At 57.6% G+C, this 121,993-nt stretch overlaps 12 protein-coding genes across 37 annotated transcripts in view; 6 read left to right on the top strand and 6 right to left on the bottom strand.

Moving 5' to 3' along the window:
• The first annotated feature begins 4,817 nt into the window (after positions 1–4,817).
• CDK2AP2 (cyclin dependent kinase 2 associated protein 2) lies at positions 4,818–6,953 on the top strand. Of its 2 annotated transcripts, none has more exons than XM_003273942.3 (4): positions 4,818–5,448; positions 5,760–5,857; positions 5,952–6,084; positions 6,437–6,953. In XM_003273942.3, exons 1-4 carry the CDS (start codon positions 5,367–5,369, stop codon positions 6,502–6,504), a joined length of 381 nt encoding a protein of 126 aa, XP_003273990.1. In that variant the 5' UTR covers positions 4,818–5,366; the 3' UTR covers positions 6,505–6,953. The 2 variants fall into 2 exon arrangements, with proteins under 2 accessions (XP_003273990.1, XP_004087899.1); XM_004087851.3 differs by having other exon boundaries at positions 5,287–5,589.
• A 239-nt stretch (positions 6,954–7,192) lies between these two features.
• Positions 7,193–21,909, top strand: PITPNM1 (phosphatidylinositol transfer protein membrane associated 1). Of its 8 annotated transcripts, none has more exons than XM_030811341.1 (24): positions 7,193–7,274; positions 9,234–9,352; positions 10,737–10,951; positions 11,042–11,163; positions 11,375–11,599; positions 13,050–13,376; positions 13,462–13,557; positions 13,641–13,748; positions 14,658–14,719; positions 14,813–15,063; positions 15,338–15,527; positions 15,636–15,743; positions 15,983–16,140; positions 16,226–16,431; positions 17,318–17,488; positions 18,067–18,231; positions 18,444–18,592; positions 18,713–18,823; positions 19,293–19,409; positions 19,583–19,731; positions 19,816–19,965; positions 20,063–20,246; positions 20,592–20,720; positions 21,372–21,909. In XM_030811341.1, exons 2-24 carry the CDS (start codon positions 9,275–9,277, stop codon positions 21,633–21,635), a joined length of 3,735 nt encoding a protein of 1,244 aa, XP_030667201.1. In that variant the 5' UTR covers positions 7,193–7,274; positions 9,234–9,274; the 3' UTR covers positions 21,636–21,909. The 8 variants fall into 8 exon arrangements, with proteins under 8 accessions (XP_030667201.1, XP_030667200.1, XP_030667202.1 ...); XM_030811340.1 differs by lacking the exon at positions 7,193–7,274 and adding an exon at positions 8,061–8,258; XM_030811342.1 differs by lacking the exon at positions 7,193–7,274 and adding an exon at positions 8,576–8,661.
• Positions 21,910–22,611: 702 nt separating this feature from the next.
• On the bottom strand, positions 22,612–30,700 carry AIP (aryl hydrocarbon receptor interacting protein). 2 transcript variants are annotated; one of them, XM_012495964.2, is made up of 6 exons: positions 30,469–30,700; positions 26,522–26,701; positions 24,263–24,451; positions 23,505–23,681; positions 23,265–23,406; positions 22,612–22,927 (listed from the first exon to the last, which is right to left on the bottom strand). In XM_012495964.2, exons 1-6 carry the CDS (start codon positions 30,565–30,567, stop codon positions 22,722–22,724), a joined length of 993 nt encoding a protein of 330 aa, XP_012351418.2. In that variant the 5' UTR covers positions 30,568–30,700; the 3' UTR covers positions 22,612–22,721. The 2 variants fall into 2 exon arrangements, with proteins under 2 accessions (XP_012351418.2, XP_003273987.3); XM_003273939.4 differs by having other exon boundaries at positions 23,273–23,406.
• A 15,008-nt stretch (positions 30,701–45,708) lies between these two features.
• TMEM134 (transmembrane protein 134) lies at positions 45,709–50,674 on the top strand. 3 transcript variants are annotated; one of them, XM_030811336.1, is made up of 7 exons: positions 45,709–45,961; positions 46,893–46,957; positions 47,399–47,488; positions 47,601–47,677; positions 49,899–49,943; positions 50,143–50,196; positions 50,325–50,674. In XM_030811336.1, the coding sequence occupies exons 1-7, from the start codon at positions 45,788–45,790 to the stop codon at positions 50,405–50,407; spliced, it is 588 nt and encodes a 195-aa protein (XP_030667196.1). In that variant the 5' UTR covers positions 45,709–45,787; the 3' UTR covers positions 50,408–50,674. The 3 variants fall into 3 exon arrangements, 2 of the variants coding, with proteins under 2 accessions (XP_030667196.1, XP_030667197.1); XR_004029699.1 differs by having other exon boundaries at positions 49,899–50,196; positions 50,325–50,370; XM_030811337.1 differs by lacking the exon at positions 49,899–49,943.
• Positions 50,675–53,040: 2,366 nt separating this feature from the next.
• CABP4 (calcium binding protein 4) lies at positions 53,041–59,874 on the bottom strand. Of its 2 annotated transcripts, none has more exons than XM_003273936.4 (6): positions 59,256–59,874; positions 58,827–58,857; positions 58,603–58,746; positions 57,359–57,468; positions 56,516–56,663; positions 53,041–56,403 (listed from the first exon to the last, which is right to left on the bottom strand). In XM_003273936.4, exons 1-6 carry the CDS (start codon positions 59,619–59,621, stop codon positions 56,375–56,377), a joined length of 828 nt encoding a protein of 275 aa, XP_003273984.1. In that variant the 5' UTR covers positions 59,622–59,874; the 3' UTR covers positions 53,041–56,374. The 2 variants fall into 2 exon arrangements, with proteins under 2 accessions (XP_003273984.1, XP_030667195.1); XM_030811335.1 differs by having other exon boundaries at positions 55,947–56,403; positions 57,342–57,468.
• A 2,429-nt stretch (positions 59,875–62,303) lies between these two features.
• On the top strand, positions 62,304–63,702 carry GPR152 (G protein-coupled receptor 152). The gene has a single exon (XM_004087848.3). The coding sequence runs from the start codon at positions 62,309–62,311 to the stop codon at positions 63,695–63,697; it is 1,389 nt and encodes a 462-aa protein (XP_004087896.2). The 5' UTR covers positions 62,304–62,308; the 3' UTR covers positions 63,698–63,702.
• A 6,705-nt stretch (positions 63,703–70,407) lies between these two features.
• On the top strand, positions 70,408–76,280 carry CORO1B (coronin 1B). The gene is made up of 11 exons (XM_012495903.2): positions 70,408–70,907; positions 71,666–71,868; positions 72,208–72,330; positions 72,434–72,563; positions 72,779–72,960; positions 73,050–73,169; positions 73,875–73,979; positions 74,051–74,196; positions 74,470–74,527; positions 75,381–75,659; positions 75,829–76,280. The coding sequence occupies exons 2-11, from the start codon at positions 71,668–71,670 to the stop codon at positions 75,952–75,954; spliced, it is 1,470 nt and encodes a 489-aa protein (XP_012351357.2). The 5' UTR covers positions 70,408–70,907; positions 71,666–71,667; the 3' UTR covers positions 75,955–76,280.
• An 87-nt stretch (positions 76,281–76,367) lies between these two features.
• Positions 76,368–86,543, bottom strand: RPS6KB2 (ribosomal protein S6 kinase B2). Of its 4 annotated transcripts, XM_030811332.1 has the most exons (17): positions 85,688–86,543; positions 85,289–85,329; positions 85,071–85,191; positions 84,716–84,784; positions 82,786–82,933; positions 81,670–81,727; positions 81,490–81,590; positions 81,280–81,370; positions 81,106–81,196; positions 80,876–80,983; positions 80,266–80,328; positions 80,047–80,124; positions 79,838–79,945; positions 79,628–79,740; positions 78,274–78,403; positions 76,958–77,008; positions 76,368–76,442 (listed from the first exon to the last, which is right to left on the bottom strand). In XM_030811332.1, exons 1-17 carry the CDS (start codon positions 85,763–85,765, stop codon positions 76,416–76,418), a joined length of 1,476 nt encoding a protein of 491 aa, XP_030667192.1. In that variant the 5' UTR covers positions 85,766–86,543; the 3' UTR covers positions 76,368–76,415. The 4 variants fall into 4 exon arrangements, with proteins under 4 accessions (XP_030667192.1, XP_030667190.1, XP_030667191.1 ...); XM_030811330.1 differs by having other exon boundaries at positions 76,368–77,008; XM_030811331.1 differs by lacking the exons at positions 76,368–76,442; positions 76,958–77,008 and having other exon boundaries at positions 77,491–78,403.
• A 2,160-nt stretch (positions 86,544–88,703) lies between these two features.
• CARNS1 (carnosine synthase 1) lies at positions 88,704–98,963 on the bottom strand. Of its 3 annotated transcripts, XM_030811321.1 has the most exons (10): positions 98,878–98,958; positions 98,441–98,467; positions 96,968–97,238; positions 96,127–96,216; positions 95,404–95,891; positions 94,988–95,162; positions 94,811–94,896; positions 93,811–94,042; positions 93,433–93,713; positions 88,704–90,941 (listed from the first exon to the last, which is right to left on the bottom strand). In XM_030811321.1, exons 2-10 carry the CDS (start codon positions 98,441–98,443, stop codon positions 89,715–89,717), a joined length of 2,853 nt encoding a protein of 950 aa, XP_030667181.1. In that variant the 5' UTR covers positions 98,444–98,467; positions 98,878–98,958; the 3' UTR covers positions 88,704–89,714. The 3 variants fall into 3 exon arrangements, with proteins under 3 accessions (XP_030667181.1, XP_030667179.1, XP_030667180.1); XM_030811319.1 differs by having other exon boundaries at positions 96,968–98,467; positions 98,878–98,963; XM_030811320.1 differs by lacking the exon at positions 98,878–98,958 and having other exon boundaries at positions 96,968–98,736.
• Positions 98,964–104,529: 5,566 nt separating this feature from the next.
• TBC1D10C (TBC1 domain family member 10C) lies at positions 104,530–110,816 on the bottom strand. Of its 4 annotated transcripts, none has more exons than XM_003273928.2 (10): positions 110,664–110,685; positions 110,267–110,430; positions 109,433–109,532; positions 109,110–109,217; positions 108,915–109,021; positions 108,599–108,713; positions 107,935–108,000; positions 107,611–107,800; positions 105,488–105,642; positions 104,531–105,213 (listed from the first exon to the last, which is right to left on the bottom strand). In XM_003273928.2, exons 2-10 carry the CDS (start codon positions 110,416–110,418, stop codon positions 104,866–104,868), a joined length of 1,341 nt encoding a protein of 446 aa, XP_003273976.1. In that variant the 5' UTR covers positions 110,419–110,430; positions 110,664–110,685; the 3' UTR covers positions 104,531–104,865. The 4 variants fall into 4 exon arrangements, with proteins under 4 accessions (XP_012351390.1, XP_003273976.1, XP_030667182.1 ...); XM_030811322.1 differs by having other exon boundaries at positions 110,681–110,685; XM_012495936.2 differs by lacking the exon at positions 107,611–107,800 and having other exon boundaries at positions 104,530–105,213; positions 108,599–108,709; positions 110,681–110,816.
• A 1,890-nt stretch (positions 110,817–112,706) lies between these two features.
• Positions 112,707–118,378, top strand: PPP1CA (protein phosphatase 1 catalytic subunit alpha). 2 transcript variants are annotated; one of them, XR_004029698.1, is made up of 8 exons: positions 112,707–112,905; positions 113,402–113,533; positions 113,682–113,912; positions 114,935–115,039; positions 115,438–115,661; positions 115,745–115,879; positions 115,956–116,137; positions 118,366–118,378. XR_004029698.1 is itself a non-coding variant. In XM_003273924.4 (7 exons), exons 1-7 carry the CDS (start codon positions 112,851–112,853, stop codon positions 116,064–116,066), a joined length of 993 nt encoding a protein of 330 aa, XP_003273972.1. In that variant the 5' UTR covers positions 112,707–112,850; the 3' UTR covers positions 116,067–116,415. The 2 variants fall into 2 exon arrangements, 1 of the variants encoding a protein (XP_003273972.1); XM_003273924.4 differs by lacking the exon at positions 118,366–118,378 and having other exon boundaries at positions 115,956–116,415.
• The window catches only part of RAD9A (RAD9 checkpoint clamp component A), a 7,248-nt gene continuing 1,451 nt past the window's right edge, over positions 116,197–121,993 (bottom strand). For 2 of the 5 annotated variants that reach the window (XM_030811324.1, XM_030811328.1), the window contains 9 exons: positions 121,866–121,993; positions 121,024–121,138; positions 120,844–120,943; positions 118,796–118,905; positions 118,600–118,733; positions 118,446–118,510; positions 118,220–118,357; positions 117,211–117,418; positions 116,197–117,133 (listed from right to left, as the gene is read on the bottom strand). The exon at positions 121,866–121,993 is cut by the window's right edge and continues 1 nt beyond it. In XM_030811324.1, coding sequence (XP_030667184.1) covers positions 117,038–117,133; positions 117,211–117,418; positions 118,220–118,357; positions 118,446–118,510; positions 118,600–118,733; positions 118,796–118,905; positions 120,844–120,943; positions 121,024–121,138; positions 121,866–121,993 — 1,094 coding nt within the window. In that variant the 3' untranslated portion in view covers positions 116,197–117,037. The remainder of the gene's footprint in view (positions 117,134–117,210; positions 117,419–118,219; positions 118,358–118,445; positions 118,511–118,599; positions 118,734–118,795; positions 118,906–120,843; positions 120,944–121,023; positions 121,139–121,865) is intronic. The other 3 variants (XM_030811325.1, XM_030811327.1, XM_030811329.1) reach the window with 3 other exon arrangements.

Raw genomic sequence — 121,993 nt, 5'->3', positions numbered from 1 at the left:
ATAAACATTCACATGCACGTGTTTTTGTGTGCTCATACATTTTCAAATCAGTTGGGTCAATACCCAGGAACACAACTGCTGGATCACAGAGTAAGTCTATGTTTAGTTTTGGAAGAAGCCACCAAACCATCTTCCAAAATGGCTGTACCATTCTGCATCCCTACCAACAGTAAATGCGAGTCCCTGCTGCTCCACACCCTTGCCAGCAACTGACATTGTCAGGTTTTGGATTTTAGCCATTCTAACAAGAATGTAGCAGTATCAACTTGTTCATCCATATTTTTTTTTTTTTTTTGAGACAGAGTCTCACTGTGTCACCCAGGCTGGAGTGCAATGGCACAATCTCGGCTCACTGCAAGCTCCGCCTCCCAGGCTCAAGAGATTCTCCTGCCTCAGCCTCCCAAGTAGCTGGGACTATGGGCACGCGTCACCACGCCTGGCTAATTTTTTGTATTTTTAGTAGAGACGGGATTTCACCATGTTAGCCAGGATGGTCTCAATCTCCTGACCTCGTGATCCACCCGCCTCGGCCTCCCAAAGTGCTGGGATTACAGGCGTGAGCCACTGCGCAAAGTTGAAAGGATTGTACAGAAATACAATGCTGGTCACTAAGATGAAGTTTTAATTCACTGGGAAAGCCAACAAGAGCCCATCTATGGGCTGAATTTAGCAATGGTTAAAGGCTCCAAAATCCAGGGGATGAGCTGTGGGTCTGAGGGCTGAGACCAGAGGGGAGCCCCTGAAGTGTTGTACCAAGGAACCTGTGCTATCTTCCCCCGAGGTAGACAGAGTCCTCTCTCTAAGATAGGCCACAGTTGTCACCACCCACCTCCCTCAAGGAATTCTGTGCCCCTCCTGCCATAGCCCACTGCTCCAAGGAGGAGGGACATCTGAGCCTGCTGTAGGGCCAAGCCAGTGGCTCCTGCCTGTAATCCCAGCACTTTGGGAGGCTGAGGCAGGAGGACTGCTTGAGCCCAGGAGGTCAAGACTGCAGTGAGCCATGTTTGCACCACTGCACTCAAGTCTGGGTGACAGGGTAAGACCCTGTCTCAAAAATAAATAAATAAATATAAATGAATTAATTCAAGGTTCAACCCCTCAGGCACCTCCCAAGCAAACTCCTTCCCCCAAACATAGGTGTTATGGACTAAATGTGTCTCTCCAAAATTCATATGCTGAAGCCTAACTCCCAGTGTGGCTGTGTTTGGAGATGGACCGCTAAGGAAGTAATTAAGGTTAAATGAGGCCATAAGGGTAGGGCCCTGATTTGATAGGATTAGTGTCCTTTTTTGTTTTTTTACTTTTTTATTTTTTTAAGACAGGGTCTTGCTCTGTTGCCCAGGCTGGAGTGCAGTTGCATGATCACGGCTCACTGCAGCCTCAACCTCTTGGGCTCAAGCGATCCTCCCACCTCAGCCTCCCAAGTAGCTGGGACTACAGGCACATGCCACCATGCCAGGCTAATTTTTGTATTTTTTGTAGAGACAGAGTCTCACTATGTTGCCCAGGCTGGTCTTGAACTCCTAAGCTGAAGCAATGCTCCCGCCTTAGCTTACCAGTGTGCTGGGATTACAGGAGTCACCCACCGAGCCTGGTCCTTCTTTTGTTTTTTAGATGTGGGGTCTCACTGTGTTGCCCAGGCTGGACTCAAACTTCTGGGCTCAATCAAGTCTTCCATGTGAGCTCCCAAGTAGCTGAGATTACAGCCTTGTACCTCCCTGCCCAGCTTCCAGGATTAACGTACTTATAAGAAGAGACACCAGAAAGCTTGTTCTTTCTCTCTGCACCAAGGAGCACATATGAAGACATAGCCAGAAGTGGCTATTTACAAGCCAGGAAGGGAGCCCTCACCAGAAACCGACTGTGCTAGCATCCTGATCTCAAACTTGGAGCCTCCAGAACCATGAGAAAATAAATTTTAGGCCGGGCGCGGTGGCTCACGCTTGTAATCCCAGCACTTTGGGAGGCAAGGCGGGCGGATCACGAGGTCAGGAGATCAAGACCACGGTGAAACTCCGTCTCTACTAAAAAATACAAAAAATTAGCCGGGCGTGGTAGCGGGCGCCTGTAGTCCCAGCTACTCGGAGAGGCTGAGGCAGGAGAATGGCGTGAACCCAGGAGGCAGAGCTTGCAGTGAGCCGAGATTGTGCCACTGCACTCCAGGCTGGGCAACAAAGCGAGACTCCATCTCAAAAAAAAAAAAAAAAGAAAAGAAATTTTAGTTGTTTAAGCCACCCAGTCTATGGTATTTTGTTTTGTTTGTGGAATTAGGCCAGTGGCTATTGCCTGTAATCCCAGCACTTTGAGAGGCTGAGGCAACAGGATTGTTTGAGCCCAGGAGGTCAAGGCTGCAGTAACTAATAGAATGGGCAGTGGAGAAAGTAGGAAGGTCTAAGGTGTGGAAGTGTCAGAGGCGTTTGAACCAGAGCAGCTCCATCTTGAATAGGAGCTGGGTAAAATGAGGCTGAGACCTACTGGGCTGCATTCCCAGATGGTTAAGGCATTCTAAGTCACAGGATGAGATAGGAGGTCAGCACAAGACACAGGTCATAAATACCGTGCTGATAAAACAGGTTGCAGTAAAGAGGCCAGCCAAAACCCACTAAAACCAAGATAGTGATGAGAATGACCTCTGGTCGTCCTCACTGCTGCACTCCCATCTGTAAACTGATGCCATGGCAATGTCAGGCAGTTACCCTATATGGTCTAAAACGGGGAGGCATGAATAATCCACCCCTTGTTTAGCATATCATCAAGAAATAACCAGAAAAATGGGCAACCAGTAGCACTTGGGCCTGCTCTGTCCGTAGCCATTCTTTTATTCCTTTACTTTCTTAATAAACTTGCTTTCACTTTACTCTGTGGACTCACCCTAAATTATTTCTTGTGCAAGATCCAAGAACCCTCTGGTGGGATACGGATCTAAACCCCTTTCCTGTAACAGAAGGAGTTGGGGCTTGGTGGTTTCCAAAGGAGGTGTAACCCTCAGTGGCTCCTCTTCACCTACTATCCACAGTAGATTTCTCTGAAGCGCACCCTCAGTGCCACCGGTAGGAGCAGAAGACCTTGGGTGACCTGATCAACATCTTTTCTTTTTAACAGTAGTTGAGTCTGAATATGTATTAGAAAACTATAAATAGTGAGCACATGATTAAATGGACATTATTCCTTTTCCTTTCTATTTAAGATTTTTTAAAAATGAATTAATTACAAGGAAATGTTAAATAGATGGCAAAACTGATGGAGTTTTCCTAATGGCTGGAGTTAGGGAAGCACTGGACTCCGTGGTCAACTCAGCTTCCTTACATCCAGGTCACCTAAGGTCCCCTTCCTGCCCCTGTGGTTATTTCCACGGCTCTACCTCCACTTCCCAGTGAACTCTCCAGCAGAAAAAAAAAAGGCTGGTTCTCAAACACATGTTGTGCTCTCCCATTTCCCAAGATTTTGCACACGCCAGTCCCTCTACCTGGAGTGTCCCGTCGGTCTCTGCTTCCACCCCCTCCTACTCAAATGCCACCTGGTCTGCAGAGATTTCTGTGATGCCACCCAGCAGGCCCTTCCTCTAAGTTCCAATGCACCCTGTCCCGTTCTCCCTTGTGGCCACTGACTTACTGCAATGTAAAGAAGACGTTGCTTCCCTATCTCAGAGTATAAGACCTCCTTGAGTACAGAGGCCATGGCCTGTTCATTTCTGTAACCTCAATGTTCAGCACAAGGCATGGGACGGAGGAGGGAGTCAGAACATGGTTTTTGTGTGTTTTTTGGGGGGGGGTTTTTTGAGGTGGAGTCTTGCCCTGTCGCCCAGGCTGGAGTGCAATGGCACCATCTTGGCTCACTGCAACCTCTTTTCAAATCGATTCTCCTGCCTCAGCTTCCCAAGTAGCTGGGATTACAGGCACCCGCCACCACATCCAGATAATTTTTGTATTTTTAGTAGAGACGGGGGTTTCACCATGTTGGCCAGGCTAGTCTTGAACTCCTGACCTCGTGATCCGCCCACCTCGGCCTCCCAAAGTGCTGGGATTACAGGCGTGAGCCACCGCGCTCGGCCAGAACATGCTTGTTGGATGAATGAATGAATGACTGTCCTAGAGATGAAGATCTACAAAGCTGGGAGCATGAAGATACACAAGGCCAGAGAAGTTTGAGTTTGGAGAAGGAGCCTGGGAGAAAGGGTTAGGGAGTGGAGGAGGGTCTGAGGTCTAAGCCTGTGGGGAGTGAGACTTGAGGGGAGGGGTCTGAGTGGTGGAGTGAAAAGGTATGGGGGCCCTGTGGGACAGGAAGGCGGAGAATGAAACAACAAGCACTTTATGACTATTCATTTAATCCACACAACCCAATGAGATCGTCATTTTCCCCATTTTATGGATGGGGAAACTGAGGCATACTGAGGTGAGAAACTTGCCTGGGGGAAATCGCTAGTGGGGGTGGTGCTGAGATTTGAACCCAGGTGGTTGGCTCCAGTCGGTGCTCTTGACCAGTTTGGTCCGGGTACCGGCACACAAGTAATCCCGAAGGTTTGCCCTACGGCCATTGTCACTAACTGAGGCAGCGGCGCGGGGCCTTGGGGGTGCGGGTAAAGGGGTCTTTGAGGTCGCCCTCAGACCTGAGGACGAGCCAAGCCGCAGGAAGAACGGTACGTGGCGGCATCCATGAGGGGCCTGTTGCCATGGGAACAAACGCAGGCCTCGGGCGGGCGCATGCGCAGATCGGGGAGAGGGTGTTGAACCGGTGAAAGGTGACGTAAAAGCGCACGGGGTGGGGCGCAGGGCTCGGGACGTCAAAGCTCTGCGTCCTTCGGCCCCCAGAGCGGAGAAGCGCGCAAGGCAGCGGTGACAGCGGCGACGGCAGCGGCGACAGCAACCCCTGCTGGGCCGAAACTGGGCAGAGCGGAGCAGACGTCTGAAGCAGCGCGAGTGAGGCGCGAGGGTAGCGCCTGCGCCCGAAAAGACCCCTCGGCGCGAACCGGCAGCCCAGTCCCGGGTCCCGGTTCCCGAGGCCCCGCCTCTAGGGCCTGGGGACTAATCGGATTGAGAGCGCGCCGGCCCGGGCCGCGAACTCGCCAATTGCGGAGGGCGGTGGCCACCGCCCAATCCGGAGCAGACAGGTGCGAGGTCCGGAAGGCGGAGGCCAATCGGCGGCGGTTGCGACCTGCTGGGGCAGGTCTCGGCCAATAAGGAGGCTCGAGTGACATCTTCGCGCACCAATCGGGAGTGAGGGAGCATTCGTGCCCGCTCGCCCTTCCGGCCAGACCTCTATTTACCAGGGGCGTGCAGCCCGCTTGCCAATCAGAGCGCGGCTGAGCGGCCCGGCAGCCAACCCCCGAGGAGCGGCCGGCTGGCGTCCGCCGCGCCCAGGAGTTGGGGATGTCCTACAAACCCATCGCCCCTGCTCCCAGCAGCACCCCTGGCTCCAGCACCCCTGGGCCGGGCACCCCGGTCCCTACAGGTGAGGATCCAGCTCCACCCCTACTCGCCTGCCGGGCGGTCGAGGTCTCGAAGAGAAGACGGCCTGAGTTCTGCAATACTGGGCCTGCCGCCTACCCTCGCTGAGCCTCAGTTTGCTGGCCTGTGAAGTGGGCGTGGTCACGTAAGGGCTTGTAGGTGGAGCGCAGTGGGAGGGATTTGTCCCTGAAGTTGATCAGCATGGAATGAAGCATCCTTTGGAGGGAATCGGGCGAACCCGGTCCTGGGCTTGGAAAAGCTGGGAGGCGGCGTCCCTGCCCCGCGCTGACCTCTTATTCGCGCCTGTTGCTGCAGGAAGCGTCCCGTCGCCGTCGGGCTCAGTGCCAGGAGCCGGCGCTCCTTTTAGACCGCTGTTTAACGACTTTGGACCGCCTTCCATGGGCTACGTGCAGGTGAGTGGGGCCAAAGCCTTGCTTATAGATGCGGACTGGAGTCCTCCTCCCCGCCAGGTGCCTGAGCTAACTGCCCTGTTCTCTTTTAACATAGGCGATGAAGCCACCCGGCGCCCAGGGCTCCCAGAGCACCTACACGGACCTGCTGTCAGTCATAGAGGAGATGGGCAAAGAGATCCGGCCCACCTATGCTGGCAGCAAGAGCGCCATGGAGCGCCTGAAGAGAGGTAAGTGAGGCCAGGCCGCCCTGCTCAGGAAACCGACACGGGACTATCCTTCATTAGGGAAGGAAGGACATCTGGAGGCCACCTGAGCCAAGCCTAGAGGAGGTCCAGTATTACTACCAGAGAGGTGTTTTAAATCGAATTGAAATTGAGTCCATTTCCAGGGAAGATCCTGGGAATTTGTATTTCAACAGGGCAACCTTGAGGATTAACCAAACCTCTAATCTCATCTAGCCGTCATTAGATTTGAATTTCTCTTGCCGAAAGGGGAAAGGGAGTGGGGAGGCAGGGGTCCTCCTCTGGAGGGCAGTGGGTGGGGCTGTGGAGGGTTGCTGAGACCCCACCCCACCCCCAGGTATCATCCATGCCCGAGCCCTAGTCAGAGAGTGCCTGGCAGAGACAGAGCGGAACGCCCGCACGTAACAGGAAGCGCCTCGGCCTCAGCGTCTGGACCTTTCCGGCCACTGCAGAGCACCCGCTTCTCCCTGGCCTTCATCCTGAGTTGCACTAACCATCCTGGGCGTCCTGTCCTGTGTCCCTTGGTGGGTCCCCTCCAGGAACCAAGGAGCGGCCCTCCAGGTGGCAGCACTAAGGACACCCCCCCACAACAAGAGTTAGCAGCGAGGTCCCCATGAGTCCCACCCATGACCTGCCGACAGTGTTGTCCACCGGAACTTTCTGTGGCCCCTACCACTCAGCCCTTCCCAGCACTTCTCCCACTTTGTCCCGAGCCTCCTTCTCCCCCAGCAGGGGCTCAGGCCTGGCACCTCCCTGCCTTGTGTCCTGAGCCATAGTGACTCTTTTATCTGTGTGTCTTTTGCTAAATATACCCTTTTTATATTAATAAAAGATGATTTGGAGTTGTGCTGTCAGCTCTGAGCCTTTCTGGGTCTGGTTCTTCAGCTAAGCCTGGGTGGGCCAGGCAGAGAAAGGGGAATAGGAGACTATGGATGGGGAGCGTGTGACTAAATGAGGTTTGACTTGCCTCTGTGGGCCATCAGCCTCTGGTGGGACCCGGGCCCTCTCCGCCCCAGCCGTGGCGCTGAGAGCCCTGGGCCTTCCTATGGTGCCACCAGGGGGCAGCACAGGGCCTGGCTGCTTCCACAGCCCTTGGCGCTGTGGGCAGCCTGGGCCTGGAGGGTGCTTCCTCTGGATTGGCGGTGATGCCTGGCAGCATGGAAATGCCAGTTCACGTAAGCCACTCCCTCACACGCCCTAATGCCCTGACAACACCCCAGCCTCTGAATCAGCCCTGAAGGTCTCTGACTTCTCAGAGAGAATGGGCACTGCTGCTTCCAGCACTTGGCCTCAGTGTCAAGGGGAGAGGCTGGCGGGGTGCTGCCGTCACTGCCCCAGCACCTTGTAGCAGGCTGGGTGGGATCCCATGAACCCAGCCTTGGGGTTGCCTCGTGAGGCCTTTGCCCAGACTCCGGGTGGCTGGGTGACCAGACTTGTGGACCCGGAAGGCAGAGGTGGGGGAGGCTTTGTGGCACCATGCAGGGGCTAGCCCAGCCACTCAGAGTGACAGCCCGCTTCTGCCTGGGCGTGTAGCTGAGTGACCGTAGAGGCCTGGGGCCCTGGAGCCGAGCCCAGCCCTAGGTGGAGGCACGTCAGAGCCACCAGCTTCTGGCTAGACTGGTGGGGAGGCATTTCCTTTACCCTGGGTCCCAAATCTAAGGACTGCAGAGGGTGAGGAGAGTGGGCCTGAGACCCCCCATATCAAACCATCCTGTCACTGCACACAGGAGGGCTGGGCTAGGGTGGAAATAGGAACTAAGAGTCTTCGGGGACCCCAATCAGCACAGAGGGACTAGGAAGAGCCAGAATTTAGGCAATGGCCTTTTTCCCACTGCCGGGGGGAAGGAAGGCAGGGGCCTGCCTCCCTGTCTCCTCCGCTGCAGGCGGGGCTGCCCGGACCCCGCCGGGGTGGGGAGGGCCAGCCGGGCCCAGGAAGGGGGCGGGGCGGCCGCAGTGACGCGGCGGGCGGCGGGGAGGGACGGCAGGGGCGCCGGCGGGCGGATCGAGAGGAAGGTCGGGGCCATGGGCCGGCACTGCGCCTCGGGAGGGTCCGGCCACCGCTGGAACCCGAGGCCGGGGCTGGGGGCGCTCCGGGCTCCGACCCACGGGCCGGCCGGCCCTGCCCGGGCTGGGTGAGGGGCGCCCGCCTCAAGCTAGAGGTGAGCCGGGACGTCAGCAGGCGGGCCAAGAGCGCGGCAGGGGACCGGGACGCCGGCGAGCAGAGGGAAGTGGGGACAACGGGGCCTCTCGCTTGCTCGCGGGGCGCGAGTGGGGGATGGAAGAGTGCCTGCAGCGGAACCTCGGTGCCAGTCTGGGGCGCAGGTGGGCGGAGCGGGTCTCCAAGGCCAGGGCCTGTGGGATACCAAGTGGAGCCACTCTGGCCTCAGCCTGAAGAGGGCTCATCCCCCGGGAAGAGGACGGGGTGGCTGCCTAGGCGCGTGGAGAGCCGGCGAGGGCCGGGGGTCCAGGAAGGATGCTGGGAGGGGGAGGTCGAGGACCCGGCTGCCCTCTATGTAAAAGAAGGCAGATCTGGAGGGCGGAGGGGATTACTGGTCCCGGAAGGTAAGTTCGGGTGCAGGTCGTGGGGAACCCTGGCAGAGATGCTGGCCGCACGGGGCCACTCCGCGCAGAGACACTCGGGAACAAAGCTCTAGGTGGACGTCCGAGAGTGGGGGACCTGGGACCCCGCCGACTCCGGGAAGGAGATGCAGGGGGCGGGTCCCCAAGGGGCCGATCGCGGAAGGCGGGCCCGGAAGGAGGGGCCCCGGAGCTTCGGGGGCGCGCCCCCGAGGGATGCCGTTTCCTGGGGTTAGGACGCGGTCGCAGCGGGAGAGGCGAGGTGGCCCTCCCGCCCGCCGGCCGGAGCTTGGCGCTCCGGGGGGCTCGCGTCAGCGCGCGGTTGCCATGGCGACGGGCGGGCGGGGGGCGGGGGCTGCGCGGAAAAGAGGTCAGCGCTCAGCCTCGCTGCGGCTCCCGGCCCCGGCGGCGCGGGCGGCGGCGCTGGGCTCGCCTCTGCCTCTCCCGCCGCGGGCCCGGACATGGGGTCCCGTGGCCTGAGCCCCTCGGCCGGCGCGCAGGGCTCGTGGCCGCGCGCAGCCTCCCCGCACTGACTGTCGCGCCGTGCCCTGCGCCAGGAGGAGCGGAGGCCGCGCGCGGCTCGCCGAGCGCCTTCAGGATGCTCATCAAGGAATACCACATTCTGCTGCCCATGAGCCTGGACGAGTACCAGGTGGCCCAGCTCTACATGATCCAGGTGAGGGCGGCGGGGAGAGGGCACCCGGGCAAGAGGTGGAGCCCCGCCGACCCCGCCAGCCCTGCCCCGGGGCTGGGACCGGCTGGGAGCCCGGAGGAGACAAGAGAGGCCCCCCTTCAGATGTGGGGATGGGGAAGGGCTGTGGGAAGAGGAGCAGGAGGTCCGAGTGGTGCTTCCCACCCGCTAAGTGCCCAGCCCTCCTCTGATCTCCTGTAATCCTCCTCAGGATCTATAATCCCATCGGGGAAGGAAAAAGCGCCCAGGAGGCGGCAAGAATGAGGAGGGGGGCCTCCGCGGCAAAGGAGGGCGGGAGGGGGTCTGGAGAAGTGCAGGGTCCTGGCCATCCCTGGAGGTCAGGGAGATGGGGTGAGGACCAGGTGCCAAACCTGGAGCAGGCACAGGGCAGCAAGGATCGGAGGGCGAGGGGGCTCTGGGGTAGGGCAGTGAGAAGAGTGGGCCAGGGCAGGCCCTCAGCAGTGGCCGGGTTGGTGCAGAGCTTGGGGGAGTCCGCTCCAGATCTATCCCCAGAACAGCAGGACCAGAATCTCATAAAGCAAGAGGGCCTGGACCCCGCCTCGGGCTTGAAAGGGCCATCTGAGCCCCAGAGCGATAGAAGGCAGGATCTGGGGGCTCTCAAGCTCTGAGGGGTGTGGCGGAGCTGGGATTGGGAGGCGGCCAGGGCCTCCCAGAGAGGGAGGGGGCCAGGGTTAGGGCCTCTGAGAGCTGGAGGCCCCTTTTCCTCTCGTTGTCCCTTCTTCCTTGCCAGCCACCCCAGCCTCCTTGCCACCCGCCAGCACATCCAGTATGCTCCCACCTTGGAGCTGCACTGGCTTCCCCTGCCTTGAGCACCTCCTCCTACCTCACCGCCTTAAAGTCATGTTCAAGCCATGGTCACATTATGTTATTAGCAAGGCCTTCCCTGACTATCAGATCAGAACTGCCGCCCCCAGCCCTGATCACCCGTACCCTACTCTAGGCTTTCTTTTCCTATAGCACCTAGCGCCTTCTAACACACCATATAATTTGCTTTTTCCTTTTGTCTGTCTCCTTCCACTAGAATGTAAGTTCCACGAGGGCAGGGGTCTTTGTTCTATTCATCAATATATCTCAATTGATATAATCCCAAACACTGCCTGGAGTGGAGCAGACACTCAATGAATACATGAATGACTGAATTGAGTGCTGGGTTGCAGACCCCATGCGGGGCTGGGCTGCATCTGTGATTCTGATCCCAGGGAGCTTTGGTGGGGCAGGGTCTGGTTTCAGGGAGTTGAAAAGGCTGGGACCAGGGCCCCAGAGCTGTGTAGAACACCAGGCTGAGCTGGGGATCCCAGACGCTAAGCTGGGGCTGAGCTCCCCTGTTCTGCTCTCCCTCGGGCCACAGAAAAAGAGCCGGGAGGAGTCTAGTGGTGAGGGCAGCGGCGTGGAGATCCTGGCCAACCGGCCCTACACAGATGGGCCCGGGGGCAGCGGGCAGTACACACACAAGGTGTACCATGTGGGATCCCACATCCCAGGCTGGTTCCGGGCACTGCTGCCCAAGGCTGCCCTGCAGGTAGAAGAGGAATCCTGGAATGCCTACCCCTACACCCGAACCCGGTGAGTGGGTGAGGTGGGCATGGTCTGAGGCCAGCAGGGGAGCGGCCCTGGTGGGTACAGCAGTGAGCCTCATCCGTGCCTTCTGCCCAGGTACACCTGCCCTTTCGTGGAGAAATTCTCCATTGAAATCGAGACCTATTACCTGCCTGATGGGGGGCAGCAGCCAAACGTCTTCAACCTGAGCGGGGCCGAGAGGAGACAGCGCATCCTGGGTGAGGCCTTGGAGCTATGGGGGGACCCTGGCGCCCCTCTCAGGCTCCTGGCTGCCTCAGTGGGCAGCCTCTGAGAAGTCCCAGCCCTCTTCAGGCCTCATGGTCCTATCTGCAAAAGGACGGGAACTGTCTGTCACCCAGTCCCAAGAGGGTGCCAGGAGCGGGGGCTCAAAGGGGCTGGCGCTGCTCAATGCTTGCCGAACTCCCTCAGACACCATCGACATCGTGCGGGATGCAGTGGCCCCAGGCGAGTACAAAGCAGAAGAGGACCCCCGGCTATACCGCTCGGTCAAGACGGGCCGAGGGCCACTGTCTGATGACTGGGCTCGGACGGCGGCACAGACGGGGCCCCTTATGTGTGCCTATAAGCTGTGCAAGGTTGAGTTCCGCTACTGGGGCATGCAAGCCAAGATCGAGCAGTTCATCCATGATGTAGGTGAGCACCCAGCTGCGGGAGGTCCCACTTACCCAGCATGCCCCAGACCCCGTGTTTAGGGCCAGGGATGCTCCCATCCACTGGGGACACAGAGGCGGAAAGCCATCATTTCCATTTGAGGTGGGGAGCACTAGGGCAGAGGCGGCCGCACAGCCTAGCCAGGCATCCACAGAGCAGGAAGCTGGTAATATGATCTACAAGGTCCATACTGGCTCTGACATTCAGAAATGCTGCTGCTTCCATTAAGATTCTAAGATTCTCCATCATCCTATGAGTTGGATGAGACTTAGAGACGCTCAGGAAGGTCACCGACTCTAACTGGCAGCATGCTAAGGAGTGCAGGCTGAGGCTGTGACTCATGTCATTCTCTCTGGGATTCCCCCCCTCCACTCCCAGTTTCTAGTGTTCCAGCCTTTGGCCCTGGTGTTCAGGAGCCCCAGTCCCACACCTCCCCTCAACCTGACGCCACCACGCCTACAGCTCAGCCCTGCCTCAGTGCCCAGGTCATCTGCACACAGAGAGATGGTCCCTAGTTGGAGAGGCCAGCAGCCTGGCTTCTGTCCCCTACTGACCCCCACCCCATGGTACCTCCAGCAAGGCACTGGCCATCTCTGCACTTTAAATTTCTCTTCAGTAAATGAGGAAGAGGTTGAGTCAGATATGAAGAGGTAATACTGACAGTGATTGCAACACACAGACCCATGGCTAATTACTTTTTGTGCAAGATCTCCCTTAACACCCACAACAGCCCACCAGGTAATGATGATGATTATTCCCATTTTACAGGTGAGGAAATTCAGCTTAGAGAATAATGAGGACTGCTTGTCTTGCATTTGGAAAAATACCAAAAAGCACAAATAAGAAAATTAAAATCACCCACATATAGCCACTACTAAGATTCTGATATATCTCCTCACAGAAGTTTATAATTATCATTCAACCATCATTACTTTATTTCCTAGATATTTTAGAGTTTCTAACTTTATTCTTCTGCTTAAGATAAAAATATCCCAGAATGGGTATCATCTTTCGCTACAACCTTCATTGAGTGCCAACACTTCCATTAACTATTAACATCTTCATTAACCATCAACAGTTTCATTAACTGTTAAACCCTTAATTAACTGTTAATTCCTCAGAAGTCACAGGAAGCCAGCCAAAAGCAAAAACAAGCATTGGTCCCTGCTTTTGGAGTGATGGGGTGGGGACAGTGCTGAGAGTTAGGGTGTGCAGAGAGACAGGAAAGGCAGTGGGCGGGGGGGAGTCAGGCAGGAAGACAAATGCCCCACTTTCCACTCCCATTCCTGGACTGCACTGGCCCTGCCCTACTTTGTGGCTCTGGGTGGGTGGTGTCCCCAGGGGAGCCATTATCCAACCTCAAGGCTGGGCACGTGGCTGCGGTGGCAGGGAAGCGGGGGAGGGGGCAGTTCCGACGCCTGGGCACCTGCAGGTCTGCGTCGGGTGATGCTGCGGGCCCACCGCCAGGCCTGGTGCTGGCAGGATGAGTGGACAGAGCTGAGCATGGCTGACATCCGGGCACTGGAAGAGGAGACTGCTCGCATGCTGGCCCAGCGCATGGCCAAGTGCAACACAGGCAGTGAGAGGTCTGAGGCCCAGCCCCCCGGGAAACCAAGCACCGAGGCCCGGGCTGGGGCCAGCAACACTGGCACCTCCGATGGGCCTGAGGCCCCCCCTGGCCCAGATGCCTCCCCCGATGCCAGCTTTGGGAAGCAGTGGTCCTCATCCTCCCGTTCCTCCTACTCATCCCAACATGGAGGTGAGGCTGGGGCACAGGGATGGGAGGAACGACCCTCCCCAGGCTGGGCTCCTGGGCTGAGGCTGAGGCTGAGCCGGCCCGACAGGGGCTGTGTCTCCCCAGAGCTTGTCCGAGTGGCGCATGCAGAACATTGCCCGAGACTCCGAGAACAGCTCTGAGGAAGAGTTCTTTGATGCCCACGGTCAGCACTGAGGCCCTTTTTGGGAGTGGGGATGTCCCCGAGCAGCTCCTCCCACCCCATGACACAGCCCCCTGTCCCCTCAGAAGGCTTCTCGGACAGTGAGGAGGTCTTCCCCAAGGAGATGACCAAGTGGAACTCCAATGACTTCATCGACGCCTTTGCCTCCCCAATGGAGGTGGAGGGAACGCCAGGTAAAGATCCCGCCTAGGACACCGGCCCCCAGCACCCGTGTACGGCAGATCATAAGTTTAATGGCATCTTAAGATGAGAGGCAATCTGAAGAGGTGCTCATTAAATACATAGACGAATAATGAATGGTGGATGGATGGATGGATGGGTAGATGGATGGATGGATGGATGAATGGTTGGGTGGGTGGATGGATGGATGGGTGGGTGGGTGGATTGATGGATGGATGGGTGGATGGATGGATGGATGGATGGTTGGGTGGGTGGATGGGTGGGTGGGTGGATGGGTGGATGGTTGGGTGGGTGGATGGACGGATGGGTGGGTCGATGGATGGATGGGTGGGTGGGTAAATAAGTGGATGGATGGATGATTAGAATGTAGTCATGATTCAGAAATAGCACTAAGAATGAAGGAATTAATTTGGACTCCCTGAATGCTTCACGTGAGAGGTGATGTCTATGCTAGCTTTGGAAGACTTGGGCCAGCACTGTCCAGCAGAACTTCTAGGTCTGTGCTGCCCAAGGCAATAACCACCAGCCACACTGGCTCCCAGGCACTGAAAATGGGGCTAGTGTGACTGAGGAACTGAGGTTTTTATGTATTATATTTTAATTCATTTAAATTTAAATGGCCACTTGTGGCTAATGGCTACCACATTGGACAGGGCAGGGTTAGAGAAGTTTGCCAGGCAAACAGGCATTGTGTGGAGAGGCAGCCCTGACTGCAATAAGACGAGTGGGAGCAAAGGCCTGGAAAAGCAAACTCACCTGGGAGAGCTGGTGGGAGGAGAAGTTTGGAGGAAGGTAGGGACTGGGGGCTTCAGGCAGATGCCAGAACTGGGGTGCCTGAAGTGCCAGATGAGGGGATCCCAGTGGTCCTCTCCATCCCTCTCACTGGCTTCCTTGCCCTACAGAGCCTGGAGCCGAGGCAGCTAAAGGCATTGAGGATGGGGCCCAAGCACCCAGGGACTCAGAGGCGAGTATGGTCAGCCACCCCTTGTCAAAGCTCCCCCTACTCACTGGCCTGGCCACTGCTATGACACCCACTGCACCCCATTGTTCCCCCCAGGGCCTGGATGGAGCCGGGGAGCTGGGGGCTGAGGCATGCGCAGTCCACGCCCTCTTCCTTATCCTGCACAGCGGCAACATCCTGGACTCAGGCCCTGGAGACGCCAACTCCAAGCAGGCAGATGTGCAGACGCTGAGCTCTGCCTTCGAGGCGGTCACCCGCATCCACTTCCCTGAGGCTTTGGGCCATGTGGCGCTGCGACTGGTGCCCTGTCCACCCATCTGTGCCGCTGCCTATGCCCTTGTCTCCAAGTACTAGCCACGGGTGGAATGGCAGGGAACTCGTAGGGTCAGGGAGGCCTTGGGGCAGGGAGGGGGAAGGGGTCAGGAAGCCAGACACCTGGGTCAGTCACTGGCATGGCTGGACCTGTTCTGGAGAATGGCTCCATTTCAGTTGCCTCTTGGGGCTAACGCTCCCCACAGAGGACCCACAGAGCCAGGGCTTGCCAGCAGGCCCAGGGGACTTGGATGGCAGGAGTGGGTCTGGAAGCCCCTCACCCACGCACCACATTTCCTCCTCCTACAGCCTGAGCCCTTACAGCCACGATGGTGACAGCCTGTCCCGCTCCCAAGACCACATTCCACTGGCTGCCCTGCCACTGCTGGCCACCTCATCCTCCCGCTACCAGGGCGCCGTGGCCACCGTCATTGCCCGCACCAACCAGGCCTACTCAGCCTTCCTGCGCTCACCTGAGGGTGCCGGCTTCTGTGGGCAGGTCAGCGGTTAGGGACAGTCCATCTGCTGTCCTCCACTGCAGCCCCCACTGTGGCCTGGCCTGGGTGAGGACAAGGCCTCTCATGATGGTGCCCCTGCTCCCACCCAGGTCGTGCTGATTGGAGATGGTGTTGGTGGCATCCTGGGCTTTGATGCACTCTGCCACAGTGCTAACGCAGGCACCGGGAGTCGGGGCAGCAGCCGCCGTGGGAGCATGGTCAGTATAGCCAAACCCGGCCTCCTCAGGAGCGGAAAGGCCCTCTCCGGCTCTGGGTCTCTGCCCCAGGTGGAATGGGACCCCTCTGCCAGCAGGCAGCCCCCCTGCTGCCCCGCCAGTTCATGTCTTCTCTGGAATTCTGCTCTGCCCAACCCCCAAGCCTCGCTCCTCGCTTCTAAGTAAGTAGAATTCGAATGGTCCCCAGGCCTGAGGATATTTCTGTCCCTTGTTCCATCCAGAACAATGAGCTGCTCTCTCCGGAGTTTGGCCCAGGGCGGGACCCCCTGGCAGATGGTGTGGAAGGCCTGGGTCGGGCCAGCCCAGAACCCTCAGCCTTGCCTCCCCAGCGCATCCCCAGCGACATGGCCAGTCCTGAGCCCGAGGGCTCTCAGAACAGGTGACGTCCCTGCCCCATCGCTCCTGCCCTGGGCACATGATGGACTACAGAGGCAGCAGCACTGAGCACCCCCCCTTCCCCACAGCCTTCAGGCAGCCCCTGCAACCACCTCCTCCGGGGAGCCCCAGCGGGCAAGCACGGCCTCCTGCCCACCCGCTGCCAGTTCCGAGGCACCTGAGGGCCCCAGCAGTGCTGCCCGCCTTGACTTCAAGGTCTCTGGCTTCTTCCTCTTCGGCTCTCCACTGGGCCTGGTACTGGCTCTGCGCAAAACTGTGATGCCCACACTGGAGGGTGAGTCCTAGGGGCTGCAGGGGTGCCTCTAGTCTCTGTCTGCCCCTTCTATGCCCACCTCCTCTGGCCTTCCCTCTCGCCCGAGGCACGAGCAACTTCCCCACTGTACTAATTCAAAGGCCTGGCTGCAGAAGGGGAACCTGAGGCCCAGAAAGAAGGGACTCGCCGAGGGTGAGTCTCCCAAAGCCACTGGGAGGAGCTTCACGCCTGTGGGATGTTCTGCACTAGAAGGGGTCCAGCGGGCACCACGGCAGCAAATCGAAGCCGCTGGTCTCTTCTCAGCCTTTTTTTTTTTTTTTTTTTGAGATGGAGTCTCGCTCTGTCACCCAGACTAGAGTGTCAGTGGCCTGATCTTGCTCACTGCAACCTCCTGGGTTCAAGTGATTCTCCTGCCTCAGCATCCCAAGTAGCTGGGATTACCGGCACCCGCCACCATGCCCAGCTAATTTTTGTATTTTTTTAGTAGAGACAATGTTTTGCCATGTTGGCCAGGCTGGCCTCGAACTCCTGACCTCAGGTAATCCACCCGCCTCTGCCTCCCACAGTGCTGGGATTCCAGGAATGAGCCACTGAATCCAGCTAATTTTTGTATTTTTAATGGAGACGGGGTTTCACCATGTTGGCCGGGCTGTTCTCGAACTTCTGACCTCAAGTGATCCATCTGCTTCTGCCTCCCCCAGTACTGGGATTCCAGGCGTGAGCCACTGTGCCCGGCCCCTGTCTCACTTTAAGCAGGGCCCTACTGACTTCCCAGGGAGTGCAGTTTGGGAACTGCTGGCTCAGGGTCACACCAGACATCAGGGTACTGCTCCCACACCCCCTACCTCCCAGAGTGCCCAGCTGAAGCCCCCACCCCACAATCTTTCTCTATCTTTTGGGTACCCAGTGGCCCAGATGCGCCCAGCCTGTGAGCAGATCTACAACCTCTTCCATGCGGCCGACCCCTGCGCCTCACGCCTCGAGCCCCTGCTGGCCCCAAAGTTCCAGGCCATCGCCCCACTGACTGTGCCCCGCTACCAGAAGTTCCCCCTGGGAGACGGCTCATCCCTGCTGCTGGGTACGCCCCCAAACAAGATAAAGGGGAGAAGGAGGAGGGCACACACAGGAAGGGAGGAGGTAGCAGAAGACATGAGGAGGCTCCCACACAATGGGAAACCTCTCAGGCCACCACTCCCGGGACCAGGAGCTCCTTCCCCCTGGGGGGGTCTGGATCCCCAGGACCCTCTGACCTCCTGGGCCCAGAAGTTGGGTGGGGGAGGTTAGCCAAGCTCGAGAGGGTGCCCCCTGGCAGCATGATGCCGGTGTGCTGCCATACGAGCAGCCAGCATGTGTGTGCTGCTGCATCTGTGGGGGGTGTGCTGCAGGCATGTATTGGGGGTGTGCCCAGGTGTGTATGGGCCAAGCCGGCCTGTGTTGGGCACAGGTGTGCAGCGTCTGGGGCAGTGGCAACAGGCATTCTGGCAGGAGTGCAGCTGGCCACTGGGCTAGCTGAGAGGAGAGAATGCCACAGTGCAGCCTCAGCCAGGACCTGACCAGAGGGGCCACAGGGAAGATGGCAGAGGTGCGGGGAGCCCTGGGTGAGAAGACAGGAGAGCCACCTGGCGGCCCCTGCTGACCTTGCCCTCCTTCCCCCAGCCGACACTCTGCAAACGCACTCCGGCCTCTTTCTGGAGGAGCTGGAGATGCTGGTGCCCTCAACACCCACCTCTACTAGTGGTGCCTTCTGGAAGGGCAGTGAGTTGGCCACTGAGCCCCCAGCCCAGCCAGCCGCCCCCAGCACCACCAGCGAGGTGGTTAAGAGTAAGTCAGCCAGCCTAGGCAGTCCGGCCTGGGGGTGCGGGAGGCCCGTATTCCACCTCCGAAGCCCAGCTGAGAAACCCTTTCCCCCAGCACCCAGCCTGGACTTGGCAAAGAGCAGGCTGGGTGGAAAGGAGGGAGGGAAGAGCACCCGGCACCCAGGCAGATGGGTGTGGGGCAGGAGGCCATCCTGACTCGCTGCCATGGCCGCGCAGTCCTGGAGCGCTGGTGGGGGACCAAGCGGATCGACTACTCGCTGTACTGCCCCGAGGCGCTCACCGCCTTTCCCACCGTCACGCTGCCCCACCTCTTCCACGCCAGCTACTGGGAGTCCGCCGACGTGGTGGCGTTCATCCTGCGCCAGGTGGGCCTGGGAATATGGAATGGGAGATGAGAATGGGACGGGGATGGGCTGCTTTGGGCCGGGGCAGGGACAGCCCTCCCTCCCCTAAGAGACAGAGGCCTCGCCCCCTGTCCCGCGCAGGTGATCGAGAAGGAGCGGCCACAGCTGGCGGAATGCGAGGAGCCATCCATCTACAGCCCGGCCTTCCCCAGGGAGAAGTGGCAGCGAAAACGCACGCAGGTCAAGATCCGGGTAGGTGCCCTGCCCCTCGCCCACTCGCCCACTCACCAGAGAGGCCCCGCCCCTCCCCCCAGCACCCCGCCTCCTCGGGCCCTAGCCGACCCAACTCTCTCCCAGTCCTGCCCCGCCCCTGGGGTCCTGGCTCCACCTCATTGCCCCAGCCCCGCCCCTGGGAACCACTGGTCTCCCCGCCCTCTGCGGCAAGTTTGGGTCTAGGGTCTGGATCTGCGCTGGTCCCCACCTCGCCTCATCCTCTGCATCCCGTCCTGTCACAGCTCTGCTCCTGGAGCCGCGGCCCACACACAGGCTGTCAGGCCGGGGTCCACAAAAGTGCGCCCCCGGGCTTGCCTTTTTCCCCTCAACGCCCCGCCGCTTCTCGGCCCCCACCCCGGGGGTTTGCGTGTGGATCCTCACCTGCTAGCCCTCCCCAAGCATCCCCATCCTTTCCTGGCCGCGGACTCACGCCCTCTGCTCCCTCTAGAACGTCACTTCCAACCACCGGGCGAGCGACACGGTGGTGTGCGAGGGCCGCCCCCAGGTGCTAAGCGGGCGCTTCATGTACGGGCCCCTGGACGTCGTCACGCTAACCGGAGAGAAGGTCAGGACCCAGAGGCCCTGTCGCCTGGTCCCATGGCCCCACCTCCTGTCCTCGGAATAGCTCCTGGTTCCTGGTGGTTGTGCCCCTAGACCCACCCGTCCCCGACGACAGCCCCGCCTCTGCCCTCCTCCATGCAGGGCCCCCATGGACCTCCCGCCCCTTCTCCCCTCCAGGTGGATGTCTACATCATGACACAGCCGCTGTCGGGCAAGTGGATCTACTTTGGCACGGAAGTCACCAATAGCTCGGGCCGCCTCACCTTCCCAGTTCCCCCAGAGCGCGCGCTGGGCATTGGTGTCTACCCCGTGCGCATGGTGGTCAGGTGAGCGCGGCTGGCCAGGCCTCTGCGGGAGGGCTCCGCCAGGCCTCGCCCCGCGCCACTCACGCCCCGCCCCGTGGGCCGCAGGGGCGACCACACCTATGCCGAATGCTGCCTGACTGTGGTGGCCCGCGGCACGGAGGCTGTGGTCTTCAGCATCGACGGCTCCTTCACCGCCAGCGTCTCCATCATGGGCAGCGACCCCAAGGTGCGAGCTGGCGCCGTGGATGTGGTCAGGTAGGAGTTGCCACCGCCACCACCACCACCCATCTCACCGGGGTGACCGGCCCCCCACCCCTGGCCAGCGGAGCTGACCGCTGCCCCCGCCCCACAGGCACTGGCAGGACTCCGGCTACCTGATCGTGTATGTCACAGGCCGGCCGGATATGCAGAAGCACCGCGTGGTGGCCTGGCTATCGCAGCACAACTTCCCCCACGGCGTCGTCTCTTTCTGCGACGGCCTCACCCACGACCCGCTGCGCCAGAAGGCAATGTTTCTGCAGAGCCTGGTGCAGGAGGTGCGGCGGCTGGGGAGGCTCCGGGTCCTGACCCCGCCCCCGCTCCCCCTTACCCCCCACCCCCCGATCAGCGGAGACCCATCTGTTCCCAACCGGATCGGCCCGGGCCCTGCCTGACTGCAGCGGCCGCTGTGGTCCTGCTCCCCTAGTTTGAGAGGCCCCGTGTACTTAGGGGCAACTAGGAAGATGCAGCTGGTCCCGCCCCTGTCCCCGTGGGACTGGGACCTGTCCTCACCTCCGTCTGCCTGGACCCACCCCCAGAACAACCTGGGGAAGCCCAACAGACCCCGCCCCCAGCTGCACGGCTCCGCCCCTGGGGCAGCTGATTGGCATCTCCCGCCACAGGTAGAACTGAACATCGTGGCCGGTTATGGGTCTCCCAAAGATGTGGCTGTATACGCGGCACTGGGCCTGTCCCCAAGCCAGACATACATCGTGGGCCGTGCCGTGCGGAAGCTACAGGCGCAGTGCCAGGTGAGGGCCAAGTGAAGGCCAGGAACAGAACCCCACCAGGGAGCAGGGGCCTGAGTCCCAGGCCTTAGGGACCACAGACTCTGGGAAAGATGTGAGAAGGCCTAACCGGCCTCCAGGGACCCTGGGATCCTCCGAGGACAAGGGCCATGAGCAGCTTGAGCTGCCAGCTGCCAGGCAAGCCAGAGGGGACAGCCCACACTGGAATGTGCTCAAGACCCTAGGCGCTGGTTCCACTCAGCCATGGCTTTCCACTGTGACCTTTCTGAGCCTCAGCTTCCCGTCTGTAAATGGAAATGATCATGGCACTGCCCATGTCAGCTTATGAAGATCACATCATTTACTGTACATCAACAGGCACAGGGCTGGGCACAAAGCAAGTGCTGGCTAAACACTGGCTGCTGTTATTTTTCCTCTAAGACCCCATTTTCCAGATGAGGAGACTGAGACCCAGAGAAGGGCAGAGCTAGGAGCACAGCCAAGGTGCCCTGGCTCCCAGCCTGGGGTCCTGTCTATTGAGAAGGCTTCAGCTCAGGCTGTGCCAAGCCTGCCACCAGTCCCCCAGCCTGCCTCAGGTGCCTCTGGAGGACCGTGGAGGGCAGCGTGTGGGCCCTTGGCCAGCACCCCCTCATCGCTGCCTACCTCTACCCACAGTTCCTGTCAGACGGCTATGTGGCCCACCTGGGCCAGCTGGAAGCGGGCTCACACTCGCATGCCTCCTCGGGACCCCCGAGAGCTGCCTTGGGCAAGAGCAGCTATGGTGTGGCTGCCCCCGTGGACTTCCTGCGCAAACAGAGCCAGCTGCTTCGCTCGAGGGGCCCCAGCCAGGCGGAGCGTGAGGGCCCGGGAACACCACCCACCACCCTGGCACGGGGCAAAGCACGGAGCATCAGCCTGAAGCTGGACAGCGAGGAGTGAGGCCCGCACCACGCCTGGACCTGGGTTATTTATTGACACACCCGAGGGGCCCGAGGGGCTGCGTGTGGGAGGCTGGGGGCCCAGACTTTTGGCCCTAGCGCTGGCCCCCCCAGCCCCACACCCCATATCTCCGTGTGCTCCTCGGTGTTACTTCGCTTTCATATGAGGGGACCCAGCGCCGGGGGGAGGGAGGAGGCTGTGGGTGTGGGCGCAGAGGCTTTTCCAGTGTGTATAAATCCATGAAAATAAACGCCACCTGCACCCCACCCACTCACCCCGTGCCTGGCTTCATAGGGCGGCCAGCCCAGTTCCCACCCACTCGCCCCATGCCTGGCATCACAGGGCGGCCAGCCCAGTTTCCAGTTCAACAGGGGACACTGATGTACACAGAGAGGCCAACACACACCCAGGGCCATCCAGGTCACAGGCAGGGTCAGGATGGGGGCCTGGGCCTCAAAAGGTCTCAAGAAACCCGTGCCCAGGGCCATCCATGTCACAGGCAGGTCAGGATGGGGGCCTGGGCCTCAAAAGATCTCACAAAGCACTCGGCTCTCTCCTCTTTCTGGACAGTCAGCCCACCCCAGCCCGACCCGGCTCACCTCAGCCCCAGCGTAGCTTCTCATGGAAATCCTGCCCCCAGACAGGGAGGCCAGAAGACCGTGGGATCCGAGGCTGGAGGGGGAGGGCAGCACCAGGAGACCACCTCCCTCAGGCGCCCAGCTACCTGGCTTGTACCCACTTCATCTCCCCCTTAAGACTGAGGGCTTCTGGGGCGCCCCAGCCCTGGCCAGCGAGAGACACTTCCTTGGGGAAAGAGCTCATCATAATTTCTCTAACAGGGACACTGAAGCCTCAGAGCTGGCGGGCGGAGGGGCTAGGATTTGAACCCTGATTCTTTGCCTCCCAACAGCCACCCAAGTACCAGGAATGCCAGGTGATGACCCGGCTCTCCCAGTGGACCAGCTCAGCAGACTCAGAGAGATAAATAAAGGCCTTTATATACACAGAAGCATGACGTAGCAGGGGCAGGAGGGCTGGCAGCTGCAGCAGTGGGCTTGGCAGATAAGGCAGGGCCAAGTGCTCCTGTCAATGGGAGAAGATTCCCCGGAACCGGGCTTTGTCCTCTTCGTCCTTCTGCCGGATCCGTGCCTCCAGGGCCCGCAGCTCTCGGCTCACCACAGGCGCCAGGGCTGGGTCCAGCTCCAGCACTTTGGCAAAGTCAGCCTGGGCCTCCTGGGCATTCCACACAGCCGCGTGGGCCTTGCCCCGCTTGAAGTAGGCCTTGACGTTGTCTGCAGGGGAGGCCAGTGAGCAGTGGGCAGTGGGCATGCAAGGGCATGAGGGGGGATCCTGGCCAGCTGCCTGCCCTCACATCTCCTGGCACCATGGGCCCACAGGGGAGAGAGAGCCCTCCCTGACCTGAGGATGCCACCCCACCCCCAACACACCATTCATGCTTCATTGGCACAATGCGGCCCACGGCCCTGCCAAGTAGAGGCATTTAGTCAGGCCCCCGTGGGAGCTCAGAATGGGGGGTGTGAAAGGCTAGGTCTTGACCCCAGCAGTGACAGGAGAAAGGCCACTCTCTGACCACTCGCAGCCCCCGGCAGCCCAGGGCCCGGTGCTCACCGTCGTACTTGTTGAGGATGGAAGAGCAGTGGTCCAGCACCTCATAGTACTCCTCGGCCACCAGCTTGCACTGGCAGTAGTTGAGCAGCAGTGGCGTGATCTGCTGGTCCAGCTGGATCCATTCAGGGGACCCAGGCTGTTCCTGGGAGCATTGGGGGCAGGGAGTGGGGAGAAGCTGTAGACCTGGGCCCCCTGGCTCCACACCCCCCTCCATCCTCCCCGTCAGCCTCCGGGCAGCACCTTCATCTGCAGGTTCTTGAGGCAGGCAATGGCATCGTAGTACTTGGCAGCAGCCTCCTTCACATGCCCCTCGCGGTACAACCGGTTGCCCTCCTGGTGGATAAGTGGCACTGCCTTTGCCTTCTCTTCGTCCGTCATGGCCCATGGGTCCTGCTGGTACGTGCCAGGGCTCTCCACCTGCAGGGCATGGGGCATTTCACAGCGGGGCTCGGGGACACCACAGCTGCATCAGCGGCAGACCTGACCCACATCTGGGCTGGCTGGGCCCCCAGACATCACACACCAGCAGCAGAGCTGCTTGTCACTCAAAAAGCATTAAACAAACATCGATGTCACATCTCCTGTGTGCCCAGCACTGTGCCAAGTGCTAAGAACAGAACAGTGAACAAGATGGTGAAAAGCCCTGCCCTCGCAGAGATCATGCTCCATGGCAGGTTCCCTAAATGGACAAGGAAATACATAAATTCCAGGGACTTCAAGGTGCGGCAGAGGCTAGAAAGGAAATGAGCTGCTCCGAGATAGAGAATGAGGAGTCCGGGTGGGCAGGGCCGGCTTCCTGGAAGAGGTGACATTTGAGACGTGAAGGAGGAGGAAAGGAGACCCAGGGTACTGCCAAGGGTCCTGCACAGGTTTTCTTGTCCCTGTCCGCTCCCCCAGCAGTCCACCTGCAGATCCCACCACCTCTGGGCGGACAGGCCAGCGCCGCCCTGAGGCCGCGCAGTGGGGGCCTGGTGAGGCCAGGCTCGGCGGCCCCTCACCTTCAGCATCTCCATGTGGAAAATGAGGGGCTGGGGGTTCTGCTGCAGGGCGTCCAGGTCGGCATGGCCCAGGGAGCTGTGTTCATGCATCTGTGCAACACCGCAGCAGTGCCGCTGGCCCTCCAGGGGGTCCTTGCCCGCCGCGATGTTGCGGAGACTCTTGGCCACCAGTGGGTACAGGACCACATGCTGCAGGAAGGCAAGGGCACCAGGGGCTCTGTCACTGTGAGCTGGCTGGTCACCGGGTCCACAAGGCCCAGCCCCCTTCCCCACCACCATCTGAGAACAAACACCAAGGCCCAGAGAGTGACAACTGGGCCCCTACTCCATTTAAGCACAGGAGGCTTTTAACTCAGGACTCCTCCAGTGGCTCAGCCCTCTCTCCTGGTGAAGCCCCAGCTTCTGCCACATTCTCTGGCCACCAAATAGAGCACCTACTCCCATCCTCACCCCCACCACAGACACATGCCTACCCCATCTCCCTGGTCCTTACAGGCCCAGTAGAATTCTTACCTCCTCTCCCTCAGGAGGATAAGGCCCACAAGCTGGACTATGCAAAGTACTGGGGCCTCCCCTACATTCTGTTCCCAGCAGCTCCTCCTTCTCCTGTCCCACCCACACCCCACTGAGGGCCTACCTCAGAGCCAGGCCCAGGCCAGCCACTTCAAAACCCTCAGGGAGGCCGGATGTGGTGGCTCACGCCTGTAATCCTAGCACTTTGGGAGGCCAAGGCGGGAGGATCACCTGAGGTCAGGAGTTCAAGACTAGCCTGACCAACATGGTGAAACCCCGTCTCTGTTAAAATACAAAAATTAGCCAGGCATGATGGCAGGCGCCTGTAATCCCAGCTACTCAGGCAGCTAAGGCAGAGAATCACTTGAACCCAGGAGATGGTGGTTGCAGTGAGCCAAGATCGCGCCACTGCACTCCAGCCTGGGCAACAGAGTGAGACTTAGTCCAAAAAAAAAAAAAAAAACCCGCAGGGAGACAGGCATAGGGGACCTAGCCTCTAATCTCTTGCTTGGCAAAGCTGCTAGGCTGGTGGGAACCAGATAACCAGATTCCTCCCACCCGGGTCCTCCCCACTCCTGCCACTGCCCTGTTGTCTGGACAGGGGCTGACTGCCGGGCTGCCATCAGCGGGCATTTCCTGAGTCTTGGCTCTGGACTGGCTCATGCTGGGCATCCCAAAGCTAGAAGTAAACAGGCCAGATCCCTGCTCTGCAATAGCCTAGGACAAGGCAGAAGAGCAGATCCTGGCCATGCAGGGCATGAGGGCTGGAGGACCCAAATGTGGGCCACTAGCAGTCACGGAGGGCTTCCTAGAGGTGGTGACCCAGGAATAAGCTTTGAAGGAAGAGGGAAGATCTTGGCTAAGAAGCAGAATGGAAAGGAAAAGCAGGGAGGTTGAGTAAGAGGGTGAGACGGCAGGGGCCAGCCCCCAAAAAGCTATGTGAGCAGCTATAGCTCATACAGTTTAAGTCCTCACTTAATGTCCTAAGTAGGTTCTTGGAAACTGTGACTGTAGGCAAAACAATACATAACGAAACCAATTTTTCTTCTCATCAATGTTTTAACAAAATTTTGCTGAGAGAAATGACAGTGGCTGAACACCTGATGTATGTTTTTTCTCTTGGTCACCGTTTCCAAGAATGTATCGGCAACATAAAGTGAGGACCCACCATGCTCTATCCTGACAGTGACCAAAAGCCATCGAGGTTTGAAACAAAGGGATGTACAGCTCGTTTGCATTTGAGAACGAGTCCCCTGGCCTCAGTCTGGCTAATAGGGGAAGGCGGAATGGAGGCCAGGACGCCATCCGCAGGCTGGTGTGATGGTCTGGAAAGAGTGGGTGGGCCGAGTGCGGTGGCACACACCTGTAATCTCAGCACTTTGGGAGGCCAAGGCGGGTGGATCACCTGAGGTCAGGAGTTCAAGACCAGCCTGGCCAACATGGTGAAACCCTGTCTCTACTAAAAATACAAAAATTAGCTGGGCATCATGGCGGGTGTTTGTAATCCCAGCTACTCAGGAGGCTGAGGCAGGAGAATTGCTTGAACCCAGGAGGTGGAGGGTGCAGTGAGCTGAGATCGTACCACTGCACTCCAGCCTGGGCGACAGAGCAAGACTCCATCTCAAAAAAAAAAAAAAAACGAAAGAGTGGGTGGCAGTCTAGCAGAGGGTGGAGGGAGGAAGAGCCCTGGGGATAGGAAATAGGGCTTGGCTGGACAGCCACTGCAGACAGGTACAGGACAGACACCTTGATGTCACAGAGGAACTGGGCAATCTCCCCTTCTCGCATGGTGCACACGATGGTCTCCCACACGGGCAGCTTGAACTTCTTGCCAATGATGAGCTCCATGGGCTTGCCACGAGCCCGGCTGTCGTCCAGCACGGTGCCCTCGTCGTCACTGTGCAGCGTCCGGTAGTGGAACGTGGCCTGTGGGCCACATGCGAGGTCAGGCAAAGGCACAAACCCTCACCCTGACCCCCAAGGAGAAGTCCAGTCCCCGGCCTGTAGACGGCATAAGGGACGGGGCTTCCCCGGGGACACCACCTGACCTTATACCTGGCTTTATCCTCCCACGCTTGTGAGAAAACAAAGTCACAAGGAGGGGAGGAATAGGCCCAAGCCACATGGCTAGTGGGTGGCTGAGTGGGAACAAGAGTCCAAGCAGTCTGACTCCAGTCATTCCTCAACACATATTTACTAAGCACCTACTATGTGCCCAAGCTCTGTGCTAGACACCAGAACATGGCAGCAAGCAAAACACAAAAAAGTCCCTGCCCCCCTGGAGCTCACGTGGCGCTTCTAGAGGGAGGAGATGGGCATCAAACAAAACAATATGTCATGGCAGGTGAAGCCACGTGCTTGGGAAACAGCAGGGCAAGGGGGTTGGGGCTGGATTAAACAGAGTGGGGGTTGGGGGAGTAGGGAAGAAAGCAAGCCAAGTGGACCCTGGGATAGGAACTTTCTAGGCCAAAAGAACAGCACGTGTAAAAAGCCTTGCAGTGGGACAATGTGATGTGGAAGTGCTGGGAAGGGAGGAGCATGGTCTTGTTAAATAATATGGAAGGGGAGAAGGGAAGTGCTGGGTAAAGGAGAGTGTGGTCCCTGGGTAGGGCTCCACAACCACGGACCTAGGTGAGAACAGGCATTTCTTGCCCAAATGTTGCATTTCCCAAGACCACCCTGGCCTGCCACACCCCTATCCTGTGCCTATAAAAACCCAACACCCTAGCGGGCAGACACACAGGCAACCAGATGTCAGAGGAACCCATCAGCAGAAGACGACACGAGCTCCTGGTCATTGAGAGGCTGTCAGGGGAGCAAGCACCAGAAGATCACACTGACAGGCACCTGCACGCTGGCAGGTCATCAACTGGCAGGAAGAGGCGGAGTTTGGCTGGGGCAGTCAGAGGAGAGCTGGGGCCACCAAGTGGCCCAACCCCAGAGGAAGACCATCTCCAAGGCGGGTGGATCACCTGAGGTCAGGAGTTCGAGACCAGCCTGGCCAACGTGGCAAAACCTCGTCTCTACTAAAAATACAAAAATTAGCTGGCCACGGTGGCGGGTGCCTGTAATCCCAGCTACTTGGGAGGCTGAGGCAGGAGAATCACTTGAACCCAGAAGGTGGAGATTGCAGTGAACCGAGATAATGCCACTGCACTCCGGCTTGGGCAATAGCGCAAGACTCTGTCTCAAAAAAAAAAAAAAAAGAAAAAAGAAAATGTCTGAAACCAGCTTGGCCAACATGGTAAAAGCCCATCTCTACTAAAAACATTTTAAAAAATTAGCCGGGCCTGGTGTCGGGCACATGTAATCTCAGCTACTTGGGAGGCTGAGGCAGGAGAATTGCTTGAACCTGGGAGGCAGAGGTTGCAGTGAGCTAAGATTGCGCCATTGCACTCCAGCCTGGGCAACAACAGCGAAACTCCGTCTCAGAAAAAAAAAAAAAAATTTGCAATCATTCTCCAAGCCCACGCGTGATCTAATTCTCCAGTACTCCAGTACATCAAGGCAAGAAACCCCAGGCTACAGAAAGCCCTCTGTCCTTGTGAAAAGGAAGAGGGTCTAATTGAGCTGGTTAACACGAGCCACCTATAGACAAACTAAAAGAGCACCCTAGAACACACGGAGCTGTAAACATTCATCCCTAGACACTGCCATGAGGTCGGGGCCCCACATCCTGCCCATCTGTATGCTTCCCCAGAGGTTTGAGCAGCGGGGCACTGAAGAATCGAGCCACCCCCCCATTGCACGCCCTGCAAGGGAGACAAGGGAACTTCCCGTTACAAACGCATGATGTGTTCAAGAGCAGCAAGGCCAGTGTGGCAGAGCAGAGTGAAGGAGGGGGCGGGGTACACCATGGGGTCAGCAGGGGAGCTCACCCAGGTCAGTAGGGGTGGACCTCACAGGGCCTGTAGGCTATAGTGAGGCCTCTGTTTTTTACTCTGTGATGGAAGCCACTGAGTGGCTCCAACCAAAAAAGAAATTGAATCTGGCATGGGTTCGGCTGCTGGGACGAGAACAGACCACAGAGGGACAAAAAAGGCAGGAGGAGAGTTAGAGGTCGCTGCAGTAACCCAGGCCGGAGATGAGGATGGCCTGGACCCAAGCAGTGATGGCAGAAGTGGTGAGAACTCAAGATCCTGGCTGGATATTAAGGATGTGATGTGGGATGTGAGACTGGGAGGACCACAGAGACACTAAAGTTTTTGCCCTGAACAACGAGAAGTTTGTTGGTTCCCCTAACTGACACGGAGAAGCCTCGGGTGGAGCAGGTTAAGTGTGAGTTGCCAACCAGGCTTCCAGGTGGAGATGGTGAGTAGGGAGCTGTATATCAGGTTTAAGAGACAGGTAATGACTGGAGAGCTGCATCTGGGAGTAATCCGGCCAGGGAGAGTTCTTAGAGATAACACTGGGGGTGGGTGCAAAGAAAAGAGGTTTGAAGATTGAACCCTCGACAGGATATGGTTAGAGGAGCCCACGCTCTTAACTGCCGCACCATGCTGCATCTCTGAAGTCAGTTTCCACATCGGTAAAACGGAATCAACAACAGTACCTATCTCACATTGTAGGAAATAAACGTGTGAAGCATGTAGCACAATGCTCGAATAGTGAGCACTCAATCAGTGCTGGCGATTGGTTATTTAACACCGCCTGTTCCTGATCTTGGGGTGCCATTGTTCACATCTCTCCTGGTGTCTGTTCCATCCAGGATCTCCCTTGCCAGCCCCTTCTTCCAATGTCACCAACCCCCCAGCACATGGGGGCATGAACCCACACCACACACCCTGTCTCTTCTTAGAGAAGATCTCTTTTCATACAGCGGATCACTCCAGCCATGCAGCTCCCCTCTGCTCTCAGAGCACTTACACTGCACTGGGCTAGGATCCTTAGCTGCTCGATTCGGCACGGTGCTGGCCAGGGGGCATGTGCTCATTTGCTCAATGTGCATGTCCTGCCCGACTGCTCTGCTGGGCACAGGGGCTGCCCCTGGGAGGTTCCCTACTCTGCAAACAAGTGGCAGCTGGGAAAAGCACTCCGGGAGGAGGCAACTGCAGGAGAAGCAGGGAGGCCTGGAGTTGTAGGTTGGGGGAGAAGGGGGCAGAGGGGCTGGATCTGGGGGCCTGGCAAAAAGGAGAAAAGTGGGAGGTTCTTTACTTCCCAGCCCTCATCTGTCCCAAACAAGCCACTAGTGCAGCAGGAAGACTGCTAAAGAGTCCCTGTCTGGGAGACCTGACCTCTGGGCCCGTTCTCCGGCTTTGCACATCCCAGGGCCTCGGTTTTCCACTCTAAACAGTGGCAGTTGGTCTAAGTGTTTTCAGAAGGCCCTTCCATCTACAAAGGATCATGACCCTGAGCCTTGAAACCCAGATACCCTAGGACCACTCCCGGCCCTGGGTTTCCTCCAGCGTGGGGTCTGCCCAAGCACTGAGATCAATCCCCAACCCCAACCCGCTTGTGATGACTGACGGCCTCCCCCACCAATGCTGCTACAAGGCCGAGCCAGGGGGCGGGGCACACAGGCCCGAATTCACCCCCTACTTAAATTCAGCCCAATCAGCGTCGAGTTCTGCATGTGAGCGGTAGGGTCAGTGGACGCTGCCCTCTGGGCATGCGCAGCCTCTCGCCTAAGGCCTCCTCCCGCCTCGCATGCGCACCACGCCGCAGAGGGGGAGAAGGGTAGGGTAGACACGAACCTTGGTCCCATCCTGAAAGTTCGGGAGCTCTCCTCGGCCTTCCTGTATCACACGTTTTTGGATCCCGTCCTCCCGGAGTCTTGCGATGATATCCGCCATCCTCCTTCCCCGCTGCTCCCTTTCGGCAACTTCCGGACTCGCTCGGTAGCTTCCGGACTTGCTTCGGCAACTCCTAGCACCTCGGCAGCTTCCGAGCTAGCGCCATTTTGGTTGAGGGCAGAAGCCAAAAGGGACTGAGCGTGGAAACGGATGATGATTGGTTCTCTGCGCTGCGGCTGAGCGCGCGTCTGCTCGGGGGCGGAGCCTGGGAATGTCTTGGGGCTGGACCCCGGCCTGTCAAAGAGGCAGGGCCGGAGTCCGCGGGCCGGGCGGGACGAGGACGTCCCTAACAATTGTCATTGAATTGATTGGGACTGCGGCCGTGTGGCACTTTGTTTGAAGTTGTGGATGGAATATAACAGCATTGCAGAGTTAGGAAAATTAAAAAAAAAAAAAACCACCCGTAAGCCACACCCTCAAAGTGTTATGATTTTTGTGTATTTTCTTCCGGCTTTTTCTCTTTCGCATATCTAGTATGATTGTCGGGACTCTTGCATCCTGGATCTTCCTCTTTCAAAAAATAAAAAGAGGAAGAGGGAAAGAAAGGTGGAGAAGGAGACCAAGAGAGCCCATTGCGGGGTCGGAAATGAGTCATACTTGTGCCCAATGAATATTAGAGAATAATCGATGAATGATAGAAATGAGGTACTTTAACGCCAGGCGCGGTGGCTCATGCCTGTAACCCCACCACTTTGGGAGGCCGAGGCAAGAGGATCCCTTGAGCCCAGGAGTTCGAGGCTGCAGTGGGCCGTGTTCGTGCCACTGCACTCCAGGCTAGCCGACAGAGCGAGATACTGTCTCAAAACAAAACAAAAAAATTAAATTAAATTAAACTAAAGAAAAGAAAAAAGAAAAATGAGGTACTTTGGGGCTACAACAACTTTTGTTTTTCTTTTTTTGAGACGGAGTCTCGCTCTGTCACCCCCGCTGGAGTGCAGTGGCACAATCTCAGCTCACTGCAATCTCCGCCTCCTGGGTTCAAGCAATTCCTTGCCTCAGCCTCCCGCATAGCTGGGACTACAGGCACGCTGCCACACCCAGCTAATTTTTGTATTTTTAGTAGAGACGGGGTTTCACCATCTTGGCCAGGCTGGTCTTGAACTCCTAGACCTCGTGATCCACCCTCCTTGCCCTCCTGAAGTGCTGGGATTAGAGGCGTGAGCCACCACACCCGGCCCTAAAACAACGTTTCTGTGCGCCTCTAGAAACTAGCTGTGAATGACAGCAGTAAGCGCTTTACCTCTTCCCAGGTTTTGTGAACCCAGTACAGGCGGGGCATGGCCTTCTGCACACCCTCCTCCCCTCGTCATCATCATCATCATCGCTGTAAAGGAGTGTTGTCTTTCCAATGCGACCCAGGCGCTAAAGGCTTCACATGCATATTTATTTATTTATATATGTATTTACTTAGTTATTTTTCTTTAGTGACAGGGTCTCACTTTGTCCCCCAGGCTGGAATGCAGTGGTAAGATCACTGTTCACTGTAGCCTCCATCTCTTGGGTTCAAGTGATCCTCCTACCTTAGCCTCCAGAGTAGCTGGGACCACAGGCCTGTGCCACCACACCGATAATTTAAAAAAATTTTTTTTTTTTTTTAGAGACAGAGTCACTATGATGCTGGTCTCAAACTCCTGGCCTCAAGCAACCCTCCCACCTCACCCTCCCAAAGCACTGGGATTACAGCTGTGAGCCACAGTGCCCAGCCACTTCACATATTTGTACTGGTTAATTTCCCAACAAGAAGTCGTCTGAGCAGGACAGGACCTCTGCGGTGAAAGGGAAAAGTGTTTGTTTGTTTCTACCAACACAGAAACTTTACCGGTAAGTTCTACCAAATGTTGTTGTTGTTTTAAGACGGAGTCTCACTCTGTCGCCCAGGCTGGAGTGCAGTGACACAATCTCAGCTCACTGCAACCTCCACCTCCCAGGTTGAAGTGATGCTCGTGCCTCAGCCTCTAGAGTAGCTGGGACTACAGGGGCGCCACCACGCCCAGATAATTTTTGTACTTTTAGTAGAGACTGGATTTCACCATATTGGCCAGGATGGTCTTGATCTCCTTTTTTTTTTTTTTCTTTTTTGAGACGGAGTCTTGCTCTGTCGCCCAGGCTGGAGTGCAGCGGCGCAATCTCGGCTCACTGCAAGAAGCTCTGCCTCCCGGGTTCACGCCATTCTCCTGCCTCAGCCTCCCGAGCAGCTGGGACTACAGGCGCCCACCACCACGCCGGGCTAATTTTTTGTATTTTTAGCCCAGACAGAGTTTCACCGTGTTAGCCAGGATGGTCTCAATCGCCAGACCTCGTGATCCGCCCGCCTCAGCCTCCCAAAGTCCTGGGATTACAGGCGTGAGCCACCGCGCCTGGCCGATCTCGATCTCTTGACCTCGTGATCCACCTGCCTTGGCCTCCCAAAGTGCTGGGATTACAGGCATGAGCCACCGCACCTGGCCAAGTTCTACCAAATGCTGAAGCAACAAGTAGTCTTATACAGACACTAGGCTAGTTTAATCTTCTTAAATAAAACAGGTAAGTACATCAAAAGGTAAGACAAGCACACATCTATTTTACTAATAAATATAGATATAAAACTTTTTTTTTTTTTTTGAGATGGAGTCTCGCTCTGTCGTCCAGGCTGTAGTACAGTGGCACAATCTTGGCTCACTGCAACCTCCGCCCCCTGGGTTTGAGCAATTCTCCTGCCTCAGCCTCCCTAGTAGCTGGGATTACAGGCATGCACCACCACGCCCAGCTACTTTTTGTATTTTTAGTAGAAACGGTGTTTTGCCATGGTAGCCAGGCTGGTCTTGAACTTGTGAGCTCAAGGGGATCCACCCACCTCGGCCTCCCAAAGTGTTGGGATTACAGGCGTGAGCCACAGCACCCAGCTGATATGAAACATTCTAAATAAAATACTAGGCTAATTGAATTCACTAATATCATGTAAAAATGCATCAATATGGGCCAGGTGTGGTGGCTCATGCCTTCAATCCCAGCACTTTGGGAGGCCAAGGCAGGTAGATCTCCTGGATCTCCTTGAGCTCACAAGTTCAAGACCAGCCTGGACAACATGGCAAAATACCATCTTTACCAAAAATACAAAAAATTAGGTGGTGTGGTGGTGCACGCCTGTGGTCCCAGCTACTCAACAGGCTGGGGCTGGAGGATTGCTTGAGCCCAGGAGACGGAGGTTGTAGTGAGCCAAGATCACACCACTGCACTCCAGTCTGGGTGATAGAGTGAGACCCCATCTCAAAAAAAAAAAAAGCATCAATATGCTAAGTGAAATAACAGTCACATACAGGAAAATACTGTATTATTCCACTTATATAAGGTACCTAGAGTAGTCAGATTCATAAAGACAGAAAGCAGGGCCAGGTGCGGTGGCTCACACCTGTAATCCCAGCACGTTTGGAGGCCGAGGCAGGCAGATCACCTGAGGTCAGGAGTTTGAGACCAGCCTGGCCAACATGGAGAAACCCCATCTCTACTAAAAATACAAAAATTAGCCGGGCATGGTGGCACATGCCTGCAATCCCAGCTACTCGGGAGGCTAAGGCAGGAGAATCGCTTGAACCCAAGAGGCAGAAGTTGCAGTGAACCAAGATCACGCCACTGCACTCCAGCCTGGGTGACAGAGCAAGACTCCATCTCAAAAAAAAAAAAAAAAAAGACAGCAGAATGGTGGTTGCCAAGGGCTGGGGGAAGGGGGGTGGGAAATGGAGACTTGTTCTTTGATGAGCATAGAGTTTCCGTTTTGAAAGACGAAACTGTTCTGGAAATTGATTGCATAACAGTGTGCATATACTTAACGCCACTGAGTATATACTTCAAAACGGTTGAGATGGTAAATTTATGTTATGTTATGTGTATTTTACCACAATTAAGAATAATTTTTTTGCCAGGCGTGGTGGCTCACGCCTGTAATCCCGGCACTTTGGGAGGCTGAGGCAGGTGGATCACCTCAGGTCAGAAGTTCAAGACCAGCCTGGTCAACATGGTGAAACCCTGTCTCTACCAAATATACAAAAATTAGCTGGGCGTGGTGGTGGGCACCTATAATCCCAGCTACTCAGGAGGCTGAGGCAGGAGAATTGCTTGAACCCGGGAGGCAGAGGTTGCAGTGAGCCGAGATTGCACCATTGCGCTCCAGCCTGGGCAACAAGAGCGAAACTTCATTCCAAAAAAAAAAAAAAAGAATAATTTTTTTTCCGGCCTGGCACAGTGGCTCACGCCTGTAATCCCAGCACTTTGGGAGGCCGAAGCAGGCGGATCATGAGGTCAAGAGATCAAGACCAGCCTGACCAACATGGTGAAACCCCGTCTCTACTAAAAATATAAAAATTAACCGGGCGTGGTGGCAGGCGCCTGTAATCCTAGCTACTCAGGGAGACTGAGGCACGAGAATCGCTTGAACCCAGGAGGTGGAGGTTACAGTGAGCCGAGATCGCACCACTGCACTCCAGCCTGATGACAGATCGAGACTGTCTCAAAAAAAAAAAAAAAAAAGAATTTTTTTTCCAAAAAAAATGCATGAAGATCAAGTGGAGTTTATTCCAAGAATGTAAGAATGGTTCAACATTATAAACATCTATTACTGTAACTCACCACGTTGGTGAACTAAAGGAGAAAATGCATATGGTTATCTCAAAATATGCAGAAAAAGCATTTTATGAACTTCTGTGGCTATTTATGATAAAAACTCACAGCAACAAAGAGGAATTCTCTCAGGTTGATAAAAGCTGCATCCAATTAAGTATGATGGAATACGTATCAACAATTTCTTCAAGATCAGGAACAAGGCAATGATGCTCTCTATCAATAACGCTGCTCAGTAAGTGTTAGAAGTCCTGCCTAGAATTGCAGCACTTTGGGAGGCTGAGGCAGGAGGATCACTTGAGCCCAGGAGTAACAACTTGGGCAAGATAGCAAGACCCAGTCTTTCCAAAAAGAAAAAAAGAAAGAAAATTAGCTGGGCATAGTGGCACATGCCTGTAGTCCCAGCTACTAAAGAGGCTGAGGCAGGAGGATCCCTTGAGCCCAGGAGATCGAGGCTGCAGCGAGCTATGATCTCACCACTGCACTCCAGCCTGGGCAACAGAGCAAGACCCTATATCCAAAAAAATAAAAGAAATTTAATTTTTTTTAAATAAAGAAGTCCCGGCCAAAACAATAAGCCAAGAAAAAGAAACGAGAGTAAACTGTCATTGTTGGCAGATCATATCGGTATAAAAAAATCCAACATAATCTACAGGCTGCTTTAATAAATTAGAAGGCCAGGCATGGTGGCTCATGCCTATAATCCCAACACTTTTAGAAGTCAAGGCAGGAGGATTACTCAAGGCCAGGAGTTCGAGACCAGCCTGAGCAACATAGCAAGACCCTGTCTCTACAAATAAATCAAAAAATGTAGTTGGGCATGGTAGCACGCGCCTGTGGTTCTAGCTACTTGGGAGGCAGGAGGATCCCTTGAGCCCATGAGGCTGAGGCTGCAGTGAGCCATGATCAGACCACTGCACTCCACCCTGGGCGACAGAGTGAGACCCTATCTCAAAAACAGAAACAGAACAAAAAACCCAGAGTTCAGCAATGTCACAGGGATAAAATAAAATTTTAAAAAAGCGGCCAGGCACAGTGGCTCACACCTGTAATCCCAGCAGTTTAAGAGGCCGAGGTTGGCGGGTCACCCGAGGTCAGGAGTTCAAGACCAGCCTGGCGAACATCGTGAAACCCCCGTGTCTACTAAAAATACGAAAATTAGCTGGGCGTGGTGGCGGGCGCCTGTAATCCCAGCTACTCGGGGGGCTGAGATGGGAGAATCGCTTGAACCCAGGAGACAGAGGTTGCAGTAAGCCGAGGTTGTGCCACTGCACTCCAGCCTGGGCAACAAAGAGCGAAACTCTGTCTCAAAAAAAAATGCTAACAAAAATTAATAGTACTCTTCACACCAGCAATAAGTAACTGAAAAGTATAATAGAATATAAGGGGCCAGGCATGGTGGCTCACACCTGTAATCCCAGCACTTCAGGAGGCTGAGGCGGGCAGATCACTTGAGGTCATGAGTTCAAGACCAGCTTGGCCAACATGGTGAAACCCCATCTCTACTAAAAATACAAAAATTAGCCAGGCATGGTGGCACATGCCTGTAATCCCAGCTACTCAGAAGGCTGAGGTAGGAGAATAGCTTGAACCTGGAAGGTGGAGGCTTCAGCGAGCCAAAATCACACCACTTCGCTCCAGCCTGGACAACAGAGTGAGACTCCATCTCAAAGAGAAAAAAAAAGAGAGTATCATTCACAACAGCAATAAAACCCATGAAGTAGCAAATACAAACACAACTCAGAACTTTTTGAAGAAAAACAATATATTTTTTTTCTTTTTGAGATGGAGTCTTGCTCTGTCGTCAGGCTGGAATGCAGTGGCGCGATCTCGGCTCACTGCAACCTCCGCCTCCAGGGTTCAAGCGATTCTCCTACCTCAGCCTCCCACGTAGCTGGGACTACAGGCGCCCGCCACCATTCCTAGCTAATTTTTGTATTTTTAGTAGAGACGGGGTTTCATCATGTTGGCTATGGTGGTCTTGAACTCCTGACCTCAGGTGATCCGCCTGCCTTGGCCTCCCAAAGTGCTGGGATTACAGGCATGAGCCACTGTGCCCAGGCTGAAAAACAAGATTTTGTAACACAAAATATCTCAATAACTGAAGTGATGTATCTTGTTAATAAATAGAACAACTTAACACAAAGATGTGATTTCTTCTGAAATTAATCTAGAAATTCAATGAAATCCAAATAGAAACTGGGAAGATTTTTAAAGAACTTGGAAAACATTTTTGTAACATTTCTATAAAGGTCCATGAAAAGCTAGGTCAAGTTTGAACAAGATAACCAAGGAGAAGGGGCTTGGTCTCTTGCGTTAAACCACACCAAAACCCATAAAGACGACAAGGATAAGATATTGGCGAGAAATAGTGAAGTGGGCCAAAGTGTGCCCGGAATTGGTGGGTTCTTCGTCTCACTGACTTCAAGAATGAAGGCACGGACCCTCGCGGTGAGTGTTACGGTTCTTAAAGGAGGCGTGTCCGGAGTTTGTTCCTTCTGGTGTTCCGATGTCTTCGGAATTTCTTCCTTCTGGTGGGTTTGTGGTCTCGCTGGCTTCAGGAGTGAAGCTGCAGACCTTCGCAGTGAGTGTTACAGCTCATAAAGGCAGTGTGGACCCAACGAGTGAGCAGCAGCAGCAAGATTTACTGCAAAGAGCAAAAAAACAAAGCTTTCACGGTGTGCAAAGGGACCCAAACAGATTTCCACTGCTGGCTCAGGCAGCCTGCTTTTATTCTCTTATCTGGCCCCACCCACATCCTGCTGATTGGTCCACTTTACAGAGAGCCGATTGGTCCACTTTACAGAGAGCTGATTGGTCCATTTTGACAGGGTGCTGATTGGTGTGTTTACAATCCCTGAGCTAGACACAGAAGTTCTCCACGTCCCCACTAGATTAGCCAGATACAGAGTGTCCACACGAAGTTTCTCCAAGTCCCCACCAGAGTAGCTAGATACAGAGTGTCCACTGGTGCATTCACAAACCCTGAGCTAGACACAGGGTGCTGATTGGTGTGTTTACAAACCTTGAGCTAGGTACAGAGTGCCAATTGGTGTATTTACAATCCCTTAGCTAGACATAAAGGTTCTCCACGTCCGCACCAGACTCAGGAGCCCAGTTGGCTTCACCCAGTGGATCCTGCACCTGGGCCGCAGGTGGAGCTGCCTGCCAGTCCCACGCCGTGTGCCCGCACTCCTCAGCCCTTGGGTGGTCGATGGGACTGGGCGCCCTGGAGCAGAGGGCGGTGCTCGTCGGGGAGGCTCGGGCCGCGCAGGAGCCCACCGCGGGACGGGGGGGAGGCTCAAGCATGGTGGGCTGCAGGTCCCGCGGGAGGCAGCTAAGGCCCGGCGAGAAGTCGAGCACAGCAGCTGCTGGCCCAGATGCTAAGCCCCTCACTGCCCGGGGCCAGCGGGGCCGGCCGGCCGCTCCCAGCTCGGGGCCCGCCGAGCCCACGCCCACCCGGAACTCGCGCTGGCCCACAAGCACCGCACGCAGCCCAGCTTCCCGCCCGTGCTCTCCCTCCACACCTCCCTGCAAGCTGAGGGAGCCGGCTCCGGCCTTGGCCAGCCCAGAAAGGGGCTCCCACAGTGCAGCGGCGGGCTGAAGGGCTCCTCAAGCGTGGCCAGAGTGGGCGCCAAGGCCAAGGAGGTGCTGAGAGCGAACGAGAGCTGTGAGGGCTGCCAGCATGCTGTCACCCCTCAAAAGGAACCAAAAAGAGAGCTTAGAACATACATATGTGTAGGCAGCTCTACAAGTGCTGTATGATAAAGATGGCACCACAGTCCAGAGGGAAAAAGAACTGGTTGTTTGGACTGGCCAGTGGTAGTGGCTCACACCTAATCCCAGTACTTTGGGAGGCCGGGGCAGGCAGATCACATGAGGTCAGGAGTGCAAGACAGGCCTGGCCAACATGGTGAAACCCCGTCTGTACTAAAAATATAAAAATTGGCTGGGCACGGTGGCTCACGCCTGTAATCCCAGCACTTTGGGAGGCAGAGGCGGGCGGATCACAAGGTCAGGAGATCGAGACCATCCTGGCTAACACGGTGAAACCCCGTCTCTACTAAAAATACAAAAAATTAGCCGGGTGGGGTGGCGGGCGCCTGTAGTCCTAGCTACTCGGGAGGCTGAGGCAGGAGAATGGCGTGAACCCGGGAGGCGGAGCTTGCAGTGAGCCGAGATTGCACCACTGCACTCCAGCCTGGGCAATAGAGTGAGACTCCATCTCAAAAAAAAAAAAAATGTATATATAAATTAGCTGGGCATGGTGGTGAGCACCTGTAATCCCAGCTACTCGGGAGGCTGAGATGGGAGAATCACTTGGACTCAAGAGGCAGAGGTTGCAGTGAGCCGAGATCATGCCACTGCCCTCCAGCCTGTGTGGCTGAGCAAGACTCCATCCCAAAAAAAAAAAAAGGAATCTTGCCCTGTCGTCCAGGCTGGAGTGCAGTGGCACAATCTCAGCTCACTGTAACCTCTGCCTTCTGGTTCAAGCGATTCTCCTGCCTCAGCCTCCCAAGTAGTGGGAACCACAGGCACCCACCACCATGTCCTGCTAATTTTTTTGAGACTTTGTCTAAAAAAAAACAAACTTGGAACAGAGGCGAATGTACAATAGCTACCCTTGCCCCTCTGGAGGTCACAGTCTGTAACCCCATAAGACCCAAGAACAGCAGAAGTAAGTGAACAATAGGATTAATTTTGGCGGGAATCAGGGCAGCAATAGGACTAGTGGCACCCTAGGGTGGCATTGCTTACCACAAGTCAACCGTAAAGAACTGACTCAAACCCTAGAATCCTTAGCCACCAACACGGGTCAGGCCTTAAAGGGAATTCAAGAATGTCTAGACTCTTTGGCAAACATAGTTCTCAGTAATAGATTAGCATTAGATTGTTTACTAGCTGAACAAGGTGAAGTTTGTGCAGTTTTTAATAAAACCTGCTGCACATATATTACCAGCTCCAAACAGGTTGAGACTAACATTCAAAAGATCTATGAGCAAGCTACTTGGCTACCTAGATAGAACCACACCGCCAACCCCAGCTATATCTGGTCAACTATCAAAAATGCCTTCCCGAGTCTCACCTGGTTTTTTACCTCTGCTAGGACCTTTGATAGCCATCTTGTTATTCCTAATTTTTGGCTTTGGTTGTTTAAACTCTTAGTAAGTCTTCGAGATTGCAACAGTTTCAGGTAAACAAAATGCTGGCACAAGGCTTCCAACCTATTCATCTACTGACCTGGGTAATGAAAGTATCCTGTCTTTTGGACCCTTAGATCAGGTATCTGGAGATTTTTTTTTTTTTGGCGGGGGGACAGAGTCTCGCTCTGTCGCCCAGGCTGGAGTCCAGAGGTGAGATCTCGGCTCGTTGCAACCTCCGCCTCCCAGGTTCAAGAGATTCTCTGCCTCAGCCTCCCGTGTAGCTGGGATTACAGGCATCTGCCACCATGCTCAGCTAATTTTTGTATTTTTAGTAGAGACAGGGTTTCTTTTTGTTTGTTTGTTTGTTTTTTGAGACAGAGTCTCGCTCTATCGCCCAAGCTGGAGTACAGTGGCAGGATTTCAGCTCACTGCAAGCTCCACCTCCTGGGTTCATGCCATTCTCCTGCCTCAGCCTCCCAAGTAGCTGGGACTACAGGGGCCTGCCACCACGCCTGGCTAATTTTTTGTATTTTTAGTAGAGACGGGGTTTCACTGTGTTAGCCAGGATGGTAGAGACAGGGTTTCACCATGTTGGCCTGGATGGTCTCGACCTCCTGACCTCGTGATCCACCCGCCTCGGCCTCTCAAAGTGCTGGGATTACCGGCATGAGCCACCACACCCGACGGGGTATCTAGAGATTTTTACCTCTCCAGTGCTAGGCAGGGGCTATGCCCATAAACTCAACAGGAAGTAGTTACAGAAGATGGATCTCTGCCCTTCAGCTGTTCCCTTAAGATTAATAAGGAGTATTTAATCTCTGAGCTGGGAAAGAGGTAGGTGGCAGGACTCAACTCTGGAGGTGGGGCACAGACACCAGACCAGACTGAGAACTAGCTAAAACAGGGAATGCTGGGCGTGGTAGCTCATGCCTGTAATCCCAGCACTTTGGGAGGCTAAGGCAGGTGGATCACTTGAGGCCAGGAATTTGAGACCAGTTTGGCCAACATGGTAAAACACCATCTCTACTAAAAATACAAAACTTAGCTGGGCATAGTGGCGGATGCCTGTAATCCCAGCTACTCCGGAGGCTGAGGCAGAGAATTGCTTGAACCCAGGAAGTGGAGGTTGCAGTGAGCCTAGATCGTGCCACTGCACTCCAGCCTGGGCGACAGAGGGAGACTCCGTCTCAAAAAAATAAAATAAAACAGGGAAGAGGCGAAAGCACCTCTCCATAAGACATAAGACCAGTAAGACCAGTGCATGTCAGTTTACCATTGCCATGGCAACACCTAGAAGTTACCACCCCCTTCCATGGCAATGACCTGACAGACCAGAAGTTACCACTCTTTCCCTAGAAATTTCTGGATAATTCACCCCTCAATTTGCATGTAATTAAAAGTGGGCATAAATACGGCTGTGGAACTGCCTCTGAGCAGCTGCTGGGGGCACACTGCCTGCGGGATGGCCCTGCTTCACAAGGAGCAACGCCTGTGCTGCTGCTGGGCGCTGCTGCTTCGATAAAAGTTGCTTTCCAAAAAGTAAAAAATAAGGCCAGGTGCCTGTAATCCCAGCACTTTGGGAGGCTGAAGTGGGCAGCTCAACTGATGTCAGAAGATCGAGACCAGCCTGACCAAAATGGCGAAATCCTGTCTCTACTAAACATACAAAAATTAGCTGGGCGTGGTGGCAGACACCTGTAATCCAAGCTACTTGGGAGGCTAAGGCAGAAGAATCGCTTGAACCCAAGAGGCAGAGGTTGCGGTGAGCCGAGATCACGCCACTGCACTCCAGCCTGGGCAACAGAGCAAGGCTCAGTCTTAAAAAAATTTAAAAAATTAAAAATTTAAAAAAATGTTTAAGTTGCTGTCTAACACCACCAGCTCACCCTTGAATTCTTTCCCAGGTGAAGCCAAGGACTCTCTTGGGCTAAGCCCCAATTTTGAGGATCACCTGCCCTGCATCAGCCTTGCTACGCTGAGGCTGATCTTGAATTCCTGGCCTCAAGTGATCCTCCTGCCTCAGCTTCCCAAAGTGCTGGGATTACAGACGTGAGCCACTGCACCCAGCCTGAAAAGGAGTGATTATTCTTTAACTAAGAGCATGTTAGACAAGGAGTCAAAGACAGACAGATAGGAAATATGTGCAAGGTCATAAACCAGCAAGGAATTAATGATTAGATATGTAGATATGCAAATTAGTAGAAAAAGGCTAGAAAACCCAATAGCAAAAAGAAAGACAAAAGGTATGAAGAGCCAGTTCATAGACAAGGGACACCCAATGGCTGACAAGGGCACAAAGAGCAGCTCAAACTCTCCAGCCATCAGAGAACCCAGAGGAACATGAGGTACCACTTTAAATTCATCAGATCAGCAAGCCATTAAAAAGTTGGATGGTACCGGCCGGGCGCGGTGGCTCACGCTTGTAATCCCAGCACTTTGGGAGGCCGAGGCGGGCGGATCACGAGGTCAGGAGATCGAGACCACGGTGAAACCCCGTCTCTACTAAAAATACAAAAAAATTAGCCGGGCGTGGTGGTGGGCGCCTGTAGTCCCAGCTACTCGGAGAGGCTGAGGCAGGAGAATGGCGTGAACCCGGAGGCGGAGCTTGCAGTGAGCCGAGATTGAGCCACTGCACTCCAGCCTGGGCGACAGAGCGAGACTCCGTCTCAAAAAAAAAAGTTGGATGGTACCAAGTCCTGAGAGAACCAGAAGCCTCCAGGTGGAGTGTCAACTCTCACAGTCACTCAGGAGAGCATCTGTGGTACCCTGTGAAGTCATGAGTGCGTGTGCCCTATAACCTGGAAATCCTACTCCAAGGGGAATTCTCCCACAGTCCATAAGGGGACAGCAGGAAGATGTTAACTGCAGTGATGCCTGTGATGGCGGGGTTGAGGCCAGTTTGAGTGTGCAACACTGTGGAGGTGAGGTGGATCATAAAGGTGCTAGACACTCAACATGGTATAACCGCATGTAGCTTGTAGAAACAACGAGATGCATGTGGAAAACAGCATCGAGAGCGAAAATGTAAACGTGTAAATAACAGAACTGAATTTTCTGCATGACATCATGTTTGTAAATTGCAAACACATCCACGTAGGAGACAGTGCCATACATGGTACAGAGCCAGGCAGGCTTCAAGGACGCCAACTGAGCATGCTGACATGGGTCTGACAGAAGGCAGGGGAGAGGAAGGAACCTGGGTAGTGAAAGAGGGAAAGTGAATTAACATAACTCAACTGGGGCCTTGTTCATAGTGTTGATGTGTAACAAACAGAGAAGTAGACTTGACTCAGCTCTGTAAATGAGGCCATAAAATGAACCGTGGAGGCCGGGTGTCAGTGGCTCATACCCAGCACCTTGGGAGGCCGAGGTGGGCGGATCACGCCTGTAATCCTAGCTACATGGGAGGCTGAGGCAGGAGAATCGCTTGAACCCAGGGGGCGGAGGTTGCAGCAAGCCGAGATCTTGCCACTGCACTCCAGCCCGGGTGACAGAGCGAGACTCTGTCTCAAAAAAAAAAAAAAAAAAAAAAAAAAAAAAAAAATAGGCAGGGCACTGTGGCTCATGCCTGTAATCCCAGCCTCCTCGGGAGGCTGACGCAGGAGAATCACTTGAACCCAGGAGGCAGAGGTTGCAGTGAGCTGAGATCGCGCCACTGCACTCCGGCTTGGGCAACAGAGCGAGACTCTGTCTCAAAAAAAAAAAACAAAAAAACTCTCTTGACTAAGGTCCATAAAGCTCTCAAGGCTCTGGGGCCCATCTACTCCTCCCAGGCTCATCCAGTCGCCCCGCCCCTTTCCTCGCTGCTCAGCCACACTGGCTTTCTCACATTCTTCCTCCACAGGCCAAGCTCCTTCCCACCTCCTGGCCTTTGAACGTGCTGTTCCCTGGTGCCAGGAAAACACTGAACCTTGCTTTTCTCACAGCTGGCTCCTTCATCATCTGCATTCCTGCTCAAATGTCACCTCTTGGAAAGGTCATCTTTGACTGTGAAATCTAAAGTCAGTTTTGCATCCCACAGCACTTGAAATTGTCTCATTTTGCCCTGTTTTATTGAGCACTGTATCTATAGTGCCCAAAACAGTGTTTGGCCCTAAATAGATGCTTAATAAATACTTGTGGCAGAAATGAATGAGGGGTTTGCCAAAGACCCAAGTACTTCCAAGTGGTAGAATGGGGATTTGAACCAAGGTCCACCTAATTCATAGAATACTTCTGCTTTTCCACCCCCCACCACCCCCCCCCATGGTTCTTTTTTTTTTTTTTTTGAGACGGAGTCTTGCTCTGTTGCCCAGGCTGGAGTGCAGTGGTGTGATCTCCACTCACTACAACCTCTGCCTCCAGGGTACAAGCGATTCTCCTGCCTCAGCCTCCCAAGTAGCTGGGATTACAGGCACGGGTCACCGCGCCCAGCTAATTTTTGTATTTTCAGTACAGACTGGGTTTCACCGTGTTGGCCAGGCTGGTCTCGAACTCCTGACCTCAAGTGATCCACTAGCCTCGGCCTCCCAAAGCGTGAGCCACTGTGCCTTGCCACGAGTTCAGATTTTATTCCAAGAGCAATGGAAAACCAAGGGAAGGTTTTTTGTTTGTTTTGTTTTGTTTTTTGAGATGGAGTCTTGTTCTGTCGCCCAGGCTGGAGTGCAGTGGCTCAATCTCGGCTCACTGCAACATCTGCCTCCTGGGTTCAAGCAATTCTTCTGCCTCAGCCTCCCAAGTAGCTGGGACTATAGGCATGTGCTACCACGCCTGGCTAATTTTTGTATTTTTAGTAAAGACGGGGTTTCGCCGTGTGGGCCAGGCTGGTCTCGAACTCCTGACCTCAAGTGATCCACCCGCCTCGGCCTCCCAAAGTGCTGGGATTACCGGAGTGAGCCACTGAGCCAGGCCAGCAGCATAATTTTTAAAAAGGGTTTTAAGAATAACACACACAGATAAAAAGATTTGTTTTAAAAGATCACTTCGGCTGCTGCGTGGAGACTGGACTGGAGAAATGGAAGACACATAAGCTCTCTGAGCCTCGGTTTCCACATTTGCAAAAATGGGGAGAGCACCCCTCCGGTGCGGGGCTGTTGGGAGTAAGGTGGGGAAACAGTTCCCAGGAGTCTCCTTGGCACTCGAGGAACGGGCTGCGGTGCAAAAGGCCCTGTCAGGGACCTGGAGGTTGGGGCGTGGAAGCCCCACCAAGCCCCCCCACATACAGGCCTGGGGGCTGTGTCCGAACCCGGCACGGACTGTCGCTTGCCATGGCGGCCACTAAGCGGCGTCACGGGCCGGGCACGCTCCGTCTGGAAGAGGCTCCCACCCATCAGCCCGCTCGGGACTCCGCAGCTCTGGCCTGCTAAGGGCGGGCGGGGGGCGGGGCCGGCGCGTGGGGCGGAGCCAGGGCCGGAGGGGCGGGGCATGCGGGGGCGGGGCCGCGGCGACGCTGGGTGTGTGGGCGCAGATGGCGGCGGCGCACGGCGCCTGAGCGGGCCGGGGCCATGAGCGCCGCCCGGCCCCAGTTCAGCATTGATGATGCCTTCGAGCTGTCCCTGGAGGACGCGGGCTCTGGGCCCGAGTCCAGCGGGGTCGCGCGCTTTGGGCCGCTGCACTTCGAGCGTCGGGCCCGGTTCGAGGTGGCTGACGAGGACAAGCAGTCCCGGCTGCGCTACCAGGTGAACCGCCCGGCCCACCTAACCCCCTGCCCCCGGCTGGACGGGCCCCCAGGCCGGGCCCCAAAGGCTTCAACTCGGGGGAGAATCTGCCTAGAGGCCCCAGCTGAAGCACGAGACCGCACCCCCGCCCCGCGGACGTGACTCTTGATCCAGAGCCCTGCCCAGGCCCTCCCGGTTCCGATACCGGGCCCCAGCCAGCCGGGAAGAGCCCAGAGCCCGGGCCCGGGAGCTCATCCCTCAGCTCCAGCTGGGGAACCCAGCCGGATTCCCCACTCATCGTGGCTACTCGCCCCTGGCCCCCGCTGGGTTAGGGGAGCTCCTCTGTATCTGAACCAGACCTTGCCCCACACGCAGGAGCATCCCCTGTGCCCCAGGCCAGCTAAGCTGATGAGAACCCGCACGCCTTTCTCTATTCTGAAAGCCCTCACCCTAATTCCACCACCACCCCTAAGAGCTGGAGCTCCTCTCACATGACCAGTCCTTGCCCACCCTTTGGCTCCCACTAAACCAGAAAAACCCATTTTCCCAGAAAACCTCCACCCACCCTAGGCTGCTTTTCTTGGAGACCTGGACCAGATCCCTGTGCCTTGAACCTGGGAACCCTGGGCCTGGTCTTCCCTGGCACCCCAATTCCCAAGCTCCCATTCTAGGCCACTGAATGAGAGCTCCACCCTGACTCCCAAAGTTGGGAGGGCTCCTTTCCCTGGAATCCGTGCAGGCTCCTGCTCCCCAGAGCCCTGGCATCCACCCACCTCCTACCTGGTTTCTGTGAATCACCAAACCCGTTCTGCGGGGAGGGCAGAGGGCCAGGTGAACAGCTGCCAGGCGGCCAGGCAAATATGGTTGTGTAGGCCTGCTTTTCTCTCCCCGGGAAGGGAGTGAGGAAGGGCCCCAGCCCAGCAACCCCCCTGAGACCTGTGTTCTGCAACAGAACCTGGAGAACGATGAGGATGGAGCCCAGGCCTCTCCGGAGCCGGATGGGGGAGTCGGCATCAGGTTAGGGCCAGGTGGGGACCCACCCCTGTACCCCAGCCCCAGCTCCTATGCCCAGGGACCCTGCTCAGTCGCCCACCCCACTTCACTCACTCTCTTCCATCCCATCCTATTGATTGCTAGCCTGACCCTCACTTTCCTCACAGGGTCCCCTACACTGTAGGGTCACCCTACCCTAGTGCCCAGCTGTACTCACCTCTTTCAGAAACACCCAGTCTGGTCTGGCCCCCACCTTCCTACAGGTCACCTGTCTGTCCTACAGAAACCCCTAGCTCATCCCCAGCGCCTGAATTCATCCTCACCCACCGAGGCCTCTCAGGGCCCACTATCCTGCAAGGGGCCAGCCCCAGTCCCTGCACCATGCCCTGCACTTCATCAGGACTCCTGTCCCAAAGCAACCCCGTCCTTGCCTCCCTGCCCCTCACTGGGCGCCTGTCCTTGCAGGGATTCCGGCCGAACTTCCATCCGCAGCTCCCAGTGGTCCTTTAGCACCATCAGCAGTGGCACCCAGCGCTCCTACAACACCTGCTGCAGGTGAGCCTGTCCGCCTGAGCACCCAGCCAAGCAGCCCTGGCTCTGCCCCCACAGCCTCCTGCACCCCCTCCCTCCACCTCCTTCACATTTACCCTGCTCTCCTGCCACCCAGCTGGACCCAACACCCTTTGATCCAGAAGAACCGCCGAGTGGTGCTGGCCTCCTTCCTGCTCCTGCTGCTGGGGCTGGGTGAGTGGCCCTGAGGGTTGGGGTCAAGAGGGGCCCCGTGGGAGGCTCTGCCCTCCTTTTGTGCAGGCTCTGCCTCCCCCTTGACACTGAGCCTCCCAGCATCCTGAGGAGGCAGCTGGCTGCCATCATCACACTCCCATTTTACAGGTGAGGAGACAGAGGCCTTGGGACCTGGGCACACAGCCAGGAAATCACACATAGCTGAAAATGGAACCTGGCTTATCACTCCAAAGACTTTTCCTTTTTTAAAAAATTTAACCTGTTTAATCCATTAGGGGACAGAAGAGTAGCAGCTACCATTTTTTCTGTGTCTGCTTTGGGCAAGGTGCAGGGCAGTTTTATTTTCCCACCTTACAGAAGTCCTACAAGTGAGGTGGTGCCCAGAAGCCACGTGTAGGGGCTCAGGGATGCTGAGTGCCCAGCCAGTGCAGAGCCGCAGGGCACCTGGCACTTCCCCTTGTCTGGCATCTAAGTGCTGACAAGCACCCCTCTCCTACCCATTGCTCAGATGGGGGAACTTTTGGTCCAGAGCAGGCAGATCTCATACCAGGTGTTCTCTGGCTCCCAGGTGCCTCGTTCTTTGGGGTAGAGGAGGCAGAGTCCCCAGAAAGGATCCAGGGTTGGGGTCACGAGTGATCCATAAGGAGGGACTAACTGTGGCTGCTACCCTGGCTCATCTCTCTGCTTCTCCAGGAAGGCCAAGGCTCCCCAACCAGCCAGGCCCCTGGCACACATTCTGGCCTCTGCTCTGGGTGTTTGAATGCAGGGGAGGGGGCTGCCACTTCCCAGCACCGCTGCACAGTGGCCCCAGTAGTGCTGCCAAGTTCTTTCATTTTTCCTCTCTCAACCCAGCAAGGCAAGCCTGGGGCTACCAGAGCGCCTTAGAGGGCCTTTGTAGGGTGCAGGGAGTGTTTCAGCCCCCATCATACCCTATACCCTTTTTTTTTTTTTTTTTTGAAAAGGAGTCTTGCTCTGTTGCCCAGGCAGGAGTGTAGTGGTACAGTCTCGGCTCACTGCAACCTACACCTCTTGGGTTCAAGGGATTTTCATGCCTCAGCCTCTGGAGTAACTGGGATTACAGGCGCCCGCCACCACACCTGGCTAATTTTTTGTATTTTTTTTAGTAGAGATGGGGTTTCACCATGTTGGCCTCAGGTGATCCACCCACCTCAGCTTCCCAAAGTGTTGGGATTACAGGCGTGAGCCACCACGCCCAGCCCTTTTTATTTTTTTAGAGACAGGGTCTTGTTCTGTTGCCCAAGCTGGAGAGCTGTGGTATGATCACTGCAGCCTCAAACTCTTGGACTCAAGCCATCCTCCCAGCTGAGCCTCCCTAGTAGCTGGGACTACAGGCATGTACCACCATGCTCAGCTAATTATTTTCTTTTTAAATAATAATAGAGACAAGGTCTCACTATGTTGCCCAGGCTGGTCTTGAACTCCTGAACTCAAGTGATCCTCCTGCCTCGGCCTCCCAAAGTGCTAGGATTACAGCCATGAGTCACCATGCCTGGGCTGGGCTAATTTTTTTTTTTAACTTTTTATAGAGATGGGGATCTTGCTGTGTTGCCCAGGCTGGCTTCAAACTCCTGGCCTCAAGCGATCTTCCTGCCTTGGCTCCCTGAAGCACTGGGATTACAGGCATGAGCCACCACACCTGGCCCACCCTTTTTGAAGTAGTCTGGGCAATGCACAAAGCAGTCCATGGTGGCCCCCCAATCCCCCAGGCTTACTACCCACCTTGTTGCAGAGCCCAAAGTCCAGCTCTTCATTCCCCCATCACTCTTCTAACTGGGGACCCAGGACTCCTGCACTGCCCTGTTCTTACCCCCGGGATCCCAATCACCTGTACTGCTAGCTTTCAGGTTCTTATTGGTTCCTCCACTAAGGACGGGCCATAAGGGCAGGGACCTTATCTGCCCTTCAGGGCGGAATTCCCAGTACCAGGCACGCAGTAGGTGTTCCATAAATGTTGAATGACTAAAAGCCCACCCCAAGGGGCAAAGAAAAATCTCTCCTTTCACACACTTCCCAGGGCCTGCTCAGTGCCTTGCTCTGGAAACAGAGCTTGGTGAGCTTCCTGGGGAGGGTCTCTGCCTAGGGCACCTTCAGCTCAGGTGGTGGGGGGCATCATTCCTTAGGGCTGAGCCGGGCTGGGGGTGGGAGCCCCCGCCCTCACCACTGCTCCTGCCCCCACCCCCGCGGCTCCGTCTGTGTGCAGTGCTGATCTTGGTCGGCGTGGGACTGGAGGCGACCCCCTCTCCAGGTGAGCGACCCTCCCGCCCCCACAGGCAGCGGACACCCCTGTCTTGTGTCCACGGGTCCACGGCAAGCCCTCCCACCTCCCAGCAGTACACCGCCCCTTTTCAGCCGGGAGTGAGGCTTGCCCGGGCAGTCAGCGGCGGCCCGGAAGGCCTCGCAGCCTCCGCCCCCTCGCCCTGACCGGGCTCTGGTCCCTCCCGCAGGTGTCTCCAGCGCCATCTTCTTCGTGCCGGGCTTCCTGTTGTTGGTGCCTGGAGGTGCGAGCGGGCACCGGGGCGGAAGGGGCGGGGCCGCGGGGAGGGGAGGGGAGAGGCTGTGGGGCGGGACTGAGGGCGGTGTTGCGGGGAGGGGCGGGGCCTCGGCGCTGATAGGCCCCGCCCCGCAGTCTATCACGTGATCTTCATCTACTGCGCGGTCAAGGGCCACCGGGGTTTCCAGTTCTTCTACCTGCCCTACTTCGAGAAGTGACCGCGGCGCAGCGTGGACTCCTTGCGTCCACGGGGGCGCCCCTCGGACCCGCGCCCTGTTCCGTTCCCCTCATCTCAAGGGAAGAGGCCCTCCAGGACCCTCGAAACCCCAGCCCCTAGGGAGTTTGCTCAGGAAGTTTGGGGCATGCAGGCCTGGCCCTGGGAAAGCCGCCCCTCGCCTGCTCTGTGCCTTAACTTATTCTCGGGCCGTGCGGCTGCTAGGTTGCTGTTATTTTGTGCTAATAAAAGAGTAATTAATTCCACCAGAGGCAATTGCTCTCCTCCTGTCCTGCCACTGCTAGCCCAGCCCAGCCCACCAGCCTGACCACAGCCCCCCTCCCAAGGACTGACCCTGAGGCTGAAGGGCTTCGAGCACCACCGAACGCGCTGGCAGCCCTGATGCTGAGGCTTGCCCAAGGGCACGGGGCATGTTGGGGACAGAGGTGGGCGTAGGACTCCTGGCTTGCCAGCCAGGAGGCGGCTGGAACAGCCTGCCCCACCCCCAGCCCTTGGATGACTCAACCAGCCCGTCTCTGTCTAGTGGCCCTGGCCGAGGGCACTCAGAGATGACGCAGGCCTGGGGCCTGGAGGCTGGTATCCTAGTTCCAGCCTGGCTCTGGGGCCCTGGGCTGCCACAGCCAGCCCTGAATGTGGGCCATGCCAAGGCAATGACCCAGCCCCCTCCACCCACTGCCCTCCTTCCCAGTCCCAGAGGTTGGGAGAACCTGGGGGCAGAGGGCATGGGAAGCCGCGCCTGACAGACACCCTCAGTGATCAAAGACTTAGAAATGCAGAATGTTAGAAACAAACCATCTCAGAATTTTGGAAAATCCGCATTTCAGAATCTTACGAACCAAGAAACAGAATCTTTGAGAAGCCTGAAATCTGAGATCATAGTAGCTACCAGTTATCAATTTGTTAAAAGGCCCCAGGATGGCCGGGCACAGTGGCTCAAGCCTGTAATCCTAGCACTTTGAGAGGCCAAGATGGGAGGATTGCTTGAACCCAGGAGTTCGAGACCAACCTGGACAACATGGCGAGACCCCATCTCTATTTAAAAAAAAAGAAAGGAAAAGGTACTAGGCCCTGCACTAAGCACTGAACACGGGTTCTATCTTGTAATCTTCACTACCTCTGTCCCATTTTACAGATGAGGACTGACTCACCCAAGGACAGCCAGCAGGTGGTGGGTAGAATTAGGAACATAGCCCAGGGCTTTTCCCATGACATTGCGGGGGAGGGAGAAGGAAACGGGCACTGAGCTGGTCCCTCCTACCAGCCAACCAAGAGGCTGGCTGAGTGAGCAAGGGTTGGGAGGCCCTGTTGGTGCACCTGCCCACACAGTCTATCTCCCCCACCGAAACACGGGCCCCACAAACCACTGTCTGCAACACCCAACACAGCGGGGCCTTCAGGATTCTGAGTTAGAGGAATGGACACCCAGACTCCTGCTCTCGCTCCCACCTTTCCAGGCCCCACAGACTTCCCACCCTCATCCCCCATTCAAGGCACTTAGGGGGCACCCATTAGATGCAGGAACTCCTAAACCAGTGGTCCCCCAACTGGCTATGGTAAAGGACCAGTTTTCATTTCTAATCCATCATGGTCCAGTACTTTCATAAGAAGAACTAGCCAGGTGCTGTGCCTCATGCCTGTAATCCCAGCACTTTGAGAGGCCAAGATGGGAGGATCACTTGAGCCTAGGAGTTCGAGACCAACCTGGGAAACATGGCAAAACCCCATCTATACAAAAAATGCAAAAATTAGCCAGGCATGTTGGGGCGCCTGTAGTCCCACCTACTTGGGCTGGGGTGGGAGGATCACTGAGCCTGGGAGGCTGCAGTGGAGCTGTGATTGCACCACTGCACTCCAGCCTGGAAGACAGACTGAGACCTATTTCAAAAAAAAAAAAATACAGTAACATGAAAATTTTAAACACTAGAAAAATGAAATAAAAAACATACAGAGGCTGGGCGCAGTGGCTCATGCCTGCAATCCCAGCACTTTGGGAGGCCGAGGCAGGTGAATCACGAGGTCAGGAATTCAAGACCAGCCTGACCAACAGGGCAAAACCCCATCTCTATTAAAAATACAAAAAAATTAGCCGGGCATGGTGGCATGCGCCTGTAATCCCAGCTACTCAGGAGGCTGAGGCAGGAGAATCGCTTGAACCCGGGAGGCGGAGGTTGCAGTGAGCCGAGATCACGCCACTGCACAGCAGCCTGAGCGACAGAGCGAGACTCTGTCTCAAAAAAAAAAAAAAAAAAAAATACAGAATACAAGTCCACAGTTTATCAGATTAATTAGACATAAAATTACATTTCAATAAATATAATCAGAAAAAACATAGGAAAAAGGAAAAATGACAAAAACCATTGAATATGAACAAACAGGCAATTAACACAACACAGAATCGCAACTAACAACTTTTTATTCCTTTTTTTTTTTTGAGACGAGTCTCGCTGTCTCCCAGGCTGGAGTGCAGTGGCGCGATCTCGGCTCACTGCATCCTCTGCCTCCTGGTTTAAGCGATTCTCATGCCTCAGCCTTCCCAGTAGCTGCGACTACAGGCACGTGCCACCATGCCCAGCTAATCTTTGTATTTTTAGTAGAGACAGGGTTTCTGGCCAGGCTGGTCTCTAACCCCTGAGCCACCTCGCCCGACTTCATTCTACAATCTTAACAGAAAGTAATTTCAGAAGTGGCGACTCCCATCATTAGAAGTCTGCATTAGGAATCAGCGAGGTATAGTCCACAGAATGGTTTTTATATTTTGTAATGGTTGGAGAAAAGTCAAATAATAATAAGATTTTATGACATAAAATTATATAAATTTCAAATTTCCATGTCAATAAATGAAGTTTTACTGTTATTGATTAAATTTCCGACACAGCCACACATTTGTTGACTTGACTTGACTTTGCACTACAAACTTCAACAGCAGAGTTGCGTGAGCAGCTGCAACAGAGACTGAAGCCTCAAAGCTGAAGATAATTACTGTCCAGCCCTTTACAGAGTAAAGTTTCCCCACCCTTAGTCTACATGAACACTTTGATAGAACACCATGAATCTGACTTTTCTCTCCAGTTATTTATAAGATTTGCTGTTTATATTCTGCAGTTTCAGTGGGATATATCCAGATATACATTTATTTTTATTTACCCTACTCTGACTTCAGTTTGTTCCTTCAGTCTGGGGACTTGAAGTCTGTGGAAGTCTTTATAGAAAATTTTCAGCCATTATCTCTTTGGTTATTGCTTCTTGCTCATTCTCTATGTATTTCCTCCGTCTGAGACTCCCAAGGACTTATCTGTCTTTTTCTTTGAAACAGGGTCTCTTGCTCTGTCACCAAGGCTGGAGTGCAGTGGCAGATCACTGCAGCTTCCAACTCCTGGGCTCAAATGATCCTCTCACCTCAGCCTCCTGAATAGCTGGAACTACAAGCATGAGCCACTACACTCAGCTTATTTTTTTATTATTTTTTAAAGAGGCAGGTTCTTGCTATTAGGCTGGTCTCAAACTCCTGGCCTCAAGTGATCCTCCTGCCTTCGCCTCCCAAAATGCTGGGATTACAGGCATGAGCCACCACACCCAGTCTCCAAGTGACTTTTTTTTTTTTTTTTTTTTTTTTTTTTTTTTCAGAGATGGAGTCTCGCTCTGTAGCCCAGGCTGGAGTGCAGTGGCGCCATCTCGGCTCACTGCAAGCTCTGCCTCCCGGGTTCACGCCATTCTCTTGCCTCAGCCTCCCGAGTAGCTGGGACTACAGGTGCCCGCCACCATGCCCAGCTAATTTTTTTTTTGTATTTTTAGTAGAGATGGGGTTTCACCATGTTAGCCAGGATGGTCTCGATCTCCTGACCTCATGATCCACCTGTCTCAGCCTCCTAAAGTGCTGGGATTACAGGCGTGAGCCACCATGCCCAGCCTTCCAGTGACTTTTAACTACCCTTTAATATTTTCCATCTTTTTGTCTCTCAGTGTTACATTATAAGTGATTTCTTAGATATAGCTTCCAGTTCGTTAATCTTCTTTAAATTGTGTTTAATCTGCCATTTAGCTTATCCATTATTTTTTATTCCAATGGCTGTGCGTGTGTATATATAAAAAATATACTTTTTTTTTTAACAGAAGCCATGTTTTTTTTTGTTTGTTTGTTTTTGACGGATTCTCACTCTGTTACCCATGCTGGAGTGCGGTGGTGCAATCTCGACTCACTGCAACCTCTGCCTCCTGGGCTCAAGTGATCCTCCCACTTCAGCCTGCAGAATAGCTGGGACCACAGATGCAAGCACCACCACGCCCGGCTAATTTTTGTATTTTTAGTAGAGACGGGGTTTCACCATGTTGCCCAGGCTGGTCTCGAACTCCTGAGCTCAAGCAACCCACCCACCTTGGCCTCCCAAAGTGCTGGGATTCCAGGCATGAGCCATGTGCCTGGCCTGTTGGGTTACTTTTTAAATCTTCCGGTTCTCTCTTCATACTATCCTGTTACTGCATGTTGATCTCTTTTCCCCTTTTAGCCGTCTTTTATTTGCATGTATCTTGCGGTCTCTTAGGCGGCTGTATTATGTACATGAGATGCCAGTCCTCTTGCTTTTGTCTCTGCCTCGTCTCCTTCGTGGTGGTTTCTTTACTTTTATAATTGGTAGGCTTTTTTGTTTTGTTTTTGAGACGGAGTCTCCATCTGTTGCTCAAGCTGGGGTGCAATGGTGTGATCTCAGCTCACTGCAGCTCCACCTCCCAGGCTCAAGCGATTCTCCTGCCTCAGCCTCCAAGTAGCTGAGATTACAGGTGCGCGCTACCTCGCCCGGTTAATTTTTGTATTTTTAGTAGAGATGGGGTTTCACCATGTTGGTCAGGCTGGCCTCAAACTCCTGACCTCAGGTAATTCACCCGCCTCGGTCTCCCAAAGTGCTGGGATTACAGGCATGAGCCACCACTCCTGGCCCAATAATCTGTAGTTTTTATCACAAGTTCCCCTTTGGGAGCGGCAGGGTTTTTTCCAGTTTTTTTCAGCTTTTCACACCCTGGAGAGAGACTACACGCCTGCTTGAAGGGCAGGCCCTGGAGCTCCAGGCTCTTGAGGGCAGCTGTTTCCACTCCGGGCCCTGAACATCCGTATCCTTGCCACTTTCTACCACTGGTCAGTGCAGACAGATTAATATCTTAGCCTTTGGAGACCCTGGAATATATCCAGGGGGGTTGTTTCTTGCTCCCCAGACTCATGGGGTTCTTCTGTCACTCACAGGTGTAGGAGTCCAGGCGCCCAAGCCTCTATCCAGATCTGAAACCCCCACAGGGTCAGCTCCCTCCTACAACCCCAGCTTCGATTTCTTTGTCTTTAATACATGGAGCCATCCTTTTCTTTCTTTCAAGCTCACTTTTTTTACACTGGGGTTTTTTGGGTTTTTGTTTGTTTGTTTTTTGTCTTTCATTTTTCCTTTTCGTGGAGAATGGGGTCTCGATACATTGCCCAGGCAGGTCTCGAACTGCTGGGCTCAAGCTATCCTCCCGCTCCTGCCCCACTGACAGCTGGGATTACAGGTGTGAGCCACCGCACCCGGCTCAAGTTCATTAAAAAAAAAAAATTATAAACATAAGTAGTGAAAGGGGTCCAGCCATCCTCTCCATTAATCATGCCACTGGGGGGTCCCCACTGAATGCTGCCAGTGCCAGGGAACTCCCTACCTCCCAGAGGTCTGGAGAGACCCAAATCTTGCTCACACTGAGGAACGGTGGGCAGCTGAGAGCAGGTCTTCTCCAGGCAGCTTGAGTAGGGGGAGGTAAGGATGAGGGTGGGCGGGTAACATAACAAGCCGACATCGAGGCCAGGTGTTTTCAGAGATAGAAGCAGTCTGGGGGCTGCTGGGTCTCCATCTCCATCCTGGAGGCTCCTGGGGGAGGGCTGCAGCCTGGGTCCGGCTGGTGTCTGGGACTGCAGGGGCAACAGATATTCCCTCCTGGAGCCTCAGTGGCGGGAGAGCATCATCACAAACTCTGTGGGAGAGAAGGGCAGGGCTTGGGTCAGTCCACGTCAGGGATCCCAGGAGGTGCTGGGCTCAGCCTAGGCCCTGGGAGGATGGGAGGGCTTTCCAGGAAGGAGACTCACCGTCAAAGTCTACGGTGCCATCCCCATTGAGGTCCACTTCTCGGAGCATCTCGTCCAGCTCAGGACCCGCCAGCGGTTCCCCGAGCAGAGCCGGCACTGCCTCCCGCAGCTCCGCCACCGTAATCCGTCCATCCCTGTCCCTGTCAAACTAAGGTCCCCGCAAGGCTCAGCTCCTCCCACCCAAAGCTGCCTCAGCCTGCAGCCAGCTCCACCCTTTTATTTTTTATTTTATTTTATTTATTTTTATTTTATTTTATTTTATTTTTTGAGACGGAGTCTTGCTCTGTCACCAGGCTGGAGTGCAGTGGTGCAATCTCGGCTCACTGCAACCTCCGCCTCCAGGGTTCAAGTGATTCTCCTGCCTCAGCCTCCTGAGTAGCTGGGATTACAGGTGCCCACCACAACCCTCCACTAATTTTTGTATTTTTAATAGAGATGGGGTTTCGCCATGTTGGCCAGGCTGACCTCGAGCTCCTGACCTCAGGTGATCCGCCCACCTTGGCCTCCCAAAGTGCTGGGATTACAGGCGTGAGCTACCGCACCCGGGCAGCCAGTCCCACTCTTAACCACTGCCTGTACCTAGATGCTCCCCTGCCCACCATCTCTGCCCATGCACACCTTCCACACCCTCCCACACCAAGGTGGTTTGCTTCCTACTCCAGGAAGTCCCCCTGGAGGGATCCTCTAGCTGGGAGTGAGCTGAACCCTCTCTGACCCATCCCTGGGCCCCAGTCCCACCGCCTTCAGGGCTCTAGGCCTTCCCAAGGCTGAGACCTGAGTGAGAGGCCAGCAAGGATGCCACCCAGCCCTGCCCTCCTCTGCCCACCTCACCACACTCCGCACCTCTCGGAAGGCGATGCGCAGCTCTCGCACCCCCAGCATATGCGCCGTCTCCTCCCTCAGCTTTGGGCCTATCAGTTCTACAAACTCCTCAAAGTCCACACGGCCACCCACTGCGGACCCAGGAAGAGTGTCACAATGGTGAGGGCATAAAGGCTGAAGCCCAAGGAGGAACATCCCACAGGCCAGACACCCCCACCCCCAGGCTCTGCACCTAGGAAGAAACACCTGTGTCCACGCCTGCAGCAGATAGGAGGCCGGAACCCCCGTCCTTGGCTGCTGGGGTGCTGGGGCTGCTTCTGCTCTTAGTGAAGAACCCAAGTATGTGAGGAAGAGACCAGGCTTTGGAGCCAGATAGTGCCCTGTTCAAATCTTGTCCCTGCTGCTGATGTGTGTGGCACTGGCTGACTTACTGACCCTCCCTTCCTCATCCTAGGAGCAGGGCGAGGAGCCTACTCCATGGGGCTCATGTTCATGGCCATGAAGTACTGGAGCCCAGTGGGCAGCAATAAATGCCACTTCCAAACACACCCATGTGGTCCATGCCTCAGTTCTAAGATGCCGTCAGTCACACAAAGCACTCATGGTCACGCAACAGCTCTGGGGACAGAAAAGAAGCATGACACCAAATGTCCATCTCAATTGTAAATCACATCCCCATTTTGGAAATTGTAAGGAAAAAATGCAGGAGTCCTGGAATGAAGTGAATACAAGATCTGTCTGAGGACAAACCAGTGAAGGGGAACCACACAGTTCCTGCCATCAGACACTGAGTCGCAAGGCGTGGGTGGGGTCCTCTCCCATCAGGGCGACCGAGATTCAGGCAGCTGCCACCAGGGCACAGGGCTGAGGCAGGGTCACAGAAAGAGAGAGAAAGAGAGAGGGTGCCAGGTGACTAGTATCAGCGGACAGCACTTTATCACTGAGTCAGGGGCTTCTGGGCCAGCGAGGCAGGAAGGGCTCGGGTGGAAGGAGCAAATGTGTACAGCGGCCATGGCAACAGACATCCCGAGCCAGGGTCCTCAACCCAAGCCCCAAGGGGCTCTCCTGGGTCTCCGGGCCGCCTTGCTGGGCTGCCTTCCCACACAGAGAGGCAGGAGCTTGAACCCAGTGCCCGTGCCTGGAAACCGCCACCCTCCCTCACTCCCACCGGCACCCCAATGGACTCCCAAGGGCCACCTCCCGCCAGCCCTTCGTGACCCCCTGAACTACGCAGGCTGCCCAGGTGGGCGGGCTCCCACACTGACTGCGCATCTTGATGTGCTGCGAGACCTCCAGGAGCTCCATCTCGGTGGGCATGTAGCCCAGGGTCCGCATGCAGTCACCCAGCTCCCGGTGGCTGATGTAGCCGTCACGGTCAGTGTCAAACTCCTCGAAGGCGGCCTGAAGCTCTGTGGAGGAGGGAGGTCAAGCCCAGGTGGCCAGGCTCAGGCACAGCTCCCACCCCCTGCCAGCAGCAAGAGCCACTCACCGTCTAGCTCCTCAGGGCCCAGCTCGCGGTCCTGCAGAGGGAGAGTTCAGGATGTCCCCAGGGCCAGCCACAGCTCTGTCATCCTTCCTCCTCCATCCCCTGCTCATGTTGGCCTGGGCAGGGCCCAGCCCCACCAGAGTAGGAAAAGGGTGCTGAAGCCTCGTGGGACCCAGGAGGAGCAAGCTCCCTTTTGTGCTCCTGGGGCCTAGAGCTCCCACAGAGCCCTGGTGTGAATTCTGGCTCTGCCCACCGCCCACGCTGGCCCGAGACCCACCCTTCCCCAAACCGCAGCAACTCTGCCCCACAGCCCAGGCTCAGTCTGGGGCAGAAGAGGCAGAGGGCCTCTCAGGGGCAGGGTGAGCTGAGCCCAAGGGGTGTCTCTCCAGCCCCACCCCCAGGACCCCCAGCCCAACCCAGGTCCCACCTAACCTTCCCGAAGACTCGATTGAGCAGGGGCCCGTATGTCCTCTGAGCAGTGTCGTGCCGGGAGTCAGGACGATGTCGGTGGGACTGGCGAGAAGAGGCCGGCCCAGGGGAGTCAGGGGGTGCGCCCGCCGGCCCCTCTCCAGTGCTGGGAGGGTTATTGCTGCTCCCCGGGGCCTCGGGGCCTGTCTGCTCCCCAGAGCTGCCAGTGCGCTTTCGAGACCCTCGGAGTCCCCTCTCCTTCTTGCTCCTCTTCCTGGTCAGCGGGGTCTCCTCTGCATCACTCTTGGGAGTCACAACCCCCGCAGGGGGCTTCTGAGGGCCAGTGGCCAGGTTTGGGCCGTGCTGCCCCCTTGCCTGCTCTGTGGCCATGGGGGAGGGATAACAGTGCTCAGAGACACTGCACCCCTGGGCACCCTTGGCTTTCAGGACCCATAAAGCTGCTTATGCACCCCCACTCTTAGAGCTGAGAGCCTAGGATCGGGCTCTGAGGGGGATTAGGGTAAGTGAGGCAGGCAGCCCTGGCCCTAATCCCAGTCCTCTGCCCCAGGGCTGGCCAGGGCAGAGCCAGATGGGTCCAGAGAACTGTCCTTGGTCAGAAGCAAGGGGCACCAGGACGTGGTGGCTGCCATGAGCCTCAGATGCCAGATCTGCCACTTATTAGCCGGGGGATCCAGCAAATTCCCCTCCCAGCCTCAGTTTCCCTATCTATAAAACACGGGAAATAATGCTAGGGCACAGAAGACTCAGCCCATATGTGACATGGGCGGACTTTGTTAGGCAGAGAGGACCAGGGAAGGCATCTCAGGTGGGAGGAGGCATGTGGACAATGGCTGGGAGGTGGGAAAGGATGAGCAAGTGGCCTACTGAGGCCCCCCCATGGGTGACATCCTGGCCAGAGCAGGGGGCATGTGAAATGGAGGAAGAGGCCAGATCACAGATGCCTCGAATGCCGGTTTGAGGAGCACGGGGAGTGATGTGGGAGGAGGTGGACCTCGGGGTCTTAGAGGCTGCCCTGGGCTAGAGAGGCCCTGGGGAGGAGGGTCTGACTGTCCAGGCCCATCAGGGCTGGGGGAAGGGGTCTGGCTGGTCACTTGGCCCTACTGGGCCAGGGTTAGGGTTTCCCGGCAAGCAGCCCCATGAATGATTGATGTCCTCTCAGCTTCAGTTTCCTGCCCGCCCGCCTTAGCGCCGCCAGGCGCCACAAAGCAGGCCCCAGTGAGGGCCAGGGGGACAGCTGGAGCACTGGGCAGGCAGGCACGCCCTGCTCCTTCCACCCATCGGCCTCTGCCTCCCAGGTAAGCCAGGCCTCACTGGTCAGGGCCTCAGTCTGGGGGTGCCTGGGGCTCTGATCCAATAGGGAATGGAGACAGCAGAGGGAGTCAGCCTGAGGAGGAACCCTAGGGGTACGGAGGGCACCAGACTAAAGGCCAAGTGGCTAGAGCCGTGGGCCGTGGGCAGGGGCCAGCCCTTCAGGGCGTCCGTTCCCTCCCCAGACTACACCACCACCTGGGCTCTCATCGCCCTCAAAGGGAAACTCCCTCCCCTCTGCCAGTGGGGAAGGGCGAGGTGGGGCTGCAGGCCTGTTGGATTCCAGGTCTGGGTGCCCCTCAAATCCTCTCACCCTCACCATCCCACCACCATCCCACCGCAAAGCCCCTCCCCTTCTCTGTTTAGCAGCTCCAGGAGACAAACAGGGGTCACCTCCAGCCTGAGCTGTGGGAAGTGGGAGAGGGCCACGGTGGGGTGGAAGATGCTGGAGAGGCACCAGGGGCTCCTAGGATGGCCCTCCTGACCCCAGGCTGCAGGGTCCTGAGGCTCAGAGACCTCATCCTGAGCCCAAGAGTGACACTTGCTGGAGGGGAGGGGGTTCCCACTGCCCCAGACTCCCTACCTTCGGGTCCCCTGGGCCCATGGGAACCAGAGCCCTCCCTTCTTGGAATCCTAAACACTCGAACCCCAGGGGAGCAGGCATACAGGGGCCTTGTGATGAGCGGACCAAATGGTCTTCAAATTGTGTTCCCTGGAACCCTGGGGGGTAGGGGTACTCTTCCCTCCCTTAATTTGAGCACCCCGTTTTAGTTCATATAGGAGTGCCACTAGAATACTTTTTTTTTTTTTTTTTTTGAGGTGGAGTTTTGCTCTTGTTGCTCAGGCTGGAGTGTGATGGCACGATCTTGGCTCACGGCAACCTCTGCCTCCCGGGTTCAAGCGATTCTCCTGAGTAGCTGGGATTAGAGGCATGTGCCACCACGGCCAGCCAATTTTGTATTTTTAGTAGAGATGGGGTTTCTCCATGTTGGTCAGGCTGGTCTCGAACTCCCGACCTCAGGTGATCTTCCCAAAGTGCTGGGATTACAGGTGTGAGCCACCGTGCCCGGCCTTAGAATACTTTACTTACAGACAAAATTCCATACCTTTAACAATGTTTGAAAGCCTCCAGGTTAGTCTACCCGGACACACTGGGACTCCACATGGCAGAAGATTAAGTCTGTCTGGACACAGTGTCTCATGCCTGTAATCTCAACACTTTAGGAGGCCAAGGTAGGAGGATCACTTGAGCTCACAAGTTCAAGACCGGCCTAGGCAACATAGTGAGACCTTGTCTCTACTAAAAATTTAAAAAGTAGTGGGTGCAACCTGTAGTCCCAGCTACTAGGGAGGCTGAGATGGGAGGGTTGCTGGAACCCAGGAGGTGCAGGCTGCAGGGACTGTGCCACTGCACTCATCCTGGGCAATAGAGCAAGGCCCTGTCTCTCAAAAAAAACAAAGAAAAGAAAAGTCTGGGGTGAGGCCTGGCACCTCCCTTCCTACCTTCACTGATTCTCTGAACCTTCCCCTCCTTGCCTATAAAGTAGATTGTATGAGGACTCCATGAGGTCATCCACTTCAAGTCCTTGGCATAGGATAACTACTCAAAAGGCGATGACAATGGTGCAGGGAGGGATGGTGACTTGCCTGGAGATGCACAGCACCGTCTCTCCCATACTCGGTCATTCACACCATCATTGATTCACCAGGCACCCACTCCGTGTCCAGCAGGACTCTGGGGACCCCAAATGGACACTACTATGGAAGCCGATCTGGGTGCCACCGGCCACAGGCCCCGCACAGAGTTTGATGAGGAGGACTCCTACCCCCAGGGTGGCTGGGACACGGTCTTCCTGGTGGCCCTGCTGCTCCTCGGGCTGCCAGCCAATGGATTGATGGCGTGGCTGGCCGGCTGCCAGGCCCGGCATGGAGCTGGCACGCGTCTGGCGCTGCTTCTGCTCAGCCTGGCCCTCTCTGACTTCTTGTTCCTGGCAGCAGCAGCCTTCCAGATCCTAGAGATCCGGCATGGGGGACACTGGCCGCTGGGGACAGCTGCCTGCCGCTTCTACTACTTCCTGTGGGGCGTGTCCTACTCCTCCGGCCTCTTCCTGCTGGCCGCCCTCAGCCTAGACCGCTGCCTGCTGGCACTGTGCCCACACTGGTACCCTGGGCACCGCCCAGCCCGCCTGCCCCTCTGGGTCTGCGCTGGGGTCTGGGTGCTGGCCACACTCTTCAGTGTGCCCTGGCTGGTCTTCCCCGAGGCTGCCGTCTGGTGGTACGACCTGGTCATCTGCCTGGACTTCTGGGACAGCGAGGAGCTGTCACTGCGGATGCTGGAGGTCCTGGGGGGCTTCCTGCCTTTCCTCCTGCTGCTCATCTGCCATGTGCTCACCCAGGCCACGGCCTGTCACACCTGCCGCCGCCAACAGCAGCCTGCAGCCTGCCGGGGCTTCGCCCGTGTGGCCAGGACCATTCTGTCGGCCTACGTGGTCCTGAGGCTGCCCTACCAGCTGGCCCAGCTGCTCTACCTGGCCTTCCTGTGGGATGTCTACTCCGGCTACCTGCTCTGGGAGGCCCTGGTCTACTCCGACTACCTGATCCTGCTCAACAGCTGCCTCAGCCCCTTCCTCTGCCTCATGGCCAGTGCCGACCTCCGGGCCCTGCTGCGCTCCGTGCTCTCGTCCTTCGCGGCAGTTCTCTGCGAGGAGCGGCCAGGCAGCTTCACGCCAGCTGAGCCACAGACCCAGCTAGATTCTGAGGGTCCAACCCTGCCAGAGCCGATGGCAGAGGCCCAGCCACAGATGGATCCCTTGGCCCAGCGTCAGGTGAACCCCACACTCCAGCCACGATCGGATCCCACAGCCCAGCCACAGCTGATCCCTACAACCCAGCCACAGTCGGGTCCCACAGCCCAGCCACAGCTGAACCCCACAGCCCAGCCACAGTCAGACACTAAGGTCCAGACCCCTGGACCCGCTGCCAGTTCTGTGCCCAGTCCCTGTGATGAAGCCTCCCCAACCCCATCCTCGCATCCTACCCCAGGGGCCCCTGAGGACCCAGCCATACCTCCTGCCTCTGAAGGAGAAAGCCCCAGCGGCACCCCGCCAGAGGCGGCCCCGGGCGCAGGCCCCACGTGAGGGTCCAGGAACTCCCAGGCCCACCAGAGCAGTGAAAGAGCCCAGGGCAGACAGAGGAACCAGCCAGTCAGACAGGTGAGGAGCCGCGGACATCGTTGTCCTTAAAAACCCTGCCGAGTCCATCAGGCCTGGAAGGAGGACTTGAGGGAGGGGAAACAATCCAGCCAAAAGTCTCAGGCAGTTCCATGTCAGTGTCCCCTGCTCCCGGCCATCAGCCTTTTCTGTGGTTGCTCCCAACACACACAGAGTTGCCCAACAGCCCCCGAACCGCAGCTAATCAGACCCAGCTGACAATTCTCCCCTGGGCCTCCTGCTGGAGGAAGACAACAGGGGGCACTTTCCCCAGGCTTGACCTGACCTCCCTTTGGTCCTTCCCTACCTCTCCTCCTCTGGGCCTGAACACAAGGACGTGAAACAAAAAAAAGTCCCTGCAGAGAAGGGGGCCTCCAGGAGCCACCAGCCCCAAGCAGGAGCCTGAGGCCCTGGTGAACCACAAGCTGGCCTGGCATAGCCAAGCCTGGTCCACCAGTCCCCTTCCCCCAACAGTCATTGAGGCTGGGGCAGGGCCTCCCTCAGCAAGATGCCAGAAGAGGCAGGAGCTGCCTAGCCTGGATTCAAATCCAGCCCTGCCATGTCCCAGCTGAGCGACTCTGGGGGAGCAACTTCACCTTCCGAACTCCCATGTCATTGGCTGTTGAGAGGATGCAATGAGAAAGTGTGTAAGGCATCACAAGAGCCTGGCGCACGGAGGGGCCGGTGAACTGGCCTTTCTTCTCCTTCATCCACATACAGGATGTCCCTTTAGAGGCTGGGGATGGATGGAGGAGGCAGTGGGGAAAGCCACCACCTGGCCCAGGCATCTGGGATCTTGTGACCAGTCTGGGCTGTAGACACCCCGGTGGCCTAAGATCAGGAGGCCGTCTCTGTGCCTTGGGGGCCTGCAGAGGACTTCAAAGTCTGACTGTATTTAAAAGTTCAATTAGCATCCACCTGCTCCCCACCTCCCGTGGAGGGCTGCACAAGATTCTATGTGGGGGCTGCAGGTACGGAGGGCCCTGATCCTGCCTGAATAGCAGCCTCCCTGAGGAGGCTGAGCCCAAGTGCACAGATGGGAAGTTGTCCAAGCACACAGAGCTCAGGGCACCAGTGGGTCTAGAAAGGGCAAAGGCTCCCAGAGGTCACACAGCCTCTCTAGAGCAGAACCAGCTCTTCCCTCTCAAGCTGCTGATGCTGCAGAAAAAACTAGAAGTGCTGAAGGTCTATCTTCCGACCCCCACTCCACTTCCCTTTTCCTAACCATCGTCCTCTCCTGGCACCCACCCCACCGGCGTTCTCCTGACCCCTCAATGTTCCAGTCATGCCCCTTTATCCCATTAGCTCAGTATCGTGACCTTCAGCAACTGAGATGCCCTTCCCAGCAGGTGTAAATGACAATGATGTCTGATGTGCAACCCTTCCCAGAGACACCTGCATTTTCCAAACGCAGCAGGCTGTGCAGGCAGCCTAGAGTGACAGTCAGGTCTGGTTCTGGTTCCTAACTTCCTTCCTCTCAGCCTGTTTTCTCCTCTGTAAAATGGAGTGATCATATTCCCCTTGCAGGCTTGGCAGTTCTGATCATTGACTGAGCCCAAGGATGGGAAGTGCTGTGGGCGGTGGTGGTGGTGATACCAGAAGCATAGTCGTAGTGATGGAATTGTGGGCACTGAGGCCCATGGGAGACAGATTTCTGGCCAGGCATGAATTTATTGAATTCATTCATCCAGTATTTCTTGGGCACTCGCTAGATGCCTTTCTGGACAGCCTTCCATTCTGGAGCCACTTGGGTGAGGTTAAGGGTGCACTCTCTTGGCCGGGCGCAGTGGCTCACGCCTGTAATCCCAGCACTTTGGGACCCTGAGGCAGGCGGATCACAAGGTCAGGAGATCAAGACCATCCTGGCTAACACGGTGAAACCCCGTCTCTACTAAAAATACAAAAAAAAAAAAAAGTTAGCTGGGCGTGGTGGCGGGCGCCTGTAGTCCCAGCTACTCGGGAGGCTGAGGCAGGAGAATGGCATGAACCTGGGAGGTGGAGCTTACAGTGAGCTGAGATCGCACCACTGCACTCCAGCCCGGGTGACACAGCAAGACTCTGTCTCAAAAAAAAAGAGTGCACTCTCTGGTGACCATCAGGGTTGGTTGTTTGAATCCTGGCTCCACCACTCACAGGCTGTGTGACCTTCCACAAAGCTCTTAGCCTCTTTGGGACTCAGTTTCCTCGTCTGTAAAATGAGGATCATAATAATGGTACCCATCTCACAGGAGTGTGAATCCCTATGAAGCATTCGTGATTGTTGGCCATTAATTTGATGACAGCAGTGGGCACCCCCCGGTCTCACTCAGCCCTGGGACCAATACTGAGCCACAGGCCAGCGCCTGAGTGGCAGATCGCCTGCCCCCCAGGCCTCCCCACCACAGCACTGCCTCCTGTTCCACAAGGGAAGCTCTCACCCTCCCCATCCCATTGAAGTCCACACTCTGAGCGCAGGGCCTGGACTTCAGTCCCCCTTAGGGCACTCTGCAGTGCCCTTCTCCCTTTTCCTGGGCAGGGCTCCCAGGACCTTTTCAGCATGGCAGGCAGATCAGGAAATAAAACCTCAGCACCAGCCGCCTGCTTTCAGCTCTGGTCCACACTCCAAACCCTACCTCTTGGAGAGTGGGCCAGTCCCACTTCCAAGGACCCCAAAGGGAATCCCACCCATAATGGGTGATTTCTATCCAGAAGAAAGAGCAGTGCTGACTATCACCCTTGGTCAGCCAGAGCAGTGGATGCTCAATAAAGGAATAAGTGAGGTACTTGCTACCCCAAGGCCGCCAGCCTGAGGGAGGTGGGGCAGACTCCACCTGTGGGACAGGATGGGGTAGAATGCCTGAAGGGTTTTACGGAATAAAGAGGAGTTCTCAGGCCAGGCATGGTGGCTCACGCCTGTGATCCCAGCACTTTAGGAAGCCAAGGCAGGAGGATCAACTGAGGTCAGGAGTTCAAGGCCACCCTGGCCAACATGGTGAAACACCGTCTCTACTAAAAAATGCAAAATTAGCTGGGCATGGTAGCACCTGCCTGCAATCCTAGCTACTCGGGAGGCTGAGGTAGGAGAATTGCTTGAACCCGGGAGGCGGAGGTTGCGGTGAGCTGAGATCACGCCATTGCATTCCAGCCTGGGGCAACAAGAGCAAAACTCTGTCTCAAAAAAAAAAAAAAAGAAATTATGGTTTAGGAGTTATGCAGCTGGAGGCTATGAGATTCTGACCCTCCCTAAACTGCTCCTAAGATCAGCACTTGAGATATTTTGCAGACCCTGACCTTGATGGATCAGCTGGCACCACCAGATCAATAAACTGGCTCATCTGATCTTGTGGCCCCCACCCAGGAACTGACTCAGTGCAAGATGACAGCTTTGATTCGCTCTGATTTCATTCCTGACCAATCAGCACTGCTGGCTCACTGGCTTCCCACCACTCCTGACCTCAGGTGGTCCACCCGCCTCGGCCTCCCAAAGTGCTGGGATTACAGGCGTGAGCCACCATGCCCGGCCCTAAACCATAATTTCTAATCTTGTGGCTAATGTTAGTCCTACAAACGCAATCTAGTCCCCAGGCAACAAGGAAGTCTGCTTTGGGAAAGGGCTGTTACCGTCTTTGTTTATAAACTAAGTTTCTCCCAAAGTTAGTTCAGCCTATGCCCAGAAATGAACAAGGACAGCTTAGAGATTAGAAGCAAGGGCCAGGCGCGGTGGCTCACGCCTGTAATCCCAACACTTTGGGAGGCCGAGGTGGGCAGATCACAAGGTCAGGAAATCGAGACCATCCTGGCTAACACGGTGAAACCCCGTCTCTATTAAAAATACAAAAAAAATTAGCCGGGTGAGGTGTAGTCCCAGCTACTTCGGAGGCTGAGGCAGGAGAATGGCGTGAATCCGGGAGGCGGAGCTTGCAGTGAGCCGAGATCGCGCCACTGCACTCCAGCCTCAGCGACAGAGTGAGACTCCGTCTCAAAAAAAAAAAAGAGATTAGAAGTAAGATGGAGTCGGTGAAGTTAGATCTCTTTCACTGACTCAGTCATAGTTTTGCAAAGGTGGTTTCCATTGCAGTGAGCCAAGATCGCGTCACTGCACTCCAGCCTGTACAACAGAGCGAGATTCCATCTCCAAAAAAGACAAACAAAAAAAAAGAGTTCTCTTAGTGGTCCATGGAGGAGGGTTTTGTGTTAGAGAAAATGGGCATGAAGGTGGGCTCAGCCCCAAGACACTGCCCAGCCACGCACCTCCTGCCTACCACATCCCAGGGGACCAGTCTCCTGCTGCCGTCTGGAAGACTCACTCCTTCTCCCGTGAGAAATGCCCTTCCTTCCCTCTCCTTCATAGGCGCCAGACATTGATCCTGAGAGTTGTGATTATGAATATTGTTCAATTCTACATTCAGGGTTGCTGCTCATTCATTCATTCCTCATACATTACTTGAACCCATACTGAGTGTTGGGTCTTGTTCAGGGTGCTGGGAATACAGTAGGAAGATAGGCAAAGTCCTTCCCCTCGATTTGCTGACATCCTGGTGGAGGCTGACACAAAGCAAATACACCAATAAGCACCTGATGCAACATCAGGCGGCGCCGGAGAAGAACACAGGCCGGGTGGTGGCTCACACCTGTAATCCCAGAGTTTTGGGAGGCTGAGGCAGGAGGATTTTTTGAGGCCAGGAGTTTGGAACCAGCCTGGACAACATAGGGGACCTCCATCTCTACAAAAATAAAAATTAGCTAGGCATGGTGGCGTGTGCCTGTAGTCCCAGCTACTTGAGAGGCTGAGGTGGGAGGACTGAGCCCCAGAGTGTGAGGCGGTAGTGAGCTAGGACCGTGCCACTGCACTCCAGCCTGGGCAACTGAGCAAGACTCTGTCTCCAAAAAAAAGAACAATGCAGTCAGGATAAGTAAGACCAAAGAATGGCTGGGTGAGGAGTGGTCCGGGAGAGCCCTAGGAGGAGGTGATGTCTGACCAGAGACCTGAATCGAGAGGGGAAAGAAGGCTTTTTGGGATCTGAGGAAAGAGCTTCCAGATGGAGAGAACATGATGTGCCCAGGCCTTGGGGTGGGAAGGAAGGTGGGTGGGATCTAGATGATCCTTCCAGCCCCAGGGTTTATAGAGCACTAGGAAAAGCAAGGGCTTTGGACCCAAGCCGAGCCGATGGGGATTGCATCCGGCTGGGTGACCTCAGGCAGGCACCGCACCTCTCTGTGCCTGTTTCCTCAATGGGGCGTGGCAATGGGAATGAGATGGGAGACAAGCCCGAGGTCACCCTCAGACACACAGTGGGGGCCTCTTTTAGCCAGAGACAAGGCTCCTGTGGCCTCTGCTCTTCCCTGGCTTCCTCCTCCATCCGTCTCTTTCTGGGAAAGGGACGGTGGCATCGGTCAGCCAGGGCAGTGGATGCTCAAGGAAGAATAAGGGAAGTAGCCAGGGCCCCAGAGCCACTGGCCTAAGGGAACGGGGGTACATTCCACCTGTGGAACGGGATGGGGTGGATCTGGAGAGGCCAGTCTGGGCTCCTTGTCACAGGAGCTGGCTAGAGAAAGAGAGAGGCCCCTGAATGGATCTCCAGGCCTTCGAGGGAGATGGTGGAGAAAAGAAGGCAAGGTGCAAGGGACTCGCTGGCCATGGCCCCCTTTCGAATTGTAATAAGAAGGCTCAGCAGAATGCACGGGTGTTTACCCCAAAAAATGGGACTCCTGGGTCTTCCACTCGCTCCATAAACACTGCTATTTTCTGGATGGGCACGGTGGCTCACAACTGTATTCCCAGCACTTTGGGAGGCTGAGGCAGGAGGATTGCTTGAGCCCAGGAGTTCAAGACCAGCCTGGCCAACACGGTGAAACCCTATCTCTACTAAAAATACAAAAAAAAAACAGCAGGGCATGGTAGCAGGCACCTGTAATCCCAGCGAATTGGGAGGCTGAGGCAGGAGAATTGCTTGAACGCGGGAGGCGGAAGTTGCAGTGAGCCGAGATCGCGCCATTGCACTACAGCCTGGGAGACAGGGCGAGACTCCGTCTCAAAACAAAACAAAACAAAAAACACACCAGCCTGGGCGACAGAGCAAGATACCCCATCTCTACAAAAAGTAAAAGAAAATTAGCCAGGCGTGGTGGTGTGTGTCTGTGGTCCCAGCTACTTGGGAGGCTGAGGCAGGAGGATCCCTTGAGCCTAGGAGGTCGAGGCTGCAGTGAGCCATGATCATGCCACTGCATTCTAGCCCAGGTGACAGACCTTGTCTCAAAAAAAATACCACCCCAACACCTGCTGTTGTTTTCTTTACATTGTTAACCAAGAGCATGAAATTTTGGCCCGGCATGGTGGCTCACACCTGTAATCCCAGCACTTTGGGAGGCCAAGGCGGGCAGATCATGAGGTCAGGAGATGGAGACCATCCCGGCTAACACGGTGAAACCCCGTCTCTACTAAACATACAAAGAATTAGCCGGTCATGGTGGTACGAGCCTGTAGTCCCAGCTACTGGGGTGAATTTCTTGAACCTGAGAGGGCGGAGGTTGCAGTGGGCCGAGATCGCGCCACTGCACTCCAGCCTGGGTGACAGAGACTCCACCTCAAAAAAAAAAAAAAAAAAAGAACATGAACTTTTATAACTTAAAAAGAATCACGTGAACATATCCACTGTCTGTGTAGATTCTACATTTATTTGTTGGGGGCGGTAATGGGGCCCCTTGGAGGTGTGCGTTCGGTCGGGGGCCGGGAAGGCGGGGCCTCACCCAATCCTGGAGACTCCTGCGGATGCCACTGTGAGGAGTAAGACCGCGAAGGGGCCTCGGGTCAGCGGTAAGGCTGCACCCGCACCTGCTGCGCCTCTGCGGCGGCCGCCGTCGGCCCTGCCCCGCCCCCTTCTTCCGGAGGAGCTGCAGAGGGCGTCGCTCCACCTGGTCCTAGGGAAGGGGCTCTCTCTGGCCCTGTCCCCGGCGGCCCCGCTCCCGGCCCCCCGGCGCCGCTCAGCCTCCCGCCCCGCCCCTCCGCGCGTGACCTCGGCCCCGCCCCCGCGAGCCCCTGCCCCGCCCCCGCTCCGGGTCCCTCTGTCACTTCCTGAATCCCGCTTCCTGCTTCCCAGAGGCCGGGATCCGGAGCCGCCCGAAGCCGGTGCCGCAGCCCCCTGCGCCCCCGGTGCCCCCGGTGAGCGCGGCAGGGCCGGGGCTAGGGGCGCGGGCGGGGGGGGCGGGCGGGGCTGCAAGGGCTGAGGGGGGATTGCGGTTCCCAGGAGCCTTTCGCCTCCCCTGTACCCCCCTTCTCAGCCCCACTCCCCTTGGCCGCCCAGCCTCTGCTCTCCTGGGCGGGGGTCCCTGGAAGTTGGGCTCCTGGTTCACCCTGGACCCCGATCCGAGGCCGCTCTGGGTTGCTTCGCGGCCGGCAGCTGCGTCTCGACCCCCGTCCCTTCCTGGGGGCCATGCCGGGGCTCCCTGGACATTCCCTGGGACTCAGAACTGGGCCCTCACTGGGCCCCACAGTAGAGAGACCTTTTCTGCCTCCTCTCTCCTTCTTCCCCATTACCCAGCTTCCAAATCTCTGGGCAGGAAGGAGGCTGCTCCCGACTGGCTGGGACCTGCAGTAGAGCTGAGAGCTCTCCAACCCCGGCGCCTCCCACCTCCTGCCCCCCACACACACCAGAGCCAGGGAGGACGCAGGACGCAAGGCCCCTCAGGACTCAGCAGTGGTCAGGGCCAGAGCATTTACCCCTCGGATCACTGCCTGCGGGGTGACAGGCGGCCAGGCTCTGCACCTGTGACCCCATTCTGTAACTGGGGAAACTGAGACCCAGGAGGGTTACAGTGGCCAGGCCGCCGGTTGCATCCTCCCGGCTCACCTTCAGCAGCCTGGGGAGGGCTGGAGTTGTTGGGATGGGCTGGACTGACCCAGGCCTCTCTGTCCCGCAGACATGTCCTTCCGCAAAGTGGTCCGGCAGAGCAAATTCCGGCATGTGTTCGGGCAGCCGGTCAAGAACGACCAGTGCTATGAGGACATTCGCGTGTCCCGTGTTACCTGGGACAGCACCTTCTGCGCCGTCAACCCCAAGTTCCTGGCGGTGATCGTGGAGGCCAGTGGAGGGGGTGCCTTTCTGGTGCTCCCCCTAAGCAAGGTGGGTCCTGTCAGGGTTGGGGGAAGAGGAGGCACCTCGGCCACCCCTGCTGGGCCTTTGTGCGCACCTTGAAACTGTCATCTTGCCATTTCTCACACTGGTGGGCAGGCGTTATAACCCAGATTTATTGCCCCAAGTGTTAGCACAAATGGAGAGTGGCCTGTTGCCATAGAGTCAGGGTTAGAGGCAGCAAACATTTCCTGCTCACCTGGCAAGTGGGGCACAGTCACATCTGGGCCACCTGTGAGCCGGGACTTGCATGTCATTCCCACTCCATGGAGGGGAAAACCAAGGCTCCGGGAGGGATGGAGCCCCCTGACTGCCCCCTCGTGCCCACAGACGGGCCGCATTGACAAGGCCTACCCGACAGTGTGCGGGCACACGGGACCTGTCCTGGACATCGATTGGTGTCCCCACAATGACGAAGTCATAGCCAGCGGCTCGGAGGACTGCACGGTCATGGTGAGGCACAGGACTGGCTGGGCCAGGGTCACGGGCATGGCCCAAGGGGGCCAGCCATAGGACCAGCAGAGGACTGAGCTCAGTGGCCTTGTCCCTACCACAGGTGTGGCAGATCCCAGAGAACGGGCTGACCTCCCCGCTGACAGAGCCGGTGGTGGTACTGGAGGGGCACACCAAGCGAGTGGGCATCATCGCCTGGCACCCCACGGCCCGAAATGTGCTGCTCAGTGCAGGTCTGCACCACCCCCCATTTTGTCCCCCTCCCCACGGACCCCTCCATACATCCCAGCAGCCTCTCCAGGGCCCACATGACAGATGGGAAAGCTGAGGCCCTCAGAGTTAGAGAGACCCGTCTGTCCCAGGGTGGTGGGCAGAATGGGCCTCAGCCTGGTGAGCTAATGGCCTCCTGCCACCCGCTCGGCCCGAGCTGACAGCCCTCACCTGCCAGGCTGCGACAACGTGGTACTCATTTGGAACGTGGGCACAGCGGAGGAGCTGTACCGCCTGGACAGCCTGCACCCTGACCTCATCTACAACGTCAGCTGGAACCGCAACGGCAGCCTGTTTTGCTCAGCGTGCAAGGACAAGAGCGTGCGCATCATCGACCCCCGTCGGGGCACCCTGGTGGCAGTACGTGGCCCTGGAGGGCAAGGATGGCTGTGGATAGGCCCAGGGCCTTGAACAGGGCACTGCACTGACCAGCCTGTCCCCCCCGACAGGAGCGGGAGAAGGCTCATGAGGGGGCCCGGCCCATGCGGGCCATCTTCCTGGCAGATGGCAAGGTGTTCACCACGGGCTTCAGCCGAATGAGCGAGCGGCAGCTGGCGCTCTGGGACCCAGTGAGTGGCCAGCCTGAGGGGGCAAACTTGAGACTTGGGCCCCACCCTGGGCCAGGCAGGCAGAGTTCACCCTGGGGAGGCCTGTGGTTCCTAGGTTCTCTGCCTGGCACTTGAGTCTCTCAGGGCCTGGGACTCTGTCAGACTTTCCTCTCTTGCCCCCAGCTCGCCCGACTGCCCCGCCACTCCCCCATGGCCTCCCACTGCCTCCGTGTCTTTGCCCATGTTGTTCATGCCAATGGAAGGGCCCTTCTCTCCCTTGCTTGCCTGTACCACCCACTGCCTGTGAAGGGCTCCCAGCTCCTCCAGAAAGCCTCCTCCTCCAGCGAGCCTCCTGGCCCTGCCCTGAAGCATCCTCTCCACCAGCCCTCTCTGCTTCTGCAGTGACCTCCAGGGCCCCTTGAGCAAGGGCTGGTGCCACTGGCACCCCAGCTCCCCATGGTGGGGTATGTTTCAGCACTTGCCCAGTGGCCTGGGCATAGTCTTAAGGCCTGGAGGAGGCTGGAAAAGAGGGACCTTGGGAATAAAGTGAAGCTAGGAGGGCCAGGTGGGGGTCGTCGTGTGGGAAAAGGCATAGAGGCGGCAGAGGGCCCACCTGCATTTAGGGGCAGTGCTGGCTGGCCTTAGTGAGGCCAGCTAAGACCCATCCTGGTTTGGGATTAGGGGGTGAGGAGGTTCTGCTTGGCCTGACTGCCCCCAATGTGCCAGGAAAACCTCGAGGAACCCATGGCCCTGCAGGAACTGGACTCGAGCAACGGGGCCCTGCTGCCCTTCTACGACCCCGACACAAGTGTGGTCTACGTCTGCGGCAAGGTGGGGCTGGGCAGGGCTGGTGAGGGGCAGGGAAGAGGCGTGCCCGGGTGCTGAGCCCCCTCCCCACACAGGGTGACTCCAGCATCCGGTACTTTGAGATCACAGAGGAGCCCCCCTACATCCACTTCCTGAACACATTCACCAGCAAGGAGCCGCAGCGGGGTATGGGCAGCATGCCCAAGCGGGGCCTGGAGGTCAGCAAGTGCGAGATAGCCCGGTAAGAGGGCTACAGAGGTCACTCGGGGACAGGGGCATCTAAGGTGAGAAGTCAGGTCATTGGAGGCTGCTTGGGAGCAGGAAACCTTGTGCCAGGGAGGCCCGGCAGGCCATGGGAACTATCACGAGGCAGCCTGGGTGGGGGTCTAGCCACCTTAGGGGTCAGCCTGCAGAGGTCCTGAAGTGAGGACTGGAAGTGGAGGATGCCAGAAGAGCTGGCAGTGGGTAGGGGGGCGGTGAGGGTTCCACCCATGGCTCCTCCTCGCATCCCCAGGTTCTACAAACTGCATGAGCGCAAGTGTGAGCCCATCGTCATGACTGTGCCAAGAAAGGTGAGGCCGCCCGTCCCTCTGCTCACTTGGCCCTTTCTCCAGCAAGCAGGCCATGCAGTTGTGACCAGGGCGAGGCCTGTGAATGGAACATGACCTAGTATGGTTTGTGGGCAGTGAGCTGGACAGATGCCAGCTTGCCCTTGTACCAGCCAGCTGTTGGGATGTGCCAGTCAGGGGGCAAGTGGGGATGAGACACAGGGTGAGCGGGGGCCCTGCTCTGGATGAGCCACAGGAGAAGGACACCAGGCAGTCAGGGAGGGAGTGGCAGCCACGGAGATCTTCCTGAAGGAGGCAGGACCCAAAGCACAGCTGGGGTGGCACCATCCACTGGGGGCAGGCCAGGCGAAGGGCACAGTGGTGGGAATGGAGAGAGGAACATGGAGTCTGGCTGCAGTGGGGAATCCCATGAAGAGGGGACCAGGCCACATGCGGCTTGGCTTCAGATGCCAAGAGCCTCGGACACACTTCCATGATTCTCTGGCCAGCATTTGCCGACTGCTCTTTCAACATGCCAGGCACATTTCCGGGAGTGGAGCTGAGCTGATAGGGCCTGCTCCAGGAGCTCACAGTCCATGGGCCCCAGAATCCCACAAAGCCACATAGTGGCCCCTGTGGTTTGCAGGGGAAGGTAATGACAGGGGCCTTGCTCAGAAGGGTGGGAGAGCTTCTGAGGGAGCTGTGGATGGTGTCCAGATGGGAAGTGCAAGGCCAGATTTGAGCTTTCGAAAGGCCCCTCGGGGCCAGGCCGTGGGAGAATGGGTTAACCGAGTGCAAGGCTGGAGGCCAGGGGAGGGACAAGGGGACCCTGATGGGGCCTCCTAACTGATCCTGATCTCCCCGGCCCCCTGCCCAGTCGGACCTCTTCCAGGATGATCTGTACCCCGACACAGCTGGGCCCGAGGCGGCCCTGGAGGCTGAGGAGTGGGTGAGTGGGCGGGATGCCCACCCGATCCTCATCTCACTGAGGGAGGCCTACGTGCCCAGCAAGCAGCGGGACCTGAAGATCAGCCGGCGCAACGTGTTGTCTGACAGCCGGCCCGCCATGGCCCCGGGCTCCTCCCACCTAGGGGCCCCTGCATCCACCACCACTGCTGCTGATGCCACCCCCAGCGGCAGCCTGGCCAGAGCTGGGGTATGCACGCGCAGGCAGGGGTGGTGCTGGGAGCCCCACGTGTGGGCCTGGCCTGCTGTGTGGGCCTGGGCCATTCGCTCTCCCTCTCTGGGGTAGTGGTGGGTTTGGGAGGGCTATGGCTTAGCAGCCCCTGACCACCACCCCCTACCCCTGCTTCACGTCCCCGCAGGAGGCTGGGAAGCTGGAGGAGGTGATGCAGGAGCTGCGGGCCCTGAGGGCGCTGGTCAAGGAGCAGGGGGAGCGAATCTGCCGCCTGGAGGAGCAGCTGGGCCGCATGGAGAATGGGGATGCGTAGGGCCACAGCCAGGCGCCACCTTCATGTCCTCCTCCGCCCCCTTCCCACTCAGCTTCTGCCAGCGGGTCGCACCGGGCTAGCTGGCTGCCCAGAGCCTCCGAGGCAGCGCAGGGGTCAGTTCCCACCCCGACCCATCCCAGGCCCAGGCCAAAGCCAGCGCCCAGCTTTCCTCACTGTTCCTGTGGAGGATGTCTATGCCCAGGCGAGCTCCTCGACCTCTGAGGGACCATCTCCCCGGCCACTGCCCAGCCCTCTGCTCCCTCCCCAGAGGAGGCGGGAGGGTGGGCTCTATATTTTCATTCCAAATAAAATTCTCTTTCTAAAAGTCAGGCTGACCTGCCGCTGCAAGGGTGGGGCTGAGAAGTCTGGAAACCTGGAGACAGATGATGTCACGGGAGTCACACATGTGCAGACGGTCTCGGGGCAGTGAGCAACCCCACAGACATTGTTCCCCTGGATTGTCAGGCAGGGAAACTGAGGCAGAAGACCTGAGAACACATGCAAGGCTGCATCCAGCTTCAAGTTGGTGCTGCTTCTCCCTTGGAGGACAGGCCCGGCAGCCTAGCCTCCTCCAGAGAGACTGGGGAGGGTCTGGTGTGGACCAGGGGTCCTGCAGCAGGGAGGGGTAGGTGGGGTATGTGGGCAGGAAGCGGAAGCCCGGGCCACCCTTCACTGCAGACGAGCACTGAGCTCACTTCTCGCTCAACACAGCCAGAGCTGGAGGTGGGTGCCCGGCGCAGAGGGGCCTGCGGACCAATGGTGAGCCTCGGAGCCCCCTGGGTTCTTGGGATGGGGGCCACAGGCAGTCGGGGCTAGAATGTCTGGGCCTGTGGAGCTGAGGAGGGCCCCACACTGGCCCCAAGGAAGAGGTGAGACCTAAGAGGAGTATGGCAGAGGCTGGACCTTTCTCTCACCTGAGCTGGGCTCCCTGGGACTCCGGGCATGGCCCCCGGCACCCCATACCGGACCAGGCCCCCGTCAGGAGCCCTGGGAAGGCCCTTACCTGGTCTTCCTGTGAGCGGGAACTTGCATTCCTGGAGCCTGGGCGGACAGCCTGGGGTGGTGGGGGGAGGCTGGCTGCACCTTAGCACCTCTCCCCCGACACCCCCCACCTAGCGTGTTCCAACCGCAGACTTCCTCTGGCAGCTGCGCCCGCCTCCCCCAGCCCCCAGCCCTGCACGCCTGTGGCCCTCAGGGACTGGGAGTGGAACGGAAACCCTGCAGCTGGGGCAGCCCTGTGGTGGGGAGGGAGGAAGAGGGGCCTCACGGACCCCCGTTTGGGGACCTGGCCAAGCAGAAGATGAGCAGTTGCCTCTGGGTGGGTCCAGGCCCCTCCATCCCCCATCCCAGGCCTCAGGGAGAGCCAGCCCTGACACCAGCTAGCAACCTCCTTCCCTCCCTCCCATCTCCTCCCCCACCCACCCAGGCAGCCTAGACACGTTTAATCCATACTTATTGAGCACCTACTAACATGCTTGACCCAAAAAGCCCCGTCTCCTAGCAGCTTATTGTGGGGGGTAGATAAGACAATAGACATAAAAAACGAGTACAATTATCTCCTGCGTTAGGTGACATGGAAGGAAAAAGGCGTCGAGTGCTGGGGGGTGCTGGGGTGGGCTGCAGTGATAGACATCAGGGTAGAGGTTAAGGTCAGGTTCAGCTTCACTGGGGTGACGTTTGAGCATGGTGAGCAGGCCATGCAGCCAGGGGGAGGGGAGGATGGGAGGAGGTGGAGCTTTCCGGGCAGAGGGAACAGCCAGTGCGAAGAAGGCCCCAGGCGGGTGGCTTAATGCAGCCGTTGGGGGAGGTGAGTGGTAGGGAGGAGGTTGGAGGGATGGGGGCTGATCTCACAGGGCCAGAGCCTGGTTGACCAAATAAGGCCTTGGCCTTTTCTGCTTGGCTGTCCCAAGAGGATCCCGAAGAGAAAAAAAGGAAAGTGGTCTTGGTCACCCAGCCTGCCCCACACCAGGCCCCACCCCAGGTGCTGAGCCCTCTACGCCCTGTCTCCCACAGGCTCTGCCGTGCACCCTAGGGCTCGGTATGCTGCTGGCCCTGCCAGGGGCCTTGGGCTCGGGTGGCAGTGCGGAGGACAGCGTGGGCTCCAGCTCTGTCACCGTTGTCCTGCTGCTGCTGCTGCTCCTACTGCTGGCCACTGGCCTGGCACTGGCCTGGCGCCGCCTCAGCCGTGACTCAGGGGGCTACTACCACCCGGCCCGCCTGGGTGCCGCGCTGTGGGGCCGCACACGGCGCCTGCTCTGGGCCAGCCCCCCAGGTCGCTGGCTGCAGGCCCGAGCTGAGCTGGGGTCCCCAGACAATGACCTTGAGCGACAGGAGGATGAGCAGGATGCAGACTATGACAACGTCGCGGATGGTGGCCTGCAGGCTGACCCCGGGGAAGGCGAGCAGCGATGTGGAGAGGTATCCAGCCCAGAGCAGGTCCCCGTGCGGCCTGAGGAAGCCAGAGACAGTGACACGGAGGGCGACCTGGTCCTCGGCTCCCCAGGACCAGCGAGCGCAGGGGGCAGTGCTGAGGCCCTGCTGAGTGACCTGCACGCCTTTGCTGGCAGCGCAGCCTGGGACGACAGCGCCAGGGCAGCTGGGGGCCAGGGCCTCCATGTCACCGCACTATAGAGGCCGGTCTTGGTGTCCCATCCCTGTCACAGCCGCTCATTCCCTGTGCCTCTGCTTCCCAAAATGCCATGGCTGGATTGGACCCCCAGACCACATGACCATGCCTCAGACTGTCACCCCCCACCAGTTCCCAAGTCCATGTGTACCCCGCTCACCACGGGAAGGGCCCCCCAACCCACAGGCATCAGGCAACCATTTGAAATAAAACTCCTCCAGCCTGTGGCCCTGTGGTCCTACAGAGACCCCTCCCTCCCGGACCAGGGGCTTCTCCTGGCACAATCCAACCCAACCCCGCCCCCAGGGTTGTGCAGCACAAAGAGCCAGGTCAGCGCCATGATTCAGCCCTTTAATCTTCCACGGGAGCAGCTGAGCGCGGGGCATGGCGGGCGGCCCTCCGTGCCCATGATTCAGGGGCACAGCTGCCCCAGCAGACACACACTTTCACACGCACTCACACCCCCCCCCCAGACACACCCCCAGGTCTCTGGAACTGGTCCAGGGTCCTGCTGCCCTCACAGCCGCAGGGACAGGGCTCAAGGGCTACCCTCACCCCCACCCAGCTTCCTAGCGCCCTGGATGCCCACAGCCCCTCTTGGACTTCTTGGTCCCTGAGGGGGGACGGATGGGGAGAGGGGCAGTGATCGAAGGTGGTGGCGGCGGTGGCAGGAGTGGAGGTAGAGGTGGCTCCGTGGGCTCTGGCAGGCTGGGACTGGGCCGAAACCCATCAAAAGGGGAGAACTTGAGGGGGCTGCAGGGGAAACCAAGGCAGAATAAGAGCCTCCTAGGCCCTGCCAGGGCCTGCCAGCACTCAATCAGGGAAGGCAGCCTTTCCCACCTGCCCAGGCACACAGGCCATGGGCTCCACAAACTCCCATCCAGGCAGCCTGGCCGCAAAGGGTGTAGGGACTGAGGTCCCTATGGTAGACACAGCAACCAAAGCCAACACTGGCTGACAGACGTGGCCAAGGCACCCAAGGCTGGAACTGGCGTCCTGCCTGCTAGCGTCCCTACCCCAGCCACACACCTCCACGTCCCTCAGTACCTGATGGGGGCCCGGGGGCTACTGTTGAGGCGCCTGGGTGAGCGCAGCTTGGGCTGGAAGGAGAAGCCCTCCTTGATGCTGTCCAGGACAGACGGCGCCACGTACGTGAAGCCCTGGGGGGCGGAGGCAGGGCCATGCGACACTCAGTGCCTGCCATCCTTAGTCACAATCCCTGCCCTGGTCCCACAGGCCTCAGGCCCCCGCACTCACTAGGAAGGCCTGGTTGGCACTCTCGCTGAGGGCCGTGTCATCGGGACTGTCCACCGGCGTCTGCCGTGTGAAGCGGGTATCAAACTGGCTCACGTCCTCCTCTGACTGCTGTGGGCCGACCAGAGTGGGGAGGGGTCAGAGGGCACCAAGATGCGGGTTCTCCACTTGCCACCCGCCACCGGCCACCAGCCACTGGCCCTCCTGCTCACCAGACAGGGCCTGAAAGGGGGGTCCACACGCCAGGCCAGAAGGTCGTCCCAATTCATGTGCCGGAAAAAGGGATGTCTCTGTAGGTAGAGAATGCCCCAAACCCACTCACAGCTCACCCTGCTTGCCCCCTTGCTCACTCCCTCTGCCCTGGGGCCCTGCCCCCATTCCCGGCACCCTTAGAGACTCAGCCCTGCCCCTGGTGGTGGCTCCAAACCCACCTGCACATCAGCAGCATCCCCTGGGCCACCCCCAATCCGCTGGCTGGGATTCCGTTTCAGAAACTGCGGGACCAGGAGAGAGGGTAAGGGCCTGGGCGGGTACTGCTCATGTGTCCCCAGGTCCCAGGGCTAGCTGGAGTGGGGGTCAGGTGACATGGGAGAGAATGCTTTTGGGTGTGGTTCCCACCTATGGATAGCCTCAGGACTTTCAAGGTTTGGTCAATGGAGCCACCTTCTCCACAAAGGCTTTGCAGAGGCTCCTGGGCCCTGGCATTGCCCCAGGGCGCTTTGGTGAGGCTCCAACTCCCCACGTGGCTGTCCGGCCTCCCCCTAACACCTCCGATGCTCGCCTTTGATGGAAGTGTGGCCAGCTCATCACAAGCGTGTCACTGGTTAGGACTCAGCCTAAGGACTGGGCCAGGGCAGCAGCTGGTCTGTGACAGGGCCGAGACCTGGGCTCAATCCCGGACTTCAAGGGAGGGGCTCCTTTCACTCCCAGAGGCAAACTGCACAGGCCGGGCTGGCCCTGGCTTCCCCACAGCCCAGAGAGACTCAGGAACACGTGCAGAATGGCTGGCACGGCCCCAGAGAAGAGAGAAGGGAGCCGCACCTTTTTGACAAGGTCCCGGGCATCTGGGGTGAGGTAGGGGGGCAGCGCCAGCTTGCCCTTGATGATCTTATCCATGGTTTTCTTCCGGTTCTCTGCAGTGAAGGGCGGCTGGAGGAGGAGGAAGGTGAGAGGAGCCTTGTGGGCCTCCCACCACACCCTGCCCTTGCCCCAGGAGGGGGCTACTCCCACCTCTGCCCCTGCTCCTCCTCCTCCCAGGGGGCTGGACTTGCCGATCCAGTGAGCATGTCGTACATCAGGGCCCCCAGGCTCCACCAGTCCACAGCCCGGTTGTGGCCACTGCGCACCAGAATCTCAGGGGCCCTGGGGTCCAGGTGGAACTGTCAGTCAGGCCATGTCCCTTCGGGCTATCCTCCCGACCCCTGGGCCAGCCAGGTGCCACTTACATGTACTCAATGGTGCCGCAGAAGGTGTGAGTGACGGCACCCTCATGGATCGACTCCTTGCAGAGTCCAAAGTCGGTCAGTTTGATGTGGCCTAAGGAAGAGTGTTGGAGAGGCGTGACCAGGGCCCCACCCCACCCACAGAGCTCCTCAGCCCCGCCCCCCACACACAGATTGCAGAGCCCACCTGCAGCTGCCCACGCACACACGCACCCTGGCTGCTGAGCATGATGTTCTCGGGCTTGAGGTCCCGGTAGATGATGCCCTGCGAGTGGAGATGGCCCAGGGCCAGCGTGATCTCCGCCAGGTAGAAGCTGCAGAAACAAGACAGGGTGAAGGCGGGAGTAGGGCAGGGACCTGGCGGCCTCAGGAAAGCAGAGGAGTAACACTCACCAAGCCGTATCTTCCAGGAAGATGCCCTCTCGCTCCAGATGCGTGAAGAGCTCGCCACCTACCACACAAACACGTCAGCAGCCACGTGCTGGGTCCAAGCCCCTTTGCGCTTTCTGAGTCTTTATTTCTTCTTGGGGAAAGAGGGGCTCATAATTCCCGCCCTACCTGCCTCACAGAGCTGCCATGGGGATTCAATTCAATTCAGCAAACATCTACCGACGCCTACTCGGTGCCTGGCCCTGTGCTGGGTGAAGCTGGGGACAGGATGAAGAGACCCAGCCACTGCCCTCAGGACGCTCAGTCTACTGGGGAGACAGACATGTACACAACGGCTCTAATACGCCAGGCCCAGGCCACAGCTCCAAGAGCTTAGCCCAAAAGATCTCGCAGAGGAAACAGGGAAGACAGAGTGAATCCCAACACAACAGAACAGAGAAAGCGCGGTTGAGATGGACGGAGTGAATGCAGAGCATGGAGGCAGAAGCTTGCAGGGTTCATCTGGCCCAAACGAAGGAAAGGCAGGCCAAGACTGCTCACAGCCAGCAGGGGACAGTCAGCCTAGGGGCAAGGTTTGATCTGGGCGGCCAGCCGCAGGACTCTGAACAGAAGGGCTGGGAGCAGCCCCAGGCTCTACGACCTCAGCAGTCGGCAGAGGAGACACTAGAAAGCAGGTGAGCGGGAGGCCTCGGCCCAGTTAGAAAAGTGCTCTGGCCACCCCACCAGGCCCCTGAGAGTGGACAGATGGAGGAGGATGCTACAGAGAATGAACCAGTTGGACTGGGGACCTGACAGGATGCAGGGCACACAGGAGAGAAGAACAAGACAGGGAGGGGAGTAGGAAGAGACACAACCATCCTCTGGACTTCTATCCAAATTCCCACCATGCCCATCCACCCCCAACACACGTGAGGGACACAGTAGGTGCTGGACAGACGTTTGCTGAATGAATGAATGATGGGACGGATGCACAGATGGATGGGTGGATGGGTAGGACAGAGTGGGGGCCCCCTAGCCAACCCCCACGGACTCATCTCTCAAGAGCTTCCCCCTAGAGCTTCCTTTGCTGGCTTCCTGCCCCACCGCCCCCAACACCCCTGCCTGGGACCGCACTCATACCACTGAGACACTCAAGGATGAGGTAGAGTTTGCCACCAGTCTGGAAGGCATAGGCCAGTTCCACAATAAAGGGGTGCTTCACTGACTCTAGAATGTTCCGCTCAGCCTGTGTGTGTGCTGTGTCCTTGGCGTTGCGCACAATTTTGGCCTGGAGATACAGGAATTGGTTAGAAACTGAGGCATCCAGGCTGGGCGCAGTGGCTCACACCCGTAATCCCAGCACTCTGGGAGGCCAAGGCAGGCGGATCACCTGAGGTCAGGAATTTGAGACCAGCCTGGCCAAACCCCGTCTCTACTAAAAATAGAAAAATTAGCTGGGTATGATGGTACACGCCTGTAATCCCAGCTACTCAGGAGGCTGAGGCAGGAGAATTGCTTGAACCCAGGGGCAGAGGTTGCAGTGAGCTGAGATCACGCCACTGCACTCCAGCCTGGATGACAGAGCAAGACACTATCTCAAAAAAAAAAAAAAAAAAAAAACCACCGGGGGCATCCAGAGCGCCTCAGACCATCCATCTGTTACCTGCTACCATCCTCTGTCACTGCATTATATTTCTCCATAATTCTGCTGCTGTCAGCCACCATCATTTTCGGGGATGGGTTTATCCTCTAACACAGGGTTTCTCAACCTCAACACTACTGACACCTGGGACCAGGTCATTCTTTGCTGTGGGAGGCTGCCCTGCGCATCGTGGGATGTTCAGCAGCATCCCTGGTCTCCACCCACCAGGTGCCAGTAACACTCCCCTCTTGCCTTGACAATCAAAAATGTGTCCATGCCAGGCGCAGTGGATCACACCTGTAATCCCAGCACTTTGGGAGGCTGAGGCGGGTGAACCACCTGAGGTCAGGAGTTCGAGACCAGCCTGACCAACATGGTGAAACCCTGCCTCCACTAAAAAGTACAAAAACTAGGCCAGGCACGGTGGTTCATGGCTGTAATCCCAGCACTTTGGGAGGCCGAGGTGGGCGGATCGCCTGAGGTCAGGAGTTCAAGACCAGCCTGATCAACGTGACAAAAACCCATCTCTACTAAAAATACAAAAAAATTTAGCCAGGCATGGTGGTTCATGCCTGTAATCCCAGCTACTCGAGAGGCTGAGGCAGGAGATCACTTCAACCTGGGAGGTGGAGGTTGCAGTGAGCCGAGATCGCACCACTGCACTCCAGCCTGAGTGACAGAGTGAGACTCCATCTCAAAATAAGTAAGTAAATAAATAAAAATACAAAGATTAGCCAGGTGTGGTGGCACAAGCCTGTAGTCCCAGCTACTCAGGAGGCTGAGGTGAGACAATTACTTGAACCCGGGAGGCAGAGGTTGCAGTGAGCAGAGAGTGCACTACTGCACTCCAGTCTGGGGGACAAAGCAAGACTCCATCCCAAAAAAAAAAAAAAAAAAAAGGCTAGGCACAGTGGCTCACGCCTGTAATCCCAGCTCCCAGCACTTTGGAAGCCAAGGCGGGCAGATCACCTGAGATTAGGTGTTAGAGACCAGCCTGGCGAAACCCCGCCTCTACAAAAAAAAAAAAAAAAATTAGCTGGATGTGGTGGCAAGCGCCTGTAATCCCAGCTATTCCGGAGTCTAAGGCACGAGAATCGCTTGAACCTGGGAGACAGAGGAGGCAGTCAGCCAAGATCGCGTCACATGGTGAAACCCAGGCACTCCAGCCTGGGTGACAGAGCAAGACTCCGTCTCAAAAAAATAAAATAAAATAGTGTCCAGACATTGTTGTCAAATGTCTGCTGGGAGTCAAAATTGCCCCCGTTGAGAATTACTGCAAGACAATACACATCACAGCAGACAATAAACCAGCAAATGCCAAAGTCAGGGATCCTCCTCCACTGTGTTCTCTGCTGTCTTCCCAAAGCCTGGTACAGCACGTTGGGAATGGCAGCCACACAGTATTCGTTGGCTGAACGAGTGACTCACCTTCCTTAGGACTTTCATGGCATATATTTTGCCCAAGTTGGTGCCTTGCACCTTTCGCACCTGGAACACCTGTAGGGCAGGGGAGACAGGATCAACTTCCCTCTCCACATCCTATCTTCAAGAAGCCCCACCCTAAAGCTCCAGCTTTGGGACCAGGAGGCCTAGGCTCTGCCAAGGGTGGGGCAGTGAAGATTTCAAGTCTGATTGAAGAAGATTTGGCCTTCCCTCCTTTATGTTTGTGGCTCTGAATCCCATTAGAGGTCCTGCTGATTCACAAGTCTAATTTGTTTTGAGAACCCTTTGCTGCCTCCAGATGGAGGCTGTGAGGCCAGGAGGAGGGTGCGCCCGCCCCTACCTTGCCATAGCCCCCCTTGCCCAGCACACGAAGCAGCTCAAAGCAGTGGGGCCCGATGCGCTCTGGGCCAAGGTTCACGTTGGTCTCAGTCAGCTCCACCTCTTCGTAGTGTCCCACAGGCCTACGGACACAAGGAATTAATGAGGACAAGGCTCCAGTGCTCCCCAGTTCCCCTTCCCCACTCCATTCCCCTCTCCCCCAACACGACCCTCACTCACTCTAGGCCAGCTGCCCTCAACTCGGCAAGGGGACACACGTCCTGTGAGAAACCGAGGGGTAAGAGCCAAGGAAGGTGCCAGGATACCTCCCCGCTCCCGTTCAGGTTGGACTGCTTGGCCCAGGAGAGAAGGGTGTCAGGGATGGCAGCTAGTAGGGGATGGGCAAGAATTGGGAAGAAGCCGAAGGCAGGAAAGGGAGAATCGGGAGAAAAGGCTGGGGTTCTGGAAGAGAGGTCGGGGTGAGGGTGGGATCAGAGCTTAATAGAGACCGGGATCTGAGAAGGATCTGGGTCTGCAAAGGGTCGGAGCCCGCTCTGGGCGTGCGCAGCCGCCGCTCCGGCCTCGGCTAGGTGACAGGATCGGCTCCAGGATCCAGTCGCGCCAGGGCAGGGCACTCACCGCGGGGCTGAGCTCTGGCTCGCCCTCGCCCTCGCTGCCTTCCTCCGTCTCCAAATCCAAATCAAACACGGCCGCCATGGCGGCGCCGGCCCCGCGGGCCCCTCTGCGGGTACCTGGCCGCTCACTGCCTGACAGTCCCAGACCTAAACATCATCTCTCCGCGACGGCAGCTGCGCGCGCCGATGACGCAAGGGGTCTTACTCCCCCTCTGGAAAATCGCTTAGCCTGGTGGGGAACAAAGATGGCGTCCGTCGCAAGGCCTCTCGGGAATTGTAGTCCTAGAGTGGCGAGGCGCCTAGCCTTCAGTCTGCAGAATCCTTTCCGCAGGACCCTCGGTCTTCCCAGCAAGGCTCTCTGGGAGCCCGTTTTGGTTCTACGGAGAGTTTTGAGTTTGGATGGAGAGGGGTCGGAAGTGTATGCAGGTGTGAATGTAAATGCAATCCGCAGCCCTGTTGGAGCCGGGTACTGCCAGGCCGGCTGCGTGATGAAAGGCAGGTCGCGTTGCTTTCCGTTCACTCCAGAAAGGGAGGCGGCTGCATCAGGGTATCCTCAAAGTGCCTCTGGCTCGAGGACCCTGCAGATCGGAGCATTTACTGAGTGGCCAGCTCACTTCCAGGTTATGTTGCCAGGTTCCCGCCTTAAATAGGGTTTGGGGGTCAGTGATACACCTGTAAATATGGGATTTTGTTGGCGTTTACTCCCTTGTTAATTTAAGCACATTTAGGCACCTGGTACAGAATAGACACTTCAAAAAACGTTGTTGAGGCCGGACACGATGCCTCACGCCTGTAATCGTAGCACTTTGGGAAGCCAAGTTGGGAGGATCACTTGAGGCCAAGAGTTCAAGGTTACAGTGAGCTATGATGGTGCCACTGCACTCCAGGCTGGGTGACAGAGTGAGATCCTGTCTCAAAAAAACAAACAGGCCAGAGGCGGTAGCTCACACCTGTAATCTCAACACTTTGGGAGGCCGAGGTGAGTGGATCACTTGAGGCCAGAAGTTGGAGACCAGCCTGGCCAACACAATGAAACTCTGCCTCTACTATAAATACAAAAATTAGACGGGTGTGGTGGCGCGCACCTGTACTCCTAGATACTCGGGAGGTTGAGGCAGAAGAATCGCTTGAACCTGAGCGGCAGAGGTTGCAGTGAGCCAAGATCGCACCACTGCACTCCAGCCTGGGCGACAGAGTGAGACCAAGTCTCAAAACAAACAAATGAAACCCGAAAACTTGGCTGGGCGCGGTGGCTCATGCCTGTAATCCCAGCACTTTGGGAGGCTGAGCCGGGCGGATCACCTGAGGTTGAGAGTTTGGGACCAGCCTGACCAACATGGAGAAACCCCGTCTTTACTAAAAACACAAAATTAGCTGGGCATGGTGGCGCATGCCTATAATCCCAGCTACTCGGGAAGGCTGAGGCAGGCGAATCACTTGAACCTGGGAAGCGGAGGTTGCAGTGAGCCAAGATCATGCCATTGTACTCCAGCCTGGGCAACAAGAGCGAAACTCCGTCTTAAAAACAAACAAACAAACAAAACAAAAAAAAAACTTTATTTTTTTTCCTTTGTTTAGTTTTTCAGACAGGATCTTCCTCTGTCACCCAGGCTGGAGCACAGCGGCAAGATCATAGGTCATTGCAGCCTTGACTTCCTGGGTTCCAGTGATTCTCCCACCTCAAATCCCAAGTAACTGGAATGACATAATCACATAATCTTTTTTCTTTTGTTTCTTTTTTTTTTTTTTTTTTTTAGAGAGGAGGTCTTTTTTTGTTGCCCAGGAGGCTGGTCTTGAACTCCTGGACTCAAGTGATCCTCCTGCCTTGGCCTTCCGAAATGCTGTGATTATGGGCATGAGCCGCTGCACCCCAGCAAAAACCAAAAACGCTGTTGACAGAATGAACTTAGGCCAGGCAGGGTCGCTCATGCCTGCAATCCCAGCACTTTGAGAGGTTGAGCCGGGTGGATCACTTGAGGTCAGGAGTTCAAGACCAGCTTGACCAACATGGTGAAAACCTGTCTCTACTAAAAATACAAAAATTAGCCGGGCGTGGTGGTGCATGCCTATAGTCCCAGCTACTTGGGAGGCTGCGGCAGGAGAATCGCTTGAACCTGGGAGGCAGAGGTTGCAGTGAATCAAGATCATGCCGTTGCACTACAGCCTGGGCAACAGAGTGAGACTCCGTCTCCAAAAAAAAAAAAGAAAGAAAGAATGAACACACTCAACACAGCAAATCTGGTCTGTGACATGTGGTCTGCGACTTTAGATTGGTTATGGATTTGGTGGGGCGCAGTGGCTCACACCTGCAATCCCAGCACTTTGGGAGGTCGAGCCGGGTGGATCACTTGAGGTCAGGAGTTCGAGACCAGTCTGGCCAACATGGTGAAACCCCGTCTCTACTAAAAATACAAAAATTAGCCGGGTGTGGTGGTGGGTGCCTGTAATCCCAGCTACTTGAGAGGCTGAGGCAGGAGAATCACTTGAACCCGGGAGGCAGAGGTTTCAGTGAGCCGTGACTGTGCCATTGCACTCCAGCCTGGGCAACAAGAGTGAAACTCTGTCTCAAAAAAAAAAAAAAGAAAAAAAGATTGGGTATGGATTCTTATTGGATGGGGATGTGTGGGTGTGTGGGTGTGAATTTGGGCCAGACCAGGCCTTGGATGTGAGTTCTGATTGTTGGAGGTTGTCTAGGTGTGCCTTCCATTTGCATAGGGGAGGTTGGGTATGAACTGAGGTGGACAGAATTCAGGGCCTCCAGGCATGCAGAGGGTTATCTGGTTGGATGTGGCCCTCTGGTTGTAATTCCACCAAAGGAGATCCTCAGGTTCGGGTCTTGATGTGGGTGTAGGGCAGGCCCCTAGCAACCCAGGGCAACCCAGACACCAGGCCAGTGGGATGGTTTTCCCTTAGCTCCAGATGCTACAAGTATCCCCTACCCATCTCTTGATCCCCCTTCCCCATCCCCTATCTAGCTGATCCTGGGAGGAGTTGTCAGTCAAGAGAACCTATCTAGACACTTCACTAGTACATAAGCCTTTATTTGGGGAGGGATGCTTGGGGAGCTGCCTCCAGCTCCTGTGCTGCACAGAGGCAGGATTTCTTAAAGCATTTTCCCTGAATGAGGAAGAGTGTAGACTCTCCTCTGCCAATGCTAGTTAGGTGTGCCAGAGGACAAAGCGCCAAAGCTCGGCGGAGAAGGTTTCTGATGCATAGGAGGGAGGCGTTCACATGTCTCAGGGCCACTTGTGAATGAGGGCAGGGAGGCGAGGGGGGCCTAGAGGCTGAATGGGCATGTAAGACTTGATCAAAACAGAAACCTGGACCCTGCATCATGTCCTGTGACCCACCCTCCACTGTGGTGTAACCCTGGAACAGTCATTTTTCCTCTCTCAGCCTGTTTCCTCTCATCGGGGGAATATAGGCAGTTGTGTCTGCCTGGGGTGAGCGGAAAGAGGATTACTTCTGTCCACGGGCCACCTGCCTCTACCGCTCAGGCCAAATGAGGCAGGTTGGATGCCGCCAAGTTTCCAGCAGGCTCTAGAGCTATCCTAGAATTTGGGTAAGAGGAAGACAAGGGTTCTAGTCTCAGGTTTTCCCAGGATTTGTCCAAGACTTGGGGCCCAGCCAGGTCCTCTCCTCTTGTAGGTGGCAGGAAGAGAGTGAGACCTGGAGAGGTGGACAGGAGGGGCTGGGTTTGGGCCCACTCCCACCTGGGGAGCTGGCGACAGAGGGGTGTGTGTGTGTGTGTGTGTGTGTGTGTGTGTGTGTGGCCATTGTCACTTCTCCAAGGCTAGAATGCTGGGGAAGCTGTGGGCTGGACTGGGGCCTTCGGGAGGGCAAGAGGCCCTTGAGTCCAGGATGCCTTGGTGTCTAAATTGCCCTGCTGCTCTGGAACAGACCTAGGCATTGCAGCGGGCAGGCTGGGGCTGGGGCATGGCGACGGGGAGAGAAGCAAGAAGAGCTCCAGGGAGCAGAGGGCACCACAGTGCCTCCTCCCAGCACTGCTTCCCTGCCCCCTGGCCCCAGTGCTATTTGAAGTGAGACAGGAAGTGAGCAACAGGGTAGCTGGGCCCATCGATGCCCAGGCCCTGGCAGAGGCCCAGCAGGCGGAGGCGGGCCTCGGTGGGGCTGGGCCCGGCACAGGCCACACTGCAGTAGGGCTCCTCGTACTCGCCAGGCACCAGGGCCTCCTCCAGCAGATTGAGGCGTAGCAGGCCACGGTCGTGCAGGGCCTGCAGGGTCTCACGGCTGGCGGTGGAACTCAGGGCCTGTAGGTGCTGGGACACAAGGCACATGACGCCCACCAGATGGCCACGAGCACGTGGGTGGGTGGGCAGGGCAGGCCGCAGGCCGCAGGCCACCATAACAGCAGCCAGCAGCAGGTCCACGCCATAGAGCTCCAGGATCCAATCACGCAGGTAGAAGCCACCCATGCGGGGGTTGATCTCGATAAGCCGAGGCCCAGCCCCGGTCAGCTTGAGCTCCACGTTGAAGACTCCATCGAGCAGCCCACAGCCCAGGCAACAGCGAAAGGCTGCCTGAACCATCTGTGCCTCCTGCTCTGGTGCCAGCCCGGTAGGCATGCAGGCTGCCGTCTCAGTGAAGCCAGGCAGCCTCGTAGGGCCATTGTCGGAGACAAAGGCAGCCAGCAGCCGCCCACCAAACAACACCAGGTCCACATCGTGCTCGGTGCCCTCCACAAACTCCATCAGCAGCATGGCATTGCCCCAGCCCAGCCCAATGCCTGGGTGGTCAGCCTCGCCCTGCAAGTCTCGGGTAATCCGGGAAAAGTGCTCATGGCACTGTGGCACATCCTCTACCAGCCGCACGCCCACCGCACCTGCCCCGAACTCCAGCTTCATGACACCTGGAAGGGGTACCTGGTGCACGGCCCTCTCTACATCAGCCTCGCTCTCCAGTGGGCAGCAGGGCACAGCATGGAGGGAGGGCGCAGGCCAGGGTGGGCCATGGTGGCGCAACAGGTGCAGCTGGGTGAGGCTCTTCTGCTTAGCCAGGCGCATGGCAGCTGGGGAGCTGCAGGGCAGACCTAGCTCCTGGCAGAGCAGGGCTGTGAGCACCAGGCAGTCGTCCCAGTAGGAGAAGCAGCCATCTAGCTTGAGGCCGCGCGCCCGTACCAACTCTGCCAGCAGCCGTGCGTTCTCCTCATCCCTCCGGTGCTCGGTCATGTCAAAGTGGATGAAGGTCTGTACCAACTGTGATGCAAAGTGGTTGGGGTCTGACTCCACGAGGTGCAGCTGCAGAAGCCACAGGGCGGGGCATATCCAGGTCAGCTAGTACTGGGCGCTAGAGGGATAGGATGGGGCCTAGGATGGCCCAGGCCTTCGGGGGATACGAGTGCACAAACACTATGTGCTCAATAAATATGTGTTGAGGATTGACTGAATAAATGGAAGGGGCAGAAGTGGGACACCTAATACAGGCTGGAGGGGAGGGAAGGCATCCTAGAGGAGGCAATGCCTAAGCTGGGAGCTGAAGAATAAGAGTCAGCCCGGTGGCTGCAGGAGGAAAAGGCATGATCTGGGTGGGAGGGGCTGCAGCACAGATAAGAGGGTGTGAGAGTGCACGGCAGACTCTTTCCCACGGGCAGCCTCACTGGCCGGGGACTGCACAGAAACTACCAGGGCTAGGGCTTGGGACAAGTGGTTTGGTCATCATTCACCCCATGTGCTCTGACACTGGGAAGTGCCCACGGAGGAATCCAGTAGGGCCCCGTGCCCCTAAAGCTTCCTGCCTGCTGGGGGAACCCAGGGCAGGGCAGCCTCTGAAGAGAGAGGGAGGGTGGCTCTCTGCAAAGTAACACAGCCTCAGCAGTGGAGTGACATTCCAAGTGGAGAAAACACTGAGCAAGGCAGGGGACACAGAGGTGGTGTCCCCAGGGGGTGCTGCATGGTGGGAGAGGGGAGAGGAGGTCAGTGTGCTAGATTAGGGCCAGTTTGAGACGGCCTCAGTTTTCTTATCTGTTCAGTGGGGATAAGAATGTCTACTCGAAGCCGGGCGCGGTGGCTCACGCCTGTAATCCTAGCACTTTGGGAGGCCGAGGCGGGTGGATCACCTGAGGTCAGGAGTTTGAGACCAGCCTGACCAACATGGAGAAACCCCATCTCTACTAAAAATACAAAAAAAATTAGCCAGGCGTGGAGGCGCATGCCTGTAATCCCAGTTACTCAGGAGGCTGAGGCAGGAGAATCGCTTGAACCCAGGAGGCGGAGGTTGTGGTGAGCTGAGATCATGCCATTGCACTCCAGCCTGGGCGACAAGAGTGAAAACTCCATCTCAAAAAAAAAAAAAAAATGTCTACTCGGCTGTGCAAGGTGGCTCACACCTGTAATCCCAGCACTTTGGGAGGCCGAAGCAGGAGGATCGCTTGAGCTCAGGAGTTCAAGACCATCCTGGGCAACAGAGTGAGATCCCGTCTCTACTAAAAATTTTAAAAATTAGCCGGGCAGGTGGGGCGTGGTGGCTCACACCTGTAATCCCAGTTCTTTGGGAGGCCAAAGCGGGCAGATCACTTGAGGTCAGGAGTTCGAGACCAGCCTGGCCAACATGGTGAAACCCTGTCTCTACTAAAAATACAAAAATTAGCCGGGCATGTTGGCGCGCGCCTGTAATCCTAGTTACTCCAGAGGCTGAGGCACGAGATTCACTTGAACCCAGGAGGCAGAGGTTGCAATGGGCCGAGATTGCGCCATTCCACTCCAGCCTGGGAGACAGAGCGAGACTCCGTATTAAAAAAAAAAAAAAGGCCGGGCGCGGTGGCTCACGCCTGTAATCCCAGCACTTTGGGAGGCCGAGGCGGTTGGATCACGAGGTCAGGAGATCGAGACCATCCTGGCTAACATGATGAAACCCCATCTCTACTAAAAATACAAAAAGTTAGCCAGGCATGGTGGCAGGCGCCTGTAGTCCCAGCTACTCGGGAGGCTGAGGCAGGAGAATGGCGTGAACCCGGGAGGTTGCAGTGAGCCGAGATCATGCCACTGCACCCAGCCTGGGTGACAGAGCAAGACTCCGTCTCAAAAAAAAAAAAAAAAAAAATTAGCTGGGCATGGTGGCACGTGCCTGTAGTCTCAGCTACTAGGGAGGCTGAGGTGGGAGGATCACTTCAGCCCAGGAAGTCGAGGCTGCAGTGAGCTGTGATCGCACCACCGCACTCCAGTCTGGTCAACAGATTGAGACCCTGTCTCAAAAAAAAAAAAAAAAAAAAAAAACAATTCTACCTGCCTGGCTCGCTCCAGATTCTGTAAAGTGATGCCCTGCTATGAACTTGATTCAGGATCTGTATGCGGCTCCCCAGCACCCTCTGCGGGTCCTGGGTGCCAAGTGTCAGGAATTCAACCTCAAAGGGCCCGCCCTTTCCCCAAGACAGAGCCAGGCTCCTTAGCCTGGCATTCAAGGCCCCCACTCTGGCGCTAACGCTGTCCCTCGCCCAGCCCATCTACCCGGGCTCCTCTCCTCTTTCTGTGGAGGACTCCCTGCCCTCCCCAGGGCCTCTCACTCCAGGCAGGGACAGAACTAGCGGAGTCCCCTCACCCTCGCAGGGCGGCGGACTCAGCCCCTACACCTGGGCTTCTGTGTACCTGGCCAGGATGCCCCGCCCAAGCACCGCCCCTAGCGCGGGTGGTCCCGCCCCAAGGACGCCCTTTTGCTCCAGGCCCCGCCCCGGGATCCCGACTCCACCACTCGGGCCAGGACCTGGGGCCCAGCCCCGCCCCGCGCCCCGCCCACCTGGAGCCCGTAGTCGCGCGCCGCCTCCCACACGAACTTCTTGCTGACGCCGCCAGCACCGACCACCAGCAGCTGCTTTCCCTCCATGAGGCAGCGCGCCGACCGCCGAAGCATGGTCTCCACCAGCGGCGCGGCCGCCGCGTCGTCGGCCGCCGGCCCCAGCCGCGGCGCGGCCCACAGCCCCTCGAGCGCGCCGCACGCCTCCAGGCACAGGCCGCCGTTCAGCTCCAGGGCCACTGGGGTCAGCACGCCGCCGGCCGCCGTCAGCGCGAAATCCACGCCTGTGCCGGGCGGGGGCGCGAGCTCAGTGCCGGCAGCCCCCGCCCTCCAGCCCCTGGCCCTCGGCTCCCGGTCCCGGCCCCGGCCGCCCTCACTCACCCAGGAAGTCCGTGTGCGCCCGGCGCCCGCCGCGCTGCTCGGCACTCAGGCCGGCCTCCAGAGCCAGCACGGCGGCCAGCGCGGCCTCGGCCGCTGCCTTGACGCGCTGCCGCACGGCCGCCACCTGCGCCTCCTCGCCCAGGCCGCACTGGGCCAGCGCCACCTCCAGCGTCCTCGGCAGGGAGTTGTGGTGCCGTAGAGGGCGGTCCCCGCGGCCCACGCCGCACACCACCTGGGCAGGGGGCGGCTCAGGGGGAGGCCCACACACTCCTGCCCCCAACGCACACCCCCACCGCCTTGTGCCAAGATTCAGACCAGACCCCTCACTGGACATTCAAGAAGCCGCGTCCTCCACCGTGTCTTAAATTGCACACGAGCTATTCCTGCCACTCCTCATCTGGTCCCCAGACCTCTCCAGGGATTCTATCCAGGCTTCCAGGCCCAGCTGGGGTCCCCCTCCAGGATGGCTCCTGCAGCCCTGGGGGCCTGGGCCACCCTGGTGTGCCCCACCCTAGCATCTCCCTGGGGTGCACCTCTCCCTACCCCACTGGAGCTCCCTGAAGGCAGGGTCGAATCTCTCCCTCTCAGTGTAGCCTAGAGCTGGGTACTCAGGAGGGTCCGTAAACCTTCCTGAACTCCCCAGCTTAGAGGCCCCTCCTGAAGGGGTCCAGGCACTAGAGGGTTATCAGGAAGCCCTGGGTCAGCCTCTACGTGGGCAAGAGCTCTCTGGGAAGACAATTCAGCCCCCTGGGCCCTGGTACTACCCAGCGTGGGGCTGAGCACAGGGGCAGGGGCTCTTGGTGTGGGAGGGATTCTGGAAGGGTTGCAGGAGAGGGAAGACGGGTCAGACCCAGTAGTTTCCCCAGAGGCAACTACGACCCCCCCTAAGGATTTTGTCCTCTCTGCCCAGAGATGGCTCAGGGGCCCTTAGCAAACCACTACTGGGACTGGGCTGGGGTGTGGCGGGCAGGGTCACAACCTGGGCCTGGGCCACGCTCACCTTGCTCAGCAGTGGCCTGTCGCCCTGTGTCCGACACACCACAGCACAGATTCGCACGGCCAGGCCAGGGCCGGGTGAAGGACCATCTGGGGGAAGACGGGGAGGTCTAAGGCCGGCACAGAGTGGCCAGAAGGCCACACCAAACTCCCATCCCTGGCCAGCCCAGGTGGCTCTCACCTGAGCAGGGCAGCTGGACAGGTGGGTACACAGCCTCCACCAGGACACTCTCCTCCTCCTCCAGCTTCTCCAGCAGCGCCAGCACTGTGTCCACCACTGCACCCAGCTCTACCCGCGGGTGCAGACGCAATGCCTGCCGCCCCCGCCAGCGCCAGCCACTGAGCTTCACGGCCACCTGCAGCAAGAAGGGGAAAGGGGCCTCCTGGACACCACCCCAGGTACTGCAGGGTGGGGCGCTTCCGCCACAGGAGCCGGTGAGTAAACTGAGGCAAAAGGGCAGGGGATTGCCCTAGAGATGGGGCAGGGCAGCGGCAGGGCTAAGAGGTAGGGACACCTTCCCAGCCAGACTTGGTAACTGCCTGGGTCCCATCCTGCTGGCATCTGTACAGACCTCAGGGTGGGCGAGAGTCTGTTACCTGCAGGATATCGCCCAGGGCCTCGGAGCGCAGAAAAGCTTCCACTTCCTCTTTCACCAGCGTCTCCTGGCCCTCTTTGCCACTCAGCTCCATCAGCCGTAGCCCTGGGCTGGCATCCCCTCCCCGCAGCAGCCCTGGCGGCTTGTAGGTGAAAGCCAGGGTCTCTGGCACAGCCACACCACCCTGCTGGGCCAGCAACTGCCTTGTCAGCAGCCGGTCCTCCAGCAGCCGGGCCAGCTCAGCCGAAGCTCCCGTGGGGCAGGTCAGGTCACGGGCGAGTTCTGCTGCCTCTCGGCCCCGGCCGGGCCCCAGGCCCAGGCCTGCCAGAAAGTAGGTGGCACGACGTGGGGGGACAAAGTCATCCAGGAATGTCAGGCCCCCAGGGTGGAAGCTCACAGCCTTGGAGACTAGCAGGGCTGCCTCACCCGGCTGCCCGGGTGCTGGCACCTTCATCAGCCAAGCAGGGGACAGGCAAAGGAGCATGTTTCCTGTGGTCAGAGAAGGCAAGTGGCTGGCCAGGGAAGGCTTGATGCCCCATGCCTGGGCCCCTGGATAGCAGAGTGGAAGCAGCTGATCCCAGAACCCATCCCCACTCGGCATGGCAGCTGCTCTGGTGGAATGCAGGCAGTTGCCAGGGTTGGCGGGTATTTTGGGATGTGGCTGGGCCAGGGCAGGACTGCCCTTTCTATAGAAGGGGATGGGGAAACTTGAGCACACACTCACCCGGGCTCTGGACCCCACCCTCCAGCAGCACAGGCAGAAAGGTGCTGGGGGAGCCCAGAACGCACAAGGTCACCTCCGCCCCAGGACAGCCTCGGGAAAGAGAACATGGCCCAGCTCACCAGGGGCGCCCTTGCTGTCTCTCTGCCCACCTTCCACCACCTCCACACCCATGGCCCCACCCTGGGCCCCCAGAGTTTTCCCAGGAATTGGACGAGACGGGACAGGCAGGGAGTGGAGGTGCCTGCCAGTCCTGCCCTGTGAAGCTGGTTTCCCCTTTCTGCAGCTGTTCCAGAGGTGCCATAGGCTGGGTGACTAGAGACCTGCATTCTAGCCCGAGCTCTGACTTTCTGTGTAACCTTGGAGGAGTCAGTGTTCCTCCAAGCCTCAGTTTCCCAGTTTGTACAATGGGACCAAGTCTGTGATTCTCAGGTATTCTATCTGTGAACCCTCTGTCCACAGAAAATCTGGTATATACAACAGGTGTGGAGGGGCAGAAGGGGAGGAGTCTGGGGGGTCTCAGCTGCTGAGCTGCCTCCACCACAGCTCCCAAGACCTTTCTCTAGAAGCTTCAGTGCCACACAACGTGGTTTCCCAATCCCAGGGCTGGGTCTTTTTGGGGAGGGGGTGAGGGCAGGGAGCCCAATCCTTGACCTCACTGGTGCCAGATGCCCTTGCAAACGATGTCTGCCTACCCTAGGCCAACTGGCTGTGCCTTCCCTGCCTTCAGATGCAACCAGAGCCTAGGGGAAGGGGCTGACCTTGACAGGGATGAGAAAGCAGACTGGGCTGAGGGCCCCTCCCTGCCCCCAGAGGTGCCCCCCTCCAGGGAGCCCTTGGGCACCTGTGCGGGGCACCTGGCTGCGGTCCTGGGTCTCCGGAAGGCCAGCTTGCTGCAGACAGCTCTGCAGGAGGCTGTAGTAGTAGACACTCCAAGCCCGGGCCTCGGCCCCCTCGGGGGATCCCTTGCAGTCCAGGCCCACGTCCTGGCGCCAGGAGCCAGGGAAGCAGCCTGTGGGCGGCAGGCCAGAGCCCCCTCCCCAGGGGCCCTCTTCCTCCAGGTCCTTGGAGCCCAGTGGGCAATCCCACTCGGGACCCGATGGATCCAGGGAGAGCTGAGAGGGCAGAAGTGGTGGGTCTTGGGCAGGGTGGGCCAGTGGGCACATTAAGTCACCCAAGGGTGTAAGCCCCCCACTCTCCCAGCCTGGGCTATATTCAGGGCTGACACCATCCCGGGGACTAGGAGAGGAAAGGCTTGTGTTGGGGGTGAAGGCTTGTTAATGGGAACGCAACCGTGGGAGTGCTTTGTAAACTGTTCTGTGTGGTGCCCCTGGGGGGATGGCAGGAAGCAGTGTCCTGCTGGCCCGCCCCTCCCGCTCCCACCATGCTGGGCTCCGCCTTAGCTTGCTTCACAGCAGCAGAGTTTTCTGCTTGTTTTATTCATGGAGGCAACCCCAGCACCTAAAGCGTGCCTGGCACACAGCCACTTTTCAGTAAGTGTTTGTTGACTGAAGAGTAGATGAATGAACGAACCCAGCCATCACTCTGGGGTGGCTTATTTCTCTCTTATGACCTGGCATGGAGTGTGCTGACACCTAAATGTGATTCCACTGTCATCCCCGCATAGGTCTTGAAGCCCTACTGTGTGCCCAGCCCTGGGCTAGACATGAGGAGACTAGACAGTATCCCCTCTGCAGATATTTTGAGTCATGGAAATGCTTTCTTTGGATGAAACCTAACGTCCCTCCCCTCTCTGAGGCTGGCACCCCCCCATATGGGGCTGCTGGGAGGCTTCGTGTGAATGGAATTCTTGTTCGTTGCAGTCCCCAGGCCTGGACAGGCCTGGCAGCTGGGTCTGTCCTCCAGGGGACAGGCTCAGCCACCTTGAGCAAGTCGTGAGGGCTCTTTGGGCCTTGTTGCCTGGTGTCTGCCCTCTCCCATCCCCTGGGGGCTGATGAGGCTGGGACGAAGAGAATCTCTTGGTTGTTGGGAGATGGTGTGCTGTGGCCCAGACGGCAGAGGACTGGGCCTCACTCCTGGGCTCGAATCCCAGTTTGCCAGGGCCAGAGCCTCTGTGCCGTCTCCTAGAAGGTGAGCTCCCTGAGGGGCCATGGAATGAATGAATGTCATAGGGCACTAAGAGTGCCCTGCTCCCAGGACGCAGCCGCAGGGTGGGGGTGGGGGAGCTGGTTGTGGGTCTGAGCTGTCTGCAGGGGCAACTCCCAGGCTTAGGTCCTGGGTGCTGTCTGCTGTCCTCTGGGCCCACTCTCTGCCCAGGGACTTGGGCCTTGTTGGGGAGGGACCACAGGAGACTCACCATCTCGTGGGTGGAGTGGCTGAGAGACTGATGGCAGAGACAGAGGGACAGAGAGACGAAGGAGTCAGGGCAGCCAAGTCCCTGCCTGGCCTTCCAGCCCCTAGACTTTGGGAGTGGAGAGGTGGCCGACACCTGTCCCTGCAGAGAGAGGCCAAGGCCGCCCCACCCCCACCCGGAAGATGGGGAGGGATTTCTGCTGCCCAGACCGAGTGGCTCCTGCCCCAGCGCGGCTCACAGGTCCTTCCTGCCCTGGGGTCCCAGCTCGGCTCTGCCCCTCCAGCGCGGGGTAGTGGGGGGCGCCGGGTCCCGGGGGTGGGGGGCGTAGCGTCGAGGCTCCCGCCGCGGGGCGCGGGCGCCCGGGGCCCTCGTCCCCGCGACTCCTGCCCCCGCCTCCCCCCTCCCTGGCTCTCCCCAGGGCGGGGCCGGAGCCGGGGTACCTGGCGGTGGCAGCGGCTCGGCGAGCGTGGCGGGCGGACTCGGACCGGGCGGGATGCAGCGGCGGCGGCGGTGGCAGTGGCACAGCGCCCGGCCCAAGCGGCGCCGCTTTATATAGAAACGCCTGGGGCATGCCCAGTGCCCAGCGGGGGCGGCGCGGGGCGGACGGACCGACAGGGACCGATAGGGACCCGCCGGGGACACGCCCCCCCCCACGCCCGTCAGCCACGTAAACGTCCCAGACCTGGGGGCGTGGGGCGGGACACGGACCCAGCAGGAGGAGGGCATGGAGCAGGCAGGGAGAGACAGGGATCTTCAGAGACACAGAGGAAGCCCTGACAGAGGGCCAGGTACGGATGGACAGGGACTGTCGTCGAGGGTCACAGACGTAGGGCTGCCATGAAGAAAGAGGGAGGCCCATCATGTAGAAGAGATGGAAAGGAGGGGTGGAGAGAGCCGGACCGGGCAGAGACTGGTACTAGGGCCCGCCCTTAGGGGTGGGGTGCCCGGGGGAGCAGCCTGGGGCACATGGCCCTGAGCCCTACCTTTGGATGGAGGCCGGAGGTCGCAGCCCTGCAGCTTTCTGTCCCAGCTGCCAGCGCTCTGCCCTATTGCACGTTCTCCCAGAGAGGCCCTCCTGGGCCAGGGTCTCCACACATCTGTGCAGGCCCCTCCTCCCTTCTGGACCCAGTGGACTTGCACACAGGGGCCAGGATGTCTATAAGATCCAGCCTCTCCTGGTGCGGTGGCTGCCTATAATCCCAGCATTTTGGGAGCCTGAGGCAGGAGGATTGCTTGAACCCAGGAGTTTGCGACCAGCCTGGGCAACATAGCAAGACCCTGTCTCTACAAAAAAAGAATTTTAAAACTGGCTGGTTGAGGTGGTGTGGGCCTGTAATCCCAGCTACTTGGGAGGCTGAGGTGGGAAGACCACCTGAGCCCCAGGGATCGAGACTGCAGTGACTCCTGGTTGTGCCACTACACTCCAGCCTGGGCAATACAGTGAGAGCCTCTCTCTCGCTCGCTCTCTTTTTTTTTTTTTGAGACAGAGTTTCACTGTGTTGCCCAGGCTGGAGTGCAGTGGTGTGATCTCAGCTCACTGCCACCTCTACCTCCCAGGCTCGAGTGAGTCTCCTGCCTCAGCCTCCTGAGTAGCTGGGATTACAGGCACACACCACCACGCCTGGCTAACTTTTGTGTGTTTAGTAGAGACGGGGTTTCGCCATGTTGGCCAGGCTTGTCTTGAACTCCTGACCTCAGGTGCTCCTCCTGCCTCGGCCTCCCGATGTCCTGAGAATACAGGTGTAAGCCACTGTGCCCAGCTAAGACCCTATCTCTCTCTTTTTTTTTTTTTTTTTTTTTTTGACCGTATCCCTTTTTTTTTTTTTTTTTTTTTTTTTTTTTTTAAGACAGAGTCTCACTCTGTCACCAAGCTGGAGTGCAGTGGCACAATCTTGGCTCACTGCAACCTCCACCTCCCTGGGTCCAGTGATTCTCCTGCCTCAGCCTCCCAAGTAGCTGGGACTACAGGTGCAAGCCACCATGCCCAGCTACTTTTGTTTTGTTTTGTTTTTGAGATGGAGTTTCGCTCTTGTTGCCCAGGCTGGAGTAGCTGGGATTATAGGCATGTGCCACCATGCCTGGCTAATTTTGTATTTTTAGTAGAGACAGGGTTTCTCCATGTTGGTCAGGCTGGTCTCAAACTCCCGACCTCAGGTGATCTGCCCGCCTCAGCCTCCCAAAGTATTAGGATTACAGGCGTGAGCCACCGGGCCCAGCCCACCCAGCTAATTTTTGTATTTTAGTGGAGACGGGGTTTCATCATGTTGGCCAGGATGGTCTCAATCTCCTGACCTTGTGATCTGCTCACCTTGACCTCCCAAAGTGCTGGGATTACAGGTATGAGCCACTGCACCTAGCCCCCCTATCTCTTTAAAAAAAAAAGAAAAGAAAAGAAAGGAAAAGAAATCTGCTCTGCTCCTCAACACCCACCCAGGTCAACTTCACACCCGGAGTTGAAGCTACAATCTCCCCAAGACACACATACTCACACCCAAGTGCACCCACCCAACCACAGAAGCATACCCCAGGAGACCTGGGTCGCAGCCACAATTCACCCACAGAAGCACAACCAGAGATTCATACCCTCTCCTAGAGTGTGTCCCACCAGTGGGTTTCAATCCTAGCTCTGGCTGTGGAACCTGGGCCCCTCCCCTTTGTGATCTGAAGCTCACTCTCCCAAGCCTAGAATGGGGCTGGTTTCCCTCTCCTAGGCAGGGCAGCCTATGGCTCTAACTCCTCCCTCTTACAGTCCCCAGTCAGCCCCTCTCCCTGCCTGTCTCACAACTGGACACATATTGAGCCCTGGCTGTCCTTGAGAGTCTCCTGGCCTGGGGGAGAGCACTGAGGGGCCCACACATGTCAAGGACAGAGATGACAGCTGTTGGACCCTTTCTGCAGCTATATACAGGGCAGTCTGTGCAGACCCATCCCTGTCTACCACTGGAGAGGGTCGGCAGAGAGGGGAAATGGCTTCTCCAGGGTGCCCAGTCCAGCCCACGTTCCCCACACAACTTCCAGGCCCACGTGCAGCCCTCCCTGCAGCTGGCCCAGGCTCCAGGAATGAGGAACCAGTCCCATTCTAGGCTGGGGAGAGTGAGCTTCAGATCACAAAAGGGAGGGGCCCAGGTCCCACAGCCACCCCAGGAGACCCAATCGCTTGCAGCCTGGGTGGCCTGAGAGCCCATGGGGTCCCACTGTGGGGCCTGGGTGTGATCCAAACAGCATGAGCTTTGACATTTAACAAGCTCTGCAGTCCTGGGGACTCAGTTTTCTCATCTTCAAATGGGGATACAGTGCACACTCAGCCCAGGCTTAACACTTCACATGCCAGGCAGCAATTATGAGACTCAGAGAGGTCATGTGACTTGCCCAAGTTCACACAGCTGGTGAGAGGCAGAGCCGGGATCTGCCAGAATGCGTGCATGCATGCACAGAGAGCTGCGGGTGTACCCACTCCTAGGCCACCCTGTCTGGTCCCTGGCTGCTCTGGCTTTTGTCTTGTGGATACAGGGAGGAAAATCAGAGTTGGGCAGCTGCAGCCCAAGCTCAGGATCCTGGAACTTGGGGCAGGCAGGTGGGCGGGGTGGTTCTGCTCTGCCCCTGCCAGGAAAGGCTGGCCATCACCTGAGGCGGAGCCAAGTCAGGTAGGGCTGGGGTGAGGAGAGGCAGTGCTCTGGCTGCTGCCCAGCTGGACTGAACCATCATCATCATCATCATCATCATGAGCTGGCAGAGCCCTCTTGAGGCTGGGTGGGGGCTATTATAATCCCAGTATCCGCAGGAGAATACTGAGGCTCAGAGAAGGAGAAAGGGCCTTTCCCATGCAGGGGAGTCCAAGTCTGACCTTTCTGGGAGCCTGGAACAGTGTGGGAATTCAGGGAACCTCAAGTGGGTGGCAGTGCAAGATGGAGACCTTGGGTCCCCCCCGCGATCCATGGGAGGCACCCATTTGCCCCCCCCCCCACTCCTTTGCATGCCCCCACTCATGTCCACTCTGCATGCCGCATTCTGAGGCAGGCTGACAGACATCCCAGGGGCCCTCCCAGCTTCAGTGTCCACACACTGAGTCCTCTCAGATGCATCACTTCCCTTCTCTCAGCCTCTTTCCAGGCAGATCTGTAGGGACTTTCTAGGTTCACTGAGCATGTTTGTGTAGGTTGCTCACTGCACAAAGGCACCTGGGAGAGAGATCACGCCCCCCTCTGCTACCCCGTGCACTCTGGTGAGGCTGCATGTTGCCTGGAGGAGAGACATCTTTCCCTAGCTGGCAAAAAGGTGCTGTGGGGGCCGGTGCAGCCCTGCGGAGGAGAGCCTGTGAGAACGCATGTGTGCGAAGGTTCACATCGGGAGGGCACTGGTCCTCTTCTGTGCAACCTGTGAGTTAGGGCTCCCATGCAGATGACTGATAAGGAGACCTGCAGAAGAGCTGCCCAGGAAACAGTCTCCTGAGTAGGAAAGGCAATGACTGAGCCCCAGCTGGAGGGACCCTGCTGGAGACCACCTGCTCCTAGGGTCTGTGTCCAGGGTGAACCACTGCCACCGCATCCCCACAGGCTCATGACAGACCCTTGGCCCAGGGCTGAGGCTGCTGCACCTTGCTCCTCTATTCTCCCAGGCAAAGAGCTGAACTGTGGAGGGCGGGGAGCTCCCAAGTGGATTCCAGGGACAACTGCCCCCTGACCCCGGCCACCCTGTCCGCCACAGTGCCTGAGATTCCACCAAGACACTCCTCGTCTAAGGCTAAGGCACAGTCTACACAGCACAGAGCCTTTTGCCTCTGCATTCCAGCCGGCTCTGCCTTTCACTGCGGGCCTGGGTGAGGTCCTTGTCCTCACTGAGCCTCTGTGTCTGTAACAGGGGTATCAGGGGCCACCTGCAGAGAGAGGGCCTGGGGGCTGGGGGGTCTGGGAAAGGGTTTTGTAAACCACAGGTAAGGAGGCTATGATTAAGTTGCAGGTACCCCAGCGGGGTGAGGAGGAGTGGGCAGAGGAGGCTCTGGAGTGCTCTCTAACTCACAGGAGTCCAGCTATTGCCTCATCCACACACTGAGGGGCTGGTACAGGATTGGGGGTAGAGTGGGGAAGGAGCAGGAGAAAGCACTCCCAGGGGGCTGTCCAGGGGGGAGCTGCCAGTGGTCGGGGCAGGGGTAAACCTTGGGTCTGCCATGGATAGTAAGGCTTTCTGCAAGTTCCTGCTCCTCCTGAGCCTCAGTTTCCCCCAGAGAAACGACAGATAAGGGTCTGGGCCACCATGAGTCCCTCTTCCAGGGGGTAGGCTCCTTGGGAGTAGGACAGGTCTGCCCAGGACCCAGGACCTGGCACTTGCCACATAGACACAGCCTGTGGCCCTGTCGCAAGAACATTCCAAACCCAGAGTCTGACAGATGACTCCACTGACACCCCACCCAATGGCCACCTCTGGAACCTGGGCCTGCAGATGCCTCCCATCCATATGGAGTCCTGCCGTGTTCCCCATTGAAGGGAGGGCACCTGGGAATGGGCACTGCGGGACACACGCCTGTGTCGGAACCAGCCCTGTTGCCCTGGCGATGGCTCAGGTCCTGGGCACCCAAGGGGGCTATTAGTAAGTGTGGGAGGGGGTTTCCATGGTGGCAGTCCTGAGGGGGCAGATGCAGGGCTCAGGGAGGGGCGAGGGCCGGCGGGACCTTTCTCCTTTGTCCGCGGCACACTAGGCCTTTGTTCTTGCCTGGGTCCTTTTGACAGATGTGACCAGGACCATGGGTGTGGGGAGGACTTGGGTTAGAGTCCCCCATCCCAGCGAGTACTGAACCACCCTGGAGGGAGGGGAAGGAGGGCAGAAGAGGGGGTAGAGCCCCTGGACTCACCATCCACTGGGGCGCCCTCCTCCTGCAGGTGCAGAAGCCACTCCTGTCCCCAGAGGCTGGGCATGGCGACTTTCAATTGGCTCTTATTACTGTAAACACCTTCCCCAGCGGCCAGTGGGCAGCCTGGGTGTGTTCCCAGGGCAGGACCAGGAGAGGGCGGGGCTAGGAAGGGCAGGTGAGGGAGGAGGGGAAGGGGCTGCCTGTCTGGGGTTGGGAGGAGGGCATTTGATCCAGCGCCATCCAAGGCATCTGTTCAAGAAGATTTTATTCCTGGTGCCCTCTGGGGTCTCTTGACCCAGCCAACCCCTTCCCTGACTCCTTTGATGCTGGCTTTGGTACCTGTGAGGGCCTGGGCACCAGGACGGTTCCATGGGTCCTCACGTGCCCCACTCTGTGACCCTCCTCCATGCTAGTGCCTGACCCAGTATGTGTCACGGAGGACCTCCTCCTCCCGCACCACCTGGTCCTTGCCGGGAAGGAAGCCAAGTCCCCGAGTCCCCAGAGTAAAGTGCGATGCCCATTTGCCGGGCTGGCATCAGCCATCAGTCGATTTTGCCTGGGGGACACTGAGTCGATGGTCCTCTCAGAAGCGGGTGTCCAGGAAGGAGGTGGAGCCTCGTTGGGGCCTGGGGGGCCCCTCGATGGGGGGGCCCCGGGCCCGAGTCAGGAGCCCATGGAAAGTCTTGCCGCGGGTCTGGGGTTTCCGCCGTGGTGGTCTGGGCTCCTCCGGGGGCTGCACCACAATCCGAGGTACCTCAGGCTTGGCGCCTCGTCGCGCCCCTGCCAGCTGCTGGGCCTCGAAGATGGCTTGGGCCCCAGCGAGGCGGACCTGTGGCCGGGGCGGGGGCCCCGGCACGGAATCGGGCAGCTGGGCCAGCTGGGCCTTGATCTCCCGCTGCAGGTCCCGCTCCGACAGCACCACACTGTGCACCTGTGGGGAGTAGTTGGTGCTGTGTTTGCCCGGCCTCAAGGCAGGAACAGGAAACTGTGAGGTCCCCAGCCCAGGAAGTGGCTGAGGACTGAGGGGCTGACAGCCTCACTGGGGAGCCACAGAAAGCCACTGGAGGCCTCAGGTTTTTGTGTTCTCTGAAGCTCAGGGGACAGGAACTAAGTCCCCAATTCTCGCTTTGGCTTCCTGCTCTGGGACTCAGTTTCCCCCATGCAGCAGGGGCTGGGCAAGTCCGAGGAGAGGCGGGGGCACCCACCTGTGACATGAAGGCCTCCTCCTGCAGCTGCGCGGCAGGGATGGCTCGAAGGGCTCCCAGTGTCTCCAGGAGGCCAGGGCAGGCCCCTCGCTGCTCTGCAGTGCCCAGCGCCAGGCGCACCAGTGTCAGCCCCACACGGAACAGTACTTTGGCACCTGCAAGCCGGGGGCTCATTCACTGGGAGGCTGGCCCTGCCCCTTCACAGTTCTGCACCCAAACCTGCCCTCAGCCATATGCCTGCCACTCTCCTGCCGCTCTGCCCTCCCTGGTTCAGGAACAGTGACAGGGTGGAGTTGCATTTCGGGTAACACAGGCCACTGCACTGGCCAAGTTAGCCTCAAGAGCCACAGATACTTTGGGGAAGAGTTAATATCTTGTGAATTTGGTTACTGTCGCCTCCCATCCCCACCCCTGCCAGAATGAAGGTCTTGATCACTTGATTCTCAGATGCCATCCACATCTGGAGCCAGCAAGCACCCAGCAGGTGCCTGTGGGCTCCGGGGAGGAGCACCTCCTACTCTCCCTGAGCCAGTCAGGCCTCCACGTGCTATGATCACCCAGCTCCTGCCCCAGGCGGCATCCGGGTGACAGGTGATGTGCCACCAGGCACAGGGCCATCACCTTCAGCACACCTGGTCACATGACTCGAGGCTCCAAAAAGGGAACCCCGAAGCTGGTGAGCTAGCTCCCCGCCCACACCCCAAGGCTCCAGTCCCCTCCAAGCCACCAGCTTCCTGCCAGGAGCCCAGGGCTACTGATGCCTTCACACCAAGCCCTCCCTGGGCCTCAGCTTGCTCATCTCCATGAGGAAAGGTCAGGTGGAGCCCTTTAAGGGCCTTTCCAACTTGGATCTGTGACCCTCTGATTCTAGAAAGATCCTAGGCAGAACTGCTCTTCCCTAAGCCAGGAGTATAGCACTCGGTGCACACTCCCCACAGTGCGAGCTTGGGCTAGTCCTGGAGCCTCAAAATCCTTTCCTGGCAGCCTCTGATCTGAGAAGAGCCACCAGGGGACCAGCAAGGTTGAGTGATGACAGTGACTGCCAAGGAACAATCACTACTCATACCATTGACCTTCTGATAAAGGGAGCCTGTGTAGTGTTTGCCCTCAGGTGGGCAGGTCAGGCCCTGCCCAGCTCTGCCCAGCCCTGCTCTCGAGGTCTGAGGCTGGTTGGGAGGTGACCACATGGATAGTGACTTGGACACCGGTGGCCAGAACTCTAAGCCAGCCAGTGGTCCTCCGCTGTGTGGAGGGCAGGAAGCCGGCTGAGCACACGACAGGTGTTCAGTATGCACAGTATGCATATGCTGACTGATTTCTACCACGTTTTAAGGTGCAACCTTCAGACCTCACATATAGAACAGAATGCAGGTGGGTTACCAATGGCAGTATCAAGGCAGAGTCCCAAAGACACAGGGAGTGCAGCTTGCTTCTGCTCCGACTCCCCTCCTGTTCTTGGCCTGGCCCCCAGCCTCCACCTCTCTGGCTTCATGGCTCCAAGCCCTCCCTCCTTCGTAGACTGTAGCCTGGCCCCTGGGGACAGTGGCCTCTCTGGCCCCAGGCCTCCACAGTCACCCCTGTGAGTCCTCCTCCTGCACAGAGCAGCCAGAATGAGCTTAAATGCAGCCATCGCCCCTGCACTCCCCTGACACTCCCTGTCACATCCCTAGTTTTATTTTCTTCGTGACACTTCTGACAATCTATAAATATCTTGTGAATTTGGTTACTGTCGCCACCCATCCCCACCCCCATCAGAATGAAGGTCTCCATCACTTGATTCCCAGCTGCAGATCCACGTCTGGAGCCAGTGAGCACCCAGCAGGTGCCTGCGGGCTCTGGGGAGGAACGCCTCCTACTGTCCCTGAGAAGCTCAGGCCTCTGTGTGCTGTGATCACCCAGCTCCTGCCCCATCTGTCTCCTCTGGAAGCCTCCCTGGCCCAGCTCTGCACCAGGCGGTGCCTGGGTGATGGGTGATGGGTGATGTAGCGCCAGGCACCAGGCCATCACCTTCGGTACACCCAGTCCTGTGATTTGAGGCTCAAAAAGGGAACCCTGGAGCTGGTGAGCTGCCTCCCCACCCACGCCCCAGGGCACCTGCCCCAGCCACTGGCTGCCCCACTCACCCTCACTGAGGAAGGCATCCCAGACACGCAGCACTGTGGGAAAGGGCAGGGAGCGGGCGAAGAGACACAGGAACCACTCGGGCAGGTACAGCAGGGGCCCGACGCCCACCTGCTGCAGGTGCTTGTGCACGTGCGGAAGCAGCCGCCGCAGCAGGGCCATGAACACCTCAGCGTCCAGCCGCACAGCCTCCTGTGGCCACGTCCATCAACAGGCCAGCACCGCCACCCCCAGAGCCCAGGCTCAACCTCCCTCAGTCCCCAGACCCCCACCCACTCACCGGGCCCCTGCCCCTCCTTCCTCCAGCCCCCATGTCAGCCTCTCACCATGTGGGGCCCGTAGTACCCAGGGAGGTAGACCTCACAGATCTGCACCAGGCACCAGAAGGCCTCCTGGGGAAGGGGCAGGGCACAGGTTTGTAAGTGCTCACCAAGGAAGGGACCGCAGAAGGGAAGGCAGAACAGGGGAAAGGAGTGAAGGGGAGGGCCTGGGCACCACAGGAGCCTGGACTCAGGGCCACTCCCAACCTGCTCAGTTCCTGGAAGCCCTTCCCAAAAGCCCCCTCCTCTGCCCAAGACAGGGTGTGCTGAGGGGTTTAGAGTGTTGGAAATCACAGGGCTCATGGTGTTAGATTTGAAGGTCACAGGGTTGGGGTTCACTGGCCAAGGGTTGGGAGTGTCCCAAAGTTCAAGTCCTGGGTTTCTGGGGTCTTTGGGGTTGGGGTCACAGTCCCCAAGTTCAGAATCAGGAGTCGTGGGGTCAAGGTGATAACATCCAGATTCCTAGATGACTGGGGTCAAGGGTCCCAGGTTCCTGGAGTCAAGGTCATTAGGCTTGAAGGTCACTGAGGCTGGCAGTCATGAGGACCTGGGTCACTAGGACAGGGTCCAGGAATCAAGGATCGCAGGTTTCTGAGGCCACAGTTCCTGGGGATGGGGTTCCCTGGGCCTAGGTCACTAGGGTTCCTGGAGCAGGGTCAAGGTCACTCACCTCCGGGGGCAGGTGCATGAGCAGCACAGCAGCCACGGGCCCCTGGGCCTGGCAGTAGCCCTGCTCCGGTCGATACAGGGTGTAGGCCTTGAGCACCTGCAGGAGCCCCTGCTGCCTGTGCCGGAAGACCCCATAAGGGGCCAGTCCTGCAGGCACCCCCTTCTCCACCCTCTGGGGGCCTCTGCCCCGGCCTCAGCCTCCCTGGGCCTTGCTGGGTCCCCTGAGATGCAAGACTGTAGAGCTGGGCTGGGGAAAGTGGGCTGGAGCACCTGCGGCTTGTGGGGCTGGGGGTCCCTGGGCATCACCGGCCTCGTACCCGTGGCCCTGAGGTGACACAAACATCTCATGCAGAGGGAACTGGCGGTGCAGGTCCCTGCCAATGGTCTCCATCCACTGTGGGTCTCCAGGGGCCTCTGCCAGCTCCTGTGGATAGCCGGGAAGGTGGGTGTGAGGGTTCGGTGTGGTGAGGGTTTCTGGGTAGGGGAATTGGGGCCCCTGCCCACTCCCTCACCTGATAGGTGCCAGGGCTGTTCTTCTGGCACACATGGGCCCCGCACAACAGGGGCCAGCACCGGGCACGCAGGGCAGACGGGATGCCTTTCCGGCATTGCATCTTTACCTGTGGGTGAGGCCAAGGGCTCCACTAGGCAGCCTCCATAGCTCCTGCTGGCAGGCCCCAGGCACAGCTCATCAGCAGGCAGGGGCCCACTTTGGGTGGCAGGGAGCAAAGACAGGAGATGCTGGGACATAGGGTGGGTGCATTTTGCCAAGATGTGGGCTGAGGCAGAGAGGAATGAGCCACGGAGGCCAAGTGGGGCCCCTGTCCCCCCTCACCTTCTTGTACCGCCGGGACATGGTTTTCTCCCAGTGCGAGGTCATCTCCACCCACTTCATCTCCCGTTGGCGGATGAGGTCTGCAGGTGGCTGGCCTGGCCTGGGGGTGCATGGCACAGGTATCCAGGCGCTGGGCAGCTGTTACCCAAGGCCAACACTGCCACCCTCAAGGCTACCCAGGTGAACCCAGCTCCTGGCCCTAGGGATCTCTGGGAGCCCTGTGGGGTGACCTGTGACCCAAAAGCTGCCAATGCTTGTCACAGGGACAGGAAAGGATGTGGCTTCGACGTGGGCAGAAGCAGGAGACTGAAGGGGTGAGTGGGTGTGTGTTGGGGGAGGGGCTGGTTGGCTGTCACCCAGGACAGGGACACAGACAATTCATAGGGGAAGCTGGCTGGAGAGAGCCCTGGACTGGAAGCCTGGAGTCCTGAGTTTGAGTCTGGGTCTCGGTCTGATCTCCTGTGTGACCTGGGGCAAGTTTCTGTCTATATCTGGACTTGTGTTTCTGTCTGTATCTTGGGGAAAGGGGGAAGGAGGAGGTATGGGTTCTGTGATTTGGATCTGGGATTCTTGAGCCAGAGATTCAAAGGGGAAGGATGTTTTGCCCCAGTGGTGGGTGCAAACCCTCGGAGGCTGGGGGTAAGAGACGTACAGAGGCCTCCCCCGACCCTTCCCACCTTAGGGTTCCACCTGGTGCCTGCGGAGGGGTGCTACTGGCTGAGTCCCCCTCCCAATCCCTACCACCAGACCCTCCCAGCCTCCCTCCAGAATTCAGCCCTCAGCCCCCCCGTCCCCTGTCCCAGCATCCCACCATCCCTCACCCTGCCCCCTTACCCTGGCTCTGCCGAGCTGCCCCCAATGAATCCATAGCGGTCGGCCTGGCGATATGGGCCAGGCCCGCTGAGCTCTGAGTCGGACCCTAAAGAGCTGGAGTCATCCTGCAGCTCGGGAGGCTGCACCAGGTCCTCCCCCAGGGCCTGGGCCATGGTACCTGGGGCCTTCGATGCCACAGGCAGAGCAAGTGGGGAGAACCAGTGTGAGGGGCCACTCCCGGCCAGCCTGGGGCCTGGCTGTGGGGTCAGAGGGGGGAGGTTTCAGGGTATCTCACCAAGCCCCCTATGTCTCCTCTTTCATGGGGGTGGGGGCTAGGCCCTGCCCTGACAGAAAAGCCAGGCCTCTGTCCGGAGACCCAGCCCCAGGCCCAGCCCCTGTCCCCACCAGCCCAGCTCACCTCCCGCAGCACCTCACCTCCTCCTCTCACTTCCTCCTCCTCCTCATACAGCTTCGGCAACCGCTGGGGGCCCCTCCCAAGGGTGGGGGGTGTCACCTCTTCCTCTCTGAGGCTCTTCCTGCCTGCCCCAGTGCCCCTGAGCTGTGGGCTCCTCCCACCCTCCCCATTGCCCCAGTGACTGCAGGCTTCAGTTCCTGTGCTGGTGTGGAGGGCCCAGGACTGTTAGACACAGGGGCCGGGCCACCTCCAGTTCTTTTGTTTGTTTCTTTTGAGACAGAGTCTTGCTCTGTTGCTCAGGCTGGAGTGCAGTGGCGCAGTCTCAGCTCACTGCAACCTCTGCCTCCCAGATTCAAGTGATTCTCCTGCCTCAGCCCCCCAAGTAGCAGGGACTACAGACATGGGCCACCATGCCCGGCTAATTTTTGTATTTTTAGTAGAGACAGGGTTTTGCCACATTGGTCAAACTCTTGACCTCAGGTGATCCACCCACCTCAGCCTCCCAAAGTGCTGGGATTACAGGCATGAGCCACCGAGCCTGGCCTTTATGTTTGTTTCTTGAGACAAGGTCTTGCTCTGTCACCCAGGCTGGAGTGTAATGGCACGATCTGGGCTCACTGCAACCTCCACCTCCTGGTCTTAAGAGATCCTCCTGCCTCAGCCTCCCTAGTAGCTGGGACTGCAGGCGTGCACCACCATGTCCAGCTAATTTTTCTATTTTTTATTGAGACAAGGTTTCGCCGTGTTGCCCAGGCTGGACGCAAGAGACCATCCCGCCTTAGCCTCCCAAAGTGCTGGAATTACAGGCCTGAGCCACCACGGCAGGCCCACCTCCAGTTCTGAGGTTACTGGCATGTAAAGCACCCAACTCAGGGTTCCAACAAGAATTAAGGTTCATTTATTGTCTGCTGTTCTTTTTTTTTTTTTTTTTTTTTTGAGACAGAGTCTCTCACTGTTGCCTGGACTTCACCTCCCAGGTTCAAGCGATTCTCCTGCCTCAGCCTCCCAAGTAGCTGGGATTACAGGCGGCCGCTGTGCCCAGCTAGCTTTTTGTATTTTTAGAGAGATGAGGTTTCACTATGTTGGCCAGGCTGGTCTTGAACTCCCGACCTCAAATGATCCACCTGCCTCAGCCTCTCAAAGTGTTGGGATTACAGGCGTGAGCCACTGCGCCCAGCCAGGTCTGCTCATAAGTAATTATTTTTATGTGCACACCCTGCAATATTACTGTGCTACTCAAAAGCTAATTATGGGGCCAGGCTTGTTGGCTCACGCCTGTAATCCTAGCACTTTGGGAGGTCGAGGTGGGTGGATCACTTGAGGTTAGGAGTTCAAGGCCACCTGGCCAACATGGCGAAACCCCACCTCTGCTAAAAATACAAAAATTAGCTGGGCACAGTGGCGCACGCTTGTAATCCCAGCTACTCCAGAGGCTGAGGCAGGAGAATCGCTTGAACCCGGGAAGTGAATGTTGCAGTGAGCCAAAGTCGCGCCACTGTACTCCAGCCTGGGCGACAGAGCAAAACTCTCTCAAAAAAAAAAAAAAAAGCGAATTATGGGACTTGTAAGAAAATATTAATTTAGCATGCCCCAAGGACCACAGTGCGCTGGGAATTCAGCCGTAGCTGTCTTTGAGTGTGGTCAGCAGCCTGGGGGCCACAGAGACCCACGAAGAAGGGGGGTCCTCCGTGAATGCGAGGTCCAGTTCTTGAACCAGCCTGTTTTATCTCTTGAGCCTCAGTTTCCTTTCCTGCACTTCGAGCAGTTAACCCTCAATGCCTAGCAGCCGGTTATTAACATGTTCACAACACCCTCCACCCAGGGAAGGGGTGGGAAAGTCTGTTCGGCTTTTGAAAGAGAAAAACAACTTCCACAGCCCTTCCGGCCCCACATCGTCTGAACAGGGCTGGGCACCTCCTCTGGGACGTGACCAACTTGGTCACGCCCCCTACAGACCCCGCCCCTATCCCATCGCCGAGGCCCCGCCCCCCGTGCCGCCGCGCCTCACGTCCAGCGGGGGCGCTAGAGCGCGGGGGACTGGGCGGGGCGGGCCCGGGAGGCCCGGAGGCGGGGCCGGGGGCCGGGGGCGGACTGGGGCGGGCGGAAGGAGAGCCAGGCCGGAAGGAGGCTGCCGGAGGGCGGGAGGCAGGAGCGGGCCAGGAGCTGCTGGGCTGGAGCGGCGGCGCCGCCATGTCCGACAGCGAGAAGCTCAACCTGGACTCGATCATCGGGCGCCTGCTGGAAGGTTGGTCGGGGCGGGGGAGGCCCGCGTCCGCCGCGCCCCGGCCTCCTGCCCGGCCCGGAAGTGGCGCGCGGGCGGGCCCCCGGGGCCAGCTTAGACTGGGCGGGGACGGGCCGCGAGGTTCCGTGGCCTCAGCTGCCCCCCCGCGGACGCGCCTGAGAGGTCCGGGGCCAGCTCCGAGGCGCGGAGCAGCCCCCTCTCCCGGGCTGGGGGCGCACGGGTTGCCTGGGCTCTTGGGGCGAGGGAGAAACCCGGGAAACCCGGTCCAGGAAGGGGTCCTGCGCTGTGAGGTTTTGGGTGGCAGCCCCCTGCGCACGACAGTCGCCTCCCGAGGCGCTGAGGGTAGCTGGGGGCTTGCCCTGGGAGGCTTCACAGCTGCCTGTGGGCAAGGAGGGGCCGAGGAGGCCTAGGCGCCCCCGGAGGTATCCATGGGGCCACCCGTGTCGCCCACCCTCCTCCTGTCAGGGTCCAGGGTCCTGACACCCCATTGCGCCCCCAGTGCAGGGCTCGCGGCCTGGCAAGAATGTACAGCTGACAGAGAACGAGATCCGCGGTCTGTGCCTGAAATCCCGGGAGATTTTCCTGAGCCAGCCCATTCTTCTGGAGCTGGAGGCACCCCTCAAGATCTGCGGTGAGCCCCCAGCCCAGGTCCCCTTGCCTTCCTAAAAGTGGCACTGGACCCCACAGAGTTCCTGGAGCCCTCCTCCCTTGAGCCCAGTCCTGGCCCTGGGTTCAGGTCTAGACCCTGCATCTAGCTTACCCGGTTCCCTGGGTCACAGGTGACATACACGGCCAGTACTACGACCTTCTGCGACTATTTGAGTATGGCGGTTTCCCTCCCGAGAGCAACTACCTCTTTCTGGGGGACTATGTGGACAGGGGCAAGCAGTCCTTGGAGACCATCTGCCTGCTGCTGGCCTATAAGATCAAGTACCCCGAGAACTTCTTCCTGCTCCGTGGGAACCACGAGTGTGCCAGCATCAACCGCATCTATGGTTTCTACGATGAGTGTGAGTGGTCTGAGCATCTGGGGCTGCCTGGGTCCTGAACCGCACTCCTTGCCATTCAATGGGACCTTCACATTGGCCTGATATCTGACAGACACTTGCTAGACTATGCGCTCCACGAAGGCAGGGCCCAGGTCCGTTCTCGTGCCTGCCCTGCCCCTCCTGGCATGGGGTCTGGGGAATGGTTGCTGACTGAAGGGCTGCCCGGATTCTAGTGCTTTCCCCCAGGGCCCTGCCTGGTGACACTCCCCCTACATTTGCTACTAAGCACTTAGGATGTTTGCAGATGGGCTCTGCTGTCCAGAAGCTGAGATAAACCAGACCTGGACCTGGCCCGGCTTGCTGGTGGGGGCATTCGAGGAGAGACAACCCTGAGGCTGGTCCAGATTGGAACTCAGTTTCCAGTGGACTCGGTGCTTTAGAATTACTTCTGGCAGGCCAAGGCAGGAAGATCACTTGGACCCAGAAGCTCCCAAGTTACAGTGAGCTATGATCTTGCCACTGCACTCCAGCCTGGGTGACAGAGCAAGACCCTGTTTCTTTACTTTTTTTGAGACGGAGTTTCACTCTTGTTGCCTAGGCTAGAGTGCAATGGCGTGATCTCGGCTCACCACAACCTCTGTCTCCCGGGTTCAAGCGATTCTCCTGCCTCAGCCTCCCAAGTAGCTGGGATTACAGGCATGCACCACCACGCCTGGCTGATTTTTTTGTATTTTAGTAGAGATGGGGTTTCTCCATGTTGGTCAGGCTGGTCTCAAACTTCTGACCTCAGGTGATCCGCCTGCCTCGGCCTCCCAAAGTGCTGGGATTACAGGTGTTAGCCACCGTGCCCGGCCAGATCCTGTTTCTTTAAGTTAAAAATTAAAAAGTAACTAGATTGCTCCTGGAAGGCTGGCAGGCGGCTGGGGTGGGGGGTGGTTTGCATCGGTGCCTGACTCTCTCCTCCCAGCTGCGGCTGAATAGCCCAGGGACCTCAGCTGAGGGTGGGGTAGGCAGGCACCTCACAGCTACCTCCCCCTGGGCAGGCAAGAGACGCTACAACATCAAACTGTGGAAAACCTTCACTGACTGCTTCAACTGCCTGCCCATCGCGGCCATAGTGGACGAAAAGATCTTCTGCTGCCATGGAGGTGAGGGAGGGGATGGCTGGGGAGGAGGAGCCCTGGCCGCATCCCCTGGCACCCGGCAGCTCTCCTTAGGTCTCATCTGGGAAGCCACTCCTTCCAGGAAGTGTTTCCCATACCCCACTGCGCTGGGCTGCACTCACTTCCTTGACGCGCGTCCTACATGGGGTGGGCTTGTCTCCTTTCTCCAGGGAGCTCTGTGCTCCTGAGGGCAGGGGTGCCTTTGTGCCTGCTTGGGAGCTTGAAAAAGCTGAGGGGAAGGAGATGACTTCTGCCTGTCCAGGCGCCCAGGAGACCAGTGGCGGGACCAGGAGGGTGGTGGGAAAGGTGAGGCTCATTGGCCAAGGCTTCCTGGAGGGAGGATGTCCTTGTTTGAAGAAGTGACCTTCCCTCTGGCCCCCCAGGCCTGTCCCCGGACCTGCAGTCCATGGAGCAGATTCGGCGGATCATGCGGCCCACAGACGTGCCTGACCAGGGCCTGCTGTGTGACCTGCTGTGGTCTGACCCTGACAAGGACGTGCAGGGCTGGGGCGAGAACGACCGTGGCGTCTCTTTTACCTTTGGAGCCGAGGTGGTGGCCAAGTTCCTCCACAAGCACGACTTGGACCTCATCTGCCGAGCACACCAGGTGGGCTGGTGGCTCCGGCCTGCGGCGGGGAAAGGGGAGGGCAGTGCCTGCGCTCGGGACTGACTGCTCCCATCCTCGCCCAGGTGGTAGAAGATGGCTACGAGTTCTTTGCCAAGCGGCAGCTGGTGACACTTTTCTCAGCTCCCAACTACTGTGGCGAGTTTGACAACGCTGGCGCCATGATGAGCGTGGACGAGACCCTCATGTGCTCCTTCCAGGTGAGTGTGGGGAGGAAGGGAACCGCTAGGCCCTGTGGCTCAGCCCCATGAGCCTGACCAAGCCTGTCTCTTTTAGATCCTCAAGCCCGCCGACAAGAACAAGGGGAAGTACGGGCAGTTCAGTGGCCTGAACCCTGGAGGCCGACCCATCACCCCACCCCGCAATTCCGCCAAAGCCAAGAAATAGCCCCCACGCACCACCCTGTGCCCCAGATGATGGATTGATTGTACAGAAATCATGCTGCCATGCTGGGGGGGGTCACCCGGCCCCTCAGGCCCACCTGTCACGGGGAACATGGAGCCTTGGTGTATTTTTCTTTTTTTTTTTAATGAATCAATAGCAGCGTCCAGTCCCCCAGGGCTGCTTCCTGCCTGCACCTGCGGTGACTGTGAGCAGAATCCTGGGGCTGAGGCTGCAGCTCAGGGCAACGGCAGGCCAGGTCGTGGGTCTCCAGCCGTGCTTGGCCTCAGGGCTGGCAGCCGGATCCTGGGGCAACCCATCTGGTCTCTTGAATAAAGGTCAAAGCTGGATTCTCGCCATGGCCTCCGTCTTGCGTCTAAAGCACTGCCTGGCAGCTCTTCTGCACAGAGCCGCTTGGGAGGCTGGCCACCGGGCCCCAGCCAGGGCAACCCCAGCCACACACTCGGGTCCGAGGCTCTTAGAATTCCAAGTCAGTGCCAAAGAGTATCAGTAAAGCAGGAAAAACGGTCAGCTCCACGAGGGTCCCAGATGCATGCCCAAGACTTCAGGAAGGAACAGGTCATGATTGGCAGAGAAGCTGGATCACCAGGGGCCAGCAGCACCTACTGGGACATTTTCCTTAGGAAGGTGAGCCTGAGGGAGACAGGATTCCAGCCTTGGCCAGCTGGAGTAGAGCCTGAGACTCAATGGGAAATAAGAGGTAGGAATGTCAGTAGTTCAGGGCCAAGTCTGGAAAATCATGATTGGCTGGGGGTTGTGGGGAGATAACAGGGCCCAGGCCCGATCGCTGTGGGACAGTTTTACAGTGACAGCCAGCTGGGGCCTGCGAGAGGCAGTGAGACAGCTCAGCTCCAGCACGCCCACCTTTCTGATCCCCAGGGCTGAGACCCAGCTCTGCCACTGGCTGGGGCTTCATCTAGTCCAAGGCCTCTGGGTACAGGCTTCAGGTTCTTGGTTCAGCCTTCGCCCTCACTGTCTTCAGCCAGCACAGGGCTGGGGCCCTGGGGGGAGCGTACAGGGGCCAGGATGGAGCCGAAGAACAGTGAGCGGAACTGGAAAGAGAACAAGTGAGTTCTGGAGGCTGCTCCCTTCCCTACCTCCCACCCCTGCCTCTACCTCCAGTCCCTACCTTCTTGGGTGGGGGAGTCCCAGGCACTGTACTGGGCTCAGCCTCATCTTCCTCCTCGGAGTGGGGGCCGGGGCTCTTGGGGGGCTGGGGGCCAGGTGAAAGGGAAATGGAGGACAGTGCCCGCGAGCCCTCATTGCCTATAGTGGTTTCCATGGCGATCATGTAAGAGTCAATGTCGTCATTGGCAAAGTCGTCTGGGTGGGGTACGCTGTAGGCAGAATCGGAGTATCAGAGAGGAGCAGGGAGGGGATTGGGGGAGCAAAGGCAGGGCCCCACCTTGGAGGGCTCGAAGGGAGCTTTGGGGCCCCCTGACCACTGGAGATCTCTTGGTTTTATGACTTCCTGATTTGGCTGGAGAGAAGAGAATGCAGGGGTTAAGTGGTGGCTTCCTGGAGGGGGTGGGCCAGGAATCTTTGATCAGAATTCAGGTAGGGGCCTGAGGGAGGCATCCTGGGGGCTACTTTAGCTCAGCTAGGGGAGAGGAGCAGCAAGTCCTGTGAACTGGGCCACATGGGGCCCAAGCCCCTACCTTCCCAGGGGACAGGAGCTGGAGAGCACAGGAGCCCAGGGACAGGCTGGGCCAGGGGCCAGCCCCAACTTCCTGTGCTGAAAGTGCACTGGGTTGTCCTCCCCAGCCCACCTGCCCTTCCAGCCACCTGCTTCCCCCAGCCCAGGCAGCTCCTGCCTCCCAGCAGCCCTTTCCCTCCTTGGCCTGGGAAGAGGCTCAGAGGGGAGGCCTCAGCCAGAGAAGGAAGCCAGCAGGGCCTTGGGGGTGCTTCCCTGGGTGGGAGGGGTCTCTGAGTACAGCTAACCAAGAAGGCTGAGTCTGCAGGGCTAGCAGCTGTGAGCACTATAGGGGTAGGGGCTGGGGCCTGACAGAGAGAGGAGGAGTGGGAGGGAAGGGGCGGGAGAGAACACATTGCGGGGAGGTGCAGAAGCTAGGAGTTGCAGTCTCAGGCTAGAGTGCACAGACATGGAGAGAGGAGGAGTTGGGGGGAGGTGCCCTCACCTGTGAGCCTGGAGCTGAGGCACTGGCTGGTGACGCTCTGGGGAGCCCAGGTCCTGGGAGTGCGAGTCGGTGTCTGAGAGTGTGGCCAAGACAAAGTGGCCGTCCAGCAAAGAGTCCTTGATGGTGAAGATGGCGGGCCTGGGCAGGGGAGGGGGCCCCAAGCTAGGTCATCCCATTCAGCTCCTGGCATCCCAGAGCCTTTCCCTGTCCCAAGGCTGGGAATTACCTGCCTGGAGCATCAAAATGAATGCTAAGATTCAAGTTCGCTGACTCTGCGAAGCTCAGGAGCCCCTGGGAGGAAAGAGGTAGCAGGTGAGGCCCCGGGCTGGGCTGAGCTGGGCAGGGAGGACAGGACGACGAGCGCCTGGGGGGAACCTCACCCGGAATTCCTTGAGGCAGAAAGTGATGGACACCCCTTCCTGGGCCTGCAGCTGCTGGAAATCCTCCTCTCCAAGGCACATCTCGGTCACCATGGCTTTGGCAGTGCTGTCTGTTGGGGAAGAACAGGAGAAACCTGGGCCCCGCCCCTCTCCCACCTGCCGCTCTGCTGTCCCAGGCCACGTCCAGCCCCCTCACCTGCCTCCTCCTCGTGGTAGCTGCGCAGGATGACCCTGCGGCCACGGCCAATGCCCAGCGTCACTTCAGCCAGCGCAGGAGGGAAGGGCAGAACAGCCTCCCCCAGAACCCTGTGAACAGGGCGGAGCATTACCCCAAATGCTGGGCCCTGCCCAGGGCCTTGCTCTCAGAGGACCTGAGGTGGGGGTGACACATGCACACGCATGCATGTGCGCAGGCCTAGCGCACCATGGATGAGGCCCAGAGAAGGTGGCAGGGAGGGGGCTGGTTGCAGTGGTCGCTCAAACCTGGCAGGCAGCACTTGACCATGCAGAGCGAGGAGAGAGCCCAGAAGCAGGACATGGCACTCACACCAACCGACAAACCCAGCCTTCAGAAAGAGCCCTGAAATCCTTATCCTCTAAGGATACCCATTGCTATACAGATGAAATCACATCTGGAAATTGCTTCAAGTCAAGTGGGGACGGGAGCTGCGTCTGCTTTTACATGTATTTGAAATTATTCATGAGACAGACAGTGCTTGCTTCGGCAGCACATACACTAAAACTGAAACATGCAAAAGATTAGCAAGGCCCCTGCGCAAGGATTAAAAAAACAGTGGCCGGGCGCTCACGCCTGTAATCCCAGCACTTTGGGAGGCCGAAGCAGTGGATCACTTGAGGTCAGGAGTTCAAGACCAGCTTGGCCAACATGGTGAAACCTTGTCTCTACTAAAAATACAAAAATTAGCCCGGCGTGGTGGTGCATGCCTGTAATCCCAGCTACTCGGGAGGCTGAGGCAGGAGAATCGCTTGAATCCGGGAGGCAGAGATTGCAGTGAGCCAAGATTGCACTACTTCACTCCGGCCTGGGTGACAGAGCGAGACTCCATCTCAAAACAAATAAAACGAGAGAAACAATTGCTCATTTTTTTAAAAAGAGACTGGGTGCAGTGGCTGACGCCTGTAAGCCCAGGACTTTGGGAGGCTGAGGCGGGCAGATCACCTGAGGTCGGGAGTTCAAGACCAGCCTGACCAACATGGAGAAACCCTGTCTGTACTAAAAATACAAAAAAATTAGCTGGGCATGGTGGCGCATGCCTGTAATCTCAGCTACTCAGGAGGCTGAGACAGGAGAAATCACTTGAATCGGGAGGCAGAGGTTGTGGTGGGCCGAGATCGTGCCATTGCCTGGGCAACAAGAGCGAGACTCTGTCTCAAAAAAAAAAAAAAAAAAAAAAACCACCCTAAATGCAGACCAAGGAATTGGCCCCCGTCTCTCACTACCCAAAAGAGCTCTGAGCAGTGCTGGCTCAAGAGAACCTGGGGAAACAGATGTCAGGACCCAAAGGGACCTTCAGTCACCCTGGGAAATGAGCAGGACCTTGGGCCACTTGAATGCAAGCAGTGACCAGCATGGGGCAGGGGGAGAGCCCACTCCTCTCTGAGCTAGTCCTTGCCAGGAACATTTGCTTCCACTGGAGTCCCTGTTTCCCTGGACCTAGACAGCCCCCGGTGCTCAGACTGCCCAGAACAGCTCCACCCCATAGCTGATTATTCAGCCTCCCTCCAGCCTCCTGCCCTGGCCTTAGGGACTCCTCGATCCTGGGCAGGCAGGAAAAGAGGCTGCCGTTGAATGGGGAACACCTCTGGAAGGATGCCCAGGCCAGAGAAGGGGTCTGAGCCTCTGAGCCACAGGTTATGGGCAGACCTTCAAGGTTACTCAAGCCAGACGAGATTTGGTGGCAGGCCAGAAATGTGCTCCCTAGAGGAGGAATTGGAATGGGTTTGAGCAGCCAGAAAGTCAAGTCAGACCTTTGGGATGGAGAATGCAGGCTCCTAACAGTGAGGAGAATGGAGCAAGGAGGCGCCTGCCCCTCCTCCATGCCACCGTCTGCCTTTAAAGAGCCAGGCAAGGACCTGAGCACATAGCGGGCCATGGGATGTCTTTGAGGTTCACAGAAACTCTGTAGGGAAAATGAAGGAGGTACCTTCTAAAATCAACCCCTTGGGGCCCCAAAGAAGGAAGAGAGAGACCCAGGGCTGAGCTGAGGGCAGGGGTGTGCTCACCGTGCTGGGGCGCGGAGCATGTGGGGGCACGAGGCTGGGTCGAAGACGGCCTGCAGGGACTCACAGTCCTGGAAGGACAGGTTGTGAGTCTTCCGCACCCCTGGATGGGCGATAGGGTCTCAGTGGGCCTCGCCGACCTCCCTGCTGAGGCACCCCTTGGCTGGCTGGCTGCCCACTCACCGAACTTGCAATGCAGCTGGACCACCAGGCGGCTGCTCCGGCCGTTCAGGGAGATGCAGCATTTTTCCACCGTCTTCTCCAGCGTGGCCAGTGAGCGGAAGACAGACAGGAAGGACTGCATGGGATAAGACAGCTCAGCCTAGTACCGCATCTCTGCGACAAGCTCTCCTGTCCCATGTAGGCCCACACCCATCATGGGCCCAGCATGTAACTCTGGGAAAAGGGCTCCCACATCACGCGGGGCACTGGCATCCTTCTAGGCCTCATCCAGGCTCTTCCTTATGCTTGGAATGCCTTGAAAGACCTGCTTACCTTTTACCTTTTTTTGTTTTTTGTTTTTTTTTTGAGATGGAATCTTGCTCTGTCACCCAGGCTGGAGTGCAGTGGTGCCAGCTCAGCTCACTGCAACCTCCGCCTCCGGGGTTCAAGCAATTCTCCTGCCTCAGCCTCCCAAGCAGCTGGGATTACAGGCGCGTGCCATCACGCCCAGCTAATTTTTGTATTTTTAGTAGAGATGGGGTTTTGCCATGTTGGCCAGGCTGGTCTCGAACTCCTGACCTCGTGATCCGCCTGCCTCGGCCTCCCAAAGTGCTGGGATTACAAGCATGAGCCACCGCGCCCAGCCAAAATACCTGCTTACCTTTCTTGACGAACTTGAGCGTCACCACCCTCTCAGGTCCCCGCTGTGATGCTTTTACCATGGCCCTCCCTGTGTTTTGCATGGATTGGGCTTGCACGTGTCTCTCTCCCCACTTAGCATCTACTGAGTACCCCAGGGCAGAGACACAGCTGGTGGAGATTCCTGGGGTGGGTCAGTGCCACTGCTGAGGGAAGGGCCTCACCTTCATCAGGATCTTACAGCGCAGCAGGTCCTGACCAGGGGTGGCTGCCTGGTATTGCTGGAAGAAGAGCGGGGCAAAGAGAAAGCAGGCATAGGCAGAGCGGGAGGAGTTCACCGTCCGGAGGGAGA

Source organism: Nomascus leucogenys, chromosome 4 (assembly GCF_006542625.1).
Source record: "Nomascus leucogenys isolate Asia chromosome 4, Asia_NLE_v1, whole genome shotgun sequence".
In the NCBI taxonomy this organism is placed as follows: domain Eukaryota; kingdom Metazoa; phylum Chordata; class Mammalia; order Primates; family Hylobatidae; genus Nomascus; species Nomascus leucogenys.
This window is presented reverse-complemented; position numbering and strand designations above follow the sequence as displayed.

Bases quoted from the DNA above. Each gene is read 5' to 3' on its own strand.
- CDK2AP2 (XM_003273942.3), top strand. From the start codon at position 5,367: ATGTCCTACAAACCCATCGCCCCTGCTCCCAGCAGCACCCCTGGCTCC. The intron at 5,858-5,951 runs GTGAGTGGGGCC...CTTTTAACATAG, and splicing joins CTTCCATGGGCTACGTGCAG to GCGATGAAGCCACCCGGCGC. The intron at 6,085-6,436 runs GTAAGTGAGGCC...CCCCACCCCCAG, and splicing joins CATGGAGCGCCTGAAGAGAG to GTATCATCCATGCCCGAGCC.
- PITPNM1 (XM_030811341.1), top strand. From the start codon at position 9,275: ATGCTCATCAAGGAATACCACATTCTGCTGCCCATGAGCCTGGACGAG. The intron at 16,432-17,317 runs GTGAGTCCTAGG...TTGGGTACCCAG, and splicing joins TGTGATGCCCACACTGGAGG to TGGCCCAGATGCGCCCAGCC. The intron at 20,247-20,591 runs GTGCGGCGGCTG...CTCCCGCCACAG, and splicing joins TGCAGAGCCTGGTGCAGGAG to GTAGAACTGAACATCGTGGC.
- AIP (XM_012495964.2), bottom strand. From the start codon at position 30,567: ATGGCGGATATCATCGCAAGACTCCGGGAGGACGGGATCCAAAAACGT. The intron at 26,702-30,468 runs GTTCGTGTCTAC...TGTGGCCCACAG, and splicing joins ACTTTCAGGATGGGACCAAG to GCCACGTTCCACTACCGGAC. The intron at 23,682-24,262 runs GTGAGGGGCCGC...CATGCCCTGCAG, and splicing joins TCCACATGGAGATGCTGAAG to GTGGAGAGCCCTGGCACGTA.
- TMEM134 (XM_030811336.1), top strand. From the start codon at position 45,788: ATGAGCGCCGCCCGGCCCCAGTTCAGCATTGATGATGCCTTCGAGCTG. The intron at 46,958-47,398 runs GTTAGGGCCAGG...CTGTCCTTGCAG, and splicing joins GATGGGGGAGTCGGCATCAG to GGATTCCGGCCGAACTTCCA. The intron at 47,489-47,600 runs GTGAGCCTGTCC...CCTGCCACCCAG, and splicing joins TCCTACAACACCTGCTGCAG to CTGGACCCAACACCCTTTGA.
- CABP4 (XM_003273936.4), bottom strand. From the start codon at position 59,621: ATGGCCACAGAGCAGGCAAGGGGGCAGCACGGCCCAAACCTGGCCACT. The intron at 58,858-59,255 runs GTTAGGTGGGAC...CTCCCTCTGCAG, and splicing joins TCAATCGAGTCTTCGGGAAG to GACCGCGAGCTGGGCCCTGA. The intron at 58,747-58,826 runs GTGAGTGGCTCT...CCTCCTCCACAG, and splicing joins GGGCCCTGAGGAGCTAGACG to AGCTTCAGGCCGCCTTCGAG.
- GPR152 (XM_004087848.3), top strand. From the start codon at position 62,309: ATGGACACTACTATGGAAGCCGATCTGGGTGCCACCGGCCACAGGCCC.
- CORO1B (XM_012495903.2), top strand. From the start codon at position 71,668: ATGTCCTTCCGCAAAGTGGTCCGGCAGAGCAAATTCCGGCATGTGTTC. The intron at 72,564-72,778 runs GTCTGCACCACC...CTCACCTGCCAG, and splicing joins AAATGTGCTGCTCAGTGCAG to GCTGCGACAACGTGGTACTC. The intron at 75,660-75,828 runs GTATGCACGCGC...ACGTCCCCGCAG, and splicing joins GCAGCCTGGCCAGAGCTGGG to GAGGCTGGGAAGCTGGAGGA.
- RPS6KB2 (XM_030811330.1), bottom strand. From the start codon at position 85,765: ATGGCGGCCGTGTTTGATTTGGATTTGGAGACGGAGGAAGGCAGCGAG. The intron at 80,984-81,105 runs GCAAGTCCAGCC...CTCCTCCTCCAG, and splicing joins ACGACATGCTCACTGGATCG to CCGCCCTTCACTGCAGAGAA. The intron at 78,404-79,627 runs GTACTGAGGGAC...TGGCTTCCTCAG, and splicing joins AGCCCCCGGGCCCCCATCAG to GCCGCACGGGGACCTGCTCT.
- CARNS1 (XM_030811319.1), bottom strand. From the start codon at position 97,289: ATGTGCCCACTGGCCCACCCTGCCCAAGACCCACCACTTCTGCCCTCT. The intron at 95,163-95,403 runs GTAACAGACTCT...TTCTTGCTGCAG, and splicing joins CCCTGGGCGATATCCTGCAG to GTGGCCGTGAAGCTCAGTGG. The intron at 90,942-93,432 runs GTGGGCGGGGCG...TGGCTTCTGCAG, and splicing joins CGCGCGACTACGGGCTCCAG to CTGCACCTCGTGGAGTCAGA.
- TBC1D10C (XM_003273928.2), bottom strand. From the start codon at position 110,418: ATGGCCCAGGCCCTGGGGGAGGACCTGGTGCAGCCTCCCGAGCTGCAG. The intron at 108,714-108,914 runs GTACGAGGCCGG...CTTCCGGCACAG, and splicing joins GTGTCACCTCAGGGCCACGG to GCAGCAGGGGCTCCTGCAGG. The intron at 107,801-107,934 runs GTGAGAGGCTGA...ACGTGGCCACAG, and splicing joins GGTACTACGGGCCCCACATG to GAGGCTGTGCGGCTGGACGC.
- PPP1CA (XM_003273924.4), top strand. From the start codon at position 112,851: ATGTCCGACAGCGAGAAGCTCAACCTGGACTCGATCATCGGGCGCCTG. The intron at 113,534-113,681 runs GTGAGCCCCCAG...CCTGGGTCACAG, and splicing joins GGCACCCCTCAAGATCTGCG to GTGACATACACGGCCAGTAC. The intron at 113,913-114,934 runs GTGAGTGGTCTG...CCCCCTGGGCAG, and splicing joins CTATGGTTTCTACGATGAGT to GCAAGAGACGCTACAACATC.